The 104,137-nt window shown below is 38.8% G+C and overlaps 3 protein-coding genes, 1 long non-coding RNA gene and 15 other non-coding genes across 19 annotated transcripts; 2 read left to right on the top strand and 17 right to left on the bottom strand.

Annotated features, from left to right (window-relative positions):
• Positions 1-12,296: 12,296 nt before the first annotated feature.
• Positions 12,297-12,370, bottom strand: trnat-ugu (transfer RNA threonine (anticodon UGU)). The gene has a single exon. It is a non-coding gene; the product is annotated as a tRNA-Thr (tRNA).
• A 1,551-nt stretch (positions 12,371-13,921) lies between these two features.
• Positions 13,922-13,995, bottom strand: trnat-ugu (transfer RNA threonine (anticodon UGU)). Its single transcript has one exon. It is a non-coding gene; the product is annotated as a tRNA-Thr (tRNA).
• A 739-nt stretch (positions 13,996-14,734) lies between these two features.
• On the bottom strand, positions 14,735-14,808 carry trnat-ugu (transfer RNA threonine (anticodon UGU)). Its single transcript has one exon. It is a non-coding gene; the product is annotated as a tRNA-Thr (tRNA).
• A 739-nt stretch (positions 14,809-15,547) lies between these two features.
• trnat-ugu (transfer RNA threonine (anticodon UGU)) lies at positions 15,548-15,621 on the bottom strand. Its single transcript has one exon. It is a non-coding gene; the product is annotated as a tRNA-Thr (tRNA).
• Positions 15,622-16,360: 739 nt separating this feature from the next.
• On the bottom strand, positions 16,361-16,434 carry trnat-ugu (transfer RNA threonine (anticodon UGU)). The gene has a single exon. It is a non-coding gene; the product is annotated as a tRNA-Thr (tRNA).
• A 739-nt stretch (positions 16,435-17,173) lies between these two features.
• Positions 17,174-17,247, bottom strand: trnat-ugu (transfer RNA threonine (anticodon UGU)). The gene has a single exon. It is a non-coding gene; the product is annotated as a tRNA-Thr (tRNA).
• Positions 17,248-18,798: 1,551 nt separating this feature from the next.
• trnat-ugu (transfer RNA threonine (anticodon UGU)) lies at positions 18,799-18,872 on the bottom strand. The gene has a single exon. It is a non-coding gene; the product is annotated as a tRNA-Thr (tRNA).
• Positions 18,873-19,611: 739 nt separating this feature from the next.
• trnat-ugu (transfer RNA threonine (anticodon UGU)) lies at positions 19,612-19,685 on the bottom strand. Its single transcript has one exon. It is a non-coding gene; the product is annotated as a tRNA-Thr (tRNA).
• A 739-nt stretch (positions 19,686-20,424) lies between these two features.
• Positions 20,425-20,498, bottom strand: trnat-ugu (transfer RNA threonine (anticodon UGU)). Its single transcript has one exon. It is a non-coding gene; the product is annotated as a tRNA-Thr (tRNA).
• Positions 20,499-21,236: 738 nt separating this feature from the next.
• trnat-ugu (transfer RNA threonine (anticodon UGU)) lies at positions 21,237-21,310 on the bottom strand. Its single transcript has one exon. It is a non-coding gene; the product is annotated as a tRNA-Thr (tRNA).
• A 735-nt stretch (positions 21,311-22,045) lies between these two features.
• Positions 22,046-22,119, bottom strand: trnat-ugu (transfer RNA threonine (anticodon UGU)). The gene has a single exon. It is a non-coding gene; the product is annotated as a tRNA-Thr (tRNA).
• Positions 22,120-22,858: 739 nt separating this feature from the next.
• Positions 22,859-22,932, bottom strand: trnat-ugu (transfer RNA threonine (anticodon UGU)). Its single transcript has one exon. It is a non-coding gene; the product is annotated as a tRNA-Thr (tRNA).
• Positions 22,933-23,671: 739 nt separating this feature from the next.
• Positions 23,672-23,745, bottom strand: trnat-ugu (transfer RNA threonine (anticodon UGU)). Its single transcript has one exon. It is a non-coding gene; the product is annotated as a tRNA-Thr (tRNA).
• Positions 23,746-24,484: 739 nt separating this feature from the next.
• On the bottom strand, positions 24,485-24,558 carry trnat-ugu (transfer RNA threonine (anticodon UGU)). The gene has a single exon. It is a non-coding gene; the product is annotated as a tRNA-Thr (tRNA).
• A 739-nt stretch (positions 24,559-25,297) lies between these two features.
• On the bottom strand, positions 25,298-25,371 carry trnat-ugu (transfer RNA threonine (anticodon UGU)). Its single transcript has one exon. It is a non-coding gene; the product is annotated as a tRNA-Thr (tRNA).
• A 10,543-nt stretch (positions 25,372-35,914) lies between these two features.
• Positions 35,915-38,987, bottom strand: LOC127629818 (uncharacterized). The gene is made up of 3 exons (XR_007968802.1): positions 37,288-38,987; positions 36,942-37,139; positions 35,915-36,558 (listed from the first exon to the last, which is right to left on the bottom strand). It is a non-coding gene; the product is annotated as an uncharacterized LOC127629818 (long non-coding RNA).
• A 10,170-nt stretch (positions 38,988-49,157) lies between these two features.
• LOC127629808 (kelch-like protein 5) lies at positions 49,158-58,490 on the top strand. The gene is made up of 5 exons (XM_052107058.1): positions 49,158-49,618; positions 50,058-50,211; positions 52,961-53,039; positions 53,429-53,656; positions 53,957-58,490. The coding sequence occupies exons 2-5, from the start codon at positions 50,058-50,060 to the stop codon at positions 55,476-55,478; spliced, it is 1,983 nt and encodes a 660-aa protein (XP_051963018.1). The 5' UTR covers positions 49,158-49,618; the 3' UTR covers positions 55,479-58,490.
• A 1,977-nt stretch (positions 58,491-60,467) lies between these two features.
• slc5a2 (solute carrier family 5 member 2) lies at positions 60,468-71,177 on the top strand. The gene is made up of 15 exons (XM_052107057.1): positions 60,468-60,663; positions 60,802-60,873; positions 61,935-62,039; positions 62,182-62,241; positions 62,358-62,462; positions 62,599-62,704; positions 63,686-63,766; positions 65,669-65,898; positions 65,983-66,118; positions 66,227-66,334; positions 66,487-66,637; positions 67,585-67,753; positions 67,882-68,097; positions 68,179-68,314; positions 70,787-71,177. The coding sequence occupies exons 1-15, from the start codon at positions 60,565-60,567 to the stop codon at positions 70,999-71,001; spliced, it is 1,989 nt and encodes a 662-aa protein (XP_051963017.1). The 5' UTR covers positions 60,468-60,564; the 3' UTR covers positions 71,002-71,177.
• A 274-nt stretch (positions 71,178-71,451) lies between these two features.
• Positions 71,452-88,151, bottom strand: LOC127629806 (F-box only protein 46-like). Its single transcript, XM_052107056.1, has 2 exons — positions 87,785-88,151; positions 71,452-74,449 (listed from the first exon to the last, which is right to left on the bottom strand). The coding sequence occupies exon 2, from the start codon at positions 74,330-74,332 to the stop codon at positions 72,335-72,337; it is 1,998 nt and encodes a 665-aa protein (XP_051963016.1). The 5' UTR covers positions 74,333-74,449; positions 87,785-88,151; the 3' UTR covers positions 71,452-72,334.
• Between the last annotated feature and the right edge of the window lie 15,986 nt (positions 88,152-104,137).

Raw genomic sequence — 104,137 nt, 5'->3', positions numbered from 1 at the left:
AATGCAAGCTGTCGGTATCTTGAAAGAAGCAGGTGCCCAGATAAATCCTGTAGATGGAATGAATTCATATTTTGAAAAAAGTTCTGGCGAAAACCCCAGATAACTCAAGAGGAGTCAGTAAAAGGCAAGATGGAGAGTCAAAGTGTGTATCCAAATAGCCCATTTATTCAAAACATTCAATGGTCCTAAAACAAAGGGAAGATATAATTTCTCAAAAAGATATAAAGAATGGACAAGTCACTTTAGATCCAATTTCACTTGTGTCTGCTCAAACGGAGATCCACACAGTCTACACAGAAGAGTTGCAACAGTATGATTCTGCATACAGTTCTGTCCAAGGTTTTCAAACATCAGAATCTGACATGCAATCTCATCCTGCTCTTGTGCAAACTCAAGCACACAGGCCTAAGAAAAAACCTCCAGTAAACCCAACACTTTTACAAGATGCAACACTGTATGATATATTGCAGAAGCAAAATTATATCACATCCACTCATTGTCAAGCATACACTCCTGTACTCTTTGGCACCTAAGGCAGTCAAAGTATTTGATGGAGACTCATTGGAATTCAGAGCATTAATAAGATCATTTGAACATGCTATTGAGTGCAAAGCTGTCAATGCCCAATACAGACTGTATTTTTTGGAACAGTACACTAGGGGGCAACCTAAAGAGAAACTTGCATTCACATGGACACTACAAGGGGGTATCAAAGAGCCAAAACCCTTCTCAGTGAACATTTTGGCAATTAATTCATGCTCTCTAATGCTAACACAGAAAAAAACCTTGTCTTGGCCAGCCATCAAATCAGCAGACCCAAATGCTCTGCAGTCATTTGCTTTGTAGAGGATGCTGTAATGTTATGGAGGAGATAGCATTCATGGAAGAGCATGATCTTGCTTCCAATCAAAGATCTCTTATGTTCAGTTTGCCAGCTAAGAGAAAGATGGCAGACAAAGGTCTCTGAGATACTAGATAAAGGGAACAACAAGACCAGATTCTGTGACCTTGTCAAGTACATTGAAAAGTAAGTTAAGATATTAACATACCCTGTATTTGGTAATATGCGAGATCTGACTAGCCAAAACGTGACAAAATCAATTTTTGCAGTCAAAGCTTTCAAAGTTTTACAATTGTGGACAGTGTAATGAAATCCACTGAAAGCCGAAAGAGCAAAAACGTAAACACCAAAGCACCTTATTCTGCACAAGCGAGCATCTGTTGAATGCCTGTCCTCAGTTCAAAAGGAAAATGCACAAGGATAAAATCCAATTTATAAAGGAAAAAGGAATATGTTTTGGATGCCCTGTTCAAGGCCACATGAGCAAAACCTGCACAAAATTACAAACCTGTAAAATCTGCAATCAAAACCATCCAACAATACTGGAAAAGTAGACAAAGAAACAATAACTGGGGACCAACATACTGATTCTGCCAAACAGGCAGTTTCTTGCAATACTTGTGGTCATATTGGGGCCGGTGAAAAAAGGTGTATTATCGATTGTGCCAGTGAAGGCTAAGGCAAATAAAGGAAACAAAGTAGTGCAAACATATGCACTTCTGGATCCTGGCAGTTCTGCCACATTTTGCACCATAGCGCTCATGAATTGTCATGACTGCAAGAAAACATTCTACTGCAAACCATAAACCAAGAGAAGACAATGGTGAGTTATGTGATATCAGGTTTAAAGGTGAGTGCATTACATGAGAACAACTTAATTGACCTTCCAGATGTGTATAAATAAACCTTTATGCCTGTCAACATTCCAACCCAGAATGATTTATCAAGATGGTCTTACCTGAGAAGAGTGTCACTTCCCACTATCGATATTGGCCTGTTAATTGGCACTAATGCCTCTAAAGTATTACTGGGAAATAATCAACAGCCAGGGAGATGGAACATATGCGGTGAGGACATTGCTTGGTTGGGTTGTTAATGGTCCATTAAGAGGAAAAGGCAATGGATGTGATGCCAACATTTCACTCCAAGTTAACTCAATATCACTGGTAAGCCTGCATGACTTAGTATTATCAAAGTATAACACTGAGTTTAATGAGAAAGCATATGCAGAGGTCAAGGAAATGTCTCTGGAGGACAAGCAATTCATGAAAATAGTTAATGATTCTGCCAAAATAGTAGCTGGACATTACAGACTCTAATTGCCCTTCAAGAAAACATGTTTCATTTCCTAACAATCAACAAATTGCAGAGCAACATCTTGAGAGTTAAAAAGGAAATTCAAAAGAGATCCTGTACTTCTTGAGGATTACACCAGTTTTATTTCGGATGTTATTAGTAAAGAATTTGCTGAAATTATACCAAAGGAACAACTGAAAGGAACAGAAGGCAAAGTTTGGTATATACCTCACCATGGGGTATATCATCCAAAGAAAAGGAAGTTAGTGTAGTTTTTGACTGTGGAGCATATTTTAAAGGTACCTCTCTCAGTTTAGAGATGAGTCAAGGTCCAGATCTTACCAATATACTCACAAGCAAGTATTGATGCTGACTACCACCCCTGGAATCATGAGTTTGAATCCAGGGTGTATTGAGTGACTCCAGACAGGTCTCCTAAGCAATCAAATTGGCCCATTTGATAGGCAGGGTAGAGTCATATGGTGTAACCTCCTCGTGGTCATGATTATTGGTTCTCGCTCTCAATGGGGATTGTGATAAGTTGTGCATGGAACGCAAAGAGTAGCATGAGCCTCCACATGCTGGGAGTCTTCGCGTTGTCCTGCACAATGAGCCATGTGATAAGATGTGTGGATTGACTGTCCCAGAAGCAGAGGCATCTGAGACTTGCGGAGCCACCTGGATTGAGGTGAGTAACTGCGCCACCACAAGGACCTACTAAGTAGTGGGTAAAGGACATTCCAAATTGGGAGAAAAGGGGGAAAAATTAAAGAAATAAAAAAAGATACAAATAGACTTACAGAAGTGCTCATGAGATTCCGACAGGAGCCAGTTGGAATAATGGGTGAAACTGAAGCAATGTTTCACCAAGTAAAGGTAGCAGAGGTGCATCTTAAAGTCTTTTTCTACCAATTTGCAATGCCCAATTCCCAATGTGCTTTTTTTAAGTTCTCGTGGTCCAGTAGTGATTTGCCTCAATCCGGGTGCCGGAGGATGAATCCCAGCTGCCTCCTTGTCTGATACCGTCAACCTGCGCATCTTATCGCAATCAAATGACAAACTTCCAAGTAAGCAGATGTATGAAGCCCAAGCACTTTGGCACTTGTTCACAAGCACAACTTCCATTATTTTGCTGAAGCAAATGAGCAAGGTTATGAGTTATCTGTGAATGAACAAAATGCAGTACATATTACCTTTCTGATGGGGAAAGCTCGAGTAGCCCCTCTAAAGAAGATGACCATTCCCAGACTATATGCAGCAGTTCTAGCCACTGAAATAGACAAGGTAATTAAGTCAGAATTGCAGTTGAACTTAGGAATTTCCATATTTTGGACAGACAGTGAATATGTACTGAAATTTAGCCAATGAACACACTAGATTCCATACCTTCATGGAAAACCGAGTCCCTTTGAAAAGAGAAGCAACAAAGTTGACAAAAAGGACTTTTTTTTAACTCTAAGACAGTAGCCTGGTATCTGAAACTCAAAGAGCTCTTGAAATGTTTGGTGCTCAAAAGAAATGATCTAAAGGCAAAAGTCAGTCTTTCACACCCAGTTACTTTTGCACAATGAAAAAGAACTACAGTAAAAGATGAAGCATAATAAAACCATACTGGGTGGTCAGAGCCTAAATGTATCAGACCTAAAAATGGTTGAATGATCTATTATCAATTACATTCAACCAAAACAATTTGCAGAAGAGATCACCATGGTAAAATCTAACATCAAGAAGGCAAGTACCATTTACACACTTGATCCAGTGTTAAAGGATGGAATTCTTCGAGTGGGAGGACGTCTATTCAAAGCAGCTCTTCCTGAGGAGGTAAAGTTTCCTGTTATTCTGCCGAAGCATTCCCATGTGTCTACACCTACAGAATTCTCAGGCACATTCATAAGATATTGGGGCATGCCGGGAGGAATATTTCTGAGCTTCTAAAATGATTTTGGATAATTAGTGCCAATTCTGCAGCATGCAAAATTATAGATGATTGCATTGTTTGCAGAAGAAACAGAGCCAAGATAGGACAGCAGAAAATGGCTGAAAAAAAAGATTTGTTCCTGATTTACTACCTTTCACCAATGCTCACATTTATTATGTTGGGCTTATAGACATAAAAAGAGGATATACTACATTGAAACGGTATGGAGTGTAGGGTTTCTTGGTTCAGGTTTGGGGAATGTACAATTAATATTAATGATTGTAATCAATGATTAATCATACGGTTTGAACTAGATAACAATACATTCTAAATTGCCCCAAAAACAGGGGTTATATAGCCCAAAAGTCTGCTTCAGATATATATAGATAACACAACTAATTATAATTAATTAGGAATATACATCATATGCAGACAGGCTGTATTAATTTTCAGAACACCTTAAGGGAATTAAACCGTAGGCTACCGCAACCAATCAGTTCGTCCACCGAACCACTTTGCTCAATACTCTTGATCAATTCTCCAGAAGGTTTATTCTTAGTATATGCCTACTAATCAAAGCACGTTAACTTACTTTGATAATATCAGCTCGTAGCTTAAGATCGCACATTAAAGAGGCTTTGCTTTATGACCAACAAACACAGACAATCAAGCGTATAATTGGGTTTAATACAAGGAACTAGGATATATCACTACACTTAACAAACATAGAACACATTTAACAACAAGCATTTAACATAGAACAAACAAAGTAAAACAGTAAGGAAAATAAAGAGATTACAGGGATAGCAAACTTGTTACAACAGTTAAACCTTAAGAGCCAGCACGGGAATTACACACTTTAACGCATTTGAATTTAGATGAAATAATACTTGCGCAATGGACCTTTGTGTCGCTGAACAAGACTGCGTGTTTATTGTGTCCTCGTTGCGTCCGTGAGATGGAGGCCTTCTCTTGGTGCTTCCTGAGCGTGGATCGCTCACGGGAAGTTCAAAACGTCTTAAAGATTAGTTGTTGACTGAGGGAGCTGAGTTTTGTCCGAAGACAAGGAAAAGACTGAGATAAATGCCAAATAAAATAAAAGACAAAGAAAGAAAAACGAGAGAGCTTGAAGAGAAGTTGAAGAACACTTGAAGAGGTTCAGAAGGGTACGGGAGTAAGAAAGCAAGAGAGCAAATGGATAAGAGAGACAAGAGAGGACAAAAAGAGAGCGATTCAACACCAGATCCTGACTTTAAGGTAGGGAGGTCACACCTCCTTTGGGAGGAATGACCCAATGAGGCTCCTCAGTTTTGGCGCGAGATGGTTCCCTTTGTCTTGTCAAGGCTCGTCATTTGCCTAATTTACAACAGGGTCCGGATGTGGTTTGAATCACTCAAAAGATGGTAAAAAATAGCAGAATACATTTTAATGTAACCTTATATATATATTCAGCTAGGGCGAGTCGTAAGGTTTAATTTGATACCAAGAAACTTGTATTTGGTACACTTAAAAGTGAATATATACTCTTAGACTCTTTATATAAGCCCTCAGAGTTTAACTACACAACTAAACAATCTTAACTAGTTTGATATAACAGCAGAAATACCCAAGCATACGGGAATAAAACATATTTCCTTAAAAATAAGCCATTTCTGGGTTTTAAATGGTAGGAACGTGTGTGTATAGATTTTCAGTGTGTAGATGGCGATATCACGAGTGTCTCTGGAGAGGCTCTTTGGGTTGTAAAAACGTCTAGAAAGCATTCTAACTCCCAGACTCGCTGGCACTACCCGGTGATTTAGATGGGGAGGATCAGAGTGTGGGTTTTTCGGACCCTTAGTAAAAATGTGTGCATTGCATTCAGAATTAATGATTTCATGATTTTCCGTAAAATCAGGATCAAATCTTTCCTGTAGTAAATCAGCCATTTTCTTGGCTCTGTTTCCTCTGCATACAACTCAATCAGCTATAATTTTGCAGGCTGCAGAATTGGCACTGACTGATCCTTATTTTTGTCAAAGTAGTTGTATGATGCAGATTTCTAATCACTCTGTGAACTTTAGTCCAGATGGGGGTTATCCCTATGGCCAGTCTGCCCCTGCCTGGAGGTGCAGCTTTTTTCAGTAGCTGATCCCCCAGATCTGGATCTTATGCCCCCTTCTGAGAAAATCAGTCTGGCCGACAGAAAGAGAGAGCTGGGAAACTTCCACTGTCAGTGCGGGGCAATGCCTTTGCCATCAACTCATAAGGAATTGCACTGCAGATAACTAAAAGCAGACAATTTACTTCAGGATAGTCACTACAAAAGTCTAAAGACCTGCCCTGGAAGGTACTATTGGATTTGGAACAATTTGGAATTGCTTGGATGGAGCACAGCAAAGAGTATTGAATGCTGACCAGGCCAAATCTCGCTCCATGGAGTGTTATGTAAAGTCCATGTCCACAAAGTTTGGGTTGAATTTCTTGATTTATTTGGAAAATATTTGGAAAGTAAAACTGGAAATTCAATAATGAATAAACAAATTAATCTAAACAAAACATGATGCCAAGCACGCAAACAGAAGAAGGTCTAAAGACCATGTGATCCCAGCAGGTTACTTCATCAGGCTGTAAAGCATCACCTGTCTTGCTGAGGGTGCACACAAATTTTGTGAAACACAAAAGCATATACTGTAAGTAAACAATACAATATGCAAACAAATAAATGGCACCTACAATTTATTTATTTTGCAAGAAGTGATATTTATTTTCTCCAAGAAGTGTTTAATTTCGTTGGATTTTTTTTTTTTACTTATTTTATTTGTCGCATTGCTTTGATATGATCTCAAATTTCTTGAGGAAGTTTATGTCAAGTTTAAAATAATAATAATAATAATATTGGTCAACAATATTTTAAACTGAAATATGCATGCTGTTATATTATGCATTTTGGTGAGGTTGATTTTTGAAAACAAGTTGAATTTTATTTATTTAATTTGACATTGTCTTGTTCCAAATAAAGAGGAAATAGTTTCAATTTCTCAAGTATTTAATTAATTGACTGGAGACTGGAGTTACAAAAATAGGCAGTACAATATGATTATGTAACATTTATACCTATTTTTATTGATTTTCCAGAAAGCTTTAAAAATGTCTTGATATATATCATTAATATGATATAAAATTATTAGATTTTGGTAATATTGCCCACCCCTAGTAAAGGCTTTAGTTAATTGTTCACAGCTTCATAGTGAGTGTGTTATAAGCAGTTCCGTTCACTTACACTAGTGTTATCAGGTGTGTAATCACCATCAAAGAACACTTTTCTCTGTTAAAGTGATTAAGAAAATCATTTGCCTCAATTCTGATCCACAGTCTGCACATTTTTCAATAAAATTACTATGTAATTTAACATTTTCTTTTATAAAAACATCTGATAAATATGATTAAAAATTCCACTTTTCACTCAAGACCATGCAAAAATATGATAAATTACATTTATTTTTTAGCAAAAAACTGCTCCTTTCAAGGCAATGTCTGATTCATTTCTATGGGAAGTTCTACAAAGCTTGTTAGATAAAGCAATGGTAAACAAGGGTGTGGAGCTTAATGAAGGGTCAATTCACAAACCTTTCCTCAGCTGCAGTCAAAGGGTACATGTCAGTGTGCCGTGGCTTAGCTGGTCAAAGTGCCTGTCTCAGAAACAGGAGACCTTGGCTTTGCATCCCAGAGGTGCCTTTGCTGTGTGATTAGCACCTCAACAATGCATACACTATGAAACATGTTTTTTCAAGAACGGGCAGCATGCTCATCTGATGAAGAGTAGCAGTCCCATTCAACGCACAAGCATTTTCAGGGTCATCTAAGCCACAGTCAGGGTCCTGTGGCTTAGATGGTTAAAGTGCCTGCATTATAAACAGAAGATCCTTGGTTCAATTCTCAGCCACTTTTGTCTGGCAGTGACTGTCCTCCACTTGAAGACAACTGGTCCTGACAGCACATCAGCCTTTTGAACCTGGGTTGAATTCTTCAGAGACTCAAGCAAAGCTCTATCCTTTGCCACAGTGTGTGTAAGCTCACAGTGTTGGAGAGATAGAAAGAGTCCAGGTTTGGCTCTGTGGTGCATTGGATAGTGCTTTGGACTTCTAGATTGCAAAATGAAGCCACTAAAAAGCTGTGGGTTTGAGTACCACCAGAGTCTGATGTTTTGTAATTTTGCTAAGCACACTTGGACAACAAGCATGAGGGCTTTCTGACCACTGAAACTCAGTTCCCAAAAAAAGTATTTTATGCTCTCAGTGGCCTGTTCCACGATCCTAAGGCCTCTCTTCTGGATGTTTTGCTTTTCTGAGTAGCACTAACATGATGGCTAAGTATAGGTGTTGTGGTTAGTTGGTTGAAGTGCCTGTCTATTAAACAAGAGATTATGTGCCTTTGCCATGTGATGTAATCCTCAATAATACATACATTATGAAACCTGTGCTTTGGCAAGTAAGAGCATTTCCACATGCACAATGTGATGAAATCTTACAGGATTGGAATAAACAAATGTGTGGCCACAAGAAAGCCACTTGTCAGTGAGGCTAATTATAAAAAATGACTTCAATTTGCTAGGGAGCATAATGATTGGACTGAGGAGCAATGGAAAAAGGGCATGTGGTCTGGTGAGTCCAGATTTACCCTATTCCAAAGCTATGGGCACGTCAGGGTAAGAAGGGAAGTGCATAAAATGATGCACCAGTCATGCATAGTGCCCACTGTGAAGCCTCTGGTGGCAGTGTTATGATATGGGGTTGATTCAACAGGGTCAAGGCTCAGCAACATTATGTGGCAGTAAAATGAAGTCAGCTGACTACCCGAATGTACTGAATGACCAGGTTATCCCATATTTCCTGACGGCACAGGCATATTCCAGGATGACAATTCCAAGATTAATTTGGCTCAGATTGTGAAAGAGTTGTTCAGGAAGCATGAGGAATAATTTTCATACATGAATTGGCCACCACAGAGTCCTGACCTTAACCACATTGAAAGTCTTTGGGATGTCAATCAAGTCATTTTTATTTGTATAGCGCCTTTCACAACACACACAGTTTCAAAACAGCTTTACAGAAAATCATGCATTAACAGAAAATGAAACTGTAATATTTCTAATGTCTTAGAGTCATCATTGTATAGTTTGATAAAAAATGATTGTGAATAGTGTTTAAAAATAAGTAACTAAATAATAATTGTATTTAGAACCCCAGTGAGCAAGCCGAAGGCGACTGTGGCAAGGAACACAAAACTCCATAAGATGATGGTTAATGGAGAAAAATAACCTTGGGAGAAACCAGGCTCACTGTGGTTTTAAAAATATTAATACGAAATATTAAAGTATGCGACTGGCCAGGCTGTGTCACACACTTTTACAAGTTAAGGTTTCTCCATGAATCTCTAACTTAATCACAATTTTACAATTGTTTATGCTCATGTGGTACTCCTGTTGTTATTTCGGCAAGCTCCACATGACAGAGGACCTGTTTGCTAGACAGGCCCTTTAACCAGCTAAGCCACAGTGCCAAACTATGCTGTGCCTGCATGGAAGCCAGTCTCAGAGGACAAAAAACCCAGAAAAGTGGTCAGAGATTTTATTGAGAGTAGTAAATAAATGTTTTAGAACTTCGTGTCAGTAGTCAGATAGGTCTGATGCTTGTTGGCCAAATGCGCTTAGCAAAACAGCATGAATTGAACCGACAAACTTTTAATGGTCTCATTTTGCAATCAATATGTAAATATTCTTTGCACCACAAGTCCACACTGTGCACATATTCACGCCTCCTACACTGAGCTTACACAATCTTTGGCAAGCAAAATTACTTCCTTGATTCTCTTAAAACAGAACATATATTCAAAAGACTCAGGCGCTCTTGTTTTACAAGTCAGATGCTTTAACTAGCCAAGCCACTGCTCCCAGACAGGAACCATTGAGAGCATAAAATTGTATTTTGGTGGAACTGAGTGTTGATGGTCAGAAAGCCTTGGTATTGGTTGGCCAAGTGTGAAACTGTGATTCAAACCCACAACAGCCTCATTTTACAATCTAGAAGACCAGTGCACAATTCATTGCACCACAAAGCCCACTCACTGCTCCTCTTCATGTCTCCAACACTGTGAGCTTACACACTTTGTGGCAAAGGAAAGAGTGATCCTTGAGTCTCTTTTGAATTCTATCCAGGTTCAAAAGGATTATGTACTGTCCAGTTGTTCTCAGGAGATGCCAGGGAGCACAGTCCAGACAGGAACTGCTGGAATTTGAACCCAGGTTTTTCATAATACACAATGTTGAGGTAAACATAATACTCCAGAGGCACCACTGAGATTCAAAACCAGGTTATCCTGTTTACTAGACAGGTGCTTTAACAAACTAAGCCATGGCACCAACCTCTGCTTGACCAGCATGAAAGTGCAACTCAGAGGACAATACATCCAGAAGAAAGTTCATTGGATCGTGAATCAGACCATTGAGAGCATAAAAGAGCTTTTTTGAGAACTGAGTTTCAGTGGTCAGACAGCCTTGGTGATGGTTGACAAAGTGTGCTTAGCAAATGACAAAACACCAACTCTGGTGGGACTCAAACCAATAACATTTGAATGACCTAATTTTGCAATTTGGAAGTCCAGTGTGACATCCATTACACCACAGTGCATGGCCTGTGCACTTTTCACACCTCCAAGGCAGAGCTTACACAATCTGTGGCAAGGAAAGCAATCTCCTGATGTCTCTTTATAACTGTACATAAGCCCAAAAGCTGTCTGGACCACCTGTCATCAGAAGGAACAGGAAAACACAATAAATGCCAGACAAGCACTGTTGGGAATTCAACCCAGGGTATCCTTTTTACTTGAAAGGTGCTTTAACCAGCTAAGCCACAGAGCCCTGACAGGGAAGACTGTCCTAAAATATCCTTTGATTGCAGCTGAGAAAACGATTGTGAGCTGAATGGGACTGCTACATTTCATCAGTGCAGCACATTACTAGTTCTTGCAAAAGAACACTTTTCATTATGTAGGCACTGATGATAAGAGTGGAAATAGCATTGAGGAACATGCCATTGATGGCATAAAAGAGTTTTTTTGGGAACTGAGTTTGGGTGGTCAGAAAGCCTTGGTGTTTGTTGGCCAAGTGCGCTTAGCAAAATTACAAATTCTCAATCTATATTGGGACTTGAAACCACAACTTTTGAATGTTGTCATTTTGCAAACAAAAAGACCCAAGAATTATCAATAGCACCACAGAGCCAAAACTGTGCTCTATTTATGTCACCAACTCTTTGAGCATAAATACAATGAAGCACAGTATTGGTTACCTTTTGAGTCTTGGTGGAATTTAACAGAGGTTGTAAAGAGACCTATGTTGTCAGAACCAATTGTCCTCAAGGGAAGACAGTAAGAAAACTCCCTCTCAGGTAGGAACTGCTGGGAATTGAACCGAGGATCTCCTGTTTACAACACAGGTGCTTTAACCAGCTAAGCCACAGAGCCCCAACTGGGAACACTGTCCGAATGTATCCTTTCACTCCTGGATCTCCTGTTTACAAGACAGGTGCTTTAACCAGCTAAGCCACAGAGCCCTGACAGAGAATATCCGAATGTATCCTTTCACTGTAGCTGAGAAAAAGTTTGTGAGCTGAATGGGACTGCTACATTTCATCAGTGCAGCACATTGCCAGTTCTTGCAAAAGCACACTTTTCATTATGTAGGCACTGTTGAGAATCGCATTACACTGTAAAGGCACCAAGCCCAGGATCTCCTGTTTACTAGACAGGCACACTATGCCATGGCACCTATGATTAGCTGCCATGGTAGTGTATCTCAGAAGAAAAAACATAGAAAAGAGTGGAAAGAGTATTGAGGAACATGCCATTGATGGCATAAAAGTGTTTTTTGGGGAACTGAGTTTGGGTGGTCAGAAAGCCTTGGTGTTTGTTGGCCAAGTGCGCTTAGCAAAATTACAAATTCTCAATCTATATTGGGACTTGAAACCACAACTTTTGAATGTTGTCATTTTGCAAACAAAAAGACCCAAGAATTATCAATAGCACCACGGTGCCAAAACTGTGCTCTGTTTATGTCACCAACTCTTTGAGCTTACATACAATGAAGCACAGTATTGGTTACCTTTTGAGTCTTGGTGGAATTTAACAGAGGTTGTAAAGAGACCTATGCTGTCAGAACCAATTGTCCTCAAGGGAAGGCAGTAAGAAAAATCCCTCTCAGGTAGGCACTGCTGGGAATTGAACCCAGGATCTCCTGTTTACAAGACAGGTGCTTAAACCAGCTAAGCCACAGAGCCCCGACAGGGAACACTGTCCGAATGTATCCTTTCACTCCTGGATCTCCTGTTTACAAGACAGGTGCTTTAACCAGCTAAGCCACAGAGCCCTGACAGAGAATATCCGAATGTATCCTTTCACTGTAGCTGAGAAAAAGTTTGTGAGCTGAATGGGACTGCTACATTTCATCAGTGCAGCACATTGCCAGTTCTTGCAAAAGCACACTTTTCATTATGTAGGCACTGTTGAGAATCGCATTACACAGTAAAGGCACCAAGCCCAGGATCTCCTGTTTACTAGACAGGCACACTATGCCATGGCACCTATGATTAGCTGCCATGGTAGTGTATCTCAGAAGAAAAAAACATAGAAAAGAGTGGAAAGAGTATTGAGGAACATGCCATTGATGGCATAAAAGAGTTTTTGGGGAACTGAGTTTGGGTGGTCAGAAAGCCTTGGTGTTTGTTGGCCAAGTGCGCTTAGCAAAATTACAAATTCTCAATCTATATTGGGACTTGAAACCACAACTTTTGAATGTTGTCATTTTGCAAACAAAAAGACCCAAGAATTATCAATAGCACCACAGAGCCAAAACTGTGCTCTGTTTATGTCACCAACTCTTTGAGCATACATACAATGAAGCACAGTATTGGTTACCTTTTGAGTCTTGGTGGAATTTAACAGAGGTTGTAAAGAGACCTATGTTGTCAGAACCAATTGTCCTCAAGGGAAGACAGTAAGAAAACTCCCTCTCAGGTAGGAACTGCTGGGAATTGAACCGAGGATCTCCTGTTTACAACACAGGTGCTTTAACCAGCTAAGCCACAGAGCCCCAACTGGGAACACTGTCCGAATGTATCCTTTCACTCCTGGATCTCCTGTTTACAAGACAGGTGCTTTAACCAGCTAAGCCACAGAGCCCTGACAGAGAATATCCGAATGTATCCTTTCACTGTAGCTGAGAAAAAGTTTGTGAGCTGAATGGGACTGCTACATTTCATCAGTGCAGCACATTGCCCGTTCTTGCAAAAGCACACTTTTCATTATGTAGGCACTGTTGAGAATCGCATTACACTGTAAAGGCACCAAGCCCAGGATCTCCTGTTTACTAGACAGGCACACTATGCCATGGCACCTATGATTAGCTGCCATGGTAGTGTATCTCAGAAGAAAAAAACATAGAAAAGAGTGGAAAGAGTATTGAGGAACATGCCATTGATGGCATAAAAGTGTGTTTTGGGGAACTGAGTTTGGGTGGTCAGAAAGCCTTGGTGTTTGTTGGCCAAGTGCGCTTAGCAAAATTACAAATTCTCAATCTATATTGGGACTTGAAACCACAACTTTTGAATGTTGTCATTTTGCAAACAAAAAGACCCAAGAATTATCAATAGCACCACGGTGCCAAAACTGTGCTCTGTTTATGTCACCAACTCTTTGAGCTTACATACAATGAAGCACAGTATTGGTTACCTTTTGAGTCTTGGTGGAATTTAACAGAGGTTGTAAAGAGACCTATGCTGTCAGAACCAATTGTCCTCAAGGGAAGACAGTAAGAAAACTCCCTCTCAGGTAGGCACTGCTGGGAATTGAACCCAGGATCTCCTGTTTACAAGACAGGTGCTTTAACCAGCTAAGCCACAGAGCCCCAACAGGGAACACTGTCCGAATGTATCCTTTCACTCCTGGATCTCCTGTTTACAAGACAGGTGCTTTAACCAGCTAAGCCACAGAGCCCTGACAGAGAATATCCGAATGTATCCTTTCACTGTAGCTGAGAAAAAGTTTGTGAGCTGAATGGGACTGCTACATTTCATCAGTGCAGCACATATGCCAGTTCTTGCAAAAGCACACTTTTCATTATGTAGGCACTGTTGAGAATCGCATTACACTGTAAAGGCACCAAGCCCAGGATCTCCTGTTTACTAGACAGGCACACTATGCCATGGCACCTATGATTAGCTGCCATGGTAGTGTATCTCAGAAGAAAAAACATAGAAAAGAGTGGAAATAGTATTGAGGAACATGCCATTGATGGCATAAAAGAGTTTTTTGGGGAACTGAGTTTGGGTGGTCAGAAAGCCTTGGTGTTTGTTGGCCAAGTGCGCTTAGCAAAATTACAAATTCTCAATCTATATTGGGACTTGAAACCACAACTTTTGAATGTTGTCATTTTGCAAACAAAAAGACCCAAGAATTATCAATAGCACCACAGAGCCAAAACTGTGCTCTATTTATGTCACCAACTCTTTGAGCATAAATACAATGAAGCACAGTATTGGTTACCTTTTGAGTCTTGGTGGAATTTAACAGAGGTTGTAAAGAGACCTATGTTGTCAGAACCAATTGTCCTCAAGGAAAGACAGCAAGAAAAATCCCTCTCATGTAGGCACTGCTGGGAATTGAATCCAGGATCTCCTGTTTACAAGACAGGTGCTTTAACTAGCTAAGCCACAGAGCCCTGACAGGGAAGATTGACCGAATGTATCCTTTCACTCCTGGATCTCCTGTTTACAAGACAGGTGCTTTAACCAGCTAAGCCACAGAGCCCTGACAGAGAATATCTGAATGTATCCTTTCACTGTAGCTGAGAAAAAGTTTGTGAGCTGAATGGGACTGCTACATTTCATCAGTGCAGCACATTGCCAGTTCTTGCAAAAGCACACTTTTCATTATGTAGGCACTGTTGAGAATCGCATTACACTGTAAAGGCACCAAGCCCAGGATCTCCTGTTTACTAGACAGGCACACTATGCCATGGCACCTATGATTAGCTGCCATGGTAGTGTATCTCAGAAGAAAAAAACATAGAAAAGAGTGGATATAGTATTGAGGAACATGCCATTGATGGCATAAAAGTGTTTTTTGGGGAACTGAGTTTGGGTGGTCAGAAAGCCTTGGTGTTTGTTGGCCAAGTGCGCTTAGCAAAATTTCAAATTCTCAATCTATATTGGGACTTGAAACCACAACTTTTGAATGTTGTCATTTTGCAAACAAAAAGACCCAAGAATTATCAATAGCACCACGGTGCCAAAACTGTGCTCTGTTTATGTCACCAACTCTTTGAGCTTACATACAATCAAGCACAGTATTGGTTACCTTTTGAGTCTTGGTGGAATTTAACAGAGGTTGTAAAGAGACCTATGCTGTCAGAACCAATTGTCCTCAAGGGAAGACAGTAAGAAAACTCCCTCTCAGGTAGGCACTGCTGGGAATTGAACCCAGGATCTCCTGTTTACAAGACAGGTGCTTTAACCAGCTAAGCCACAGAGCCCCAACAGGGAACACTGTCCGAATGTATCCTTTCACTCCTGGATCTCCTGTTTACAAGACAGGTGCTTTAACCAGCTAAGCCACAGAGCCCTGACAGAGAATATCCGAATGTATCCTTTCACTGTAGCTGAGAAAAAGTTTGTGAGCTGAATGGGACTGCTACATTTCATCAGTGCAGCACATTGCCAGTTCTTGCAAAAGCACACTTTTCATTATGTAGGCACTGTTGAGAATCGCATTACACTGTAAAGGCACCAAGCCCAGGATCTCCTGTTTACTAGACAGGCACACTATGCCATGGCACCTATGATTAGCTGCCATGGTAGTGTATCTCAGAAGAAAAAAACATAGAAAAGAGTGGAAATAGTATTGAGGAACATGCCATTGATGGCATAAAAGTGTTTTTTGGGGAACTGAGTTTGGGTGGTCAGAAAGCCTTGGTGTTTGTTGGCCAAGTGCGCTTAGCAAAATTACAAATTCTCAATCTATATTGGGACTTGAAACCACAACTTTTGAATGTTGTCATTTTGCAAACAAAAAGACCCAAGAATTATCAATAGCACCACGGTGCCAAAACTGTGCTCTGTTTATGTCACCAACTCTTTGAGCTTACATACAATGAAGCACAGTATTGGTTACCTTTTGAGTCTTGGTGGAATTTAACAGAGGTTGTAAAGAGACCTATGCTGTCAGAACCAATTGTCCTCAAGGGAAGACAGTAAGAAAACTCCCTCTCAGGTAGGCACTGCTGGGAATTGAACCCAGGATCTCCTGTTTACAAGACAGGTGCTTTAGCCAGCTAAGCCACAGAGCCCCAACAGGGAGCACTGTCCGAATGTATCCTTTCACTCCTGGATCTCCTGTTTACAAGACAGGTGCTTTAACCAGCTAAGCCACAGAGCCCTGACAGAGAATATCCGAATGTATCCTTTCACTGTAGCTGAGAAAAAGTTTGTGAGCTGAATGGGACTGCTACATTTCATCAGTGCAGCACATTGCCAGTTCTTGCAAAAGCACACTTTTCATTATGTAGGCACTGTTGAGAATCGCATTACACAGTAAAGGCACCAAGCCCAGGATCTCCTGTTTACTAGACAGGCACACTATGCCATGGCACCTATGATTAGCTGCCATGGTAGTGTATCTCAGAAGAAAAAAACATAGAAAAGAGTGGAAATAGTATTGAGGAACATGCCATTGATGGCATAAAAGAGTTTTTTGGGGAACTGAGTTTGGGTGGTCAGAAAGCCTTGGTGTTTGTTGGCCAAGTGCGCTTAGCAAAATTACAAATTCTCAATCTATATTGGGACTTGAAACCACAACTTTTGAATGTTGTCATTTTGCAAACAAAAAGACCCAAGAATTATCAATAGCACCACAGAGCCAAAACTGTGCTCTGTTTATGTCACCAACTCTTTGAGCTTACATACAATGAAGCACAGTATTGGTTACCTTTTGAGTCTTGGTGGAATTTAACAGAGGTTGTAAAGAGACCTATGTTGTCAGAACCAATTGTCCTCAAGGGAAGACAGTAAGAAAAAACCCTCTCAGGTAGGCACTGCTGGGAATTGAACCCAGGATCTCCTGTTTACAAGACAGGTGCTTTAACTAGCTAAGCCACAGAGCCCTGACAGGGAAGGTTGACCGAATGTATCCTTTCACTCCTGGATCTCCTGTTTACAAGACAGGTGCTTTAACCAGCTAAGCCACAGAGCCCTGACAGAGAATATCCGAATGTATCCTTTCACTGTAGCTGAGAAAAAGTTTGTGAGCTGAATGGGACTGCTACATTTCATCAGTGCAGCACATTGCCAGTTCTTGCAAAAGCACACTTTTCATTATGTAGGCACTGTTGAGAATCGCATTACACTGTAAAGGCACCAAGCCCAGGATCTCCTGTTTACTAGACAGGCACACTATGCCATGGCACCTATCATTAGCTGCCATGGTAGTGTATCTCAGAAGAAAAAAACATAGAAAAGAGTGGAAATAGTATTGAGGAACATGCCATTGATGGCATAAAAGAGTTTTTTGGGGAACTGAGTTTGGGTGGTCAGAAAGCCTTGGTGTTTGTTGGCCAAGTGCGCTTAGCAAAATTACAAATTCTCAATCTATATTGGGACTTGAAACCACAACTTTTGAATGTTGTCATTTTGCAAACAAAAAGACCCAAGAATTATCAATAGCACCACGGTGCCAAAACTGTGCTCTGTTTATGTCACCAACTCTTTGAGCTTACATACAATGAAGCACAGTATTGGTTACCTTTTGAGTCTTGGTGGAATTTAACAGAGGTTGTAAAGAGACCTATGCTGTCAGAACCAATTGTCCTCAAGGGAAGACAGTAAGAAAACTCCCTCTCAGGTAGGCACTGCTGGGAATTGAACCCAGGATCTCTTGTTTACAAGACAGGTGCTTTAGCCAGCTAAGCCAAAGAGCCCCAACAGGAAGCACTGTCCGAATGTATCCTTTCACTCCTGGATCTCCTGTTTACAAGACAGGTGCTTTAACCAGCTAAGCCACAGAGCCCTGACAGAGAATATCCGAATGTATCCTTTCACTGTAGCTGAGAAAAAGTTTGTGAGCTGAATGGGACTGCTACATTTCATCAGTGCAGCACATTGCCAGTTCTTGCAAAAGCACACTTTTCATTATGTAGGCACTGTTGAGAATCGCATTACACAGTAAAGGCACCAAGCCCAGGATCTCCTGTTTACTAGACAGGCACACTATGCCATGGCACCTATGATTAGCTGCCATGGTAGTGTATCTCAGAAGAAAAAAACATAGAAAAGAGTGGAAATAGTATTGAGGAACATGCCATTGATGGCATAAAAGAGTTTTTGGGGAACTGAGTTTGGGTGGTCAGAAAGCCTTGGTGTTTGTTGGCCAAGTGCGCTTAGCAAAATTACAAATTCTCAATCTATATTGGGACTTGAAACCACAACTTTTGAATGTTGTCATTTTGCAAACAAAAAGACCCAAGAATTATCAATAGCACCACGGTGCCAAAACTGTGCTCTGTTTATGTCACCAACTCTTTGAGCATAAATACAATGAAGCACAGTATTGGTTACCTTTTGAGTCTTGGTGGAATTTAACAGAGGTTGTAAAGAGACCTATGTTGTCAGAACCAATTGTCCTCAAGGGAAGACAGTAAGAAAACTCCCTCTCAGGTAGGCACTGCTGGGAATTGAACCCAGGATCTCCTGTTTACAAGACAGGTGCTTTAACCAGCTAAGCCACAGAGCCCCAACAGGGAACACTGTCCGAATGTATCCTTTCACTCCTGGATCTCCTGTTTACAAGACAGGTGCTTTAACCAGCTAAGCCACAGAGCCCTGACAGAGAATATCCGAATGTATCCTTTCACTGTAGCTGAGAAAAAGTTTGTGAGCTGAATGGGACTGCTACATTTCATCAGTGCAAGCACATATGCCAGTTCTTGCAAAAGCACACTTTTCATTATGTAGGCACTGTTGAGAATCGCATTACACTGTAAAGGCACCAAGCCCAGGATCTCCTGTTTACTAGACAGGCACACTATGCCATGGCACCTATGATTAGCTGCCATGGTAGTGTATCTCAGAAGAAAAAACATAGAAAAGAGTGGAAATAGTATTGAGGAACATGCCATTGATGGCATAAAAGAGTTTTTGGGGAACTGAGTTTGGGTGGTCAGAAAGCCTTGGTGTTTGTTGGCCAAGTGCACTTAGCAAAATTACAAATTCTCAATCTATATTGGGACTTGAAACCACAACTTTTGAATGTTGTCATTTTGCAAACAAAAAGACCCAAGAATTATCAATAGCACCACGGTGCCAAAACTGTGCTCTGTTTATGTCACCAACTCTTTGAGCTTACATACAATGAAGCACAGTATTGGTTACCTTTTGAGTCTTGGTGGAATTTAACAGAGGTTGTAAAGAGACCTATGTTGTCAGAACCAATTGTCCTCAAGGGAAGACAGTAAGAAAAATCCCTCTCAGGTAGGCACTGCTGGGAATTGAACCCAGGATCTCCTGTTTACAAGACAGGTGCTTTAACCAGCTAAGCCACAGAGCCCCAACAGGGAAAACTGTCCGAATGTATCCTTTCACTCCTGGATCTCCTGTTTACAAGACAGGTGCTTTAACCAGCTAAGCCACAGAGCCCTGACAGAGAATATCCGAATGTATCCTTTCACTGTAGCTGAGAAAAAGTTTGTGAGCTGAATGGGACTGCTACATTTCATCAGTGCAGCACATATGCCAGTTCTTGCAAAAGCACACTTTTCATTATGTAGGCACTGTTGAGAATCGCATTACACTGTAAAGGCACCAAGCCCAGGATCTCCTGTTTACTAGACAGGCACACTATGCCATGGCACCTATGATTAGCTGCCATGGTAGTGTATCTCAGAAGAAAAAAACATAGAAAAGAGTGGAAAGAGTATTGAGGAACATGCCATTGATGGCATAAAAGAGTTTTTTGGGAACTGAGTTTGGGTGGTCAGAAAGCCTTGGTGTTTGTTGGCCAAGTGCGCTTAGCAAAATTACAAATTCTCAATCTATATTGGGACTTGAAACCACAACTTTTGAATGTTGTCATTTTGCATACAAAAAGACCCAAAAATTATCAATAGCACCACAGAGCCAAAACTGTGCTCTATTTATGTCACCAACTCTTTGAGCATAAATACAATGAAGCACAGTATTGGTTACCTTTTGAGTCTTGGTTTAATTTAACAGAGGTTGTAAAGAGACCTATGTTTTCAGAACCAATTGTCCTCAAGGGAAGACAGTAATGAAAATGCCTCTCAGGTAGGCACTGCTGGGAATTGAACCCAGGATCTCCTGTTTACAAGACAGGTGCTTTAACCAGCTAAGCCACAGAGCCCCAACAGGGAAAACTGTCCGAATGTATCCTTTCACTCCTGGATCTCCTGTTTACAAGACAGGTGCTTTAACCAGCTAAGCCACAGAGCCCTGACAGAGAATATCCGAATGTATCCTTTCACTGTAGCTGAGAAAAAGTTTGTGAGCTGAATGGGACTGCTACATTTCATCAGTGCAGCACATTGCCAGTTCTTGCAAAAGCACACTTTTCATTATGTAGGCACTGTTGAGAATCGCATTACACTGTAAAGGCACCAAGCCCAGGATCTCCTGTTTACTAGACAGGCACACTATGCCATGGCACCTATGATTAGCTGCCATGGTAGTGTATCTCAGAAGAAAAAAACATAGAAAAGAGTGGAAAGAGTATTGAGGAACATGCCATTGATGGCATAAAAGAGTTTTTTGGGAACTGAGTTTGGGTGGTCAGAAAGCCTTGGTGTTTGTTGGCCAAGTGCGCTTAGCAAAATTACAAATTCTCAATCTATATTGGGACTTGAAACCACAACTTTTGAATGTTGTCATTTTGCAAACAAAAAGACCCAAGAATTATCAATAGCACCACGGAGCCAAAACTGTGCTCTGTTTATGTCACCAACTCTTTGAGCTTACATACAATGAAGCACAGTATTGGTTACCTTTTGAGTCTTGGTGGAATTTAACAGAGGTTGTAAAGAGACCTATGTTGTCAGAACCAATTGTCCTCAAGGGAAGACAGTAAGAAAACTCCCTCTCAGGTAGGCACTGCTGGGAATTGAACCCAGGATCTCCTGTTTACAAGACAGGTGCTTTAACCAGCTAAGCCACAGAGCCCTGACAGAGAATGTCCGAATGTATCCTTTCACTCCTGGATCTCCTGTTTACAAGACAGGTGCTTTAACCAGCTAAGCCACAGAGCCCTGACAGAGAATATCCGAATGTATCCTTTCACTGTAGCTGAGAAAAAGTTTGTGAGCTGAATGGGACTGCTACATTTCATCAGTGTAAGACATATCCAGTTCTTGCAAAAGCACACATTTCATTATGTAGGCACTGTTGAGAATCGCATTACACAGTAAAGGCACCAAGCCCAGGATCTCCTGTTTACTAGACAGGCACACTATGCCATGGCACCTATGATTAGCTGCCATGGTAGTGTATCTCAGAAGAAAAAAACATAGAAAAGAGTGGAAAGAGTATTGAGGAACATGCCATTGATGGCATAAAAGAGTTTTTTGGGGAACTGAGTTTGGGTGGTCAGAAAGCCTTGGTGTTTGTTGGCCAAGTGCGCTTAGCAAAATTACAAATTCTCAATCTATATTGGGACTTGAAACCACAACTTTTGAATGTTGTCATTTTGCAAACAAAAGACCCAAGAATTATCAATAGCACCACAGAGCCAAAACTGTGCTCTATTTATGTCACCAACTCTTTGAGCTTACATACAATGAAGCACAGTATTGGTTACCTTTTGAGTCTTGGTGGAATTTAACAGAGGTTGTAAAGAGACCTATGTTGTCAGAACCAATTGTCCTCAAGGGAAGACAGTAAGAAAAATCCCTCTCAGGTAGACACTGCTGGGAATTGAACCCAGGATCTCTTGTTTACAAGACAGGTGCTTTAACCAGCTAAGCCACAGAGCCCAAACAGGGAAAACTGTCCGAATGTATCCTTTCACTCCTGGATCTCCTGTTTACAAGACAGGTGCTTGAACCAGCTAAGCCACAGAGCCCTGACAGAGAATATCCGAATGTATCCTTTCACTGTAGCTGAGAAAAAGTTTGTGAGCTGAATGGGACTGCTACATTTCATCAGTGCAGCACATTGCCAGTTCTTGCAAAAGCACACTTTTCATTATGTAGGCACTGTTGAGAATCGCATTACACTGTAAAGGCACCAAGCCCAGGATCTCCTGTTTACTAGACAGGCACACTATGCCATGGCACCTATGATTAGCTGCCATGGTAGTGTATCTCAGAAGAAAAAAACATAGAAAAGAGTGGAAAGAGTATTGAGGAACATGCCATTGATGGCATAAAAGAGTTTTTTTGGGAACTGAGTTTGGGTGGTCAGAAAGCCTTGGTGTTTGTTGGCCAAGTGCGCTTAGCAAAATTACAAATTCTCAATCTATATTGGGACTTGAAACCACAACTTTTGAATGTTGTCATTTTGCAAACAAAAAGACCCAAGAATTATCAATAGCACCACAGAGCCAAAACTGTGCTCTATTTATGTCACCAACTCTTTGAGCTTGCATACAATGAAGCACAGTATTGGTTACCTTTTGAGTCTTGGTGGAATTTAACAGAGGTTGTAAAGAGACCTATGTTGTCAGAACCAATTGTCCTCAAGGAAAGACAGCAAGAAAAATCCCTCTCATGTAGGCACTGCTGGGAATTGAACCCAGGATCTCTTGTTTACAAGACAGGTGCTTTAACTAGCTAAGCCACAGAGCCCTGACAGGGAAGCTTGTCCGAATGTATCCTTTCACTCCTGGATCTCCTGTTTACAAGACAGGTGCTTTAACCAGCTAAGCCACAGAGCCCTGACAGAGAATATCCGAATGTATCCTTTCACTGTAGCTGAGAAAAAGTTTGTGAGCTGAATGGGACTGCTACATTTCATCAGTGTAAGACATATCCAGTTCTTGCAAAAGCACACTTTTCATTATGTAGGCACTGTTGAGAATCGCATTACACAGTAAAGGCACCAAGCCCAGGATCTCCTGTTTACTAGACAGGCACACTATGCCATGGCACCTATGATTAGCTGCCATGGTAGTGTATCTCAGAAGAAAAAAACATAGAAAAGAGTGGAAAGAGTATTGAGGAACATGCCATTGATGGCATAAAAGAGTTTTTTGGGGAACTGAGTTTGGGTGGTCAGAAAGCCTTGGTGTTTGTTGGCCAAGTGCGCTTAGCAAAATTACAAATTCTCAATCTATATTGGGACTTGAAACCACAACTTTTGAATGTTGTCATTTTGCAAACAAAAAGACCCAAGAATTATCAATAGCACCACAGAGCCAAAACTGTGCTCTATTTATGTCACCAACTCTTTGAGCATAAATACAATGAAGCACAGTATTGGTTACCTTTTGAGTCTTGGTGGAATTTAACAGAGGTTGTAAAGAGACCTATGTTTTCAGAACCAATTGTCCTCAAGGGAAGACAGTAAGAAAAATCCCTCTCAGGTAGACACTGCTGGGAATTGAACCCAGGATCTCTTGTTTACAAGACAGGTGCTTTAACCAGCTAAGCCACAGAGCCCAATCAGGGAAAACTGTCCGAATGTATCCTTTCACTCCTGGATCTCCTGTTTACAAGACAGGTGCTTGAACCAGCTAAGCCACAGAGCCCTGACAGAGAATATCCGAATGTATCCTTTCACTGTAGCTGAGAAAAAGTTTGTGAGCTGAATGGGACTGCTACATTTCATCAGTGCAGCACATTGCCAGTTCTTGCAAAAGCACACTTTTCATTATGTAGGCACTGTTGAGAATCGCATTACACTGTAAAGGCACCAAGCCCAGGATCTCCTGTTTACTAGACAGGCACACTATGCCATGGCACCTATGATTAGCTGCCATGGTAGTGTATCTCAGAAGAAAAAAACATAGAAAAGAGTGGAAAGAGTATTGAGGAACATGCCATTGATGGCATAAAAGAGTTTTTTGGGGAACTGAGTTTGGGTGGTCAGAAAGCCTTGGTGTTTGTTGGCCAAGTGCGCTTAGCAAAATTACAAATTCTCAATCTATATTGGGACTTGAAACCACAACTTTTGAATGTTGTCATTTTGCAAACAAAAAGACCCAAGAATTATCAATAGCACCACGGTGCCAAAACTGTGCTCTGTTTATGTCACCAACTCTTTGAACTTACATACAATGAAGCACAGTATTGGTTACCTTTTGAGTTTTGGTGGAATTTAACAGAGGTTGTAAAGAGACCTATGTTGTCAGAACCAACTGTCCTCAAGGAAAGACAGCAAGAAAAATATCTCTCAGGTAGGCACTGCTGGGAATTGAACTCAGGATCTCCTGTTTACAAGACAGGTGCTTTAACCAGCTAAGCCACAGAGCCCTGACAGGGAAGACTCTCCGAATGTATCCTTTCACTCCTGGATCTCCTGTTTACAAGACAGGTGCTTGAACCAGCTAAGCCACAGAGCCCTGACAGAGAATATCCGAATGTATCCTTTCACTGTAGCTGAGAAAAAGTTTGTGAGCTGAATGGGACTGCTACATTTCATCAGTGTAAGACATATCCAGTTCTTGCAAAAGCACACTTTTCATTATGTAGGCACTGTTGAGAATCGCATTACACAGTAAAGGCACCAAGCCCAGGATCTCCTGTTTACTAGACAGGCACACTATGCCATGGCACCTATGATTAGCTGCCATGGTAGTGTATCTCAGAAGAAAAAAACATAGAAAAGAGTGGAAAGAGTATTGAGGAACATGCCATTGATGGCATAAAAGAGTTTTTTTGGGAACTGAGTTTGGGTGGTCAGAAAGCCTTGGTGTTTGTTGGCCAAGTGCGCTTAGCAAAATTACAAATTCTCAATCTATATTGGGACTTGAAACCACAACTTTTGAATGTTGTCATTTTGCATACAAAAAGACCCAAAAATTATCAATAGCACCACAGAGCCAAAACTGTGCTCTATTTATGTCACCAACTCTTTGAGCATAAATACAATGAAGCACAGTATTGGTTACCTTTTGAGTCTTGGTGGAATTTAACAGAGGTTGTAAAGAGACCTATGTTGTCAGAACCAATTGTCCTCAAGGGAAGACAGTAAGAAAAATCCCTCTCAGGTAGGCACTGCTGGGAATTGAACCCAGGATCTCCTGTTTACAAGACAGGTGCTTTAACCAGCTAAGCCACAGAGCCCTGACAGGAAAGATTGTCCGAATGTATCCTTTCACTCCTGGATCTCCTGTTTACAAGACAGGTGCTTTAACCAGCTAAGCCACACGGAAAATGTTGTCTGAATGTATCCTTTGACTGCAGCTGAGAAAAGGTTTGTGAGCTGAATGGGACTGCTACTCTTCATCGGTGCAGCACATTGCCCGTTCTTGCAAAAGCACACTTTCCATTATGTATGCACTATTGAGAATCACATTACACTGCAAAGGCACCGATACTAGGATCTTCTGTTTACTAGACAGGCGCTCTAACTAACTAAGACACAGCACCTATGATTAGTTTCCAAGGTAGTGTGATTCAGAGAAGAAAAACATTTATAAAAGAATAAAAAGTATTGTGGAACAGGCCATTGATGGCAAAGAAGTGTTCTTTTGAGAACTGAGTTTGGGTGGTCATAAAGCCTTGGTGTTTGTTGGCCATGTTGCAAAATTACAAGTTCTCTATCTATGTTGGGACTGGAATCCACAACTTTTGAACTGTTGTGGATTACTCTGCAAAGGGACTGTTGGGATTTGCATCTAGTATCTCCTGTTTACTAAACAGGCACTCTACCAACTAAGCCATGACACCTATGCTTAGCTTCCATATTAGTGTGATTCGAGAACATCCAGAAGAGAGGCAACATTATTGTGGAACATGCCATTGATGGCATAAAATAGTTTTTTTGTGAACTGAGTTTGGGTGTTTAGAAAGCCTTGATGTTTGTTGGCCAAGTGTTTTTGGCAACTGACAAAATTCTCAGACTCTGTTGGGTTTTGAATGCACAACTTTTGAATGGTGTCATTTTGCAATATATAATTCCAAAGTGCTATCAATTGCACCACAGAGCTCTTTTCATGTCTCCAACACTGTGAGCTTACAGACACTGTGACAAAGGATAGAGTGCTTCTTGAGTCTCTGTACGTAGAATTTAGCCCAGGTTCAAAAGTATCCTGTGCTGTCAGGACCAGTTTTCCTCAAGTGAGGACAGGTATATCAGTCACTCTCAGACAGGCACTGCTGGGAATTGAACGCTTTCTTTCACTATTAAACATAGTCTTTATTTCTACTGTAAATTTTTGACGATGTTACCAAGCATTTTAGTGATCTCTGATCACGATCATTCAAGATTTTTTTTTTGACCACATTTCTCCTTCGAAGCTGACGGTTCACCAATAACCTTCCAGGTTTTAAGAATACGTTTGGCAATTTTAATTCAATTGCAGTGATTTCAGCATTCTCCTTAGTTGTTTTCTTTTTTTTTTGATGCAGGCCAATAATTTGCCCCTTCTGAAACACAGTGACATCTTTTCCACGACCGTGGGATACGTCTTTCGACATGGTTGTTTAAGAAATGAGAAGCTACACAGTGCATCATTTAGGGTTAAAAGTACTATGAAACATAGTAATCACTGCAATAATTATCCAGTCATAATCTCTTAAGTATCTGCTTATTTAAATCCAAACTCAACTTTTTTTTTGGCCAGGCATATGTCCATATGCAGCTTTCAGTAGGGAAAGAAATTCCGTTCCATAAAACAGACTGTTGTGAATCCACTTTCTAATTTCATTAGTCATTTTTGTAGGGAAAAACACAGAAAAAAAGAGCTTGTTGACAGAATAATTTGTATTATAATTAGCGTTTGTGATGACATGCAGCTGATGTGATGAAAACGTTCAGATCAGCTTGACGTAGTCAGAAAGTATAAGAAGCTCTTATATAAAAGAAAGAAGCTTGTTGATCACTTGAGGAGAACACAAGAGCCTGCCTTAATGACAGAGTGATTTTTTTCTAACATGTTTTTAGTTTTTCCATTGCTGGAACCATTAAATCAGTCTCAACAGTAAATTTGCCACCTACACAAAGAGGCTAAAGAGTAGACAAGCCCAGAAGATCAACTTTTTGTTCAACCATTTCAGAGGATTTACTGAATAATTATGACTACACATGGCAGTTCACCGGAAGTTCCTATATCTCTGCATGCCCTTAGCTTTGTACAGTAAAATACACAGCAACACATATCTGTTTTTATAATTATAATTAAATTATATGTCAAAACAGAGTGATTATTCAAAGTTGCATTCACAATTCATCTAAAACACAAACTACACTGTGGAAATAAAGCAAACTAAACTCAGAGCACTTCCTGAGATGGTGGAGGGAAGATGCCCAAACCCACCACTGCACAAAAAGTACCCACATTTTGTGAGCTATTGTATAATGATGGTGCTAATTTCGTACCCTGTCCTGAGTTCAATTCCCAGCAGTGCGACATGATGTTTGGTCACAAGGCATGTTTATAACTGATGTGGTTTGATGTTATTGACATATCTGCCATATCTCATTTAAGGGCTTTTTTTCCTCCCCTTTTCTCCCCAATTTGGAATGCCCAATTCCCAATGCACTCTAAATCCTTGTGGTGGTGTAGTGACTTGCCTCAATCTGGGTGGTTGAGGATGAATCTCAGTAGCCTCTGTGTCTGAGACCATCAATCTTCACATCTTATCATGTGGCTGGTTGAGTGCATTACTGTGGAGACATAGCGCGCGTGGAGGCTTCACGCTATTCTCCACGGCATCTATGCAGAACTCACCACCTGCCCCACAGAGAACCACATTATGGTGACCACAAGGAGGTTACCCCATGTGACTCTACCCTACCTAGCAACCGGGCCAATTTGGTTGCTTAGGAGACCTGGCTGGAGTCACTCAGCATGCCATGGATTCAAACTCACGACTCCAGGGGTGGTAGTCAGCGTTTTTCTCGCTGAGCTACCCAGGCCACTATTAAAGGGCTTTTTTAATGATAGATTTTGGCTTGAGAGTAAATAAGGACTATACTTTCTCCCCAGTTATCATCTAAAGAGTTTATCACTTCAGAAAACTTGGAATATAGTGCATGAGTCATATCAATAACTTTTATTGTGGTTTTATGGTGTTTTTGTCCTTATTTTAGCTTGATAGACTGAAGTCACTATTCACAGTACAGTACTGTTAGAAAACCCTGTGAGGACTTTTTTTTAAGAATGTACATTTTGTGGTTAAAAGAAGAAATTATGTCCTATGGGTTTGGATTGATATTAGGGTGAGTAAATAATAAAAAAAATATATTTTTGGCTGAACTTGTGCTTAACGGATTAAACAACATGTGGACAATATCGGCACAGGATAGAAAAATGTTGCTTCAGCTCTCAAGCAGAGAATCAGACTCCTAAACACTGGATCACTTGGAATAATAACTTACAGGATGATTTTTATCCCCATATGTCTGTATTATTAGACCCAATTCTTCTTATTTGTTGTGGTGGCAATTACAACACCTTGTTATGAATTACACACAGAAAGAAACCCAAGAAAGGCAGAGGTTTAGTGAATGAAGTCACAGAAAATTCTGAGGTGTCACTGAGTTGCCAAATAAACTATACAGTAAATTGGAATTAAATGAATCTCGGGTTAGATAAGTTGGACTGAGGTACTGTATAATAAACTCCTATTTACATTACATTTATGCACTCCTTGTTGAGAATACAGCAAAAAAAAAAAAAAAGTACTTCACTGAAGAGTTTATATTGAGGTATGGCACTTGGGTTGGTTTGGCCCAATAAATTGCATCATAAACTCTTAAAGCTACGCTATGTAACTTTTGACCCTCTATAGCAGTTAAAATATAAAATGGCATAAGTCTTGCGGAAGGACATTATTTTGATTGTGGTTCCGCAATGCTCCTCTATGCGGATGAATGTGGTTCGAGGCACCTGTGTACACATGAATACAGGACATCTTATCAGAGCAAATGGACAAATAAATAACGAAAGAAAGGAAAAGACGGATATCTGAAAATGTAATCTGAGCAGATAAGTGCTATATCTTTTGCTGTTGTTTTAACTTACTGGAAACATTGATGTTTTGAAATAAATGACTTTACAAAAGTTAGGCAACGTTCGTTAACATTAGACATAATGATTGCTTGTCTGATAAGTTAAAACGTTGTAAAATGTTTATAACTGCAGGATATTCTGGCCAACTAGACAACGGTAGTCACTAATTTATAGATTGTCATTGTTACCAACCAGTGGTCAACATCATTACAAGACTCACATGTCCTTGGCAAGCCTAGGACTAAAGGATTTATATATATATATAAATTATTGCCGTTATAAAGAAAAATACACACGTGCAAGTGAAAAGTTCTGTACAGATTACAGTATGTATTTCTGTGTGTGTGTGTGTGTGTGTGCACACAACGTACATAAACCATATCAATAAAATATCTTACCTGTTGAGTAAGAAAAAAGCTTTTAAATCCTTTCAGATCTTGGAGTTTTCGCCACCTCTGAAAAGCCAAGCCGATGTTGATTTGGGTTTTATTACGAACTCTGGCGCTTTCCCTTTTTGCTTGTAGACTCTGCTCTGTTCAGGGTTTCTTTGTTTTTACAAAGTGATTCCCCAGAGGTTTGCTATTTTGCATGATCCATGGTAAATTTTTCTCATTCTTTGTGACAACAAAACTTTCAGCTTCAGCTATTCCCACACATGCGCTACAGTAGCCAGATCTTATTTGCTCTGCCTGTGTGTATGGATATGACTTGACACGCACATGACATATGTATGCAATTTCCTGCGAAATCCATCCTGACAGCTCTAAAATATTTATAATATAATATCATTATTATAGGTAAAGTAAATACATGGTTTGGAAGAGGATTTTCATTCCACTCAATCATTGATAACATTTTGTTATTTTTTTAACAAAAGAAGTTATTTAGTGTAGCTTTAAACAGGCAGGAGCACACATTCAACATGGCCTTAACATTGCTTATCATTAAAACAGGGTAGGATATATTAAGTTTAAAATATTTAAGACATGTTTTCCACATTTATATAACATTAAAATTGGTTTATGTACCATTATATAAATAAATACTAATTAGAAGACAGGCATGTTGATAGTTGTACAATTACATTTATCTTGAAACATAATTACAATGATTCAGAGCATAAATTACTTGTTTTTCCTTCTTATTCTTCATGCATTATTTTCATGTACATACCAGTTTTGTAGTCTGAGACTACAGAGCATCAGACTACAACTCCAAAGGTTGTGAGTTCATTTTTCTACAGTTGACCTCTGAGTCTTTATGGTGTGCTAACAACAACGTAGGCTGTACTTCACTGCATAATCTACATCAAGTCCTGAGGATACCTGAGCAGTTTTGAGACAGCGCCACTTATAGTTCAAAAGATAATCCACACTTGTGTGCTTACACTAACCTTGACCATCAGAATGGGGAAAATGTGATCTCAGTGATTTTGACTGTGACATGATTGTTGGTGCAAGATGGGCTGGTTTGAGTATTTCTGTAACTACTGATCTCCTGGGATTTTCACTCAAAACAGTCTCTAGAGTTCACTCAGAGTGGTGCCAAAACAAAAACATCCAGTGAGTGGCAGTTCTGTGGACGGAAATGTCTTGTTGATGAGAGAGGTCAAAGGAGAATGGCCAGACTTGTTTGAGCTGACAGAAAGGCTACAGTAACTCAGATAACCACTCTGTACAATTGTAGTGAGCAGAATAGTATCTCAGAATGCACAACACGTCAAACCTTGAGTTGAGGATGGTTTACAACAGCAGAAGACCACATCTGGCACATTATTAGTAACATAATATTCCTAATAAAATGCTCAGTGATTGCATATACCCTTTTTTAATTAACATAAGATAATACATTCATGTCGTATCTCACCTGCCACTCCCACTTCTCCTTTACCAGCAAGATTAAGGTCAGGAAAGTGGGCAGGGTCCAAAAAATACACCTGTGATTTAGAAGTATGAGGCTGCATCCCACCACCCTCCTGAACAACAGATGCAAAACATATCACCATATCATAGAGATTCTTCTCAGGGTTGTTATACATCGGTTGTTATACAACTTATACAGTCATTAAATAAGCTAGTTTTTAAATGTAACGAATAGTTGTGTCCGTTTGATTTGGCCATGCCCCCGGGACATGCGTAATGTTAATCACCTAATTAGTACCAGGTGAGGTTGTGTGTGTATGTGTGCATATATAAGATTTCCGGTGGGTCTTTGGAAATGTGTTGACTGGTGGCTGGCTGATGTAAATTCGGACGCTGGCAGATTTTCTCTTGCAGTAAACATCGGAGCTGTACGGGTCTAGTGTTTGGCTGTGGCTGCATTTGGGGCACCCAGCGCTGTGTTTTTCAACTGAGTAGTTGATGCGGAAATGACCAACGTGCTAACAATCAGCTGAAGCAGCGCAGGTTGTATGATGTCCAGGTGTTCTCATGGATAGACAATTGGGACCGCGGCCCGGATTCCCCTTCTGCTTTACCCTTTTGGCCTTGCCCTGTTGCTTCTGTCCGCTGGACTGATCGCATCCCAATTGATCGCATCGGCGCCACATCGTCTTGTTTCAACTGGGCTGTGACTTCTATGTGATTGATGTGATTTATAATTTTTTTATATATATATATTGTTTTTGGTTTAGTTGATGTGTTTTTGTGTAATTGAATTTGGTGGTAATTGTGAAATTGTCCTTTTTTTCTTTTATATGCCTCCTTGTCAATCTGAGGCACTAGTTTTCTAATTCTATTAGGGGCTGTAGCTGCGGCAGGAGAGTGCACTAACTGCTCTGGGATAATGGGTACCCTAGTTCACTGAGTGTTGTGACTATTTTTGTGTTACCTGCATAGGTGCGTGGTGAAGTGAGTGTACGTGTGAAATTTATAGGGAAGTGGAAATTGAGCAGTTTGTTATTTCTCTCCAAGGCAAGGCAAGTTTATTTATATAGCACATTTCATACACAATGGTAATTCAAAGTGCTTTACATAGAAGAGATTAAAATAAAAATAAAAAAAAAATAAGAATAATTGAAATTCTTAAAATACAGTACAAACAGTCAGACACACAGTGGCACAGTGCTCATTCAGTAAATGCACAGCTAAACAGATGTGTTTTGAGTCTGGATTTGAATGTGACTACTGTAGGAGCACATCTGATCTCTTCTGGAAGCTGGTTCCAGCTGCGGCTGGCATAATAGCTAAAAGCAGACTCTCCTTGGTATTTCTAGCTGATGTGATCCTAATGATCTGAGTGATCTGTTGGGTTTATATTCAGTGAGCATATCTGCAATATATTGAGGTCCTAGCCCATTGAGTGATTTATATACCAGTAATAATATTTTAAAATCAATCCTAAATGTAACTGGGAGCCAGTGTAAAGACCTGAGGACTGGTATGATATGTTCATATTTTCTGGTTCTGCTCAGAATCCTGGCAGCAGCGTTCTGTATGAGCTGCAACTGTCTTATGGTCTTTTTGGGATGGCCAGTGAGGAGTCCATTACAATAATCCACTCTGCTGGTGATGAAAGCATGCACAAGTTTCTCTAGGTCTTGACTGGAAACAAAGCATCTAATTCTTGCAATATTTTTCAGATGATAGTATGCTGATTTAGTTATTGCTTTGACATGACTACTGAAACTAAGGTCTGATTCTAGAGACACATCAAGATTCCTGACTTGATTTTTAGTTGTTTGACCCCTAGCGTCAAAGTATGCATTCACCTTGAGAACTTCATCTTTGTTTCCAAACGCAATCACTTCAGTTTTGTCTTTGTTTAACTGAAGAAAGTTTTGGCACATCCAACTGTTAACTTCATCAATGCATTGGCACAGGAAGTCAATGGGGCTGTAATTGTTAGGTGATAGGGCTAAGTAGACCTGTGTGTCGTCTGCATAGCTGTGGTAAGCAATTTGGTTCGTTCTCATTATTTGGCTCATTGGGAGCATATACAGGTTGAACAGGAGTGGCGCAAGAATTGAGCCTTGAGGGACTCCGCATGTCATGGACGTCCTCTCAGACTTATGGTCTCCTATACTCACATAATAACCTCTCCCTTCTAAGTATGACCTGAACCATTTTAGGACCATCCCAGAAAGCCCCACCCAGTTTTCCAGCCTGTAAAGAAGTATGCTGTGATCGACAGTGTCAAATGCAGCACTGAGGTCGAGTAGTACCAGTACTGATAATTTGCCTGTATCAATATTTAAGCGAATACCGTTTATTATCTTTATGAGCGCTGTCTCTGTGCTGTGATGCGATCGGAAACCAGATTGAAAATTGTCAAAGTATCCATTCGAGTTCAAGAATTTGTTCAGCTGATTAAAGACAACTTTTTCAATGATCTCGCCTATGAAAGGAAGATTTAAGATCGGTCTATAGTTGCTTAATATGGTCTTATCCAGATTGCTCTTTTTCAAGAGGGGCTTGACAACTGCAGTTTTCAGGGAGTTTGGAAAACTCCCAGAGAGAAGTGAGGAGTTTATCACTTCTAGGAGATCTGCTTCTAAACAGTTGAACACACTTTTGAAAAAAGATGTGGGAAGTGCATCAAGGGCGCAGGTTGATGTTTTAAGGTGCTGTATGGTTTCTTCCAAAATGTTGCCATCAATTTCTTTGAAATCAGACATATTAACTACTTTCTCAGGTTGTGGTTTGATTTGTCTGACCCCAGCACAACTCAAGGATGTGCTGATCACCTTTCTGATATTATTGATTTTTTCAGAGAAGAAAGAAGCAAACTCACTGCACTTGCTGTCTGAGAGCATTTCACTGGGAATCTGGCTTGGGGGGGTTTGTCAGTCTCTCTACAGTCACAAAAAGATTGCGTGTGTTGTTTAAGTTGCTGTTTATAATATTCGAGAAGAAAGTCTGTCTAGCTTTGCCTAGTTCCATATTAAAAGCATGGATGCTGTCTTTGCAGATGTTATAATGGACTACAAATGTTGTCTTCCGCCACATGCGCTCTGCTTTTCTGCATTGTCTTTTCATATTTTGCACAGCTGTTGAGTTTCTCCAAGGTGCTTTTTGTCTGCCACTCTTCTTGCTGACTTTCACAGGAGCACTATCATCAATTACACTTTTAACTTTTGAGTTAAAAGAATCAAGGATAAAATCAACAGAGTCAGCAGATATACTTGGTGTTAAAAATATAGCCTTCATAAATAGTACACTAGTGTTCTCATTTAAGCATCTTTTCTTGACAGACACAGATCTAGCTTCAATGGCAGGGGAGATCAATATATAAAAGAAAATACAGAAATGATCAGACAGTGCTACGTCCTTAATAACAATCGATTTTAGATTATACAACTAAAACCACATTTGGATAGAGCAGTGATATTGGTATAATAAGGGAAATAAATAACTTGATTAAATTATGCCCAGTTTTAAAAGTTTAATATTATAAAGAAGAAAGCCATTCCAAATTCAAGACAGAAAATAAATTAGCTTATAAATGACTTCTAAAAAATTGTCAATAGAGAGATTCAAGTAAAGACGTAATGTCCACTGTCTGTAAATCTTGTTATAGAAGTGCAATGGAAATATTAAATAAATATACAGCTGAAGTCAGACATTTACAAAAACTTTTTTTTTGTTTTAACCACTCCACAGATTTAATATTAGCAAACTATAGTTTTGGCAAGTTGTTTATGCCTCCTACACACTACACGTGGTACCGTTCATATTACACAACTGTCTGTCTTTTCATGGAAGTCATGGTGGTTTTCAAATTATACGAAAAGTCGTTGACTGGGGTGAACACATTACAAGACATTTCAATATTGACGAATCCTCGACGACTCTGTTATGAAACATATTTTTGAGTCCAGGCAGTGTACATGCAAGAAGTGATACGAAAAAGAATGCATGATCCTATGATATGCATTTCAGAATATGATGTGTATGTTTTTAATCGCCTCAAGGCATCAAATATTTTATTGGTTACAAAATGAAAAAGTACCTGCTACTGAAAAATCTACCTATTTGCTTACCTGACTGTCCAAGAGAATTAGCAATTTCTCTCCAACTCTTCTCTTTCTTCACCCGGTTGTGGTACAGTTCAGAGGAAACATCAAATAGGCACTGGTGCTCCTGCCAATGTTCCACTAATTTTCCTTCATTTCTTCAGTCCAATGAGACTTTCTTGATATTGCAGTCATGCTAGTTGGTGTTCTGTTGCAGGTACATCAGGACTCATCCCACTGAAACTTCCCGTGCCCCTTTTCTTGCTCTATCATTGGCTGTAGGTCAACGCTGCAGTTGCATTCAGTCAAAACACATTTCACATTGCGCGATTTGGGATCGCAGACAGGTCCAGATATTTAACATTCTAGATATCTTGCTGACATCGGCGACACATCTGCGATTCTCTCAGATAATGTCTTTATCTGAAAATTCGTCTTTGATAATTCGTACATTGCGATTATCGCTCACTGGTGCGAGCTCCGATTTGCCTATGATTTCGGGCTGTTGTCGGCGATCTCCACAAAACTGTCGGTGAGTGAAAATTGGGTTTAAAATCGTTTAGTGTAAACTTGGCATTAGGACATCTACTTTGTGCATGTGTAGTGGGCTGATATCCAAAAAAGAAAATACCCCACTTTTAATTTTATTTTTGTATTGTTTATTACAGTTTCACAGTAATAAAGTTCAGTTGTTTAAAACATTTATGATGTATTAAGAGAGGTATGGGTTGAATTAAGAGGTTTGAGTTTAAATTATTATTGCCTCCTGTAGAGGGCGCTTAGCACTGGAGTATTAATGCTGCCAGAGCTTGCACCCACTTATCATTTCATGGTATTTCTCTCTCTTTCTACAGTTCACTATCCAACTTTAAATTATCCACTCAGGCCACCCTGGCCTGAGGTGGGTAACAACTTGGGGGCTTGTCCTGGATTGGCACCTCTTGGTGGTCAGGTGCTAATCAGTGAAAAATCACAGTGATTATCTTCAGTGAGACTAGACCAGCAAGTTGAACAGCAGACATCAGCTTTCCAGTCATGACTACTCTTCGAGATATACGGTGGGACATTGAGAAGCAACTCCACCTGTTGGTCAGCTCATCAAACTGCAAGGTGCTCTACAAAATAGCTGAGTTTTGCCATGAAGGGGAAGGAGAGTTGTTCCCAAACGTGGATGCCGCAGAAGTGGAACTCTATGACTTAATTGTTGACTTCATGAGAGGGGAACAACTGCAAGTCTGGAGGACCAAGGGATGGCCCACCTTCTTTACCTCCGTGCCCTCATTGATGATTTGACTGACCCAGGACAAGGCTTCACCACCAGTGAAGAAGAGAGTGCAGAGACTGTAAAACAGATATCACATTCAGGATCAGTAGCTAAAGAGGTACAGGTAGAACAAAAGTCAGATTGGTTCAAGACCTGAATTAACCGTTGGATCGACTAGAGTGCCTGAACAAGTGACTGGTTTAATCAAATTCTCAGATGTTGCATCATATTTGCCTCATAGAGAGTTTAAGATTTATGGTGGACAATTTGCTGATTCAAATTCTGACTTGAGTTACAATAGCATTTGCAAACAAATTGTTGAAGGTATGCTGAAAATTTCACTGAATCAGAAATCATTCGAACAGTGTTAAAGGTAATAAAACCTGGTATCTTTAAAGAGATGCTCATTACTAAAGACAGCCTTACAGTAGTTGAGTTGAAATGGTTCATAAGAGCTCACCTTAGGTACAAAAGCAGTACTGAATTATTGCAGGAGTTGAGAAATGCAAAACAACATGACAGAGAATATTCCCACTTTGTGTACAGGTTAATGGATCTTAAGCAGAGAGTGTTGTTTGCTTCACAACAAACTGAGTCTGAGTTTCAGTATGACCGCAAACTGGTCCAAGGTGTTTTCCTCCATTCACTGTATCGGGGTCTAAATGAAAAGTACACATATGTTCGGAGAGACATTAAAGCAGTAATAACAACACCAACCATGTCTAATGATCAGATTCTAGAAATTATTACTTAGTCTGTTAGTGAGGAGACTGTAAGACAAAAATGAATAGGGCACACACACAAACCCAAAGTCACAAATTGTAGTGTAACAAAGCAGGATGATGTAAATGGGTAGTGTTTTCCCCAGAGTCAATCTGAAGTCAAAGCCAATCGGGAAGCCATCCATGAACTCTGTGCGCAAGTATTTGCTTTGACCGCGAACCTCGAGAAAGTTCTGAGGTCCATTGGTACTAGTGGCCCACAGCAAACCAAAGCTACTGCAGAAAGTGCAGAAAACCCAACAAAATCTGAAACAAAGGGAAAGTGGAAAACAATATATACGGCAAAACATTGACTCTTGTACTCACTGTTTTCTAGGTGGTCAAGCAGAACACCGGGTCGTTGGCTGTCTCCTGAAAAGTCAAGCGTTAAAAGAGAGGAGGTCCCTGGGAGGGACCACCAGTGACCGCAGAAGATCTTGTGTCCTAATCTTCTTTCAGTGCATTCCGAAGTGAGACATCTGTAACCGAGAGCCTACCAAAAAGAGTAAATGCAAATGAATGAAGAGAAACGGGTTGCACAATTGATTGGCAGCTGTTGCATGGTAACTTGCCATTTAAATGGTGTTCAAGCTCAAATGCTCTTTAGACAGTGGGGCTCAGGTCAGCATTGTCAGCATTGAATTTGCAAGAGTTGAAATTCAACCATTGAAATCCTTACTAGCAAATGGCCAGCTTAATGTCATTTCCGCTAATGGGACAGTTATACCCTTTGATGGATGGGTTGAAGTACTACAAGCAATATCAAGTAGCAAACATGGACGAATCGCCATCCAGGTACCCCTGTTGGTGAGTCAAAAGTGCATGGACTGTCCCCTGCTGGGTTTCAATGTGATTGAGGAGATCATAAGAGAGAATTGTGACTTTACAAATAAAGTCACAGATCTTCTTTCTGAGGCCTTGAAGTTGCAGAGAAGTAAAGACTAGAAAGGTAGGAGTCACCATCCATTGTGGTCAAGTCTTAGAGGTGAGATATCGAGTAAAAGGGTGGCACAAGGGTGGAACTATGATGTTTTAACCAGCTCCAAAAGTTGCATCCCAGAAGGTATGGAGTTATTTCCTGTTGTTGTGAATGTGCTTCCTGGTGCCTCAAAGACAGTAGCTGTGTCCGAAACCGCCCCCTATCCTCTAAATAGTGCACTATTTCGGGTGTCAGCCATTTTGTAGTGGTGTCCGAATTCATTCCCTACATCTCATTCCCTACATTTGTTCACTCTTTCTTACCCACAATGCAATCTGATTTCGAGGGTACATACGATGTACACTCTGCCGACCCCTATTTCCCATAATCCAACGCGGAGACGCGGCACAGTGCAAAAAAATTGCAAATGGCGGACGTAAACACCGGAGGCGGCAACTTTTACAAATGTAAGTAACTATTTTATTAATACAAATAAATCTGTAGCAAGATATAACTAAGTAAAATTATACATATTGATGGATTAATTTATAATTGGCCACTAACTCAGCTTAAATGCAATTTTTGACTCGAAACTAGCAAGTGTAATTTTTACTGTCGAGATTTCACATAGCAAATGATAATTTGTTGGATTCTTAACATATATTATTTATAACATGTAACTACTGTATTCGCATATGCCTTAGAAAATAATGTACCGAAGATTTCTATTGTTTTAGGCATGGATGAAGACGTAAAGCGTCTCATAATGAGCAGGATGGCCAATGGGCATCTCTTCTCTGGGCGCAGGAACGCAGCCCTGTTTGGATGGGAGTGAGTTTGTAGATTTCTTTTCCTCAGAAATTAGTAGAGTTCAGTTCCATTTTATATGAGTAAATAGTAATATTTAAGTTATTACGTTATATGCACTACAGAACTGTTCTGAAAGAGATGGGGTTGCTTGGTGTGGTAACCCCTGCCAAAAAGTGGGAACAATTTAACCTACAAGGTAAATTCATCATAATAATATATGCAGTTCTGCTTGTAAATTTACATAATTTGCTTCATCTGCAAGATGTTTTTTTAATGATGCATAAAAAGTAGCTTTTTTTAGTAATGCATTAATGTATCTATTTGATATTACAGATATGTACATACATTTCACAAATTCAGATAATATCTAAATTTACAAATTATCCTTTTAGAAGGTTTACAAGCCCTTGGTTATTTATATCATATGTCCTCCTTCACTCCGCCACTCAGCTCATACTCAACTATTAATTATCCAGAATTGCTAGATGGTGTCAGGAAGTGTAATAAAATTTGAAATCTTGGAGCATGAAATCTAGGGCTAGAAGACTATGTCAAGGTTTATATTGAAAAAGGAGTGTAAACATTTTTTTGTCTGTTCTAATCAAAAAACTATTAGTCTTACTCATAACCTTTATGGTGCCTTTATGCCTTGCATTGTACGGAGGAGATAAACCGATCATGTCTCTAAAATATTTGTATGACTTTTTCTTCCACAGAGCACAAGTTTGAGACCACTTAAGGGTGAGTAAATGAAGAGTAAATTATAATTATTGGATGAGCTATTCCTTTAAAACCATACTGAATGACTTTATGCTGTCAGAGCCTTTTTATATGAAAATGTTATGTATAAGTAATCTCTGTAAGATTTATCATTCTCTTCTAAATCATTTGTAGGAGCTAAGGAAGCCACCCACCCTCCTCATGGACTGCACCAGATTTGCCAGTTCTTGCTCCAAGGCACTTGCAAGTTCCCGGACATTTCTTGGGGGAATGGCCCTAACCCTCACCCTCCGTTACAACAGGACCCAGACGTGCACAATGGGATTGAGATCTGGGCTCTTCGCTGGCCATGGCAGAACACTGACATTCCTGTCTTGCAGGAAATAACGCACAGAACGAGCAGTATGGCTGGTGGCATTGTCATGCTGGAGGGTCATGTCAGGATGAGCCTGCAGGAAGGGTACCACATGAGGGAGGAGGATATCTTCCCTGTAATGCACAGCATTGAGATTGCCTGCAATGATAGCAAGCTCAGTCCGATGATGCTGTGACACACCGTCCCAGACCATGACGGACCCTCCACCTCCAAATCGATCCAGAGTACAGGCCTCGGTGTAACACTCATTCCTTCGACGATGGATAGTGGAATTTATCTCTGCACATCTGCGGTCCTCATGCCTCCATGCAGCATGCCTAAGACATGTTCATGCAGATGAACAGGGACACTGGGCATCTTTCTTTTGGTGTTTTTCAGAGTCAGTAGAAAGATCTCTTTAGTGTCCTAAGTTTTTATAACTGTGACCTTGTCATTTGTAAGCTGTTAGTGTCTTAATGTCCGTTCCACAGGTGCATTTGGTTCATTGAACAGGCATGGAAGCAATAAAGATCTGTAAAGTTATTTGGATTTTTTCAAAATCCTTTAAAAATACAGTGTCCTGAAAAGGGGATGTTTCTATTTTTGCTGAGTTAAAATATATATATATATATATATATATATATATATATATATATATATATATATATATATATATATTTATTATATACACACACTCACACTATAGTGTAATGTATTGTGTTAAATGTGTAATCCATTCTTCTGGACATTAAATTGTTTTTTATTTATATAAACATAAGATACACAAATTATCTACTGACATCAGTGTATTAACTTCAACTTTGAACACTATATTTTATTAGCTTATCTTATGTAGACAAAATACATTCAACTTTAAACTAAGTTTTTAAATGTGTGATTTATGAAAATAAGTTTTTAAGAGTTCAGTGGATCTATTCTTCATTTATTTAGTTTACAGCTAAATTTATTTTGTCTTAATTATTACCAATGGGTGGCGTCGATGAGCCAACAACGCATGCCTCAAAGTTGTGTAAAATAACATTTTCTTCACTAGAAAATGTAATTCACCAGAAACAAAGAGTTGCATCAAGTTTGCCTCTGGACTCGGATGGAGGACACCGATAAGAAGAACCCAGCGAAAAGATGTGCTTGTGCACTTAGGTTGGTTTTTGTTGGTAGTTTACTTTTCTACAATTTGTTTTAATAAGATATATAGGAGCGTGCAATAGCGTTTTCATTATTTTATCTTTAACAGATAGTTATTATCTTTTTATGAAAAATAAAATCTAAACATGACAAATTGAAGTAATTTATCATTAATGTAATACGCATATCAAATGAACAAGTGAAAAGATTAACTGTATTATGATCATTGAATTTTTTTGTATTTTTATTAATGCAAAAATAAAATATTTAATTGCCTATTATAAAATTATATATATAAACTATAACTATATAAAGATTACAGAGATTATCAAATTCAAGAAGCCACACAGGTGAAATGTTCATGACAAATGTCTGCGACAGCTCCCGAGTGCTCTCTGACGCATAGAATTTACGTAAGAGTCTGAAATCGCTCACTCATTTCGTTCACTCAATGCTGAAATATAGTGCACTCACAGCCATTCACTATATAGGAAATAGTGAATGAGTGAACGAGTGGGCGATTTCAGACACAGCTAGTGAAAATTCCCATTCAGAGTTCCACAAGTCACTGCATTTACCTACCTCAAAGACTGATGTTGGGTAACATTGAACCAATCAGAGAAACAACACCAGAGTACATGCCATCTCATGACCAGGATTCAGATAAGCAGGTCAGCAGTGCACTTTTGTGTTCATCCCAGCTCACAGCAGATGATGATGATCATAGAGTATGGTCCAGTGTATAAAGTACAACCTGAGACAGGTAGCAAGACTTTGCGTGTTCTCCATCGTAACCTCCAGCTTGCTGTCAATGACTTACCTTTGGAATGTCCAAATCCTGAAATGGAACAAAAAAGAGTGTCAGACATAAGAGACAATCAACAAGGCAGCCAGAGAAGTCAGGATCAGATACCTCAAATAAGGAGGAACATACTTACCGGTATAACCTGCGCAAGAACATCCCCTGTAACAAATTTGTGACGTTTCAACAAAATAAAAGTGATCATGTATGCATATTAGTGCATTTTAATTAGTTAACGCATATCAATGTGGCGATTGTGATGACGATATTAGACACAAATTTTACTGTGTTCACCTGTAGTGTCTCCATTAATTACAGTACATTAGCCTGTATGGTCATGATATATTGCCTTAGCTAAACTTTAGCTAACTTATTACAATAGCTAGTAGCTCATGAGTCATGCATGTTAGCAAGACACAAGTTAACTATATTTGGCTTTTGGCTAATTAGCTGTAAAGTCGAGGCACTGGTAACATAGTCTTTTGTTCATCACCACTCACCTCCACACAAGCCAATAGAAACACAACTGGGATAGGAGCTGGGAGGGGCTGCTGTCTGCCTGTCTGTGTGTCTGATGTGCTGATGTGTGCTGCACTGCTGCGTGGAGAGGGAGGGAGAGAGGGTATCGGAACGCGACAGTCTCATCTCCCGACCTGATATTTTCATTTCTTATTCAGTAATAAATATATATACACTCACCTAAAGGATTATTAGGAACACCTGTTCAATTTCTCATTAATGCAATTATCTAATCAACCAATCACATGGCAGTTGCTTCAATGCATTTAGGGGTGTGGTCCTGGTCAAGACAATCTCCTGAACTCCAAACTGAATGTCAGAATGGGAAAGAAAGGTGATTTAAGCAATTTTGAGCATGGCATGGTTGTTGGTGCCAGACGGGCCGGTCTGAGTATTTCACAATCTGCTCAGTTACTGGGATTTTCACGCACAACCATTTCTAGGGTTTACAAAGAATGGTGTGAAAAAGGAAAAACATCCAGTATGCGGCAGTCCTGTGGGCGAAAATGCCTAGTTGATGCTAGAGGTCAGAGGAGAATGGGCCGACTGATTCAAGCTGATAGAAGAGCAACTTTGCCTGAAATAACCACTCGTTACAACCGAGGTATGCAGCAAAGCATTTGTGAAGCCACAACATGCACAACCTTGAGGCGGATGGGCTACAACAGCAGAAGACCCCACCAGGTACCACTCATCTCCACTACAAATAGGAAAAAGAGGCTACAATTTGCAAGAGCTCACCAAAATTGGACAGTTGAAGACTGGAAAAATGTTGCCTGGTCTGATGAGTCTCGAATTCTGTTGAGACATTCAGATGGTAGAGTCAGAATTTGGCGTAAACAGAATGAGAACATGGATCCATCATGCCTTGTTACCACTGTGCAGGCTGCTGGTGGTGGTGTAATGGTGTGGGGGATGTTGTCTTGGCACACTTTAGGCCCCTTAGTGCCAATTGGGCATCGTTTAAATGACACGGCCTACCTGAGCATTGTTTCTGACCATGTCCATCCCTTTATGGCCACCATGTACCCATCCTCTGATGGCTACTTCCAGCAGGATAATGCACCATGTCACAAAGCTCGAATCATTTCAAATTGGTTTCTTGAACATGACAATGAGTTCACTGTACTAAAATGGCCCCCACAGTCACCAGATCTCAACCCAATAGAGCATCTTTGGGATGTGGTGGAACGGGAGCTTCGTGCCCTGGATGTGCATCCCACAAATCTCCATCAACTGCAAGATGCTATCCTATCAATATGGGCCAACATTTCTAAAGAATGCTTTCAGCACCTTGTTGAATCAATGCCACGTAGAATTAAGGCAGTTCTGAAGGCGAAAGGGGGTCAAACACAGTATTAGTATGGTGTTCCTAATAATCCTTTAGGTGAGTGTATATATATAATGTATATGTGTGGTTGACTTCTCTCCCTATTTTAGTCTCCTCATGTGCTAGTCGGTCGGTCTTGTATATTCCCTGTAGGTCCTGTTTCTCCTGCCTGGTTCCTGTTTTGGTCTGGTCGGCCCTGTTTCCCTCTGCCCCAGCCTGGATTACCCCTTTTCCCCTTCAGGGTAGTTTGTTTGTTTTTCCTCCTTTTTGGGTATTTTTTATTTTATTTTGTATGAATAAATTCCATGTTTATTTTCACTCTGCATTTGGGTCCTGAGCCTCACTATTCTGCTAATCCTAGCATCAACAGCATTTTCGACATTTTTGGCATAAAGTAGATTATCTCAACATTGGTGGCCTGGATGCAGCATCAGTTAGTTTTCAGTTACCAATGCCATTGTAGAAATTAACTATGCAAAGTAAACCAGGATTAATTTAATCCATGAATGAAAGTGTCCAATAACAGGGCAGTTACAGACAGTGTGCGAATTACACAAAGACCTCCAGGGGGTTTGTGTTGTTGTAGGGTTTTATGATTTAATTATACACTTTACGTTAATGTTATATACATTATCAAACGCACATTTAACATGTATTACATTCCAAACTAGGTTTCAAGAAATAACAATATATATTTTTTTCACACGTTTGTTCATCTTGGAATTCTTGGTTTGTTCATACATAAAGTATTGTTCATTGTTTGTTCATGTTAATTCTTAATGATCTAACATATATTTTTAATATTAAATTGTATTAGTATATGTAGAAATTAACATCTACCATGATTTAAAATGGTGTTAAAATGTTGTGTTTTTCATGTTAATTTATTGTGTAATGTTAATGTATACACACAAACTTATTGTAACGAGTTACCGATATAATGTTTACGGATTGGCCCGTTTACTTCCATTGTTAGTGTCTCACTGTAACAAAATGTTTTGCTTTTTTTTAAAAGAAAAGATGGTGCAAGTCATAATGAATTTGTGGTAATTAATATTATGCCACAAATGCTGTCGATTGAGCTTAACTTGTATTGAAACCGGAATATTCCTTTAAGCATTTTCCAGGGTTTGGGGAATTTGTGTTCATTTTAAAAGGTAAATTATGGTCACTTACCACACTTGGATGCGTTCTGTTGGGCAGTCTTAGTGCTCGAAAGTAGTTCTTTCTACAGCTCTGCTGAAACAACTGACTCTCTCTGGGTGCTCTACCTTCCTCTCTAGCAGTCTTCTACTCCACAAGCTGTCAAGTACCAATCAGGGAAAGAAAGAGGGTCATATAAATATTCACAATAATTATTCAAACTTAAATTATCAAGATAATGTTTAATTCATTGTAAATTTATTTTAAATTATTGTGTTTTTCCCACACAATTTTAACAGATTACTCAAATCGAGGAAAGCTAGAACTTACAATGGACAAAGTCGATTTGTCATGTTCATCCTGTAAGAGAAGGGTGAAAAAATATATACACCAGAGTTTCATCCAGAAACAAAATAGGTTTTGTTTGGCACTTTTTTTTCTAACATCAAGCCTAACATCAAGGTTTCCATATATATTATATGTATAAGGGAAATGTTCACTGAAATTTTATTTTTGTTGGATTTACAATATATATGTTGCAATCATTTTTAAGCTATTTCAACTTAGACTAGAAAACTGTTGTTAGATATACACAAATGTATCAGTTCATTCAACTTTTATTTACTTGAAAAGGTATGTCACATGAATAACCAATTTAACAAATAATAACAAGCTGTTTCAAATTATCTTTAATATTATTGTTCCTACATAATTTAATTGGCTTAAAAGAAAATAATGACGAGGTCAGTCATTAAACAATTGATTCCCCAAAGAAGTGCAGATAAAGCTGCAAATCAGTGTTGCCAACTTACGGAAGCCCTGAACTGCAAGGAGAAAAAATAAATTAAAAAAAATAAAATGGTCTCGTAACCCTAACCCATTATAGGTGATTGCTCACCCCTCACCAATTTGTTTGGGATGAGCATTTTACATTGGACCAACAATTTGACATATAACACAGACCAACAATATTTGGATATTTATTTGACATTCTTCATCTGGAACTCTTCACTTCTGCAGTAGACAGTGTGTTTCAAAAGCATAAACAACTTGTTATATTAAAATATATTATTATTATTATATATATTTCACCATGAAAGTCTGCACATGACATACAGTCAGGTCCATAAATATTGGGACATCGACACAATTCTAATCTTTTTGGCTCTATACACCACCACAATGGATTTGAAATGAAACGAACAAGATGTGCTTTAACTGCAGACTTTAAGCTTTAATTTGAGGGTATTTACATCCAAATCAGGTTAATGGAGTAGGAATTACAACAGTTTGTATATGTGCCTCCCACTTTTAAGGGACCAAAAGTAATGGGACAGATTAACAATCATAAATCAAACTTTCACTTTTTAATACTTGGTTGCAAATCCTTGCAGTCAATTACAGCCTGAAGTCTGGAACGCATAGACATCACCAGACGCTGGGTTTCATCCCTGGTGATGCTCTGCCAGGCCTTAAAACAAAATTTGTATTATCTTTTATATTTTTTTAAATTAGCAGTGAGAAACAATTTAGTTTTAAAATATTAATATTTGAAAAACAAATCAAATCAATTGGTGTAACCAACATTGCCATTTTGTTGTCATGTGACAAAACAACAACAACAAAACTAAAAAAAAAAAAAAAAAACTGAGTACACGTTTACACCCTCAAGAATGTGCATTTTGTTCAGGTCATATGGAGTAACCATGAGAAAAATTCATCAAATCTATTTATTTTTTTTATCACCTCGGACAATCTTATTTGTCAATTATCCTTACATTAAAGGGCTCATAGTGCTCAATACACTGACCTCAAGAGCATGGACTTTGCACTGATCATGTTTCTTCTAGTTCTGATATTTCTCTCTCCAGCTTCTGTAGTTTGTTCCAGAATGAGACCAGGACAGACATTTCACCACACAGATTGGCAACGTTTACATTTTCAAATGCATCATCTTAATTCTCTATCATATGCAATTCACATGAACGCAAGCTTTACTGTCATAAGGAATGTCATAACATGTTGAATTTTACTATAATCCCGACATCAGCTGGCTGCAGATCTCCTTTCAGATTCTCCACCTCCGCAACCACTGCATCCGTGCTGCATGTCCAGCTAAGGTTTATGGTTGTATCCTTCCTATATAAGTTCATAGAAACTGCTCCTGATACAGAGTGGAGCAAGATCGACAGGACCATTTAAATTCACTGCTAACATTTTGTCTAGTGGTTGTGAGCAGAAAAAGCGAGGAAAAGTATGTAGCTGCCCTTACAGTTGACAGTTTAACTGTACGAAAGCCAGTAGGATTCATCTTCTTTTTATATATAAGGGCCCAAGCACTGAAAGTGTGAAGTCCCTATTGTTCTTCTAAGGATTATTATTATTATTTTCAAGATTTCCGGTACTTTTGGGGTGCTTAACATGCGTGAAAACTTGAAATGATGCACACACATCAGAGTCGTTTGCCATTAGGGCTGGGCAAAGTTCAAGAATGGGCATGTAAGGGAGGTTCTGTAGTTACCTATTTTCACCTACATATATAGTTCTCATCAAGCCGGACAACCTTCATAATTACAGTCATTAGCTCGCCCAACAGAAAGTCAGCCATTTTTGATTTTGAACTTTTAAGTGCTCCTCCTTGGGGATGCATGAGATTGTCACCACATTATGCCAAGACATATACGATGCTAAATTGTGAACAGGTTTTTGTTATATTCAACAGTGTTGCCATGGCAAGACATTAAATTAATGGCAAAATCGAGATGTATGTTTATTCTTGGGGGCTAATCACATGGAATTGACTATATCTGGCAGCAGCATGTGTGGCTCTTAAAATAGTCCTCTTATATATACCCAAATTGCTTCAAAATTGTTAAGAATAATGTCAAATGCCAAATGCATGTGTGCACCTTGCGTTGTTTTCCGAAAGCCATTGGGTAGAAATGGACCCATGGTGCTTGGGCCCATCATCGCTGCTTGCAGCTATATTTATATTTTATAATTAATTAAATACACAGTTTAAATATAAATTACAATAAAACATAGATGAAAGAATTCAGGGGTACTACAAAATATAAAAAAATAAATCAGTCATCAAAGGAAAAAAGATTAAATTATTATAAAAAAGATTTAACAAAAATTTTAATAAAAGATAAAAAATGTAAAGATCTTTTTCTGCACCATATAAATAACTTTGAAACAGCAAGCAGAACATGGAAAAATGGGTTTCTGATTAGAAAATATGCACTTCTGTATATACAAATTTGTTAACAAAATAAAAAGATTAATTAATTTTCATCTCTTCCTTTTTTTTCTTTTCTTTTTTATGTCCCAGGTGAAAAAAAAATACTATATTTTTTTCTAGAATAAACGGTAGGTTTCATCTGGACCAAAAGATTGGATATGTGATGACAGGCTGACTTGAGAAGCAAAAACATGAATATTTTAATTAATATACTACTTTAATAAATTATATTATTATTATCATAATCATTATTTGTCTTGTTTTTTTTTATAAAATGTTTGATGTAGGCTATTTATATTAATATTAAAAAGGTGGTTAATGTAGGTATTGTTAAAGAAAAAAGAAAGAAAGCATCACAAAGAGGATTCATTCAGAGGTACCCACAATTGCAAAATGTACCACACAATACCATAGTTACTTCAATTATTATTAGTATTACATTAAAATTGTTGTACAGTTTCATACGGAATTTGGTTGGCTGTTCTGTGTGTGTGTGTGTGTGTGTGTGTGTGTGTGTGTGTGCGTGCGTGCGTGCGTGCGTGCGTGCGTGCGCGCGCAACAGCTTTGACAGCTTCTTAAACTGTTTGCAGAAGATTTCATATTAATGATTTGTGGTAGTACAGACATTTAAATTTTTGTAAAGCTAATTCTGGGGGCTTTTTATTCCTGTGAAAACCATCAATATTATTGAAATTTGTTTTTTATAAATACCATATTAAGTAAATCGTAAAAAAAAAAAAACACAAAAGCATACACAGAACAAATACATAAAAAAGAAACAATAAATACATATATAAAATACTGACAGACTTTTCCAAATTTAAAACAATTATGAAAATAGTTACAGCTATTTTCCGAAGCTTTTATGTTGCAATGCAAATCAAACGTCACATCCGATAATTCGTGCGCATTGAGCAAAGCGGAAGTTTTAACGTGTGGTTCCCTCGGCTTGCTCGTTTCGCCTCCAGTGCAGCAATGCTGACAGCTATGAGCAATAGTTAATATTACTTTTAAACATTAATTAATTTTCCTCCCTGGTTCTACAGATTAAACGCCATTCCGGATCAGGACCCTTTAATGATATAAATGGAGCCGTTGTCGACAATGTGGATATATCCGGCGTGCATTTGTGTTTTCGTGTTCTGACCTGCTAAGGATGCACAACAAACCGTGATGAGCCGACCAGTTTGCGCTGAAACTACCCAGGAAGGTCAAGGCGTTGCGAGTGGGCCGAAGGGTGTCTGGCAATCTGTACTGTGGTTGCACCCTGACAGCCTTGATGCACAAAATCGAACTCAAGGCGCAAAAAAAATTAAGAAAATATCCAACACCTAGACCTGTACTGCTGAGGTCAATTCACACACAGATTTAAATCTTCACCTGTGAAGGTAATGTTTAAGAAAACATGTGCACGGTGTGGCTTGAGCATGGGTGTGTTTTGCTCTGACTGTGTTCATATGATTGTTGCGTAAACATTGATTTGGGGGGAGGGGGGACAACTTATTTGGCAAAGCTAATGGAATGCATTTTAAAATATTCGCATTAGTGATGTGTTCCAAAACGATTAAATATTATTCGGACACTGTCAATAAATAGGCAATATATCTTTATGATCTTTGTGATCATTATTAAAGCAGTGGTAGTAGCTGTGATTTTTGAGGCAGCTAACAAAGAACAGTTGAAATCACAGTTCTGCTCCGTCATTACTGTTTTATATGCAGCACCTAACTCTCTGTTGTTTTAAAACTCTCCCTGCAATTATTGTACTGTAAGATGTTTCGGAGAGTATCTGCTAAACCCATTATTTTTATGTTGACCCCACCACAGATGAATACAGTCAGAGGTGGTACAGTTTCCTGGCGGCCACAGCCATGGCAGGATGCAGAGAGGGGTGGTGGAGAGCCTCTTTCGGATAGCGACTCGGAGGAAGAGGATTTTCCAGATGATCACTCAACTCCTTTGGGGGAATACGTGACTCAGGGTGAGAAAAAAGGCAAAGTCTGAATAGCTGACACATGGCTTCTAGAAAGTTGTTTATTGTTTCCTTTTTACTATTTTAGATTTTGAACAACAGCAACTGTTTCAGTCTGTCTTCCATTTTTGCACAGAGCATGTCTTACAGTTCAATATGGTTTTCTTGTGCTTGCTGTAACATTTACTTATAAAGCAAGCAAAAGTAAAGAACAAAACCCTCATTAATGGTGTTTGCTAAGGCAAGTATAACTATCACGTTTTTGAAAAATGTTGAGTATTAGACTTTGGTGTATTACTAGTCCCATACCATTTGTGCTATGGACATGAACAATACCTTAGATTCTGTTGCTTAGTGAGGAGAGCTTTGCTTTTACCTTTTAAGCTTTAAAGGATAGTTCACCAAAAAGAAACATTCTCTCATCATTTACTCACCCTCATGCCATCCCAAATGTGAATGACTTTCTATCTTCTGCAAAACACCCAAAAAAAGGTTTTTAAAAGATAATCTCTGCTCTGAAGGACCATACAATGCAAGTTAATAGGGTCCAAAAATTTGAAGCTCAAAAAAAGCACATGAAGGTTTAATCCATGCATTCTTAAGTGATCCATTGCATGCATTCTTGACACATGGACACTAGGTGGCGCTATAGGAAGTTTAATCGAGCTTGAGATACAATTTAGTCTATTCTCACCCAAAACCTATTGGATCACTTCAAAATACATCGATTAAACCTTTTTGATTATTTTTATGGTGCCTTTATGTGTATTTTTGAGCATCACATTTTTGGACCACTTTCACATGCATTGTATGGACATACAGAGAAAGAAAAGTCATACACACCTGGGATGTCATGGGATGTAATTCAGTATGTAGCTATATAGATTAGGATAGATTATGAAAAGAGTACTGCATTAAAAATGTACAGTAGATTATGTATATAACCAACCTCAATTTACATTCTGCAACTTCAATTCCAACTTGCATTCTCACATCTTGTCTTGTCATCATGGGTTAATGAACAAGCATAACCAAAGCATCAAAATAATTAAATGTTTCCAAAGAAATGCACCAAATGTGGCATATATACAGTTGAAGATTTAATATTAGCAAACTATAGTTTTGGCAAGTTGTTTAGGACATCTATTTTGTGCATGACATGAGTAATTTTTCCAACAATTGTTATCAGACAGATTGTTTCACTTTTAATTGACTATATCACCGTTCAAGTGGGTCAGCAGTTTACATACACTAATTTAACTGTCTTTAAGCAGCTTGCAAAATTCCAGAAAAATATGTCAAGCCTTTAGACAATTAGCCAATTAGCTTCTGATAGGAGGTGTACTGAATTGGAGGTGTAACTGTAGATGTATTTTAAGGCCTACCTTCAAACTTAGTGCCTCTTTGCTTGACATCATGGGAAAATCAAGAAATCAGCAAGACCTCAGGAAAAAAAACTGTGGACCTCCACAAGTCTGGTTCATCCTTGGAAGCAATTTCCAAATGCCTGAAGGTACCACGTTCATCTGTACAGACAGTAGTATGCAAGTATAAACACCATGGGACCACACAGCCATCATACTGCTCAGGAAGGAGACACATTCTGTCTCCTAGAGATGAACATAGTTTGGTGAGAAAAGTGTAAATCAATCCCAGAACAACAGCAATGGACCGTGCGAAGATGCTGGAAGAAATGGGTAGACAATAATCTATATCCACAGTAAAACGAATTCTATATCGACACAACCTGAAAGGCTGCTCAGCAAGGAAGAAGCCACTGCTCCAAAACCCCCATAAAAAGCCAGACTACAATTTGCAAGTGCACATGGGGACAGATATCTTACTTTTTTGAAAAATGTCCCTGTCTGATGAAACAAAAATTGATATTTTTGGCCATAATGAACATCGTTATGCTCTGAGGAAAAAGGGTGAGGCTTGCAAGCCAAAGAACACAAACCCAACCGTGAAGCATGGGGGGGGCAGCATCATGTTGTGGGTGTGCTTTGCTGCAGGAGGGACTGGTGCAATTCACAAAATAGATGGCATCATGAGAAAGGAAAGTGATGTGGATATATTGAAGCAAAATCTCAAGATATCAGCCAGGAAGTTAAAGCTTGGTTGCAAATGGGTCTTCCAAATGGTCAATGACCTCAAGCATATCTCCAAGGATGTGGCAAAATGGCTTAAGGACAACAAAGTCAAGGTGTTGGAGTGACCATCACAAAGTCCTGACCTCAATCCAATAGAAAATATGTGGGCAGAACTGAAAAAGCATGTGTAAGCAAGGAGACCTACAAACCTGACTCCGTTACACCAGTTCTGTGTGGAGGAATGGGCCAAAATTCAGAAGTTTGTGGAAGGCTACCCAAAATGTTTGACCCAAGTTAACCAATTTAAAGGCAATGCTACCAAATACTAACAAAGATGATGAAAACTTCTGACCCACTGGGAATGTGATGAAAGAAATAGAAGCTGAAATAAATAATTCTCTCTACAATTATTGTGACATTTCACATTCTTAAAATAAAGTAGTGAGCCTAACTGTCCTAAGATAGGGAATGTTTTCTACAACTACATGCCAGAAATTGTGAAAAATTGAGTTTAAATGTATTTTGCTAGGTGTATGTAATTTTTTGACTTAAACTGTAAGAGCATAGCGGAGGCCATATGAATTTTACTTCAAATTAAGTCACCAAAATATGATTTTAATGCAACCGTGAATCTCACTCCTATTGCTTTCCTCTGTCAACTCATTCAGGGTTAAAGCAGCTACTTGATGCTCAGCAGTTGTGTGATGTAACTCTTTTGGTGGAGGGAAAGAAGTTCATGTGTCACAGGTAGGTGTTATGTTTTCAGCATTGAAAGTTGTCTGATTTTCATGTAATGCATTAGAGTTTTCATAGGTTAGATTATTGTAATAATGTATATTATGATATACAGATGTGGCAGGGTGACTGAAAGACAGACACAGTGAGTGTTGCATCAGGCCTCGGAGAGGCGTTTATTTTAAATAATAAACAACAAAGTCCAAAAGGGGGAAAATAATGTGTCCATGGGGACAGTGTCCAAAACAAAGGTGGAATCTGGCATCCTCGCAGTAAAATGGGCCGTCGAAAGGGCTGGTCCAGGAAGACGGGTCGGGGTCTGGCGGTCGCTTGTGCTCCCCTCCTAAAAAAACTGTACTTTGTTCCCGTCTGTCATGTGTGCTCTGTTTTTCTTTTTTCAGAGTTCTTTTAGCAGCAGTCAGTCCATATTTTCGTGCCATGTTTACCAGCCCTCTTGTAGAGTCTCGTCTCACTGAGATCCGACTGGAGGAAGTGACACCCTCTGTTATGCAGACAGTTATTCACTTTGTTTATACAGGGGAAGCCGGTCTTAGTCTCGACACAGCAGAGGATTTATTTGTAGCAGCCAATCGACTTCAAGTGATGCCCTTGCAGGACCTTTGCTCTAGGTATGTAAATGCAGTCTGATTGTGATCAAAGTTTCATGGCAACCATAAATAACTAAAATCCAGTTTGTCCAACAATACCCCTTAATGAGATTTCCCTTGTCTTGACTTGTTTGGGACATGTCCCTTTCTGTATTTTCAGATTACTCTGTTTCTTTGTTGATCTCACATGTAAATAAAGTGAAGCAGGCCACAGCAACGTTAATCTGCTGCGATATAAACAGTATAGCAAATTTTATGTACCAACATGTTTTTTATATTTTATTTGTTTTACTGACAATCCTATCTTCCCTTGTTTGTCAGATTCCTTTTTGAACACCTCTCTGTGGAGAATTGCCTGGGTATGTACTCCCTGGCTCGTTCACATCATGATCAGCTTCTCCTTCGGGCTTCTTTGCGACTTGTGGGCCAGCATTTCCCTCGAGTGGCCCGGCAGCGGGATTTCCTCCTGTTGGACCCAGGCACGCTTGGCAGCTTGTTGGAGTCTGATCGATTAGGTGTAGAGTCGGAGACAGAAGTTTACAATGCAGCAAGACGCTGGGCAGAATACCAGCCTGCTGATCGCTACAGCCACATGCCCAATTTGTTACGTAATTTACGCCCTGGTCTTTTGGGCCCTGAAGAAAGTCACCGTCTGAACCAAGAACTTGGGCCTCAGGCTAGTACTGAGGGCATGGGAGGACCACTGAGGCCACGAGAAGGCATGTTTGAGAAGAAAATTGTTTGTGTGGATCTTAAACCGAGGGAGGATGAGTCTTTACAGGAAAGAAACTTCACAGTAGATTGCTTTGACCCACGTACAGGGAAGTGGGAGAAGTTGGCAGCCTTGGGCTCATTGCTTTGCCCTGGTTGCATTGCTATTGGAGGTCACTTGTTTGTGGCGGGTGGAATTCTGCGGACAGGCCAAGTGTCATCATCACTGCATGAGTACAATGTTGTGCGAAACCGCTGGATTGCACGGCCATTAATGGCTGAACCACGGGCAATGTTAGGACTGCTTGGGTGCGGAGGTTTCTTATATGCTCTGGGTGGTTGTAACCGATCAGCGTTTCTAGACACATGTGAAAGATTTGACCTTAACACACTCACCTGGGCATCAGGACCTCGTTTGCCTTTGCCGTTGCGCTCTTTTGCTTGCGCTGCCCTTCGCAGTCGCCTCTACTTGCTTGGAGGTACCACACTGGAGCAGAGTAGGGCTGTGGTGCATGCAGGCGTGCTTATATACCACACTGTTACACAGACCTGGAGCCGTGTTGCATTAGACTCTGGTGCCACCTGCCTGGCTGGAGGAGTAGCAGTACGTGGTGGTGTTTGTGCCGTCGGAGGCTACTTACGTGATGCAGCCAAGTTCCTAGATGGCAACTACACCCAGGCCGAACCATTAGATGCTACGGGACGTGTGTTGTTCTTCCGAGAAGGACGGGGATCAGGAATTGAGCGTGAGGTGCCTGTTGCAGCAGACCGAGGGAGTGGTGGTAGCGACCGTGCCCCTAGCCCAGTGGTTTTTCCTGGTCTGCCAAGGCGTATTGCTGCTGGAGGTGTGGCAAGATGGAAGCGCAGGATTTATGTGTTGGGTGGCGAAAACGGGTCAAGATTTTATGATAGTGTATACTGCTGGAAACCTGGCTGGCGTAGCTGGGTCCAAAGACGGGAAAAATTACCAGGAGATACAGGAGGAGTTAGCCAGTTTGGATGCACCACTCTGAAGTTCCCAAAAAAACACATTTTGACGCGTCTTCGAGCTGCTCAACAGAAACGGGGGAAGGAAAAAAGGCCTATCCGGTCATGCAGAATCATGCGTATTGATAGGACAAATCAGGTGTGATTTTGTTTTATGAGATGAATTATTATTTGTGTCACCTAGATATGTTTTTGCTCCGAATTTTACATCTTAAATCTTGTTTGATTTCTTGATGTTCTGGAATCCATTATTTTATTACTGCAAATTGAACATAAGTTTTCATTTTTTAAATATAGGAAAAAAGTAGATAAATGCATAGGATATTTGTACGATCTCAGAATGTTCATCATGTGAAGATGCCAAGAGAGTTGAGTTGCAAGTTAACCAGATTTTTAGTGCAGTACTGTGCAAAGACTTTCTACGGTTCAAAAGCATTGATAACTCTACACAGATGCCCAAATTTCTTCTTGAAACTTTCTCATTTTTAAGAATGAGGAATCAAAAGCTTGAATCACAACAAAAATCTTTTTTTTTTTCTCTGTCTTTGTAAATTAGCTAAACTTCAGTAGGAAAACCAAATAGACAGGAATATCATTGGTGAAAAAAGTTATATTTTTTTATCACTTTATCACTGTGATGCTGAATATAGATTGCTACCTTACAAAAATGTACCTTGGTAACCATAATTCCCACCAAAATACCATTGTTGCTACAGTTAGTGTTACTAATGTATAATCATAATAAATTAATTTTTGATCTCCCTTGCTCTGTTTGAGTAGGGTTCAGAATCTCTCTCATTTTAATCAACTATTGCTGTATCGTTACCACAGTTTTATTGTAAGAGTACTGTCTATAGTGTGTGTATGTGGAAACCATGGTTACCTTGGCAACTTACCATCTTACCATGTTCTTAAACTGTTGCTTAACAGCTGTTCTGTATGTCTTTTCAATGATCTGATAAAATTTACTATGTTGCTGTACCTGAAATGCTCTTAACTCTTGTTAACAAGATGAATTATTGGTCCTTTGAATATGTCATTCTGGGACGTTAACAAATTCCTACAGAAGAGCCTAACAAAGTTGCTGGCCTCTTGGAAACAAAAGGTTGACTAGATTTTGTAATCCAGCATATTTCAAAGTTGCTCCAAGGGTGATGGTCTGAATATTTATTCAACTCCACTCCAGTAGGACAACTGCAGAGATTAGTTACACACCTGCCTGTAATTTTCATATAATCCCAAATATAGTCTCTGTGGAACAAAAATAGGTGTTATCCAATTTGTGGGTGTTTTCAAACCAGGATGGGCGTTTCTAAACGAGCCAATGAAAGTAGGGATTCTCAATGGTTAGAAAATGCCCTCTGATTGGGACAAGCCCGTTTTTGTTCTGCAGAAACAAAAATCTCAATAATTCCAATGACCTTGATTAGGTGGTTCTGGTGTATTTTATTTCATGTTGGATCTGAACTCTGCAGGATGGTGGCCATCCAGGAGCAGGGTTGAATATCCCTGACTTATGGTAGTAGTTGTGACCACAGCAGCTTTGTGTGGCTTAGCATTTTACTTTTGAAGGGTCAAGTTATGTTTCCTAACATAGTTATTGATGATTTTCTGCACAGTCACACACACTGTTCAGCTTGCCCTCATTGATGCTGATCAGTATATACACCGATCATCTACAACATTATAACCACCTACCTAATATTGTGTAGGTCCGCCTCGTGCTGCCAAAACAGCACCAACTCGTAGATGCTATTCAACTCACCACAATTGTACAGAGTGGTTATCTGAGTTACTGTAGACTTTATCAGTTCAAACCAGTCTGGCCATTCTCTGTTGACCTCTCTCATCAACAAGGCATTTCCGTCCGCAGAACTGCCCCTCACTGGGTGTTTTTTGTTTTAGGCACCATTCGGAGTAAATTCTAGAGACTGTTGTGCGTAAAAATCCCAGGAGATCAGCAGTTACAGAAATAATCAAACCAGCCCATATGGCACCAACAATCATACATGCGATTATCTAATCAGTCAATCGTGTGTCAGAAGTGCATTTAATCATGTAGATACAGGTCAGGAGCTTCAGTTATGGGGCTTTTCCACTGCACGGTACAAGCTCGCTTTTTGGGGGTTTTCCACTGTGGATAGTACCTGGTACTTTTTTTAGTACCACCTCGGTCGAGGTTGCAAGCGAGCCGAGGCGATACTAAATGCGACATCAAACCCTGCAGGTCACTGATTGGTCGGAGAGAATGGTCACTACCAGCATTATTGGATTTTCGACAAGGGACATCAACACGCTAGTTTTAAAGTTAGCTACAGCGATAGCAGTATCATTTGTTCACGTGACTTTCCAATTGTCAGTAAAAAAGGTGCAGACATTCCTCTCGTTTGTTTTGTGTTGCGTTTAAGATCATGTCACTGCAGTAGAGGCCGCGCAACTTTCACAATCAGTCTATAATCCCACCTAAGCTCAGAAAAGTAAAGCAAGTAGAGTCGATTTGAACTGTAACGTGCAGTGGAAAAGTGCCATTAATATTCACATCAACCATCAGAATGGGTAGAAAATATTTTGGACCGTGGCATGATTGTTGGTGCCAGATGGGCTGGTTTGAGTATTTCTGTAACTGCTGATCTCCTGGGATTTTTACGCATAAAAACAAAAAACATCCAGTTGTTTTCTCAGAGGTCAACTGAGAATGGCCAGACTGGTTCGAACTGACAAAGTCTACAGTATCTCAGATAACCGCTCTGTACAATTGTGATGAGAAGAATATCATCACTGAATGCTATCCTGAGATACGGGTTGGTGCTCTTTTGGTGGCACGAGGGGGACCTACACAATATTAGGCAGGTGGTTTTAATATTGTGGTTGATCAGTGTATATCTGTAGTAGATGATTGACATCTTTTGCTCTTATCTCATTTGAACGTTTTTAACAAAAGATTGTAATAGAAACCAAATGACTGCTTTTTGTATGCTTTCATAGTTTTTTTTTCTCTCTAAACTATTATATTTCTGTCATACAGCAAAATGTTTTTTCTCAGAGACAAAAGGACTCTTGAATTTTCATCTGATGTCAAACAGGTCTGTTTTAATGTAAAATATTGAAAGCTGTTTGAATGAAAAATGATCTGTGCTACCGTTTGCATTACAATAAATTGAACATAAGTTTGATGGTTGTTTTTTTGTTTTTTTAACAGCTTTTTTGCAAGAGATTTATTTTCATTAAAAGTGGTGATACTGTTACACACCAAAGTACAAGATTATTAACTAGACCAGAATGAGTCAACTGACCAATCTAATTCACTCATGCATTCATGACCTGATCACCAAAGAAGAGTTTATCCCTCCTCTTAGGGAGTTTTTCCATTTTAGCGATATTTGGGATTTCTATGCAAGGTTCAGACTAAACTACTAGGAACTTTTGTTTACATTTAACAAGTGCTACACTTAGATGTAGAAGGTAGTGCTGTGTCGATGCAAGCAAATATCAATATATCACAATATGTTTTTTGTGTAGGGCTGTCGATTTAACGCGTTAAATCAGTGCGATTAATTTGACAAGAAATAACGCGTTAAAATAATTAACGCAATTAATCGCACTGCCCCCACACCATAATAAGGAAGATTCCTGGGAAATGCAAGCTTGTAGTACCACCTGTTTACTCCAGAGGGTAGTAAGTGAAATTTAATCTGTATGAGCAATGCGCATGCGTTACGTTCTTGCAACCAAAACACTTGAAGGGGCGCAAATGCGAACTAAGGATCTCAAGAGTATTAAACTATATTTAACTTGACACAGTGACCAAAACATTTTATGTTTATGACGCAACGCACCCGAGACGCTACACAAGCATGTCTGATGCAGGTGTAAATTGACGGGCTCTTAAACAAGCCCTCATAATAAATCTCCAACTGATTGACAAATTCACTTGTGAAATGGATTGCTGTGAACTGAAAGCCAATGATTGACTTATGATCAATAATATGGTAGTAAACAATACATTGTATTCTAAAGACGCTTTTATATTGTCTTATTAATGATGAACTCTTCTGCTACAAGAATGTAATGCATTTTAATTATCTGAATATTTATTATATATATATATTGATATTAATATGTATAATGTTTATATATTGAATGATTTTTATATGAGGGGCTTTCTCAGCAAATATTTGTATATGCGATTAATTGCGATTAATTCATCGGGACACCATGTAATTAATTTGATAAAACTTTTTAATCGATTGATAGCCCTAACTTTGTTATATTGTATTGATGCTTTAGACCCATGTATCGATATTTATATTCAAATATTTTTATATTCATATGTTCACACAAGTTTGCACACTGTTACTTTCAAATCAGTTAAATGAGCTCACCAAGTGACAAAACGTGATGTTTCAAGCTACATGCTCTTCATCAAACATCAGTATATAATTGAAATATTAATTACAATTGATTTGTAATCGAGTCATATTATGATATCAATATATAGAGCAATATATAGAATCGTGACGTGTATTGCTTTACGAACCATATCGCGAGGCACCAGGTGATACCCAGTCCTATATCAGTGATATATTTCACACCCATGAGTACTAAACATGATTTTCAATTTGAAACAATGGTGATATTGGTGATATCTTCTTTTGTAAAGTAAGTCATACAGGTTTAGAACTACATTTTTCCCTGTACTATCATTTTAAGAATATGTTAGCCTGTCTGAAACACACTAATGAATTATTTGCTTCGCAGTAAATGAGTAATATGACAATGCTTGTTAATTAATGAAAATAAAGGATTTTAGATGCTTTGTTATATTAATTGAACAGTAATGTTTTTACTAAACTCTTTTGCAGTGTATTTTCTTGTTCCGTTAATTGTATGGTCTATATGGCAAGAGGAAGAGTACCATATTTAATGAGCCAAGATACTTAAATATCCTCCATACTTACTTGATTTAAGCATTTAGGCAAGGTGTCATTTGATTAAAATGTAATGCTCAAACTGTTAAACTCTTCCTTGACAGGCAAGTAATAAGTTAATTATTATTGTCAGTAATTATCCTTCATCAGCCTTTTTTCTTGTGGGCAAAGATCATGGATTTTACCCTCAAATCCTGTAAAGAGAAAAATATCCTCCTAAAGTGCCTCAGCCCTTGTGTTGAAACCAAGACCTGTCATTTCATAAATGAAATTAGCATCGTGTCTGCCTGCCTGCCTTGAAAAATGGACAACTCTACAGAGATACTTGTAACCATCAACAATCCAGCTGACATCAGTGTGATCATCTGCTATTTTGTGGTGGTTATTGCAGTAGGAATTTGGGTTAGTGTTTTATAGCTGTTTATGAATGATTGAAGAATTGTATTAACCATGTTACAAAAGATATTGCCAATTACAATGGAAAAACGGCTTTTATCCAATTTCTATACAGAAGCTTTACATCTTTTCACTCTTTCTCAGTCTACATTTAGGACTAATCGTGGTACAGTGGGGGGCTACTTTCTTGCAGGTCGGACCATGGTGTGGTGGCCTGTGAGTCCTTTCCATTCTATTTTTTTGAGTGTTTTGTAACTTAAAGGGATAATTAGCCCATTTACTCACCCGTTCATTGTTGCAAACCTCTCTTTATTCTTTGGAACACAAAGGAAGATGTCCGGCACCATTCACCTTTATTATATTGAAGAAAACATGCAATTACAGTGAATGGTGACTGAGGCTATCATTCTACCTATATATTTTGTGTTCTAGACTGTTATTTTGCCTTTTAGTTCTTAACTTTAGATCATAACTTAAAATGTTGAGATAAAATGTCTGCCCTTGATTGATCTTGTTGAGGGCACATCACGCGCGCACATTCGGATTCCCAGCATGCACTGCGACATGAATAAATCATGCAAATTGAAGTGTTAAAATTTTTAATTTTTTTACTGTTTGCTGCTTTTATTTATGCTGTTGGTTGTTGTGTTTGCAATCATTTTCAGTTATCATGTTATGTTAAAGCTCATTATTTTACTCAATGTGTTTGATGATTGTCACACTCGTTGTGATTTGCGTGTCAAGTGTTGAGGAACATGCGTGTCCCCTTAACAGGCAGCTGGCCATTTCCCATTAAATGGCAGTTTATATAGTTTATATAGATAACTACTTCTATGTTTAGCAATAATATAAAATGATAAAATAAGTAATTTAACTTCTAAAATAAGTTTGATTGAACTAAGAAAGTTAAGTTTACTTAAAAAAAGACATTTAAACAACTTGCCCTTTTAAGTTGACACAATGTAAAATATTAAGGCAGCACCAACACAAGATTTTTTTGTTTAACTGTGCCGATTGGAAAAAAGAAAGTCAAAATTATTTAGAATGACATGAATAAGTAAGTGACAACATTTTCATTTTGGGTGAACTATCCCTTTAAATATAGGTTCAACCATTACCCTTCATGTTACCTTGCTTGATCATTGTATCAACATGTTTTAAACATTAGAATGTTCATTGCCTTATTTTATCATACTTTAAAACAAACCAGTATTTTAATGTATACAATTACTACAATGTAATCTCAGCTAACCTTAATTTTTCCCCCACACACATAGGTGGGAACATCTCTTTTTGCGAGCAACATTGGCAGTGGCCATTTTGTTGGCCTTGCTGGAACAGCGGCTGCAAGTGGAATAGCTGTTGGGGGATTTGAATGGAATGTAAGCCGGATCATGTTCTCTGCCAAACCCTTAAATAATCTTAATAGATTAAAATACTGCTCTTCATCAGTGTGTCATTTCAGCAACATCACAATTCCAATCATTTATGAATGCTGACATTTTGAACACCCCTGATTTACAGGCATTATTTATTGTTCTGCTGTTGGGCTGGGTGTTCGTCCCTGTTTATTTAACGGCAGGGGTATGTTCATTTTTCATAACCATTATGTTTAAGATGACAAGAGTTTATTTGAATAGTACTTATAATTATAACTTGTAATTATTCTTTATAATTCCCTATCTTTGTTTTTCCAAAAGGTGATTACAATGCCACAATACCTCAAAAAACGATTTGGAGGTTCTAGAATTAGTTTGTACCTCTCTGTCATTTCACTTTTCCTTTACATCTTTACAAAGATTTCTGTAAGTATAAATATCCATATCATATAAATCACCATGAACCTTATTGAAGAATCGTAATGTGCTGGTTTTGTACACGACAAAAGAAAAGGCACCAATATAAACCCTCTGTGAATTTTCTCCTCTTTAATGAATTTAGGTTGATATGTTCTCAGGAGCAGTTTTTATACAGCAGGCTCTTGGATGGAATATCTATGTTGCAGTCATTGCCTTGCTTTGCATAACAGCATTATATACTGTCACAGGTAAAACATTGAACAAATATATTAGCCACCACATCTCAAACAATCTTCTCAGTAGAGAACATTCAAAGTTTCTATTGACACTCATAGACTGCTCAGAATTGCCTTTAAAGAGATAGTTCACCCAAAAATGAAAATTCATAATTTACTCACTTTCATGCAATCCCAGATGTGTATGACTTTCATTCTTCTACTGAACCACAAATAAATATTTTTAGAGGAATATTTCAACTCTGTTGGCCCTTACAATGTGAATGGTGATCAGGCTTTGAAGCTCCATAAATCACATAAAGGCAGCATAAAAATAATCCATAAGACTCCAGTTGTTAAATATATGTCTTCGGCACAACATTGGCTACCTCCACACCCTTGATATCCGAAAATGGCTTGCATAATAACTTGTTACTTTTTCAATAAAAAACAGATAACAAAAACATATGTCTTCAGAAGTGATATGATAAATGTGGGTGAGAAACAGGTCAATATTTAAGTAATTAAGTAATTTTTACTATAAATATCCACTTTCACATTCTGAAAGTGGAGATTTATATTGAAAAAGGATTGAAATATTGATCTGTTTCTCACCCAAAGTGATTGCACTTCAGAAGACATATATTAAATCACTGGAGCTGTACGGTTTACTTTTATGCTGCCTATGTGATTTTTTGAGCTTCAAAAGTCTGGTCACCATTCACTTGCATTGTTTGGACCTATAGAGCTGAAATATTCTTCTAAAAACCTTTGTTTGTGTTCAGCAGAAGAAAGAAATTCTTACACATCTGTGATGCATGAAAGAGAGTAAATGATGACATTTTTGGGTGAACTATCCCTTTTATAAGAGGTCAGTTTGTTATTCATTAATAATCCGTTAAATACAACATTTTGCAACATATGTTCTGTTGACTCTTCAGTTGATCCGCTGGCCTCTTGAGCTTATTGGGGCCCTGAAAATGTGTTAATCTTTGACATGCTGTGCCTTTGTAGGAGGGCTGGCTGCACTGATGTATACAGACACTGTCCAGACCTTTGTTATCATTGCTGGAGCCTTTGTCCTCATGGGATTCTGTAAGTGTTAAGATTCACTGTCTTAACAGAACACATCATTACTACTCTGAGTTTATAAACACATGTTCTGTTTAAAGAACATTCATAATATAATATACAGTACAATGCATGTTATATAATGGATTTCTAAAGAAACATCCTCTCACTTTCAACTGCTTTTATTTTTAGCAAACTTAACATGTGCATATATTTGTATGAACATCAAAAGATTAAACAACTAAGACATAAATTGAACAGGTTTTACAGACATGTGGCTAACAGAAACTGAATAATGTGTCCCTGAACAAAGGGGGGGTCAAAATCAAAAGTAACAGTCAGTATTTGGTGTGGCCACCAGCTGCATTAAGTACTGCAGTTCATGTCCTCCTCATGGACTGCACCAGATTTGCCAGTTCTTGCTGTGAAATGTTACTCCACTCTTCCACCAAGGCACTTGCAAGTTCCCGGACATTTCTGGGGGAATTGCCCTAGCCCTCACCCTCCGATCCAACAGGTCCCAGACTTGCTCAATGGGATTGAGATCCGGGCTCTTCACTGGCCATGGCAGAACACTGACCTTTGTGTCTTGCAGGAAATCACACACAGATTGAACAGTATGGCTGGTGGCATTGTCATGCTGGAGGGTCATGTCAGGATGAGCCTGCAGGAGGGTTACCACATGAGGGAGGCGGATGTCTTCCCTGTTCGCGCAGTGTTGAGATTGCCTGCAATGACAACAAGCTTAGTCCGATGATGCTGTGACACACTGCCCCAGACCATGACAGACCCTCCACCTCCAAATCGATCCCGCTCCAGAGTACAGGCCTTGGTGTAACGCTCATTCCTTCGACGATAAACGTGAGTCCGACCATCACCCCTAGTGAGACAAAACCACGACTCGTCAGTGAAGAGCACTTTTTGCCAGTCCTGTCTGGTCCAGCAAAGGTGATGTCTGTAAGGACCTGCCTTACAACAGGCCTGCAAGCCCTCATTCCAGCCTCTCTCAGCCTTTTGCGGACAGTCTGAGCACTGATGGAGGGATTGTGCATTCCTGGTGTAACTCGGGCATTTGTTGTTGCCATCCTGTACCTGTACCTGTACCTGTCCCGCAGGTGTGATATTTGGATGTACCGATCCTGTGCAGGTGTTGTTTCACGTGGTCTGCCACTGCGAGGACGATCAGCTGTCCTTACTGACTCCCTGTAGCGCTGTCTTAGGCACAGTACAGTGCAATTTATTGCCCTGGCCACATCTGCAGTCCTCATGCCTCCATGCAGTATGCCTAAGGAATATTCACGCAGATGAGCAGAGTCAGTAGAAAGGTGTCTTTAGTGTCCTAAGTTTTTAGAACTGTGACCTTAATTGCCTCCCGTCTGTAAGCTGTTAGTGTCTTAATGACTGTCCCACAGGTGCATGTTCATTAATTGTTATGGCTCATTGAACAAGCATGAAAAACATTGTTTAAACCCTTTACAATGAAGACCTGTAAAGTTATTTGGATTTTTACAAAATTATCTTTAAAATACAGTGTCCTGAAAAAGGGATGTTTCTTTTTTGCTAAGTTTAGGTGATATTACTCATTTTGTGGCTTAAGAAACAGTTTAACTCATTTTATTAGTACCCTCGTGGTAATAAATCATATGATAGCAAATATCCTTAACAACAAAAAACTAAAATATGGTGTTTTTTTTAGTTATTCAGTCCATACAGTATGTTGCAGACACTCTAAACAAAGCCAGTACATACAGTAAAAGACATAATGCTGTAATAGGTGACTCTACAAAATATTAAATCGGAATACATAGGCAAACAGCATGTGCTATTCACAATATTTTAATTATTTATTTATTTTTTGTCAGGATTGGAATATTTCATGTTTGGAGTGTCTATATTAATGCATGTATTTTTTCCGCTTGTTAAAAGCTTTCCATGAAGTTGGAGGTTACAATGCTTTACTGGAGAAGTACAGTTCAGCTTTACCATCACAGAGGTTGTCCTTAGACCCTCATAAACTCAACATCTCTGAACACTGTTACACTCCACGTGAGGATGCTTTCCATTTGCTTAGGGATCCTATGACTGGGGACCTGCCATGGCCTGGTGTGTTATTTGGCATTGCAATTATTGGTAGCTGGTACTGGTGTTCTGATCAGGTGAGCTGACTGAGAAAGTTTATTAAAGGTTAATGCAAGAGAACTTTTTGCTGAACTTCTCACAGCACACTTTCCTTTTTGTAGGTAATTGTGCAGCGCTGTTTGGCCGCCCGCAGTCTCACACATGTAAAGGCTGGATGTATATTGTGTGGGTACCTGAAACTGCTCCCTATGTTTCTCATGGTGTTTCCAGGCATGATCAGCAGAGTGCTCTACCCTGGTGAGGGCCATTGTTTAATTATATAAACTTATTTAATAGCATATGTCTTTATACATATCATTTTAACCATATACAATAATAATAATAATAAAACATCTTATTTGTCAGATGAGGTGGGTTGTGTGGTACCTGGTGTCTGTAAGGAAGTGTGTGGTACAGAGGTTGGTTGCTCCAACATTGCCTATCCCAAACTGGTAGTTTCTGTCATGCCAACAGGTGACTAACAAAAGGATTTATACTTTCAGTGATTTTAAAAACATTATTCTTTTTACAAGTTTAAGAGTAAACGGAGCAACCCATTAATTCAATTAAATACTATATGTTTTCCACCTTCTATTCCACACTGTTTCATCTCAATCATTAATCAGGTCTCAGGGGTTTAATGCTGGCAGTCATGTTAGCAGCTCTAATGAGTTCCCTAGCATCCATCTTTAACAGCAGCAGCACCTTGTTCACCATGGACATTTGGACTCGTATCCGGCCTCAGGCAAGAGATAAAGAGCTCATGATTGTTGGAAGGTCTGCTCCTATTCTCCTATTCATTCTATATCTTTAAAATTTCCTGTGAAGTAACTGTATATTGAATTATAGCCACAGATTGACTGTGAAATATTGTCAAACCATACTGTTTATCTTATAGTGCTGTTTGTGTGTGCGCGTGCGTACGAGTACCAATTTTGAGGCAAAATCTGCTTAATGGATTAAAACATGGTTAAACCAAGCTGAGAGTACTACATTTGTGTTGTCATTCTCTCATCATTTACTCACCCATATGCCATTTAAAACTCATGACTTTCTTTTGCTAAACACAGATGAAGATATTTTTATGGAGATATGGTATATATGAGATATATATACAATGCAAGTCAGTGGGGACCAACACTTCTAAGCTCCAAAAAGGACATAAAGGAAGCATAAAGGTAATCCATATGACATATTGTTTAATCCATGTTTTCTGAAGCAATATGGTCATTTCTTTTGGGGAGAACTGACCCTAAATGTAGCATTTGCAAAATACTTTAGGCCTGAGGAAGTGTATACAAGCTTCAAACCATGCGAACACAAAGGAGACTGCAGTTGGCAAGATTTAAAGTGAAAAAGGAGTTACATTTTGGTCTGTTCTCACCAAAAACCAATCGTATCGCTTCAGAAGATATGGATTAAAACATATCAATCATATGGATTACCTTTATGCTGCCTTTATGTCCTTTTTGGAGCTTGGATGTTTTGGACCCCATTGACTTGCTTCGTATGTTGCAGCATGGATCTGTATTTACATGATATCTCCTTCAAGATATCTTTGTTTGTGTTCAAAAGACGAAAGGAAAACATCTCAGTTTTAGACTGCATAAGGGAGAGAAAATTATGTGAATTATTCCTTAAGTATTTAATACACAGTTCAAATGCACAATCATTTTTATTTTCCTTCCTTTTGATATGATTTTAATTTTTTAAATCTGTAACAGGGTGTGGATACTCTGCATTGTTGGCATAAGTATTTGCTGGATCCCAGTGGTCCAGGCAGCCCAGAGTGGTCAACTCTTTGACTACATTCAGTCAGTGACTAGTTACTTGGCTCCACCTATTGCAGCAGTCTTCTTCCTTGCTATTTTTGTAAAGAGGGTCAATGAATCAGTAAGTGTTTAATTGTATTTGCTTTATGCATATTCTTCATCAAACTAAATACCCCTACAACACAGCTTTATCAAAAGCATTTCTTGAATTATGAGTTAAGACACTTCATCCACACTTTTGATCCTCAGGGGGCTTTCTGGGGCCTGATGGGAGGACTGGTTATGGGTCTGTGTCGCATGGTACCTGAGTTTGCATATGGCTCGGGAAGCTGCCTCTTTCCCTCCAACTGCCCAAAACTCATATGTGGAGTTCATTACCTTTACTTTGCAGTGCTGCTCTTTTTCTGCACTGCTATTCTGGTGCTAATCCTCAGCTACAACACTTCACCCATAGATGACAAACATGTAAGTTATTTTAAAAGCTGCAGAAACTGCTTAAAAGCCACACTCTTTACTAATTACTTTCACCTTATTCTCTTTGTCAAGCTTCATCGCCTTGTCTTCAGCTTACGCCATTCTAAAGAAGAAAGAATCGATCTGGACTGGGAAGAGGAAGAACGAGGCAGGCAAGCTCGAAGAGATGCAGATGAAAAGAAAAAGGTCATAACCGCTGCGGATGAAAGTAAGATGTCATGCTCAATCATATATTGCAGGAAATTGTATTTTTGAGAGTAACATTTCTGGATAATATAATATAATCAAGAATATAAAAAAGGTTATATTTAATACATACATACATTCGTTTTTAGCCAATTTATTTTTCTGAACTGATACACTGGGAAAAAAGTAATGTTTAAGGTACAAGGTCACTGGGGTGGTGCCCTTAAAGGACACCAATTATGTCCCTTTTTACAAGATGTAATATGTAAACAGGTGTCCCCAGAATGTGTCTGTGAAATTTTAGCTCAAAATACCCCACTGATCATTTATTATACCATGTTATAAATGTCTCTTTTTGGGTGGAATCAAAAACACGTGGTTTTCGTGTGTGTCTCTTTAAATGCAAATGAGCTGTTGCTCCCCGCCCCCTTTCAGGAAGAGGGCTGTGTCTTTACAGCTCGTGAACTGCTCTCTGCCTCACATTACTTCAGGTGGATTTTTTTAAGCGACAAAATTGGCAAAAAAAAAGTTACTGATATTTAGTTGAAAATGTACATAGTATTGCTATCTAATGTTTATTTAGCAAGTTTCACAGAAACTGCAAAAAAAAAACGTTTATATAAAAAGAAGAGGCTCGCCGATGACAGTCACCTCAGCATACTACATATACTACAGCAACCACAAATCAGAACCAATGTGACTGACAGCATAAAAACCGGAGTTCAGCCATATATGTATAAACCAGAGTCGGACACTGATGAAGGAGAGACTCCGGCAGAAGTCACAACTGTGAGAATGAACCAGGACGTTTCTGAATGGTTAATTGAAACTACACAGCTGTGGTGAGTCAGTCTGGCAACCAACATCCCTCATTGTACTGATATGTTGTGCAGATGAGCTGGCCTTTGCAAGTAAACATTCCACTTTTAGTACAACTCTCTTATGTTCACAGAAAACGTACATAGTTTTCAAAAAGACAATCACCTTGCACACTGTATGTGCATAATAAAGGTGCGGTAATGAATTATACAGACAGTAAGCTAAAAATAATGACATAACTCATGGTCTCCGTGAATACAATCAGAGACAATGGTAACTTTAGATGCATTAGCCGTGGAATCTGCTAACAAGCACATTCGGATCAGTTGGTACTGATCCATGCTTGAGAATCACATTTTTTGAAAATCCTGCTTTATACTGACACTCATTCAGTCTGGTGTAAAATGATTTGCACAATATACACAAATTTTGGGGCACATTTCCTTCAAAAACAAAATTTGTCCACTGCGCCTTCAGGGGCTCTAATGCCGGGAGTACATGAAGAATCTTATGTTCACTTTTACAGACAACAACAATACTTATGATACTTACGAAGCTGAGCTATTATTAGTCTCACTATATCTGCTCCAGTGCAGAAAAAAATGTCAGACTGTGTGTAGATCACTCGGAGAGGAGTGTGGAGTCCGTCACCAGTCGTTGGCAAGGCCTGCTCTAACGTGAGATCATTTTAGAGCATAAACAAAAGCCATTAATTTTGACACACTATTTTTGATTAATAGAAATATAAGAAAGAGGAGTGGGTGGACTTTTAACATTGTAGGGTGGTTGTGTACATTTATGTACAAACACCATGTAAAAGTGAATGTTGCATAATATGTCCCCTTTAAGGAGAAAAAAAAAAGGTACATTTATATGGATCCTTTTTTTTTTTGTAGAAAAATAAAGGGATTGTTCACCCAAAAGTTTAAATTCTCTCATTGTGTATTAATTAATTTTTTCTGCTGAACACAAAGATTTTTAGAAGAATATTTCAGCTCTGAAGGTCCATACATTGCAAGTGAATGGTGGCCAGATCTTTGATGATCCAAAAAGCAGATAAAGGCAGCATAAACGTAATTCTGACGACTCCAATGATTAAATCCATATTTTCAGAAGCAATATGATAGGTGTGGGTAAGAAACAGATCAATAGTGTATTTAAGTAATTTATTACTATAAATCTTCACTTTCATTTTCACATTCTTCATGCATATCACACCTATTGGGCATGGAGGAGAATTTATAGTAAGGACTTAAATATTCATTTGTTTTTCACCCACACCTATCATATTGCTTTTGAAGACACCGATTTAACCACTGAAGTCTTATGGATTACTTTTATGCTGCCTTTATCTGCTTTTTGGATCATCAAAGTTCTGGTCACCATTCATTTGCATTGTATGTACCTACAGAGCTGAAATATTATTCTGAAAACCTTATAAGTCTTACACATTTGGGATGGCATGAGGGTGAGTAAATGATGAATTTAAATTTTGGGGTGAACTCTCTTTAAGGGTGCAATTATGTATGCAATATGAGTTACAAATTTTAACTACAAATACAGAAAAGGTCCTCTTGAGGGTACCATCCTAGTGAAAGCCCTTGTACTTTAAACAGTACCTTTTTTCTGAGTGTACAAACTAATAAACAATTTGATACTTTGCTCTCTGCCCTAGATGAACATCATGACCAATCCATTACCATGAAGATTATTGGCTGGTTTTGTGGCATAAGTGAGACTCAGGCTCCAGAGCCTACAGAAGAGGAAGTGACTGAAGCTTTAAAAATATTGCCTGACATAAGTGAGAAACCAATGTGGAAGAATTTAGTCAATGCTAATGCTCTAATAATGATGTCTGTAGCCGTTTATTGTTGGGGTTTCTATGCATGAAAAAATAAGTGTCATATCATTTGAAATATTTTTATACTCTAAATCTACACATAATGCCTATACATAATCTGTTAATCCAATCATATAATGATGTCCCTAATATCTATACGTGAACATTTAGTAGATGTGTTTTTGGTTAGGGTATGGGAAAAGATTTTAATTTTTTTTACAATATCCTTTGATCAACCACTGACATATATATATATATATATATATATATATATATATATATATATATATATATATATATATATATTATATGCATGTTTACACTGTCAAATGACTGATGTTTAAAAGTGTCCATGTAACAATATAATTTTTTTTTGCTGAAAGACAGCACAAATATGTCAAGTAATTTTCTCTATACAGAATGTAGATCATGTACAATACAAAAATGTTAACAGAATGATTAATTAAACTTTATTATAAATGTTTGACTGTTAAAATACTCCGGGACAGATGCCAGTTTTAAATAACTTTTATTTACTTTTGAGGCAAAGATTCCCATTAGCAGATTGACAGTGAAACCTATAACGGTCTCCCAAACCAGAGGAATCAGCATCAGTGTTTTTGTTTGTAAGATTTCAGACTGGTGGAATGAGCAGAACAAACAGGGTTAAGGCTAGAATCAGGTGTTGAGTTGTCCTGTTCCTTGTCATTCTTGCAGCCACATGAAGCTAATTACTACTTTGGCAAATGCAGCCTTTGCCAACAAGCACACAGACAGCCTGGCAGGCAAAGAGATAGGTAAGAAAAGGTTTGGTCAAGAAAAAAAAACAAAAAACAACTGATTTCATAAATCATTTTGAGGCAGAGGAAAAATGTCAAAAAAAAAAAAAAAAAACACACACACACACACACACACACAAGCAAAACAAGCAGTCAAACTGTTGATTACAAAGTGACATCATTTTGGGTGCTTTCAACCAAAGGGACAGGAAAAAAAAAAAACTTTACAAGAACCCCTGAAATTATATACTGGACTGCATAATTATTGTCTAGCCTGCAGTTTCTTTGCATTGTTGGGGTGAGCTTCAGAGCTGGTCTTGGAAGATTGCCAAGCCATACAAATTTCTAATCAATTCACAAGTACATGTAAAGATTGGTCCCATGCAGCAGACTACTTCACTTACCCAGCACATATTTTTATATTTGAGAACACTGGTCTGTGCACGATTGGACTGAGAATTAGGTATGGTGCACTGATAAGAACTGATACTGACAATGATAGCAAAGTTAATGAGCCAAGATAGGAGAGGCGAGCTCAACCATAAATAGAACAGTGGCATGAGTGAGAACAGGGAGAGAAATGAGAATCCCCTGACCCAATCCTTTAACTCCCATCGTCTCTTTTGCCACGGGCTTGAACCAACTCGCATGGCTGTACCCAGTTGTTATCATGTAGCCCAACTCGACAGCCAGGCGTGTCCTTGTCTGTACGCCGGCAACACATCCAATAAGAGCGTCCGTAAGGCAAGTCGTGGTGGTAAGGTTTAGGGTGCCAGCGGCAAAGCGACACATCTCCGCGCTCATACTGATGCTTGCACTGCTTGCAGGGATCATCACGGTACAGTGGGTCCTGGTTCCAGCGAGAGTCTGTAGCACGTACACCATAGGTCTCAATCAGGGTCTTGAAATCATGGCAGGTGCACTTGAGGGCTGCTAGTGAATGGGTGGGTAAGTAGCTGAAGATATTGACCATGATGTGGTCTGGAAGCAAAAGCATATATTGCCGTGGTTCCAGAAGCCGCTGGATCTGAAAGCGAATCTCAAGGAAGTCATGGGAGACATGACGGTAGAGGCGGCACAACGGAGGATCAGAACAATCATCCACAGTTGCCAGTGGGGAGTCTGGCCTCTCAACTGTAGCCCCCGCAGGCCCATTGTTGTTTACACAGTCTAAAGACCGCATCCCACTGTTTACCCCTGAGCAACTTTCATCTTCATTAGCTGGTGACTGTAAAAAGAACAGCTGGCCAGGTGGCGGGTCCTCTGAGGCATCAGTTGAATTGGCCCCATTGGGCATAGCAAAACATACAGTCTCTTCTTGAACATTCTCTGTGCTGTCCCTCCCATAGAAGACACATTGGTCCACTGCACCGGTGACCACAACCTCAACATGGAAGCCGGTCACCCGTTCTCGAGCCACTGCTGTCTTTTCTCCTGAGGCAGGGTCTTGGTTCGGATCTGGTGTAATGGAGGGAGTCCTGTCGGTGATGCCTTCCCCGAGGGGGTCAGCCTTTGGTGAGCCAGCCAGGAGAGCCCCTGGATCTCGAGATGAAGGGCTAACCAGCTGGTAGAGGTCACAAGTTATCTTTTCCTTGCCCCTGGCTCCTGCTTGCCCCCCTCCGACCCCACAACTCATAAACATGCATTTTGGGCGGCCAACAGGTTCAGACTGGGTGCGAGGGTCCAGACTTGACACCCGAAAAGCAATCCGTACTTCCCCTCGTCCATGGCTTGGAGCACTACCCACAGAGTCCCCAGAGTGAATGTGGTCTCTGCCTAAACTATTAAGCTCAGGCCGCAGAGTTGTAATGTCGAGATTCTGCTGCCGAGACTCAAACTGTGCTACAGTCTCAGCAACCCGTCTGGATTCCTGCTGTTGCTGATTAAAGTCACTTTGAGAAGCTGGTTCAGATGAATTGGGTTCAGAGAGGATTACAACCGGTTTTTGATGGACTGTATAAGGACTTGTCTGTCCTTGAGCTACCATACCTTGAAGGGCCAAAGCTGTACGCTGTTCTACAAGGGCCACCATTTCAGCCACAGAGAGCAGATCTGTTTCACTAACTCCAACACCATCTTCTGCCAGGTTGGGTTCTGTAGTTACATCAACAGCAACATTTTGAGCTCTAGTGGGAGGGTCATATGAGGAACAGCGACGACGGCGCTTGGCCTTGGTACAATCAGCAGCCCAGTTCCCCTTCACTTTCATGGCACTAGGCCTGGGAATTCCAGCCTCATTACACTGGTGAGCTACAAAGAAGGCTATTTTCTCCTTGGTGTTGCCTGGTTTGATGACATACCAGGTATCAAGCAGTACCCTGCCATCCTCCATCTGTGCACTGGGAGATGGGGATGCAGGTAGTGGTGGAGCTAGCAGGGTAGAAGATGAATCTGGTGGGGTGTTTTCAGTTCCAACATCCTCATCTTGCTCGTTACTAACTCCATGGGCATCTATAGATGTGAGTCCATCGTCGTCTACCTTGCAGTGGGAGGTAGATGTTCCACTGTGAATTGTACCATTACTGTATGGCTTATTCTGGGAGTAGGTGCCAAAGGGGCGTGGGCACCACAGCCGGATGTGGGAAAAGGTGTCACGGTTCATTGCGAGCCCATGGGAAGCATACCTGCCTCTATGCTGGGCAGCTACTTTGCACTTCACCACTCATTCTCTCTGCTCAGATCTGCAGGTCCCAACCAGACAGATTATTCCATCTGAGGACTAAAAGAAAAAGAGGGAATTCAGAATAAATACTACATATTATGTTCAGCGCTAAACCTGTTCAGCTTGATATCTACTTGAAAGTTATTGAGCTGATGAAAAGGTTGTCTCTTTGTAACATTTACTTCATGTAATGTCTGTTTCTGTGCCACAGCATTTTACAACCAACCTATTGCTTCAGATTAGAATCTGTGAGTGAAAACGATAATTCAAAAGTATTAAATAAAAAAATTATATATATATATATATATATCTCTCTCTCAAATGGAAGCTAAATGTAAAAAAAAAATAAAAATTAAACAAACTTGAGGGAAAAACATCAACTGTACATTTCAAATGTTGTTGCAGTAGTGGGACTGGGTAAAAATATAGATTTTCTGATGCATTGCAATCTTTGAATGATCTTGATATCGATTCTTAAATCCCAAGATTGATCTTTCACTATGCACAACTCTCTACAATGCAATTAAATCACTCACATATGCTAAAAAGATATGCTCTATAGCCCTATTCAGATGGCAATTTTTTCTCAAGGTGACTTATCTGTAAAAACACATTTGCATGGCCCCTCTGTGATAAATGCATGCATTCGGATGACAATTAAATCATGGGGGACTAGTGAGTTTTGTCCATGCAGACTATTTGTGAATCACATGATTCCAGTTAAACTTGTTATATAGAACATTCACAAACATTTTCAAAGCATGTATGAGGGAGCGCTGCAGACATTTACAGTTGCAGATATTTTCACATATTGCACAAGCCAAAATTCTTGTGAAGAGCAATTCAATTAATCAAGAAACTGTAAGGACAAGACCATTTGACAACACAAGCCCCTCCAAAAAAACGTGTGTACACCACTTCGTTTCTCACCCGCATCACAGTTGCTCTCTATCAAGTGCATGAAGGGAGAAAGACAAGCACCACATATTACTGACAGTAAAGATAGTTCAAATGAAATGAGGTGCTATGGTTAAAATTGTTTTATATTTTATTTAAATCACAATGACGGACATCATTTAGAATTTTCCGTCAGTGTTTTCTAAAAAAAAGGTAGATAATGACCCAGACAATGACCCAGCCACTTTTCTGGGATTAGTTGGACCGTATAAACGAGTAGTCGTGCAAGCACTATATACAGTTGAAGTCAGAAGTTTACATACACTTACGTTTAAGTCATTAAAACTTATTTTTTAACCACTCCACAAATTTTGTATTAGCAAACTATCATTTTGGCAAGTCTACTTTAGGACATCTACACTGTGCAAGTTACAAGTAATTTTTCCAACAATTGTTTACAGACAGATTGTTTCACCTTTACTTGACTATATCACAATTCCAGTGGGTCAGAAGTTTATATACACCAAGTTAACTGTGCCTTTAAGCAGCATGGATAATTCCAGAAAATGATTTAGCATTTTGATAGGCTAATTGGTGTCAATTGGTGGTGTATCTTTGGATGCATTTTAAGGCCTGCCTTCAAACTCAGTGCCTCTTTGCTTGACATCATGGAAAAATCAAAAGAAATTCAGAAAAAATCAGAAATAAAAATGGTGGACCTTCACAAGTCTGGATCATCCATGTGTAGCAGTACGAGTTAACGCGTTATGAGCTGGTGTCTCGTTAACGCATAATGAGCTGGTGCGCCTGTGGCCAATTCCCGCGAGAGGCACCATCTTATAAATATGTAGCGAGTAGAGAAGTCTAGGATCCTCTCTTGCTCGTCAATGACGGAACGTGTGTTGTGGTTCCGGGTCGCTTTTCCCTGTGTCATGCTGTGTTAATAAAACACTGGCTCTTCAACTGGAGATCTCTCTCGTTATGCTGCGCAGTTAACAAACGGACTTGCTGTTTCTCTTGGGCATTCGTGAATGCTGTTTGATTGAACACTGGCTCTCCAACTGGAGAGCTCTCTCGTTATGCTGCGCAGTCAACAAACAGACTTGCTGTTCCTCTTGGGTATGCGTGAATGCTGTTTGATTGGACGGAGGCCGGTTTAGTGGGAGATCGTCGCCAGTTACGCAGTGTGAGTCGCTAGTTGCTGTTTTGCCTGCAGTGGTTGAATTGCTGTTTTGCCTACGTTGGTGGAATTGCTGTTTTGCCTGTACTGTGGGTTTGCTGAATGGCTGTTTGTTTTGTGCACATGCATTGAACATTTGACCAGCAATTGGAGCGGATTGCTGAGCGTTCGTGTTGCCATGATAACCACGGGGCAACTGATATATATATATATATATATATATTTCTTTTGTTATACTGCCTGTTCTAAAACCATTGTTGGTTTTGGGCAGTTTATATTGGGTGCGTCTCGTGACAAACTTAGTTTTTCGTTTAAAGATTATGTATTGATTTCCTTAATTTTTTTCTGTTGTGAGCCTTGGTTAATTGAGAGCCGATGGTGGTGCTGGTGTCTGGGTGGTAGCGTCCCCTTATGGTGTGCTGTGTTGCCTTCCGTGTTTCCATTTGTATGCACTGTGGTGTGTTTGCTAGGGGGACTTTCCGTGGGATTTTTCTACTGCCTTTGACTCCTTTTCTCCTCCATCGGTAAGCCTCAGCAATTATAAATTATATATATTTTTTTTTCTTTTTTTTTTGTTTATTTCCTTTTTTTGTGCTCTCTTCCCCGAGAGATGAATGTGTTTTAAAATGGTTTTAAACTATTGAAATAAAAAGGTGTTTCTTTTTTCAAAATTGAACGTCGTCTTTGGCATAATTGTACACGTACCTGTGTGTCCTTAATTCTATCAACATCACTGCCATTAGGTAGTACAATTATTCTCTGGGTGAGATTCCCAGGGTGGCGTAGTCTGCATGTTATTCGTCCTTTTCTTGCCCACCGCCCGAGTTGCCACACATGGGAGCAATTTCCAAATGCCTGAAGGTACCAAGTTCATCTGTATAAACAATAGTACACAAGTATAAACATCATGGGACCATGCAGCCATCATACCGCTCAGGAAGGAGACGCATTCTGGATCCTAGAGATGAATGTAGTTTTGTGCAAAAAGTGCAAATGTATCCCAGAACAACAGCAAAGGACCTTGTGAATATGTTGGAGATCTAATATCTATATCCACAGTAAAACGAGTCCTATATCGACACAACTTGAAAGGCTGCTCAGCTAGGAAGAAGCCACTGCTCCAAAACCACCATAAAAAAGCCAGACTACAGTTTGCAAGTGCACATGGGGACAAATAACTTTTTGGAGAAATGTCCTCTGGTCTAATGAAACACAAATTTAACTTTTTGACCATAATGACCATCGTTATGTTTGGAAGAAAAAGGGTGAGGCTTGCAAGCTGAAGAACACAAACCCAACCATGAAGCATTGGGGTGGCAGCATCATGTTGTGGGGTGCTTTGTTGCAGGAGGGACTGGTGCACTTCACAAAATAGATGGCATCATGAGGAAGGAAATTTATATGGATATATTGAAGCAAATCAAGACATCAGCCAGGAAGTTAAAGCTTGGTCGCAAATTGGTGGATCGTCCAAATGGACAATGACCCCAAGCATACCTCAAAAGTTGTGGCAAAATAGCTTAAGGACCACAAATTCAAGGTATTGGAGTGGCCATCACAAAGCCCCAACCTCAATCCGATAGAACATTTGTGGGCAGAACTGAAAACGCGTGGACTCAGTTAAACTAGTTTTGTCTGGAGGAATGGGCCAAAATTCCAGCAACTTGGAAGTGAGAAGCTTGTGCAAGGCTACCCAAAAAGTTTGACCCAAGTTAAACAATTTAAAGGCAATGCTTTCAAATACTAACAAAGCGCATGTAATCTTCTGAACCACTGAGAATGTGATGAAAGAAATAAAAGCTGAAATAAATTCTCTTTACAATTATTGTGACATTTCACATTCTTAAAATAAAAGTTTTCTATGATTAAATGTCAGAAATTGTGAAAAACTGAGTTTAAATGTGTTTGGCCAAGTATGTAAACTTCTGACATCAACTGTATAAATGTATATCTTACACAATTCTGTATTAAAATGTTATATAAGCCTATTGCAATTTTATAACATACCTGTTGCTACTATAATAATGGCCCATTTCAAATGTTTGTGTGATCTGGCTCTCGTTTTTCTTTTCCTTCTACTTAAAGGGTTAGTTCACCCAAAAATGAAAATTATCCCATAATTGACTCACCGTCAAGCCATCCTCGGTGTATATGACTTTCTTCTTTCAGCCAAACAAAATCTGAGTTATATTAAAAAATATCCTGGCTCTTCCAAGCTTTATAATGGGAGTGAATGTTAAAGCCCAAAAAACACATCATCCATACGGCTCCAGGGGGTTAATAAAGGCCTTCTGAAGTTAAGCGTTTTTGTAAGAAAAATATCCATATTTATAACTTAAACAATAATCACAGGCTTCCGGTAACAGCTGTCCACAAGTTCACTGACTTTCTCCATCCTCTGCGCTTCTGCGTTCGTCACTTCTCATCGGAGCTTACACTACGCCTACATCATATGCCAGAACTCGACTCTCTTGTGAACGCGCAGACGGCCGTTACCGGAAGCCAGTGATTATAGTATGAACACATAGTACGGATGTGCTAAAGAAACGTATTGTTAATATGTGCCCACTGGTTGATGTTGGTAGTCTTAAAGAGACTATTGATTTAGCATGTGCTCTACAAATCAATGTAAATACTTGTAAATAGTACAAATTATGTAAACAATAAACTTTAGGTGTGTAAAGCGCAAGTTTCATCACAATACAATCTTATATCGATTCTCTTAGCCAGCGATTCGATGTTTGCAAATACCCAAGTCTGCCATGATGTGATTTCAATTCAGGGGCTTGTGATCGATATTACGTGCTATATTTTACACAATTACATTTATTATCTCAAATGCAACTAAATATATATTTGACTATTTTATTAATCTCTCTGAAAAGTGCAAATCTAGTATCCACATCGGGATATCCACAACAAAATAAGGGTACTTCAGTTGTTGAAAGAAATACAGAAAAATAAATCGTACATAAATCGTTTGATGACATCTCATTACCTGAATGAGTTAAACACTTCAATGAAAATTTGTCATCTCTACATCAGTCAAACAAGTCTTATAATTCAATTTACTTAGACACTCACAACAGGAGTGTGTGTGCTATCTGTTTTTTCCAACTTCCACAGTTGTATTGAAAAATTCTATTACAGTTTACTGTGATAAATGTTAAGGTTGTTTATGTGTAGATCTGAAAATTCCTGTAATTGACGCTGGTGCAGGGCAGGTGTTCTCGTTCCATCGTCAGTGCTGTTCAGAATATTGGAGCCGTTTATCTGTTCGAATTGGTTGAATTGCTCCATAGCGCTTTAAAACAGAAACTTCTTAAGTAGAATTCAAATGGTCACATGCACCACGATATCGAGGAAAGCCCGATTTAATTGTGCATGTGAACTGCTCTGCGCTATCCTGTAACTGGAGCTTGCAGCCCTGTTGACGGGCGAGCAAGGATAGAGCACAGCAAAACTCCAGGCTTCAATCACATCCATGTCCCACATGAGAAGCATATTTAGCACTTATAAAGCAAGATGAATATAATAAGGTTGCTGCATTTCATGATGGAAATGAGTACGGATGTGGCTGGCAAGAGAATTTAAATATAAAGGTGCATCTTAAAAATATATTTGAGATTTATGAGTTGAATTTATGACATCGTATCATTGCTGATATGATCGATGGATCGTTACACCCCTAATAAACATGTGACAAAAATATGCAATATAATATATTCAATTGTAAGGCATTTATTGATGGAATAGACTGAATTTGAATTGACCAATTACTTTTTCTAAATGTACCTATAAGGTTAAAATGCCCCCTGTATAATGAACAGTATTAACTAAGAGAGAATTTCTTTCATATTAAGCAAAATGGACATTGTAACCAAAATATACATCTATGAATCCATATCAAATCGAATTCAGAACCTAAAGCTTGTGAATCGAATTTGGATTAGGAAATCTGTATAATACAGCTCACCAATACACAATATATTGTACAGAATTGTTTGCTCACTTTAAAATATTACATTTTAATGTACATTTCTTACTGCTTAAGATTCAAGCAATTTTTCATAGATAATCTCCACAAGTGTTATCTTGACATCATATCTGGCAAATCCCACTGCATGCCAACATGTGTGTTTTGTACAGTTGACTTCATTTAACATCTGGAGTAGGGCTGAAATGATTAGTAGACATTTTTGAGAACGTAGACAATAAAATATAAAATTGCCGATAAAATTTCCATTGTCGATTAGTCGTTTTCTCATTTAACGTAACATAAGATCATATTAAATTCTAATGATGAGGCGCAAGACCAACACTGCAGTTCACGCCTTACTGAGGAGAGGAAGAAAGTTCACAGTCCAGATGCACTCCAAACTTTCCAAGTAACTTCAGGTGATGTAGATTGCAAAGTTTGAGGTAATTATCCACGTTTTCATAGTCAGCGAAATTACCCATTAAATGTTCTTCCAATGCAGATGCAACGGACTTCCGCTTCGCAACTTACTCCCGCTACCAAGCCCTCTAATATCACGAACAACAGTCAAAAATGGAAGAAAAGTCTGTTTACTTAACAGGGTTTCCCGCAAAAAATGTGTTAGTTAAGGTGGTGGTGGGGGGGTGTATTTGGAATTGCATAACTCCTGACACAAATTAAGACAAATACTGAAACTTGAGTCATATCTTTTTAATGATGTATTAGTTTGTCAAGGTAATAACATTACATCTAATAGTCCGTCAAAATGTGCAAAGCTTATTACAATCACTGCTTATGGCAGAGCTGACACCTAGCATCGCTACAGGCTATCCTCCTTGGTTTAGAAAAAACAATTCAAGGGCCCTTCGGTAATTGCACTCTTTTACGAGTGGACCGTTTATGCATATTTTCATGCAGGCTGTCAGACTGTTCCCCTGCAGTCTGTTCCGCAAGTCTGTCTTGATCTATACATGGAAAGTGAATGAAGTTTAGATTAGCGTCGAGTCGCTCCTTTACTGTCGAGTCGCTCTACTAAAATTCGCGCTGTGAACATAAAGCCTGCCTACTTTGATTTGATTGGTCATCTCAAATATTCTGACATTGACGAGCAGTGACAGACCAATGAGGTTCAGATGAACACACAGACACACACACACGCTCGGCGCCGCTGCGGAAGAACGCACTGATAACAATACTGAAGCGAACACGAAGGCTTATCACATATTTAAAGATGGAAAGGGAGAAAACAGGACACAGTAACACGGCGAATATCGCTCATATATATTTTTTTGACGACGTAGTTAAGGCGGCAGGCGTGTGTTGCTTAGGCGGCCGCCTTAGTTTCAAAGTGCTGCGGGAAACCCTGACTTAATGTAAATCACTTTCTCACTAATGTCTGCATATGGACATGGGGCAGTGGTGGCTCAGTGGTTGAGGCTCAGGGTTACTGACCAGAAGGTCGGGGGTTCAAGCCCCAGCACCACCAAGATGCCACTGTTGGGCCCTTGAGCAAAGCACTTAACTCCAGGTTGCTCCGGGGGGGTTGTCCCTGTAATAAGTGCACTGTAAGTCGCTTTGGATAAAAGCGTCTGCCAAATGCATAAATGTAAATGTAAATGTAAATGTTTCGATGACAATCCCGAATAGATGAGAACACAATCACACAAGACATTTCCATGGTAAAGTTACTGGGCTCTCTTCATGCACCCTGTATGTGTGTGTGTGTGTGTGTGTGTGTGTGTGTGTGTGTGTGTGTGTGAAAGAGACACACAGACATACAGCACGAAAAGAGAGAGAATCCACGAATATGGTGCGCTGGATTTCATTGCATTTCTTGTTGTGCACTTTGTTATGAAAACAGCCAAATCCCAGACATAGGTAATCTAGAAATCTGACCGGATGCTTTCTTAAGGTTCGAAAAAGTGGACATGTCTGTGAAGAGTGTGATATTCCATTTAAACGTCTTCTGATTTATGGCATTATTTCTGCATTAACAAGTGCCACCTTCTCACGCACTCTGTTGACAACTCTGTCTCTACCTCATTCCCATACACTCACATGAGATATGAACCTCGTAAAGAGGATACATTTAAAAAACAACAAGAAGCTTGGATTAAATGTTTTTCATCTTTATCTTCCAAGATTTTGGACATGATTTGGAATTATCTGTCAATGTTTTAAAAAATAGGCAAGTGACAGAGAACTAGTTTAATGCGACCTCTGCTTATTACATCTGGTTTGACTCTAAATGTTTCAGCATTGGCAGCTATTGTGGGTGCTTATTGTTGTGAGATTAATTTTCCAGTAGTTTTTAAGCCACCTGTAGTTGTTATAACACCCTAAAACAGCACATAATTATCCAGACCCTTAGCTGCTCGACATCACCTGTAACGCTAGTCTAGCAGAAAACAACAACTAAGTGGAAGTGTGAAGAGGAAGTAACTCGCCGTAATGGTGCCATCAATGAAAAAAGGTGGATAATGCAAAAATACAAAATAAATAAATACAGAAGCACTCTCATTGTGAAGTGGAGCTGTCAAGCGTCTTTAACTCTTTCCCCGCCAGCGTTTTTAAAAAAAAAGTTGCCAGCCACCGCCAGGGTTTTTGACGATTTTCGCTAAACTTTAATGGCCCGCAGAATATTTTCTTCCATGAATATATGAAGATGCTAAATATCACAATAAAGATCTGAGCCTCTGCTTTTAGGCAAAAAAAAAACGATTTTATTTTATCTTCATTTGCTCTTTTTTTATTGCGACTTGAACAGAGGTCGGTTTTGTCAAAAAACAACATTTCAGACAAAAAGCTGATAAAAAGGGATGTTTATGTCTGATATTTTGAGCTTCTCAATACTCCACTTCTTCATGTTTGAAACGATCGCAGTCTGTTTCTTTGATCAAAGAGTTGCGTACTCTTTCAAAACATGCGGAGGGGTCTTCCTTACTGTATAACACCTAAAACACGGAAACCCAGAGAATTCTGTGTTTGGCGGGGAAGCGATTTTTCATAAAACACGGAAAATTCCATGTTTGGCGGGGAAAGAGTTAAAGGAAACACACAGGCATTACATCTTTAATGCAGTTATATTTAATGCATTAAAGTTTTATTAAAGTTCAAATAATACAGAAGCAGATCATGTAAATAACTACAAACTCCAAAACTGGCATTTCTCTGTGTGGTCAGCGCAACTCATAGAAAAGGCGCAAAAGTCCAGTTCAAAGGGTGAAAGATTGAAACTGAACCCGGTTGATCCGCACGCTGGGGTGGGGACGCTTGTCCCTCGAGCTCACACACTTAATGCAGCTAGATTATAACGTGATGACTCGCAACTTATTGAATCATAATATACATCACTGTGCATTTCTTATCATGAAGAAATTTGGTAATACGCAGCTTTATTAATAAGAGATAGTTTGTTTTTTGTGAGTTAAAGATGGATTGAAGTGGACAGAATGGTGAGAGAGGACGTTTTCACCCCATTATACAACAACAAAATATATTTCCAATATAAATATCTAAAACTCCATTAAAACAACATACATTTTCTTTAGCAGCTATACTGCAGAACAAAAAATTATTATCTGAGAACGTTGAATATAATATTAAAAATAAAAATATTTTAATATATCTAAAAATCCTTAAAGAAATATGCATTCACCTGAGAAGCAGCATAGATGATATTTAGACTTGCACTTAGAGAAATATCTTGAATATACAGTGCATCCGGAAAATATTCACAGCGCTTCACATTTTCAAAATTTTGTTATGTTACAGCCTTATTCCAAAATTGATTAAATTCATTATTTTCTTAAAAATTCTACAAACAATACCCCATAATGACAATGTGAAAGAAGTTTTTTGAAATCTTTGCAAATTTATAAAAAAAAAAATAAAAAAAATGCACTGCAATTATATTTTGTCTTTACTGCACTCATAGAAGTATAACCAAGTGAAAAATACACTTACATACACAATAAACTTACATTTAAGATACATTCTCTTAAGGCAAGTCTAAATAACTTACGTTGCTTCTCAAGTAAATCTTGTTTTAAGGATTTTTAAACTACTGATAACAATAGGATTTTTTTGCAGCTAATAATTTTTTTTACTGAATTAAACTTAATAGAATTATTTTTTCCCCCCTTTAATTTAGTGAATGTCATTTGAGATATTTTTAAAAGATTCTTTTTGTCCTCTTTATTGTTAGTAAGCACATTCAATACAACCTTTTAAATTGGGGCACAAGCTGAATAATCGGCTAAGTCCTAATGATTAATCGTTGCAATAATCGCCGAACAGTCGAATAAACGTTAGATTAATTGATTATCAAAATAATCGTTAGTTGCAGGCCTAATCTGAAGCAAATGAGTTTTTAAGCCTTAACCATAATCAAACAACATCTGCACACTGCTCTTTCCTTCCAACTGATAACAAAAAATTAAAAAAACTTCATACTAGCTCTATACACCAAGTGTTTCAATGTTTTGAATGAGGTTGCTAAGGCCAGAATAATGGGCACTACTTTTTGAAACACAAGTTTCTATGTTTAAGCATTTTAAACGAATGCACAGAGAAAACAGAAATAGAAACCAATTTAATAAACAAGGGAAATCCAAATAAAACAGTAATAACATTACACTTCCGGAATAATACAATCGAGGACATAGGCAGTTTCCAATACACTTACGATAAACACATTAGGCCTAAACTAGTTAATTTTCAAGTAAAATCCACCAATGAGCAAGAATTATGTTAATATCATGACAATAGGCAGGGGCGGAGCTAGGGGGTGGCCAGGGGTGGCCACGGCCACCATGGAAATAATCGCGGCCACCCCACTGGCCACCCCGATCGTAAATACGATCTATTATAAATAATAATAATAATTTCGTAGAAATTGATCAAAAGGACCTCGATCGATCATGGCTAAACTATTACGTTCAGACTGCTGAAACTATCGCGACAGTTTAATCATTAAATTAAAAAAAAAAAAAAAAAAGTTTAATCATTAAACTATCGCGAGGCAAATGTGCTATCGCGAGAGTTTCCGTGAGCGCGTTTCCAACATTCGACTGTGAAGAGGGGTGCAGCTTCGTTTTGGTGCCTGGATCAACTCGTGTTTGAGCACACAAACACATCTATTCAGGTGAGTTATTAATATCAGATAAATTATTATTTTAGTTCCTTTCAACTCTTTGTGTCAGTGAAGTTGTATCAAAGTGAACAGTTAGGAAGCAGTTGGCTTTATATTAGCTGACTTGACTTGGATGCTCAGAACTATTTCCATGTTATCTCTGAATATATAAGGACATGTATTAAGTTATGTTTTTATCATGAGACATTTAATGTGATTCAACATTCCAATATAATTACTAGCCTAGGTTTTAGGTCGATTTTATATACAGTATAACAAAAACATTCTAATCTTTGTTCAATAATAGTCCTCCATTTTTGTTTGTTTTTTTCAAACATGATGTTAATGTTGAAATGTTTTGCTCAGGTGTATTTATGTCAGACAGTCAGTGAAATGTGTGGAAAATGAAAAGAAAGGCACCAGATATAGCATCCTTCTTCAGGAAGAGTAGCAAGAAGCAGCCAAATGACTCTAAGACACAGGAGAATAATAGGCAGGATGAAAGAGAGAAAGAACAGACTGACCCAGAGAGTGAGGGAGAAGAATCTCCAGAGAGCACAAGCCCAAGAGAAATGTTAGGTATACCTCCACTCACACACTTGAGTACTCTACTGGTATATATGTTTGAATACAACAAGTGATATAGAAATCAATAATATATAAAACTGTTTAAAGTGTATGAAAACCAACTGAGACTGATTTTTGTATTCTAGCACTTTCTCAGACAGTTCAGGAGACAAACTTTGAGAATGAAGAGGAGCCAACTACCAGTAACCACGCTGACCCAATAGGACCTCCAGGTAAACTACAGTACCTATCACACATACCTTGATTATACAGGTGAAACTCGAAAAATTAGAATATCGTGCAAAAATTATAATTTTGATGATTATGGCTTACAGCTTATGAAAACCCCAAATTCAAAATATCAGAAAATTAGAATAATATTACATGAAATCAATAAAAAAAGGATTTTAAATACAGAAATGTCGGCCCTCTGAAAAGTATAATCATGCATATGTGTATAGTTATATATACTAAATATATTAGTTTCACTTTTTAATTTGAATTACTGAAATACACAAACTTTTGCACAATATTAAAAAATAAATAAATAAAGTGATCTTGAACATGATTTTCTGGTCCTGTTTAAACTGGTTTTTTTTTTTTCAGCATTGGGAAATATGTATTCTGTTTTCAAAGTGAATTTCCTAAGTTTTATTTGATTAAATAACTTGAAGGTGAGTAAAATTATGACACACAGTTATTTGGTGAACTTTAATAAAAATGTCATTGTAGGCTAGCTATTGTACATTATACATCATTGTGATTTTGGGCACCTACAATACTTTAAAAATTATTTTAAGGTTGGATGAGTGCCATGTTTGTTTGCAAAATTATGTTTTTTTGTGCCACCCCAGAGTAAATGCTGGCCCCTGCCCGGCCACCCCTATGAAAAACTCCTGGCTCCGCCACTGACAATAGGCAAAACATGTATTTATCAAACAAAGATGTAATGACTGGACTTAATGACCTAAGCTAATCAGAACAATGTTATGACTTGCTAAACAAGTCAGTTGACGATATGATTCATTCAAGAGTGCATAAAACATAACACACTTAATTGTTTTCGAAATGGCAATTTCAAATGACTAAACAGATGAGTTCGTTTTCGATCACCGTTAATATGACAATGCATTATTCGGTTCACTCTACTCTAGAAAAAAACTACGACGTGTTTTACTTTTAAGATGAATTTTAATTTAAATCCTCAAACACCCCACAGGCCAAATGAGGATCAGGCATTTGGGTTTGTTTGACTTGATGCAGTTAAGCTGTCCGAACTGATTAGCAGCAAGCTAGATATTGCAAACTACTAGTCGAAATGAGCTTACATTTCTGCTTCAGTTTGAATTAACAATCCGAAATGATCAGTAGAGAGATAACATATACTGGTAGATTTTGCACTTAAGTGACAGTATTGGGCGCTAATGTTCTTAGCAAATGTTTAGCTGTCTACATGAAGTGTAAAAGAGAGCTTGCAGTTTTCATAGTTTATTTTAATATCACACTACAAAATGCCAGCAGCTCGACTGTATTCAATGTTTAGAAACCTTACAAATGGATGTCATCATCAACAATAAATAATTAGCCAAGCTAAATCACAAGCGAGTCTGCTAGAATGATGCTGTCTTTTCTTACCTTCTTTTGGGTTTCGTTCCGTCAGCGTTATTTTTATAGCCAATATGTGGTTATATGGATGAACTTAAGCAGTCCTCCAGATGTCTAAATGTGTCTTTAAAAACAGAAATGAAAGATGAGGTCGCACAGGTAGGCAGCTAGCATTTGTCAGCTAACTTGAGATTGGAGCAAAAATCCCAATGCCCGTCTTGCTTTATCCACAACGAAATGTATCTATTGTGAACACAGATATGTTGATAAACACTGTGCTAAACCTGTCGCCTCTATTCTTTAACCAGAGTTCTAATGCTATTTCAGCACAACAAAATTAGTTGGTAGGTCCTCGAAAAACAATTGAGGAAGGCCATTTTGTTGACAAGCAGCTGCAGAATGCTTGTAGCCAATAGGGAGCGAGAGTTGATGGTATGCCCATATATGGATATTCAGACTCCGCCTTCTGTCTCTACACACACAACGGGGAACATTCTATGTCGTCATCATAACAGCAGCATCACTTTCACTACAAATGAAAGTCAATCTGACATGGTCAAGTCATGGTGAGATTCTGCTGATGCAGGTTGTTTTTAAGATGCAGACATTGGTCCTTTTTATTCTTATGCACAGAATACCCTGTTTACATAAGGATTGATATTTTCTAATGATGCGCAGACTTGTAAAGAGATTTAAAGATAAATCAGAAATCAGCAAGTATTTTCTGCTATACATTGGTGAAAACAAGGGGGGGGTAAATAAATGAATGAAACAGAGATATCAAAATCCAAATAATTTAAAAAATAATTGTGGATATAGTAAAATGTTATTTTAGAACCTCTGAAAGGACTAGTCTTGGTTTAATACAAGTTAAGCTCAATCAACAGCATTTGGGGCATAATGTTGATTACCACAAACAATAATTTTGAAGAAAAACATCGAGGCTACATTAATACAATGGAAGTGAATGGGGACAATCCTTAAATGATAAAATACTCACTGTTTCAAAAGTATAACAAGACATAAACAATACGCATAATAACATAATTTTAATGAGATAAAATCGTTAACTAACCTTTTCTGTGTAAAGTTATAGCCAATTTGACACAATGTCAACAAACCCTAAAATGACTGAAAAAATTACAATTTAATCAACTTTACTGCTCAAATAATACTTACATTTTAACAGAATACTTAATGAAAGTAATTTTATAAAAATTATAAGCTTCACAATTCTGCCTTTAACCCTTCCAAAAAATGTCCCCATTCACTTCTATTGTAAGTAGGCCTACCTCACTGTAACCTAGATATTTTATTTATTTATTTTTTTTAGAAAAGGAGGGATGTAAAAATTATAATTTGTGGTTATCAACGTTATGCCACAAATGCTGTTGATTGAGTGTAACTTGTATTGAACCTGGAATGTAAACTGGAAACCATATTCTAAAATACTACGTCAATTAGTTAATATTTTAAAAATATCAAATTATTTTTCTAATGGCTAGATACTTTTAAAAGTTCTTATTTAAATGTTTTTTATAATTTCTGACTTAACTGCAATCAACACTGTTATTGTCAGTGGAGCCACCAGATGGCGCTGTGGAATGGGTTCACATACGTGAATGAAAACACTTTGTAACACAATTTTTGTTCCTGGGTAGTAAGTGTTATTTCCTAATTGCTTATGCCTCAAAAGTATTGAAAATGGCTATTATTCCCCACAAACTTTGCATTTGTGACCAGGACAGTGATATTTTCAAATGTACCTATTTCCAATGAGAAAACAGATGAATTTGCCAAATGCATAAATGTAAATGTAAATTTGTGTCTTTTCATCCAGAAAGTCAGGAAAAACAATATATTAATCCAAATTAACATGTATTTATACTAAAGTAATAAAAAAATGACTACAACAGATTTAGAAGTGAGTACTTTTTCAAGATTTACGATTATACTGTAAATCACTTTCAAGAATCAGCCCCCAAATGTACTCATCATACTTCAAGGTATCAAGCAAGGTCTTGATGCTGTTGTAATCCTTTTTGAGGTGCACCGAGTGAGCCAGGGGAAGAGACGGGTACTTGTTACCATTATGGAGCAGCACGGCTTTGAGGCTCCTGGATAAGCTGTCAATGAAGAGGTGCCACTCATTCTGGTTACAGAATGGTTACATTCTGGCTCTCTGACTTGCTGCTCTCTTCTAAAGACAGCTCCTCTCTCTCCGGAGGAGTGGGTAAGGGGAGCTCATGGCAGTGTGGCACCGGGGCGATGGATCAAGGAAGGTCCGGATACCTGATAGCAGGTGCATTCTTGCCAGTCTGACGTTTGGAAGGGTCCACCATGCAGAAGTAGCAGTTGCTTGAGAGGTCAGTGGTTTCCCGCCAAATTCTTGGGATAGCGAATTTCATGGCTCTCTTTTCCCTTCTGTACCATCCTACAAAAATACATTGATTTCACCCATGACTAAAGTGTAATGTGCATTTTTCATATATGATATTTTCTCAATAATATTGAAAATTGTAAAACATTTAAAAATGAAAAACTTTTACAATTAAAAAAATTAACAAATTTTATTACATAACACTCAGAGCAACAATTGTCCATCTTACCTTCCAGAGTTTTTTTTTTGCAGTGATCGCAGGTGAAATGAGGTGCCCAGGGTTTGTCTTGATCCCGACAGGCATGCCAAAATATGATATCAAATTACACAATACAATTATCATCACCCACTGGCAGCTTAAGCTGTTCAAGACACAACTAGGACACAAAAAGAAGCATTCATATTTTCATGTGCACTTGTATGGAATCTTATGTATGTCTAAATGGCACGTTAAAGCATTGATTGTTACTGACTGCCTCACACAGTCACAACTCTTTGCAGGTCAGGATTATTTAGTAAAATGTAAAATGCTTCTACCTGAAAGGGATAGTTCACCAAAAAATTTAATTCTCTCATAATTAATAAATCTATCACCCTCATGCCATTCCAGATGTGTATGTCTTTCTGTCTTCTGCTAAACACAAACAAAAATGTTTAGGAGAATATTTCAGCTCTGTAGGGCCATACAATGCAAGTGAATGGTGACCAAAACGTTTAGGGTAAAAAACCACATAACGGCAGCATAAAAGTAATCCATATGACTACTATGATTTAATTAATGTCTTCTGAGGTGATCCAATTTGTTTTGGGTGAGAACAGACCGAAATGACACCATTTACTTGCACTGTATTGGCTTAAAGAGCTGAGATATTAAAATCTTTGTTTATGTTCTGCAGAAGAAAGAAAGTCATATGCATCTGAGGGGGAATACATTGAGAGAATATTCATTTTTGGGTGAACTATCACTTAAACTGTGTACATGAAAACTGATTGTACATCCTGTCCTTAAAATGAATTAAATTGTAATGTTAATGTAATGTAAGTGTAAACTCACAGTGACAAGCAAAGTAGATACATTTCCAAATCCAGTAATATGATTGAAACTTGTTGGTTGAGCTGGCTGTATGTTAGCTTTTATTTTTTTTATCAGTGATGTAATTACATGATGGTTGAAAGTATTGACATCTGCTCCTGTGATTTTCAGTGACGTTGGCAGAAGAACTCCAAGTGTTGAGTGGGGCTGGCAAGGTGGGCACTGCTTTTACCACCACTCAGAGTGATGACCTGCAACTCGACCTTTGGTGCAGGGGTCAAAGACACTCAGGAGGCAGTTGAGGGCATGATGGGCACTTTGATGGGAGGAGGTGTTGTTAGTAAACCCTGAAAGATGTACTACACTGTACATTTACACTGATCTGCAAAGGTAAAATGCAGTATATACTTTTTGTTCAAATTGAGGGCCAAACCAAAATCGGGCCTCTTGGACTGTGACAGACCAGGTTTGGGTCAACTATCCTCAGGTTCAGAGAGAACAAAGTGAGAATATTTTGGAATAAATAAGCCTCAGTGTCAGTGTTGGTGCAGTTCCTGCAAGAAAAGGGCCGTCACCAAACTGTTGCCACAAATTTCTCTAGAATTTCATTGTTTGCATAGCACTAGAATTTGCCTTCACAGTAAGATTTGGCTTCAATGGCCTAACAAACTCCATTAATTAGAAAGGGGTGTCCCTATAGTGTTTATTTGACTAATTATGTTTTATTTGAATTCACATTATCAGATGCCCAAGACCAAGGAGTTCCCTGACATTCAGAAGTGGGAATAGATGAAACCGGATGAAGCAGCAAAGTGGGCAGTAGGCTTTGAACTTCCCCCAGACATTTCCAGCACAGATGGCAGTAATGTCACAGGGATTTCAGAGACACCTGTTGGTCCATCTAATGGCACAAAGGAACAGGACTAAACTAAACTAAAAATTTTATGTTTTGCCTAATATGTTAATGATAGGAAAATGCATTTCATCAGATAATTCAGTAATCGAAGGCACTCTAGTCTGTGTGGACATTACAATTTTGTAATTGTATATTACAAGTTTGTAATTTTAAATTGCAGGTTTGTGTGTTGTTGCTGTTGTGACAGAAAATATACAGAATCTCCATATTATCTCTACTGGCATTATGAAATGTACTTGTTATTTTACTCTGTGTAACTGATGTCTGGCTACAAAGATATTTAAGTACACTGTTCTCTCTGTAGAAGTATCTTTTCCTTTTTTAAAGGTGAAGTACTGTATTCAATATCTGTGCCACAGCATCACCAAATGGAATTGCAAAAATAAATCCAGGTTTCCAAACAGATTTCATGAGAAACAAAAAGTTAGTCCAATCCCAAATTCACGTTACTGGTTGAGCCACTGTTGCTGGTCGGTATGCTTACACTAAAAGAGCAATGTTTGATGATGCCAAAGAGCCACAGTGTTGACACTTTTTTGGGAATTTTACCCAGGAATGGCTTATATATTACATTTTAAAGGGATAGTTCACCCAAAAATGAAAATTCTCTCATCATGTACTCACACTTATGCCATCCCAGATGTGTGTATGACTTTCTTTTCTGCTGAACATAAATGAAGATTTTTAGAAAAATGTCTCTGCTCTGTAGGTCCATACAATGTAAGTGAATTGTTCCCAGAACTTTATAGCTCATAAAAGCACATAAAGGCAGCATAAAAGTAATCCATACAACTCCAGTGGTTAAATCTATGTCTTCTAAAGTGATTTTAAAGGTGTGGGTAAGAAACAATATTTAAGTCCACTTTTACTATAAATCTCCACTTTCACTATCACATTCTTCTTTTATTTTAGGTGATTTGCATTCTTTTTTTGTCATTAACCATTTTTATTGATTCCATATTCAAATTAACTCAAACAGCACGACAACACGGAATCAACTTTTATCAATATATAAAGTATGTCACCCAACATAAATCCCAGTGGTCAAACATTGAATACAACAGACACATATATAACCAGAGAGTCCAAAGAAAATACTCAATGACAGAAAAATTGTGTGTGTTTGAGTGAGGTAATTAACCTTGTAGTTAGGGTCAACTTAGCTCACACATCTTAAAGAGGCCCTATTATGCTTTTTGGGATTTTAACTTTCCTTAAATGTGTAATATAGCTGTTTGTGCATGTAAAAGGTCTACAAAGTTACAAAGCCCAAAGTCCATGCTAAAGGGAGTTATTCTCTCGCACAGACAACACTGCTCAAGAATTACAAGAAACAGCTAGATTGTAGTCCAGCCATTTCTTCCGTAAAGTATCTATGTTACTATATAGCACATTTGCCTTATGCCCGCTTAAGGGCTACATTGGCCCACCTGCCATGATGAGTTGGGATAGTTTTGTTGCGAGAAGACACTGTTTTCTTCACAGCAAAAGCAAAACCTCTTTGTTTGGACTTCCAAATGCAGATGAATTGAAGTATCAGTGGTTGAAATTTATTTTAATTATTTAGCAATTAATCCTGAAAGATGGTGCTGTTCCCACTTTGAACAATCTGGCATCAGAATCACAACCTGTAAATATTTACAGTGCACAGCTGTAGGCCTCTGCTAACCTGCTAGTTATTGTTATTGTGTTGAAATAAATATGCTAATCAGCTGCAGATTGCAGATTGTTTGTCGTTATTACTATCATAAATAGTGATCAAGTGTGGAGATGAATTTGTTTTTACAACCGGTAATTTTACATCTGAAATCCATGGAAGTGCTTGGCTATCTTGCTATGTAAAGTTATTGTTTTGGTAAGGATTTACTATTCAGCTGTGGGCCGGATTTTACCTATAACTTTGTAACAAAATGGTCATCTCAAGAGTCTTATATAATTATCTAAGTACAAGCTGTAATTAGTTACGGCCGCTATCCACCATAGTCCATGGCTAACTTGCTCACTAACTCTCTAATACCCTCAGTAATGTCTAACTGGGAGTAAGCCTCCGTTCTCTGTTCATAGCTCTGGCAAAAAAGTTTGACTACACCCATTCCAGCAAAAGATGACTAATTTAGATGCACTACATGTCTTGCTTGAAGCTGTGTTAGGTTCACAATAATCAACAGTGTATTTATAAGAAAGCTACAAAATGAAAAACTACCACTGTGAACTGTCCTGCTCAAGTCATGCTTGTGACGGTGGTTTGGGTCAATCAGCTTGTTCTTCCAAACTTTCATTATTGGATTCAAACTAGTATGGCAAAAACTGATGCTGTTGTTACCATAGTTACAATAGTTTTTACAGCTGTTAAGGAAGCCTGAAACTGGGTTATGGTAAGGGGTGTTTCATTTCCGACACACGCTCTATGCAGTTGACCAATCACAACAGACTAGGCCAGCTGACCAATCAGAGCAGACTGGGCTTTTCAGAAAGGAGGGCTTTAAAGAGACAGGACCTAAATCAGAGCGTTTGAGCCAGAGAATGAAAATAGGTTTAGCAGAAATGTACAGTATGAGAAAAAGAATGTGTTTTTGAACATTAAAGAATGTAAACCTATTCTAGTAAATCACGAACCTGTCAATTGGTATTATATGGGTTCTTTATATGAATATTCCATTGTGACAGATCTCAAGGTCTGTTCTCAGTGAGGGCTGGGTAAATGTTCAACACAAGTCTTTATTTTTGCACAATTTTCAGTGTCACAACAAATGGTTTTCTTTTCAACAACAAAATGCACACACATATAACTACAGCTGCGTGTGTCTCTCTCGGGCATTCTGGACTCCCCTTTTATCACTCTCAGCTCTCACTGCAACACAAAACAGCTGTTAGAGATAATTTCCCACAGGTGTCAATCCTTACCACTCGTCCTCTCCCAGCCTCGCTCTCCACAAACATCACTCGACCATTTCCCCATCTCCACATCCATGCTCAATACAAGTTGAGTTTAATCGGCAGAATTCGAAGCATGATGTTGATTTCCACAAAAATTTATTTTGACTCATCTCTACTTTTCTTTACAAAAAGCTAATATTGAAGCCACAGTGAGACACTTGCAATGTAAGGTAATGGAACCAATCCATAAATGCCAAAATACTCACTATTGTATAAGTATAGCTACAAGATGTGAACAATATGACTATTAACATGATTTTAGTGATATAAAATCGCTTTCAAACCTTTTCTGTCTAAAGTTATATCCGATTTTCTACTTTGTTGCCATGACGACATAACAGCATAAACATAAGCTTAAAACGACGGTAAAAACGTCAAAAACTTTACTCAACTAATACACAAGTTTTAACAGAAGAATGAATAAAAGTGCTTTTATAAAATTGTAAGATTTAGATTTCTGCCTTCAAAACCTCCATAAATTGGCCCCATTCACTTCCATTGTAAGTGGTTCACTGTTACCCAGATCTTTACTTTTTTTAATAAAAGGATTTATTAATAATGTTTTGTGGTAATCGCATTATGCCACAAATGCTGTGTATTGAAATGACTGGACTAGTTGAATCAATTCGTTCCTACAAATAAATAAAGAAATAGTGTTACTGCATTCTTAATATCTTGCGGTATTTTTTTTTCATGTCATATTTTTGTCTACAGTATGTTTTAATCAAAACTTTTGGATTACCATTGTGATAGGTCTTCATTATCATTGACAAATTGACAAACATTTTTGTCACTAATTTTGTTTACAAGATTAACATTAATTGTTTGTGAAGATCATTTTCTTTCTTTTTTTTTGACTACTGAACTATTGAAAATAACTTGGTATTTACTATCTTGAGAAAACTGGCATCATGCTGAAAGTTTCCTTTTGCTAAAGAGCCGTTTAAATTTTTTATAAGAACTTTTCTTTGATTAGCTTGAAAGAAAAAGGAGAAAAATAGTCATAGATGGAGTATTTTGCATTTAAGCCACAACAGGGCACCAGTGTGCTGCAAACAGCTGCTAAATTGTCACTGAATGATGGTGTTCAGTTAATGATATCTCAGTGGATGATGTTTTTATGGCTCTTGTGCAGAAATTCCTTGAGGAGGAGTTAGGCTCTGGATGGAAAGAGAAGCTCCCATCATTTGAGGAGAAGCCTTTTGCTGCTGCCTTCATTGGCCAAATGCATCATGGTGTGCTGTGAAGAAACAGGTATGCAAGTGATCTTTTTAATTAAGACATTATACAATGTTCATAAAGCTTGGTTCTGATTAAAGATACCTGCTATGCCAGCAGCTTTTGGATACTGTTAATGTAAAACAATAATTATTCAGTAATTATTTTGTTTATTGTCTCTCATATAGTATCCTGACATTGCTGAAAGCATTCATAGTGACATCAACAATCTCATGTCTGTTCTGACCTGATGGTGAGCATTTTTAGGAGTTTAAAATGCATAAGTATGCATATTCATTTTAGTCATACACATTGAGTGGCAAACTTGCATGTGATATTTGAAAATATCAGTAGTTGTTTTTCTATTTTTTAAAAGGTTTATTTGCTGACAGTAGTCTCGAGGTTCTACAGTAAACAAACTGTATTTAAAAAATAATCATAATTTGTTGTATTCTGAATTACATTTGATCTGCCTTCTGCTCCTGCATGATGCATTCTGTTGTGATGTGGGTTCAGAAGATCATCATCATCGGCAGCATCATCTTCGTCATCATCTGCACCAGAACAAACCCCTCTTCCTCTGCAGGAAGTTGAACATTTTCCCTGACTGCAATGTTGTTGATAATTGCAATAACCACTACAACAGCACAGGTTTTGGAGCAGTTCAGCTTCAGGCTGCCACTGGTCTTGCTGATGCAGCAAAAAGTTTGTTTCCACACTCCTACAGCCCTCTCCACTATAGAGTGTGTCCTTCCATATGCCTGATTGAACCTTTCCTCTGTGAAGGTTTCTGGATGATGCACAGGTGTCATGAGGTATGGGTGAAAAGGATATTTACTGTCTCCCAGCAGCCAACTGTCACCAAATTGCTGAATTGGCCCATTTAAGAGTCATGTGTGCTTCCAGGCCATTTTGCCACAATGTCAGTGAGGACCCCAGGTGATCACACACTACTTGAATATAATGGCTGGATATCCCTTCCTGCAAATGTACAAGAGCTCATTCCACAGGACTTGATACTGGTGTAAGGGTGCCAATCACTCTGGGGATGTTGGCAATATTATGGAACTGTTAATTGGCCAGCTGGAAGAGGAAGAGGAAGTCAGCCTGGCGTACATAAGCTGTAACAACAAATGTGTTACTGCTGTCACAGCCTTGCTGACTGAAGACTTGATGAGCCACAGGCCATCACCAACCACCTCCATAAATATTCCCACAGCATAAGAACACAGTGCAGCTAAGAACTGCATTGTTGGACTTAAGGCATAGTTTTTTCTTGTGACCCTCTCAAGGATCTTGGTTCTTGGAAGCTGGAATATTCTTATGATGTCATCATCAGATAGAGAGTCAAGCAGGATGAACGTTGTCCTTTTGTAGGCATTTATGTAAACTGCCTGAGTTCTGTGTCATCGTATGTGCTAAAGCTGTAGAATATTTTGTGAATCCTACATTGTTTAGCATTTGAAACATGCATGAATACTGCTTTTATTAGGAGAGTCATTAGTACACCTGCTACTGATGCACCAGAAGGATGATAGAAAAACCTTGGTGGCTAATAAACATTTTATTTTAACTAGATAAACATGAGTGATTCATCAATGATTTGTGACCGTATTAGGGCACAGTTTAATTTGATTATCACGTTTCTCATAATCTAATTCTATTAATCTGTTAATTGGTTTTAGGTTTTAAAATAGGCTGTTTTCGTGCTGTTTTTCATAGTTTTCATGCTGTGGCATGGGAAAAATGAAAAGTAAGCCTCTATTGAGATTTGTCTGAGGATTTAAATAATGTATATATATATATATATACACACACACATTATATACTGTAAGTAATTCTTTCAACAATTGTTTACTGACAGATTGTTTCACTTTTAATTGAATATATCACAATTCCAGTGGGTCAGACGTTTACCAACACTAAGTTAACTGTGCCTTTTAACAGCTTGGAAAATTCAAGAAAAATATGTCAAGCCTTTAGACAATTAGCCAGTTGGCTTCTGATAGGTTATGTATTGATTTGGAGGTGTACCTGTTAATGTATTTTAAGAGCTACCTTCAAACTCAGTTCCTCTTTGCTTAACATCATGGGAAAATCAAAAGAAATCAGCCAAGACTTCAGAAAAACATTGTGGACCCCACAAGTCTGGTTCATCCTTGGGAGCAAAAGCCTGAAGGTGCCACATTCACAAACAATAGTATGCAAGTATAAACACCATGGGACCATGCAGCCTTCATACCACTCAGAAAGGAGATGCATTCTGTCTCCTAAAGATGAACATAGTTTGATGTAAGAAGTGCAGATCAATCCCAGAACAACATCAAAGGATCTTATGTAGATGCTGGAGGCAACAGGTATACAAGTATCTATATCCACAGCCATATCTATATCGACATAATCTGAAAGGCTGCTCAGCAAGGAACACATATTTCAGCCCATACTAATGCTCCAAAACTGCCAGAAAAAAGCCAGACTACATTTTACATTTACATTTATTCATTTGGCAGACGCTTTTATCCAAAGCGACATACAAAAGAGGAAAACATCAGCGAATCATCTTAGGGAGACAGTGGTACAAAAAGTGCCATATTACAAAGTTTCACTATCATCAGAATAGTATACAAAACAAGATTTAAGTGCAACAAGAACTGTAAATATATATATATATATATATATTCTTTTTTTTTTTTCTTTTTTAGTGACCAGTTAAGTGCTTTTGGAAAATATGTGTTTTTAGCCATTTTTTTGAAGACAGAGAGTGAGTTAGCTTCCCGGATTGAGTTGGGAAGGTCATTTCACTACCGTGGTATGATGAAACTGAAAGTCCGGGAAAGTGTTTTGGTGCCTCTTTGTTTTGGTATGACAAGGCGACGTTCCTTAGCCGACCGCAGGCTTCTGGTGGGAACGTAGCTCTGCATAAATGTTTTTAGGTATGCTGGAGCAGACCCAGTGACTGTTTTGTATGCCAGCATCAGGGCCTTGAATTTAATACGTGCATGAACCGGCAGCATGTGGAGAGACACAAAGAGTGGTGTAACATGTGCTCTCTTAGGCTCATTAAAGACCAGACGTGCTGCTGCATTCTGGATCATTTGGAGAGGTCTACTAGCACATGCAGGAAGGCCTGCAATGAGAGCGTTACAGTAGTCCAGTCTAGTTATGACAAGGGACTGAACGAGCAGTTGTGTGGCATGTACAGAGAGGAAGGGTCTTATCTTCCTGATATTGTAGAGTGTAAATCTACATGATCTTGCAGTTTTTGTAATGTGGTCTGTGAAATTTAGCTCATCATCAATGGTTACCCCTAGATTTCTGACCGTTTTGGAAGGTGAAACTGTAGTTGGACCCAGCTGCACGGTGATATTGTGTTCACCAGCAGGGTTGGCTGGAAAGACAAGGAGTTCGGTCTTTGCTGGGTTGAGTTGAAGGTGGTGTTCCTTCATCCAGGCTGAGATGTCTGCCAGACAGGCAGCGATTCGAGCGGTCACTGTGGTGTCGTTGGGCTGGAAAGACAAGTAGAGTTGCATGTCATCAGCGTAGCAGTGGTAAGAGAAACCATGTGACTGGATGATTGGTCCCAGTGATGTTGTGTATATGGAGAAGAGAAGTGGCCCAAGCACTGATCCCTGAGGTACCCCAGAAAGTAACGTGTGTGGCTTGGATACTTCCCCTCTCCAGGCTACCTCAAAGGACCTTTCTGAGAGATAAGAGTTGAACCAGTCAAGCACAGTTCCAGTGATGCCCAGTTTAGAGAGGGTGGAGAGTAGGATCTGATGGTTGACTGTGTCAAAGGCAGCAGAAAGGTCCAGCAGAACCAGAACGGATGATCTGGATTCAGCTTTCGCCTGTCTCAGCGACTCGATGACAGACAGCAGGGCAGTCTCAGTGGAGTGTCCACTTTTGAAGCCTGACTGATTATCATCCAGCAGCTTGTTCTGTGAGAGATAGGCAGAGATCTGATTGAAAACTGCCCTTTCAAGTGTTTTTGCCATGAATGGGATGAGAGAGACTGGTCTGTAGTGTTCTATCTGTGTGGGTTAAGTGCAGGTTTTTTCAGCAGTGGGGTTACTCGAGCCTGCTTAAATGTAGTGGGAAAAGTGCCTGCAAGAAGGGATTTGTTAATTATGTGTGTAAGTGCCGGTAGGATGGACGGAGAGATGGCCTGGAGAAGGTGTGATGGAATGGGGTCAAGGGAACAGGTTGTGGGGTGGTTGGAGAGGAGGAGTTTAGAGACCTCAGTGTCAGTTAAAGGAGAGAACATAGGGAAAGAATAGTTGCATACAGGAGCCAGGTGTTTGACAGGGTGTGGTGCAGTGAATGTATTGCTGATGGCTGTAACCTTATCAGTAAAAAATATGGCGAATATATCTGCTGTCCTGACAGTGATGTGTCAGGTGGTGGAGGGGGAGGGCAGAGAAGTGTGTTGAATGTTCTAAACAAGCTATGAGTGTCTGTGGTGCTGTTGATCTTGGTCTGGTAAGTTTGAAGTTTTTGCAGTTTTAACATTATTTGAAAAAGTTGCAAGCAGAAGCTGATATTTACCTAGATCAGCTGGATCTTTAGATTTCCTCCATCTCCTCTCAGCTGCCCTGAGATCAGTCCAATATTCACGAAGGACGTCAGACAGCCAGGGGCTGGGTGGTGTAGTCCGTGCTGGTCTAGAGGAGAGAGGACAGATGTTGTCTAGACAGGTTGTTAAAGTAGAGCTAAGTGTGTCTGTGGCAGTGTTTACATCAAGCATGGAAAATACATTTATTGTGGGAAGAGAGGCAGAGACATCAGTGGAAAGGCGAGAGGGTGAGAGGGAACGGAGGTTACGACGAAAGGAAACCAAAGGTGGAGTCGGTTTTACAATGGATGGTAGAATCATGTTGAATTGAACAAAGTAGTGATCAGAGACATGTAAAGGTGTAACTAGAATATTAGAGGTGGTACAGTTATGTGTAAAATTTAGGTCCAGCTGGTTGCCCGACCTGTGAGTTGCTGTGGTGTGTAGTCTTTCCAAGTCAAATGAGACCAGAAGAGTATTCAGTTCAATGGCCTGGGGCTTGTCTTGGTGTATGTTGAAATCACCAAGAACCACAAGTGGCCTGCCATCCTCTGGCAAGGAGGACAGCAGGACATCCAATTCCTCAAGAAAGCTTGTCAGCTGACCTGGGGGGCGATAGATGACAACAACATGTAATTTTGTGGGTTGCATTGTAGTAATGGCATGGAATTCAAAAGATGTATTGTTACATAGTGAAGCCTGTGGTGAAAAAGTCCAGTTATTATGAATGAGCAAACCTGTTCCCCCACCCCTACCAGTATGTCGAGGGGTGTGGAAGAAGGAGAAGTTGTTGGAGAGAGCAGCAGGTGTTGCTGTATCCTCAACAGTTCCAGAGTCCAACTGAGAATGAGAGTGGAGCAGGTGTTGAAGTGCAAAGCGGCCGTAGGTTGTGTGGGTTGCATTTTGTCTTGCATCTGTTTCTTGTGAACGGTCTACAACAGATAACAGGGATGTGCTTGAAGGCATGTGTTATTATTGAACTAGACATGTTAGTATGTATGTATAAGTAAAATAATAAAAGAGATAGAATAGAAAAATACTTAAGTGCTTTGGTGAGTGGAGCCTTGTCAGTGTCCTTGCTCAGTGGACTCACACAGGAAGACTCGCTGGTCTTTACACTAGGAGGGCTTGACACGATTTTGCAAGTGCACATGAGGACAAAGGTTTGAAGAAATTTAATGAGGAAGGAAAATGATGTGGATATATTGAAGCAACATCTCAAGACATCAGCCATGAAGTTAAAGCTTGGTCGCAAATGGGTCTTCCAAATGGACTATGACCTCAGGCAATTGACAAGGCAAAATGGCTTAAGGACAACAAAGTCAAGGTATTGGAGTGGCCATAATAAAGGCCTGACCTCAATCTGATAAATCTGAAAAAACCTGACTTAGTTACACCAAGTTCTGTCTGGAGGAATCTACAAACATTTTAGCAACTTATTGTGAGGAGCTTGTGGATGGCTGCCCAAAACATTTGACCCAAGTTAAACAATTTAAAGGCAATTTTACCAAATACTAACAATGTGTATGTAAACTTCTGGCCCACTGGGAATGTGATGAAAGAAATAAAAGCTTAAATAAATCATTCTCTCTACAATTATTGTGACATTTCAAATTTTTTAAATAAAGTAGTGATCCTAACTGACCGGGAATGTTTTCTATGATTAAATGTCAGGAATTGTGAAAAACTGAGCTTAAATGGATTTGGCTAAGGTGTATGTAAACTTCTGACTTCAACTGTACAAACAATGTATTGTGCTTACTATGGTGCAATTCTTGCCATTCCAGTGCTTGACCCCGTAATTGCTGCTTGCAGCTATAATAATTATTATTATTATTCTGGTTGGGAGTCTATGGCAACCCTATGAACCCTACATAGGAAAATAATAAAATTTGGCACACTGATGGGTTGGGCATGAATATCCTCTATACCAAATTTGGGTTCTCTAGGTCATACTCTATAGAGCCACCCCCAGTTCAAAAATGCACTTTTCTTTTGCGTGTATCTTTTGAACTGTTTCTCCTAGAGACACCATTCGGGTTTTGTCTGATTACTCTTCTCCCGATAATTAAAATGGACCCCTGTCATTAAAACTTTGCCCATTACAGTGGCCTCCATCTTCCATTATTACATTTACAGTTTCAACTTTTCACGTCCTTCAAACTTTGTCCAATTTGTCCAAAATAATCTCCAGACAGAGTCGCACAGAACTGACCATAAATCATTTTAATTTGTGCTACCCTTCAGAAGTTAACAAGGTCGATGTGAAAATGGATTTGAGGCTGTATCTCAGAAATGCTTTGTCCTATTGAAATTAATCTTGGTATACCTTATCAGGATCCGAGGTGACAGCACCACCTATGGGTTAAGAAATGTCAAAACTGGCTATTTTTGCCTGTAACTTCTGAAGTGTTTGTCCTAAAAATATGACAAATAATCTATCTGCCAATTTTATTTTTATGAAAAAGTAATGTATATTTTAAACTCTGTCTGATTTTAATGAAAATTGGAAGGGATCTTCGACATCTTGTCCTGAGGGTACCTAGGCAGTTTGAGACATTGCCATGTAGTGGTCAAAATTCTTAGTCAATTTAAACAAAACTTTTAATGTATCATTGCTGCCTTAATAAGTCTTCTGAAACTGGCAGAGATACATTTCTAAATGTATTTATTATATAATTTATTTTAGTATTTAAAACATATTGCTCTCAGCTTGGAATGTATCTTTGACATTTTTGAGCTGTGACAACTGAATGGCCCAGTGATTAACACATTGGAACACAAGTCAAAAGGTTGTGAGTTTGAGTTCAAGAAAGAGCAGTTTTTACATTTTTACTTCTGTTGATCTCGGAGACTTCATATTGTAAATTATTATAACTACAATGCAGACTGTACTTTATTGCATAATAACCTGTAACAATACACAAAATTGGCCAAACAGATCATTCGGATAAAGCAGGTACACACTCTGTGTGATAACTGATCATCAGTGATTACACCTGGTGCTAACACATAGCGTCTACTGAAGGAAAGAGGGAGGTACAACAACAAGAGCAAGAGAAAAGAGAAATCAAACAAGGGCTGAACAATTTGGACAAAAAATATGATTGCGATTATTTAGAAAATAAATTGCGATTGCAATTTTAACTGCAATATGATAAACATAAAACAAAAAACATGTGTGATTAATTTTAACCTAAATTAAACCATATTTTTCCCATGCTACACTGCTGATCAGAAATACTGTTCTAGAAATGGTGTTCACACTTGAGTCCTCTAAAAAGAACCAAACTAAATAAATAAAACAGTGCAAAAGAGGGGGGAAAGCATCACAATCACACTGTCTA

Source organism: Xyrauchen texanus, chromosome 36 (genome assembly GCF_025860055.1).
Source record: "Xyrauchen texanus isolate HMW12.3.18 chromosome 36, RBS_HiC_50CHRs, whole genome shotgun sequence".
Classification (NCBI taxonomy): Eukaryota; Metazoa; Chordata; class Actinopteri; order Cypriniformes; family Catostomidae; genus Xyrauchen; species Xyrauchen texanus.
Note: the sequence above shows the minus strand (reverse complement) of the source record. Positions and strands in the feature narration are given on the sequence as shown.

Coding starts and splice junctions, on each gene's coding strand:
- slc5a2 (XM_052107057.1), top strand. CDS start 60,565: ATGGACAACTCTACAGAGATACTTGTAACCATCAACAATCCAGCTGAC. Junction 62,242..62,357: donor CTGTTTATTTAACGGCAGGG/GTATGTTCATTT, acceptor TTTTTCCAAAAG/GTGATTACAATGCCACAATA. Junction 65,899..65,982: donor GGTACTGGTGTTCTGATCAG/GTGAGCTGACTG, acceptor TCCTTTTTGTAG/GTAATTGTGCAGCGCTGTTT.
- LOC127629808 (XM_052107058.1), top strand. CDS start 50,058: ATGAATACAGTCAGAGGTGGTACAGTTTCCTGGCGGCCACAGCCATGG. Junction 50,212..52,960: donor GGGGGAATACGTGACTCAGG/GTGAGAAAAAAG, acceptor CAACTCATTCAG/GGTTAAAGCAGCTACTTGAT. Junction 53,657..53,956: donor TTGCAGGACCTTTGCTCTAG/GTATGTAAATGC, acceptor CTTGTTTGTCAG/ATTCCTTTTTGAACACCTCT.
- LOC127629806 (XM_052107056.1), bottom strand. CDS start 74,332: ATGAACCGTGACACCTTTTCCCACATCCGGCTGTGGTGCCCACGCCCC.